This window comes from Pinus tabuliformis, chromosome Q (assembly GCF_031772625.1).
Source record: "Pinus tabuliformis cultivar Carrire ecotype Pingquan chromosome Q, CPIR1, whole genome shotgun sequence".
NCBI lineage: Eukaryota > Viridiplantae > Streptophyta > Pinopsida > Pinales > Pinaceae > Pinus > Pinus tabuliformis.
In genome coordinates this window covers 848,235,787-848,379,965 of record NC_142296.1, presented here as the reverse complement: position 1 = coordinate 848,379,965, position 144,179 = coordinate 848,235,787, and the positions used below count along the sequence as shown (strand labels likewise).

The 144,179-nt window shown below is 38.1% G+C and overlaps 1 protein-coding gene across 1 annotated transcript; it reads right to left on the bottom strand.

Annotated features, from left to right (window-relative positions):
* Positions 1 to 26,538: 26,538 nt before the first annotated feature.
* Positions 26,539 to 113,756, bottom strand: LOC149222224 (3-hydroxy-3-methylglutaryl-coenzyme A reductase 1-like). Its single transcript, XM_089385313.1, has 4 exons — positions 112,682 to 113,756; positions 27,824 to 28,005; positions 27,199 to 27,542; positions 26,539 to 27,097 (listed from the first exon to the last, which is right to left on the bottom strand). Exons 1-4 carry the CDS (start codon positions 113,569 to 113,571, stop codon positions 26,834 to 26,836), a joined length of 1,680 nt encoding a protein of 559 aa, XP_089241439.1. The 5' UTR covers positions 113,572 to 113,756; the 3' UTR covers positions 26,539 to 26,833.
* Positions 113,757 to 144,179: the final 30,423 nt, after the last annotated feature.

The following is a 144,179-nucleotide window of genomic DNA, read 5'->3' as shown; positions in this document are numbered from 1 at the left end:
AGGGTTCTGATTTGATCTAGAAAGTATTTGGAGAGTTTTTGTCACTGGAGTTGCTTTAACTTTCTTAGTCTGATTAGGGACTGCTTTCTTGTTTTGGTATGGAGCATCAATGTTCTTTTTGCTCCTCAAATTGTATTGTTTATGCACTTCGAAGATAGCAGAATCATACCCTTGCTTGTAGTCAAATGATTCTCTAGTTTGGGTCTGGAACAGCTGAAGCACGTGTAATTCCTGGTCATCTTGACTCAGAAAAATAGTTTTCTCATCATCTAATCCCATTAAGTTCATTTGGGTGTCTTGCTCAGGGTCTTCGGAATGGGAAGTTTTAGCATAATTTTCCTAGAAATGTGGTCTGATATTCTGATCAGGCCCATTTTTACCAGTATTTTGTTCTGGTTCTTCCTAAAATTTGGATTCCTCGTCGGAGGTGCCTTTTGGTTATCCCAGTGAGGTTTCCTTTCAATGAATTCTATCCTATCCATCAATCTTTCCATTCCTTTGACTAAAGCATCCATTTTTTGATCAAAGGGTGAGGTTTCATCTTTCAAGGGTGTTCTTCTTTCGTTTCTAACCCTGGCTCTTTTGGCTAGCAGATTAGCTTCTACACTAACTGCTACACTCTGCATATCTTCCAGGGTTGGGGGATTCCTCTCTCTCAGTTGGAAATCCATATTAGTGTCAAATCCGTTTGGAAAATTTATCAGGGCCAAGCCAGTGGGAGGTCTAAGGTCAAGTGGTATTGTGTTATATACATTGTTAAACCTAGTACAGTAGTCCTAAACGGTTTCATTTGGTCCCCTCTTGATGTTTTCATATTCAGAAAGAATTTGAAGAGGGTTCTTTTTCTTCTCCCACCTATGTAAAAATTGTTGATAAAAAACTTCTAAACTATCTATACTATTGTTAGGCAGAGCTCTAAACCATCTTCTCACTTCTCCAGCTAGAGTTTGGGAAAAAATTCTCATTTGGACATCTCCTATGTCAATTTCGTGCAGTTCAAAATAATCTGTCATTTTTCTTGTGTGTTGTTGTGAAGTGTAAGATCCAGTGCCATCAAATAGGACAATTTTACTCAGGTAGTCTTGTGGCCTGGCACCCTGAGGAGAAGGCATCACAAGAGGGGCATATCTGTCTACCATAGCTCTGAGTTGGGCAGGATTGAGAACAGGAGTTGGGGTAACAGGGGGATTAGGGGTAATGGGTGTTTGATGGGTAGTGATAAGCTGATGGGGAAGTGAAGGTATGAATGGAGATGAAGATTGAACTTCAGAAATGTGAGGAAATGATGGTGAACTAAAAGAAGTTGAAGTTGTTTCAGAAAATTCATGGATCCTATCAGTAGCAAGGGATGACTGGGGGGAATTCAGAAGATATTGATCGATTGACAAGTTTTCCCTTTGGACTTCAAGTTCTGTTGTAAATTTTGGATCTAGAACTGTGTCATCAGGCGCACTCTTAAACTTGGTTCTAAATAGGGAAAGGTCAAAATACTCGTCAAAAGGGAGGTATTCTACAAACAACCACTCATTAGGGTAGGAATTGGCTTTAATTAAAGGCCTTGGGCTTACTGAACTTTCTTGTCTTCTGACTATTCTCGAAATAAGGTTGGGATTGTCAGATACTGAGGGAGGATTTGGATCAGGGTTGGCCCTAATATAATGAGTTCTCCTTAAAGCCAAATTTCAAGCTTTTTCTGATTATTTTCGTTTTTATGAATTTTTAGAAATAACTTCTAATAACCTTTTAAGAGGCTTGAAATAAAAATTTGAAATGTCTCAAAGGTTTATTAAGGCTGAGGGTTTGATTCCCCAGTATGTTCACCACTATGTTATCACTCAGAAGTCTTCCCTAGAAGTTATAAAAAGAAGGAACAATCTGAGGTAACCACAAACTTATTCTTTTAGACTCAGGTTCTAACCAACCTAAGTCCAGAGAGGGCTCTCTCTTTATAATTTAACTTTGTTTTGGGTGCGATTTTAGGCTAGTTCTTAGTGCTCAAGAGATCTGATTTTGATTGGTTGGTGGAGTTCTAGGAACAGATGGGCAGAGCAAGCCTTCAATCCATTGGGATATGGAGTCAATCAAAGAGTGGCTTAACTGAATCAGATCAATTGTTAAAGGAGGAGTTCACAGGGCAGGCTAGCACAGCAAAAAGCAAATGGGCAGGTTCAAATGGATGAGGTAGTCCTAACTCCTAACCAGGGTAAAAGAGAAATGAAGAATCCTTAAACCGGGATCAAGATGAACAAAAGAAGGATGATCAGTAGCAAAGGGAAACTAAGAATCCTTTACTATGGGCCAAAGGGGGGGGGAACTATGGAAGTAAGGGAGAAATTAAGAATTCCCAGACTAAGATAGTTTAGTAGAAAACAATGAGAAAGTAAACAGTTAAGGCAGAGAGCATTAAAGCTAATTCTGAAATATCATTCTTTGTTTACCATTCAGCTTTAATAGAGAAACATGTGAATATTTATAAAAATGAAGAGATAACAGTAATAAACATGAAGAGATAATACTTATTTGATTTCCACTGTGCACAAGAATCCTGTGAAATGTCTTTAACTTTATTGCATGATCCAGCAAGCCAATCCAATTTTGAATACAATAGCTCCTTAACTTGATATGAAATGTCTACAGAAATGTCTTTGAATCCACCCTAGTTACTTTGAAATGTGAAGTATTTATACAAAAAATATTACAAAATATCTCATAAGAGTTTGAGAATTATTCTAGGAAATCAGAATATCTTCAATCATGAAGATAGAGACAGATGGAAAACTGCTTCTTGATGTCCCTTTTATTGTGATTGCGCTGGATGTTGTAGTTCGAATTTGGTTGTTTCATTTGATTGATATATGTGTGCTGGAATTAATTTATGCCTTCAATCTACTGATACTCTTTACCTGCTACACTTTGACCTTGTTTCGCATGTTTTCCCTGGCTGCCATCAGATTTACTGTAGTAACTTTATAGTAAATCTGTCAAATTTTCCCACCATTCATCTTCAGGTAATTTTGTCTTCAGCATTTTTCTATATATCTCATCAGCTTTGGTGTACTTAGAAAAATTTGGCTTGTTGACAAACAGGTGCTTTACCTCATGTTCCAAGAAGAACAGACCTTCCATATTGTCATACTATACATTTCCCATGGGTAAAGCTTTTACTCCTGAAGCACTGACTTGGTCCTTGGCTACCTTGTTTAGTTTTTCAACGTAGTCCTCTTGTGTCATAAGCTTATCATGGATAACCATACGACTAGGAAGGCCTTTTTCCTTCAAAATACCAAACTTTTTCATGAATCTATCAATATCAGCTTGCATGCCTTGGCATTTCTTCTCAAGATTGAGCATAAGGTTTCTCTTAATAAGAACCTTCTTGATTTCTATGATGGTTGTTGTTCTATATTCTATGCCCAGTTCATCCCGCTGATACCTGTTTTTGTTTTTCAAGAATTTTCTCAGTTGGTTGGCCTCTTCAGGCTTGGCTCCTAGCTCTTCTCTTGTTTTAACTATTGCTTCGGTGGCCACTTTCACCAGTTCAGTCTGCTCAAAAATTACTTGAATTGAGGGCCAAACATCATTGACAAAGTCAATGATGTTGGACCAAAGCATTTCTTTTACCTGTCCTGGTGGGTGTTGCAATGTTAAATCATTTCCAAGTAACTTTATCCTTTCACACATTCTTTGGCTCTTCTGGGCTTCTTCTTTTTGCTGTATCTGTGCAAGCTTGCAGTCAGTGTCCAAGCTTGACACTTTTTCTCTAAGCCTTTTAAGCTCTGTAGCCTGGATAGTCATTTCTTCCATGGCTTTGAATAATTCAGTTGTCTTCTCTGTAGATGTACCTGCACTTGTAGATGTACCTATAACTGGCATGGTTGTAGCTGGTGGAACTGTTGGTGCTAAGGAAGCAGCCAATGTGGAGGGCACTTCTGTAGACACTGTAGGAATGACAGTCTGTGGAGTGGTGGCCAACTCACTCTGTTTAGAATGCATCAAGTTGCCTAGCTCTTTTTATGTTTCCTTTAACTGATCATTTAGCTTAAGAACTAAGTCCATAAGTTGCTCTTGTTCCTTCTGGGTTTCTAGCACTTCAGTTGTTCATGGATGATGTAGATGAGGGAGTTTTAGCTATTTTTTCAAGGGAGATATATCATCATTTTTCTTTTTGATTAGCTTTTTTGCAGCCTTTACATCCTTGGGATCATGGCCCAACTCTATGATTAAGTCCTCTAAGGACTTTATCCTGGTATCCTTGGCCTGTGAAGAGGCATTTTCTAGTTGGAATTGCACTGATATATTATTCAATGAATTTTGTAGTTGATGTGCTGCAATGGCCTTGCTGGTTAATGTGGAATAGACCATTTCTCCGGTCTGTTTGTGTAATTCTATTTGGTCGATAGAATGTATATCCTTTGCCATTACCTCAAAATTTGTCTTCAAGTAATCTTCTATTGACCTAGGCTGTTGTATGGTAGGCTTCATGAAAGTCATTTTCATCTTTCCTTCTTTTACATCAAAGGCTGACATTAGTCTTATTTGATTAGTGGGAGCCATTTTAAGGTATTTTGCATAACTCTGGGCCTTTAACCTTTCATTTCTAGTCTTTATCTCTTTGTATTTCTCTCTAATGTCTTGGTCCTGGCCATTTAGAGCCCTGAATGAGGATACTTCTACGCTCTGTTGCCTTTCCAACATTTGAGCCTGTGTAGTGGAAGGTTCTTGTGTTCCTCCAGAGGGAGTGGCCTGTCTGCTCTTTGCCCTTTCTGTACCTGTGGTTCCTGATGTTTCCTCTGTAAACTCTTGTTCTGAAAAAGGATTTAACCTTTGCCTTTTGACATAAGTTTGTGCAATAGATCTGCTAGAAGGAGTGGCCTCCTCCCTATCTCTTTTGGAATTCTTCTCCTCATTTAGGGGAGTCTGTACAATAGGAGGAGTACTCATGATGTGTTCTGGCTGAGCAGCTCTTCTGATATATCTGGTTTTTCTTATTCTTCTTGCTCTTGAGGTCCTTCCTCTTCTTGTTGATCACTGCGTTCATGTGTCTCCCTTTGGGATTGGGATTCTCTTGGCACCTATACAAAAGAATCTTCATCAATTCCCCTCTCTAGATCAATTAACACATTATCGACAGCAACTTCAGTGTTATCTCTGTCTACTAAAGTGTTCTCCACCCATTCTAGTTGATTGGCATATTGTTCTATCTCAGGAATTCTATGGTGGATGTAGGGAGACAACTTGTTCTTTTGTCTTCTGTTGCAAATGAAATCAAAAGGGTCATATCTCCATATGAAGCTCTGTTTCAGCCTGAGCCTTTAAAGGATTTCTTCTGCTACTCTTCCAGCTTCCCTATTGTTGCATATAAAGGGGCCAAGGTGGCCTTTTATTCTAATTTGAGTTGTCTTCTTGGCCTGCACAAAATGTACCTCATCTGAATTAATCATTTGCCCGTAGTACTCCACAGCAAACAATATCATGGGGAGGTATCTTGGTAGTTTGTAGGGCGCTAACTCACAGCCATATATTCTTATTTCAGTGTGATTTTGGTACAAGTACCAATCTCCCACTCTGTATTGTTTGGACAACTGTAGGACCCTCCTGATATCTGCATTGATCCTGGGAGGAGGGCTTCCTAACAACATGGTTGCCACTGGGTGCACAAAAAGATCTATGAAATATGTATGTGTATGGAGAGTCATGCTGGTGGATTAATGGGGTCCAGAAGATTACTGATCTTGGGTTTCCTCTGGTATCAATCTTTTGAAGTGTGAATGGAAATTTATCATCTTGATAGTATAGGAAAAGATAATATAAAACTGATGAGTACTTGAATACGCTTTCATTGTCCATCCTCATGAATTGATCATGCATTTTATTTGTAATGAATTTGGCATAATCAAACATGATGGCAGGGGGTTGTCTAGGAATATAAATGGACATGAAGGCTATAATGATCTCATCAACAAACTCACTGGTAGTCTGAGCTAAAACACTAGATATCATGGATATAATGTCTCGGCTAAGTTTAGAGAAGATGGTCCACATGTATGGAGGAGGGTCCTTTGGAATGTATTTCTCCTCCCTAATGAAGGTCTGGAATAACTGAGCAAGTTTGATGGAGGTGACTGTAGGGAACCTATCAAGCAGGTCTCCAACAGAGATGTGGGTCAGGTTTTGCCCTGGTTGCAATTGCAGTATTTCATTGATGGATTCAGCAGTGATGGTGAATAATACAATACGGTCAGGAGTCATCACTGCTCTTTGGTTGGGGCTGTAGTTCATATGGAAATAGTGGACAATTTCAGGGAAGATATGAACTCTAGGGAATTGGTATTTGGGCAAACCTGATTCCCAAAGGCCTATATTGTCTGCATGGTTTAAGTACTAGTCTTTGTACCTACAATATAGCTTCAATGGGGATTCATGGACAGAGGTGTCTTTGATTTGAAAGTCTTTGTCTGCCAAAGGGAGGTGGTCTAAGTCTCGGTGGGGAGTAGTAACTGGCAGGATATTCAGTGCGACTGGAGCGTCCATCCTTGGTTCTTGTGGATTCAAGAACGGCGGCAAAAGGTTTTCAGTCAAATTGGGTTCAAATTGATTCAAGAACGGGGGCATAATCAAACATGATGGCAGAGCGCTGCCTAGAAGTATAAATGGACATGAAGGCTATAATGATCTCATCAACAAACTCATAGGTAATCTGGCCTAAAACACTAGATATCATGGATATAATGTCTCGGCTAAGTTCAGAGAAGATGGTCCACATGTATGGAGGAGGGTCCCTTGGAATGTATTTCTCCTCCCTAATGAAGGTCTGGAATAACTAAGCAAGTTTGATGGAGATGACTGTAGGGAACCTATCAAGCAGGTCTCCAATAGAGATGGGGGTCAGGTTCTGCCCTGATTGCAATTGTAGTATTTCATTGATGGATTCAGCAGTGATGGTGAATAATACAGTATGGTTAGGATTCATCACTGCTCTTTGGCTGGGACTGTAGTTCATATGGCAATAGTGGACAATTTCAGGGAAGATATGAACTCTAGGGAATTGGTATTTGGGCAAACCTCATTCCCAAAGACCTATATTGTCTGCATGGTTTAAGTACTGGTCTCTGTATTTGCAATATAACTTCAATGAGGATTCATGGACAGAGGTATCTTTGATTTGAAAGTCTTTGTCTGCCAAAGGGAGGTCGTCTAAGTCCTAGTGGGGAGTATTAATTGGCAGGATATTCAGTGCGATTGGAACGTCCATCCTTGGTTCTTGTGGATTTAAGAACGGGGGCAAAAGGTTTTCAGTCAAATTGGGGACAAATTGGTTCAATTCAGAGTGGTTTGGGGTCGCTGAGCAATTGTTTTACTTAATTACTTACTAACTTAAAGCAATTGAGTAATGGGTTGTAGGAATGAGAAAGGGTTTTACAATGAATTTGGGTAAATACCTAGTTTTGGCTGTGAACAGGTTGATGGGCGACTGTGCACAGTTTGCAAGAGGCGTTCGTGACTGAAGGATGGACTGGATGTTCCACAGCTTCGACAGGTTGGCAGTTGGACGTGGGTTGATGGTTGCACGTACTCTGTCGCTTGCATGGAGTCAGAACGTCTTTTTTATGATATAACAAAAAAATAATGAGTTTTTCTGTTTTATTGGTAAAGTCAACCAATTTGGTGGGTATACGGGAAAGGCGCGTTTTGGCATCAAGCGGGGAATGAGACATTTTGTCGTCTAGCATGAGGCAATAAGCGGGTTTGGGTCGCACCGCTTTTGGGCTGAAGTGGTTTCGGGGGGAGGCCACCCAATGCCATTCGTCGGGCACCACGTAGCAACGGGGGTGAAAAGTGAAACCACCCATATCGGGCGACTAAAGGTCGGCCTTCGGAGGCCGCCCGATATGAGTGTTAACCATCGGATCAAATGGGGCATGATCGTACGGTGATCGGGGTGTTGTTTCATCATGAGGTTTAATGGAGGGGCCCGACAGAGGTTTAAGAGTGCGGGATTAACTTTAATTAGAGATTATGGTGTGGTTAGGGCGTCGAGGACGATTTCATTGGCGGGGTCAATTATTAATTAACCGCAGATCGGTTAATTAATATCTTTTATTTGGATAGGGTTTTATATAAAGTTTATTTTTCAAACTTTCTCAGGGCAGGATATTAATATAAGGGTTTTCTATAACTATAGGGGAAGGGTTTTTATCTTGGGAATTAATATATAAATAAAGTTAAAAGTTGATATGAACAAAGGCGAAGAATGTTTTTAGCGCTAAGTGTACAATGAATTCTTTGCAATTTGTTTTTGATTTTCACATAGAAAACATAAAAACTTAGGCTAAATGTATATTTGTGGGTTTTTTGTGAAAAAGGGGTTTTTATTGGGGTAATTACTTTTCTAAGGTTTTACCCTTAGAGAAAGGGGTTTATTAGGGGAAAATGATTCTTCCTTAGGAAAAGGGATTTGTTGGGAAATATGAGTGAATTTGAGGGGGGGAATTCTTATGAGAGGACTTTTAGTACTTAAGACCTATAAGTCAATATGCTAAGGGTCCGATCTTTCCAGAAGTCAGAAAAATGCTCTAAGCCCCTTTAACTTAAAATTTTTGGCACTTTAAGACTTTTCTTGGAAATTAGTTAAGTGGGAAATGTAATGAATGAGGACGGTTAATCAATTGACTTTGTGTACTTTGACAAATGTTTAATTTTCGTTCATACTTAGAAATTTGATGATGAAGGTGAATAATATGATCTTATCTAATCAATCATCACAATTCTACAACCATTCTTCTTCTTACCCACCTACTCATCCTACCATTTTTACTGCTCTTTATTAAGGTGCACTTAAGCTGGAAAACCCTTTATCAAAACTTTTCTTTTCTTTTACAATGGAAATCTATCTAAATCTAACCTTATTACATCCAAGGGCTCAGATTAAACAGTTGAACTCCCTTTATTCACTCTACCTATCTACTTATCTGCCAAGATTAAATAGTTTGGTCAAATTTTATTCTCTATCTCTAAGCATAAAATTGAAAACATGAAATAGCCAAGTTTAAACATTTTGACCATCCATGGATTGTGGCAAAGGTAACAAGCTACACACAATCTTTTATTCTGCATCAAAAGTAAATGGTAGTGCCATTTTGACTTGCACACTTTCATGGTCTTTTTCTTTCTTGGGGTTCATTTTTCATCTTTTTTGACCTTTTTATTCTTTTTGTCCTTTGATTTTTTTTTAGGACATACCCTCTTTACATTTTTTGATTTTTTGAATATGGAAAACATTTGCAGAAAGCAAAGGTAAGTACATATTACAAATTTAATCTCATCCATTCAAAAATTATGACTCCTATTGGTATAGGAACCTAACAACTAGCTAAGATATGTTGATGTTCCGCTGCATACTTTGATGAAGATTGAAGGAAGACCATGATTTTGATGATGACATGATATATTGTTAGGCTCTGCACAAGCATGCTATATGAAGAAGATTTGTTTTAAGTAAGATATGATGACTCCATTGGGTTGTTGCCTTGATACTTGGTCTGAGGAGTTGTTGTACACCATGATAACAGATATGAGAGCATGTTACAGATGATCATGTCTTAGATCACTTTCCAGATGTTGAGAGGGAGCCATGTTCGAGTTCTAAGATGATTAGTTTGTGAAGATGCAATAGATGCAAACTAATGATGTGGAGAGTGATGGTAGACCTTGTCGTGATGATGATGTTGTACGTAAAGGGCCATGTGAGGATCAAAGAAAGCTCGCACACATCATGATGATGATAGAGCCCTGAGAGCTACTATCATAGTAGCTAATGATGGACACTTCTCCCTAGTTGAGAGGGATCTCCTCCGTAGTTGAGAGGGAGTGATGGATATGGTTATCTACTTCATGTGTCATGCACTAGACTAGGACTAACAGTAAGTCTTAGTGAAGGTCATTAGCAGAGAATGGCGTTCGGTGAATTGGGTAAGGATCTGAGACAAAGACTCCTTGAGGATTTGGAATCCAAGATAGGAAGTAGTTTGGTGACCGACACTCTTTGAGGATCTGACAGGGCATCTAATAGGTATGAGTGGTCGAAGAGGAAATTCCTTGAGGATGTGTAAATCCAAGACAAGAATGGTCCTAGAAGGGCATACCTCGTGAACATCCAGATGGGGTATGTGCCTTAAGAAGTAGTTTGGTGTCCCATGTAAAACCTTCGATCATTGTGCTCTGATCTATTGAGAGATAGAGTGTGTTAGTAAAGGCCTTGTTATGTTGACAACGCTAGTTGTATATTGATCATAATGTTGATGCTTAAGATGGCTTACCAATATGACTCTTCTTATGAGAATGATTCAATGAAGTATTGTCCTTGTCCCTGGGGTCATTTATGAATACCTCCCTAGTTAAGAGGGAGTGTTGAAATGTAATTAATGTCAGTCTTCATAAATTATACTTGAGTCATGACTTAATGTAATTATTGATGTAATTGTCGAAAGAAAAAGAAGAAAAATTATTTGTAAAAGAAAATTATTATTATTGAAATGGGTTTCTTGTCCATCATGTTGTGGTCCTAAGTCAAAGCACCCATTGAGTGCTCCAAGGGTCTTGTTGACAAGTCAAAAGGTCGTAGTCATGATGTACTAGCCCTTGGAGGGCTCGTGTAACAAGAAAGAAAAATAATAAATCTAAATTGTATTGTCTAGAAGCCTCCAAGCGATGGGTCGACCAATCCTCTTCAAGTCAGCCCAAGGTGGCCCAATTCATCCTCAAGCAAAGCCTATATAAAGGAATTCACTCTCCTCATTTGTAGATACAACCATCAAGTAATATATCTTTGATCTAGCGAGAGAATTATAGGAGATATGATCTATCAAAGAACAGAAGGAAGAGTGAATTTCTATGGAAGCCAGCGAAGGAGGAAAGGAATCAAATTTTGTATATGTTTGTTCACACGTGCAAGTTTTGAAGGAGGAACTAGGGTTTCCTCAGTCTTGTTGTACATAGATATTCTTTTGGATTTGGTTGGCTCATCACTTGGGGTTTTGGTCTTAGGTAATGGTCTTGGAAGTCTTCACTAAACAAATTCTATGAGAAGAGATATTTGTGGGTTTTCCTCTATACGAGAGGTTTTGACCCTGGCTAGCAACCTACATCTGGTGTTCTTGTTTTTGCATTGTGATCTTCTTATTGGCATTTGTCTTGTTGATGAACAAAACTAAATAATGATGATAATGTCCTAATATAAATCACAAGAAAGTGTTAAGGATTAAAGAGAAATCAAGTTAATATATACTCTAACTCTCTACCCTATATTTCTCAACATAAAGGAAGATATAAAGGATGCAACAATGTACCAATTCAATGAATTCTCAAAAAGATTAACAGACTCACAAAGGATTGGGTAAGAGAAAAAATTAACAACTCACCAAAAGATATTCAAGCTATAGAAGCCCGTATAGCTTAGAGTTATAGGAATCATTTCAGTGGGGAATTTTTGGAAGATGGGTTACTCTTACTCAAGATTGTACAATTCAAAAATTGTCTTAGTAATCTGGGAAAGTGCAAAGTGAAGGGAAAGTAGGGCTAGCCCATGGAGATGAGAATACGAAAAAAAAAATTATAACTTTGTCAATATGTGGAAAAGCATGAATATAGTTTAGAACATACAAGATGCAAATAGGACAAGAGTTCTCAAATATAATGAGGCACCAAAGGTAGGAACTTATCATTTCCAAACCCTTTTCAAGGAGCCTCTCTGCTACACATCATTAAAATTGTAAAGATATATTCATTTTTTCCAAGCTTTGTGAACATTGAACAAAATGAACGATTGTTAGAACCTATTTCAAAAGAGGAATTTAACATCGTGGTAACTCTTTTTCAAGAAGACAAAAGCCCAAGGCCCAATTAGTGGCCAATAGTGCTTTACTAGATTTTTTTGAAATCATTAAAGAAGATATGTCAACAATGATGGAGGAATATCAGAAATCGCAAAATTTTCTCAATGCATTCAACCCAATCATCTTTTTATTGATCCCAAAAAAGGATGCTCCCGATACATTCAAGGGCTTCTGACCATATCACTCTACAACTCAATCTACAAAATTGTTGCAAAGATAATTGCAAGGATTGAGTCCATCTTCTCTAAGGCCATATCATCATAACAATTTGAGTTTCTTAACTGCAAGAAATCTATGATGTGAAGGGTGTGTCCCAAGAAGCATTACTCACCATCAAAACCAAGAGAATCCTAGCATTTATTATCAAGTTGGATCTATCTAAAAGCTTATGATAGTGTCTTTTGATTGTATATAAGTTTAGTTTAAATCATGTAGGCATTTGTCCTCCAATTGTTAAGTAGATTGAGGGATGCTTTACTTTTATGTCATTTTCTAATCTAATCAATGTCTCTACAACTCCCTTTGTTTAAGCCATCAAGGGGGCTAAGACAGAGTTGTGTACTTTCACTTTTGCTTTTCCTACATGTAGTAGAAGGTCTTAATAGATTTATAAATTGTAATCCACCTAAAGACTATTGGGGGCCAAAGTTATTAAAATGGGAAGGCGGGTGATTCTTACACGACTTTTTGTTGACAATACACTTCTATTTGGTAATGGCTCTATTGGGGATACAAACAAAGATAACGAACTTTTGGGAATCTACATGGAGGGTTCTGTAATAAAAAACAACATATAGTAGTCCTCTTTCGTTGACAATGGAATAAATGAAACACAGTGTAAAGCCCTCAAAAACATCTTACAATGTACAGAAACCCCCTTTAGGAAAGGAATCAAATACTTGGGACTCAATTTGAAGGAAAAGTATTATAATTACAATGGTGGATATGTTTGTATACCAAAACTTGAGAAAAAAATTGAAATTTGATATAATAAGTGGCTTTCTCTAAGTGGGAGGCTCACTCTTATTAACTTGATCTTAGAGGTGACCATTGTGTATTGGCATACAATGGCATGCATTCTGATAGGTATCTGATAGAAGAATGAGGAAATGCTTCAACTTTCTTTGGAAATGAAGGAAAATGACACTATTGCCTTTTAGTGAACTAGAGAAGATTCTCAAGGCCAAAAGCATTTGGAGGATGACACCTAAAGAATATCCAAATCTTTACACAAGCCCTTGTTGCCAAGAGCTCTAGTCTGTGGTATCTAATTCTCAAGAAAAAATATAGAGCCTTTCACCATAAATGAATGGATCGGGAAGGAACCTAAAACAACATAAAACTACTCAATTTTTTGGAAGCCATTGTTGTGGGCTTTTCCAATCATATGCTCTTAATTGGTGTGGAAGACAATTGATGGCCCATGGTTGAGCCGTAAAGGAATTTCTTAATCTAAAGCTTTGTTGAACATACTTCATGATCAAACCATACACTATGATGTAGCATTTCTTGTTTAGACAAGCCCTTGAAGGGAAGATTGGAAATCCACTGGAAAAATAGATCTGGAGGGTGATATGATAGGTGAATGGATTTCCTATACATAGTGGTTAGTTGGTTTTTCGTTCAAGTTGAAGCAAGGAGAAGACTCTGCTCTGGTCCAAAAATCCTACTACAAGTATGTGTCCTGCAAATGTATCTTGCAAAACCAGGTTATGCATCCTTATTTGTAGGACTTGTTCCAAAACAATGGTGGGCAAAGGTATGGAAACTTAAAAGGAAATTTAAGGCAAATTTAGTTTTTTGGTTGGCCTTGTAGAACATGGAAGGGCCCTAGCGCATGTACATTGTGACAAGAGCATGAGGGGAACACTTACCACCTTTAAGTTGGATGCCATTTCACCAAGGGAGTGGACAGCTGCAAGAACCCTCTTGGGAGGCTTAGGGCAATGGAGGGGTGATTCCCTATCCAAAGCATTCAAAAATTGGTATGGAGACATTGAAGTCAAGGATTTGAAAGCATTTCCAATAGCTGTCAGCTAGACAACATGGAGATCTTGAAAAGGCCCCTCTTTCTCCATTGCAGGTCTTCTATAGGATTAAATATTTTTACAAGGAGTACAAAGCAGCTTCAAAGCTGAAACCAACGCACCAAGTTGGCAATGTGGAGATCCATGAATCTTATTACAATGATTTCTTTGGTGGGGCTTCACAAGGAAACCCAGGGAAGTGTGGAGCAAGGGGTGGACTTGACCTCCCCTCTTACCACCATTTCTCCTTTCTTTGGGCCTTGCAATTGGCTCAAATAATTGGGCAGAACTCTCGGCCTTTTCAGCACTGTTAAGGATCGTAATAAAGAATGTAGTTAGCTTGCAAGTTTGGGTAATTCAAAAACCAATGTGGATTGGATGAATAAGGTGAACTCTTTTCAAAAAATGTTGGTCTACAAGTTATTATGGGTTCAGTGCAGTTCAGCGATAGCAGATTTATTAGGGTTTACTTTCACCAATGGGTTTCAGGAAATAGATGTCATCTGTGATGAGCAGTACAAAGGAGGGGTAGATGAAGATTCAAGAGAACAAGGATGGGGATGTCACAAACCACTCTCCCTACGACTTTCTTTAGTTCTGCTCTGTTATGGGGCTTTATCTTTTCCTTTATGATGGATCTCATTCCAGTAGTTATTGTTTTTTAATTCCAGGATGTTTCTTTTTGACACAATGTAAGACAGAAATGCCAATTTTGGGCTGCTTTAAAGAGTCAATCTAAAATTTGTGGATAGTACATCACTATTGCTCCATGCTGATGAGAGATGTTATGCTATATGCGTAAGTTCTAAATGCGAAGTAACTGTTCAATCTCAGAAATATATATGGTGATTTTTTCTTTGAAAAATAAAAATAAAAGTAAACTGTGACTACTCACATTAAATTCTAATAATTAGCATTTAGTATAATACGTAACTAACATGAAGTGCAAATGACTGATCACAAGTACTTTATCTTTAAGCACCATGGAAGTGCCCACTCCTTGAATGGCACTGCCCTCAAATCAAGTGGAGCGTTGGCTATTGAAATATTCTGGGGTCTTTCATATAGCATCCAAGTCAAATCCTTCCATTGAATAAGGTACTCCCACTGTGTTGTATTCATCAATTTATTCTCTCAAAGTGTTGGAATGTGTTCCATAATCAAAAAAATGTGACATTCATCATCCAAAGGCAGTATGGCATTTGGATTTTTTATGTGTCCTACTTTCTACTTGAGTCCCTACAAGTAGCTCCAGAGTATATGCAACTTTGTCCTACCTGTATCAATATTTTACATGGTCTGTATTCTCAAAGCCCAAGTTTCCCCACCTTTTCTTTTGAGATATTTTTTCCTTCTGATGTGCTGATTTATCTTCTTTATAATTACACATTGTATCTCTAATCATGTGCCTAACATCACAGATAGATCTATGGAGATCATAAACCACTGGAGGAATCCTTTCACGCAGTACCATGGCAAACACAAGGAAAGGCATACTAACCATGCAATTTGGTAAATAGTATTGTTGATGTTAAGATAATAACCAAAAAGAGGATACAAGCCCCAAAACACACAAGGCACAAGGTTGTCAAAAGCTTCATAAGAATAAGTACAACAATTTCTCCCATAATGCATGCCAATGAGAAAATCTATCTCTATGCAAACTTCTCATGGTCAAATTCTCTATGCCTACTTTCATCTACCAGTGATGGAATTTGATCTTGCATTATAATTTTCGTGCACATCTTGAACAATAAGAGCACCAAATCACAGTCCTGATAGACAAGGAACAGTGGAATTTCATTGAGTGTATCCACAAAGGCACCGTTGCCAATATCCTAAATAATAAACCTGTAAGAATCGGGATGACAGAAACTATCAAAGAGACATAATGAAACTTTTTATAAACCACTTTAAAGATTGAATAAAATCAAATTTTAATTTGTTGAATTTTAGTTAATCAACGACATATCTAATTACAGTCACAGCAATCCAAATAAATATATCTGATTACAGCCACAGCATAAAGATCCTTGAATTTAATCCCATGAGTAATATGAAGTTTCTGAGTGGGGGCAAACAATGCCAGGAACAAAACGTGTATGCCACCAAGGCTGAGATGACGGGAAGCAAAGAGAACCATCCCCATGTTAACAACTTCTCCAGAAATGCAAAGCTATCCTTGTCAAACTCTTAAACAGCATCCACAATTTGATGCAGAATTTTCATATACTTTTCTATTTTCATTGCCAAATGCTGAAGGTTCTAACTTATTCTTGTGCAGCTCTTAGGCACCAAATTGATTAATGACATCAGGCAAGCTTTCTTGACTTCGTTATAAAAGTGAGTTATGATGTACAGAACATGACCAGCAAAGGCATTCAACTTACCATACATAATTTCTAGATGATGCTATGCCTCTTCAAGTTGCATAACTGGAAAAGATAAGCAGCAAGAATTTTCAATTACCTGTAGCAACAGACAAAACTCCATCTGCATGCAAGTAAATTCTGCACAAAATGTGTCGTTTCCATTCTTAGCATCAACAGAGAAGATGCGCAGAGTGGATCCTCTATATTGCTGTCTAGGCAATGCAGATCATGTTCTTTTCAAAGGACTGGCTTCCAAAGAATCAGCAAACCTATGAATATGTCGAAGTAGGCGGCCAATTCCTCTCCCTGGGAAGACTTTACAGGTTTACTCATTTATTTCAACAAATGGAGGATTTTCCATCATCCTTTCCAACATCTCAGTGAATCTTTGCCCTGAAACGTTATTTTGACTCTTTAAGTTTAAATCTATCTTAGAAGAGTATGAAGTTCCAATAGCGATACTTTGTAAGTCCCTTGGACTTCCATAAATTTGAATACAAGTATAAGGGGGGATAGCTATCAAGAAATGGGTGAGTACCATGCAAAAGAAGGCCAGAACAAACAATGGAGGTAAGATGGTTGTGATTGTGAGGACCAAGACATGAGAGGTTTTCAACAAGACTTCCAACTGCAACTATGAGGAAAATTTTATCAGAAGACAAACAAACATTCTAATAGCACCAAACCACTTGCTCTTCATCGTGTGATCTTATGTTGACAGAATCAGATGGAGGAAAAAGAGAATTCATTTGTTGATTATTATTATATCTTTTTGTTTGAATAGCTACCATGATGCACTGGAACTGATTGCCTTTTGGATGTAGGAGTGTTGCTCCAAGATTGTAGACCTGTTATATCCAAGCAAGCTCCAATGAACTGCAACACAAGCTTTTCACAATCAAAATAAATAAAACACAAATTACTAGAACTCACAGCTCTTTTCATGGTACATGAATTCTTAATTTGTTGTTCAATGCCAAAAACATATTGTGTGACATCCTCTAAAATAACCTCCAAACTCCCCACCTCTCTAAGGACCCCTTTGTACTGTTGAAGCAATAACAAGAATTTTACAATTAAGAAAGAATACCATGCTTTAAAGCTATTGTCATCAACTTTTGCATTACCTCCCAACCCTTCACCTTATTGTTTATCTATTTGTCATGAATATCCTGTCATTCTCCAAAATCCAGTGGTGAGAACTTTTCTTGTTAAAAAGAATAATACTCCAATAGGGGCCTATTCAAATGTGCAATTTCAAAATACTTCTCATTTAAGAAGATAAAAATTTTGCAACATTCGTGATTTTGTAGACTTCTTGATACATTGCTGCCTAACCCTCCACCTTATTGTTTTAACTTTTTGTCATGTATAACCAGTCTTCTCCAAAATCTAGTAGTGACAACTGTTCTCGTTAAAAAAAATAGAACTACAATAAAATGTGCAGTTATAAAGAATGTTTCAGTTGAGCTAACAGTTTTGCCACATAAATGATTTTGTAGACTTTATTACTACAATAATGGAACCAACAAATTCTTCATTCCTAAGAGACTACATATTGTTAGCATATTTTGTTGCATAGTATCTCAACCTCGTCATGATCCTCTACATCATTTCCAGCGTACAATGTAATAATCCTTGAATTCAACAAATCCTCTTCTTTGGCACTAGCATGAATAGATTCTGCAGAGAAAATTCAGAAGGCTCTTGAATTCTCAAGTATTTGAGATGTGAACTAGGATGTTGACTTCATCCTCACAACCTTCAACATGACCTGCATGTTCCTTATCACTTGGAAATTCCGTTAAGTTCCAGGGGTCATCTCCACTGATCTTTATAAATCTTAAAGACAATATGGAAAAATTTGCTTGGAGATTCTTCAATACAAATTTCCCATAAGCTTGGATATTCATAAGTGAGGGCTAACAAACACTGTAACTCTCCTCTTCTAACTTCTTTGGATCTAGGAATGTTTCCATCACTGGTGTTCATCCACAAGGCCAATAAAGCACTCTGATACTATTATGATCCGAAATTGATAACATGTAATAAACAAAGCATGAGTAGGTGAAATCAGTGTTGATAATATCAGCGAGGGTCCAGAAAACATCCTATCGGCAATATCGGCGAAAATATCGGCACAATATCGGCAAGCATAAAAAATCAATTTTTTCAGATTTTTAAACACAGCCAATATTTTCAAAATATGGCGATATTTTGTCGATATTTGCAAAATATGGCGATATTTTGCCGATATTTTGCTGATATTTTGAAAATATTGCGATATTTACCGGTGATATGTTAGGTCCCGATAATACTAGTGATTACCCCATTAATGTTGTAGTTGTATCCCTTATTAATATTGTTGCGCCCCTATTGTCCCCATATTTTTATTACTGTGCCCCATAGAATCCCTCTATTGTTATTTTTGTGCCTTTATATTATTATTGTTAGGTCAGCTGGGTTATATTGTGACTCCTTAGACTTCTATATATAGAAAGGAGGTTTTGTTATTTGAATCATCGAAGAATTGTTCATTTGTGTAATGTAAAGGAGGTTGCCCTCTTGAAGAGGCTGAATTCTAAGGCATTCAACTATCTTTACTATCTTTTGTGAACTGGTTTCATAACATTTGGTATCAGAGCTTTGGATTTTAGGGTTTCGCTACTCCAAATAGGTCATCGTGGCATTTTTGTTATAACTTTTTTCTGCGGCGTTTCAGAAGCGGAGAAAAAAAAAACCATTTGAGAAGAAATCACACTGAACCTCAGGTCTGAATTTCAGAGCTTTTCGCACTATATTTGCGGAGATATGATCTGAGAAAGTTGGTCTTTTTGCAGACTCTTGAATTACATTCCAAACAAGTGACCTAGGGAAAATCGTCATACCTTTCTCTCTGAGCTTCGGATTGAAGTTTCGTAAAAAGCTAAAGAAAGAGGACGGACTGTGGTTTCTTGTATATATTTTTCAGAGCCAAAGGTCGAAACAGGGGACACGTGGCATGTCGTACAAGTTCGCTCTACTTAAGTAGTCTATAATTAGGTCACTATGGGAGATTTGGCATAACTCTTCCTTGGAGAATCCAATTTGGATCAGACTGGTGGCATTGGAAAGAGGACACAGAGGGCTACTGCAGGTCACAATTTCAGAACTGGATGATCCGAAATTACAGAGATACATCAGAGGCAATATCAAGCTCCTTCAAAGTGAAAAAAGGTGTGTAGATTTTTTTGAATTTTTTCTTACGCTTAGTTTGAAAAATTATTTTGAAGAATTCAAAAGGCATAGTAGAGCATTATTATCAGTAATTGATGCCCCGAGTAAAGAAAATGCAAACACCTGGTAAGCAACCTGAAAGCGCTAGCATGACTCATGAAGAAGAGGAAAAAATGCTACATGATATATCAAAATTACAAGACCAAGTGCAACAAATGTCACTCTCACAAAAGTTAACAGAAACTAAGATAAATGGGGTGGAATCTAATATAAAGGGCGTGGAAACTAAGATGAATGGCATGGAAGCTAAGATGGACGATTTGACGACAGATTTGAAGACAGACATGAAAGAATTGAAGATAAATATGAATAAGTTGCTACAAGAAATGGTCACTAATGGTGAAAGGGTAGTAAAGGAAACTCATGATGAGAACACAAGAAATGTTAATCATGATTCCATAGACTCTAATGTTGGCTCGAAGACCCACCATATTCCAAAAATCGATATGAGGAAGTTTGATGGCAAGGACCCCGCAACATAGATATTACAGATGAAGCAATTTTTCGATCTCAATAATGTGCAAAACACACAAAAGGTACGTATTGCAACTTTATATTTGGAACCAAATCAGTTTGTATGGTATCAATGGCTTTGCTCTCGTAAACAAATTATCACTTGGGCAATTTTTACAGAAGAATTGACAGCGCATTACAAGGACACAAAAAGCAACACTTTTTTTAGCCAATTGATAAGTCTCAAACAAAAGGGTTCAATAATGGAGCACATTGAGGAGTTCCAAAAATTGAACATAAGAGTAAAAAATATTCCAGAGGACCATAGGATTGATGTGTTCATAGGGACTTTAAAGGATAATATCCAACATGATGTTCGCCTTTGGGATCCTGATTCATTAGATAAGGCATTCAGGTTAGCAAGAAAAATGAAAAACAAAATTATGGCAACCAGGAAGCATACCACTCACAACTATAAAGATGGAAGTGTTGTTACCCCTAGCCTTCCATAACCTATAAGGTTGACACCACAACGATTGAAAGAAAAAAGAGCAAAAGGGCTTTGTTACAGTTGTGATAGCAAATACACTAAAGGTCATAAGTGTGCTGAGAAGAAATTATTCTACATAGATTGTGAAGAGGAAGAAGAAAAGGAGCAAGAAAGATCAAAAGAAGAGGATATACTCCAAAAACAAAGCTTAGATAAAGAAGAAATGAATCCGACCATATCTTGTAATGCATTGGCTGGAATTACCACTCCTCAAACCATCAAGATAGAAGGACAAATCAAGAAGAAAAATGTAATAGTGTTGATTGATTCAGGAAGTACCCACATTTTTATTCATTGTAAGGTAGCAAAAGAATTGAATTGCTTCCTATATCCAGCAACAGAGTGTCAAGTGATGGTTGCAAATGGAGGAACAATAAATTTCTCTGGAAAGTGTCATAATATCAAGCTATCCATGGGAGAATATGTATTGACGAGCCCAATGCTTTCCATTCCAATGGGAGGTGCTGATGTTGTACTAGGAGTCCAATGGCTACAGTCCTTGGGTACAATAGCTTTTAATTTTCAAGAACTTTTCATGAAATTTTTTGCGGAAGGAAAAGAAGTTGAATTAAGGGGTATTGCAGGGAAACCGAGAAATATAATCAGCTCTAATGGTATCAAAGCTTCTAAAAAGGGAACAAAGAAGTGTAATTGCACAATTATGTTCGAGAGATGTTTCCAAATCAGAATCATCTATTTCTCCAGATCTCCAAAAAGTCTTGGACAATCATTCCAAGGTATTTGAGACTCTCAAAGGTCTCCCACCTATTCGTGATCATGATCATGATCATGTTATTCATCTGATTCCAGGAAGTGTTCCTCCAAACATCAGGCCATACAGATATCCCTATGCCCAAAAGAGTGAAATTGAACGTATGGTTGCAGAAATGCTAGAGACTAGTATAATTCAACCTAGTCAAGCTCACTATTAAAGATAAGTTTCTCATTCCTGTCATTGATGAATTACTGGATGAATTGCATGGATCAATTTACTTCACCAAGTTGGATCTTCATTCAGAATATCATCAAATCAGAATGAAGACTGAAGGCATTCCGAAAACAGCATTTAGAACTCATGAGGGTTATTATGAATTTTTGGTCATGCCTTTTGGCCTTACCAATGCACCTTCTACATTTCAAGGTTTGATGAATTCCATTTTCAAACCCTTCCTTAGAAAATTTGTGTTGGTATTTTTTTATGATATACTAATCTACAGCAAGTCTTGGAAGGATCATGTTGAACATGTTGACAGGGTGCTACAACTATTGGAGGAGAAACAATTATATGAAAAAATATCCAAATGTTTCTTTGGAGTACAAGAGGTGGAATATCTAGGTCATATTGTATCTCATGAAAGAGTTAAGGTAGATCCTAGCAAAATTAAAGCCATTAAGGAATGGAAAATCCCCACATCCATAAAGCATCTGCAAGGATTTCTTGGGTTGACAGGGTATTATCGCAAGTTTGTTAAGAATTATGGGAGAATAGCAGCACCTCTAACAACATTATTGAAGAAAGATGCATTTTCATGGACTCCAGAAGCAACAAAGGCCTTCGAACATCTTAAAGAGGCAATGTGCCAAGCACCGGTCTTAGCTACACCGGACTTCACAAAAACCTTTATTGTGGAATGTGATGCTTCAGGAAATGGAATTGGTGCTGTTTTAATGCAAGATGAAAGACCCATTGCTTTTGAAAGTCATCCAATCAAGGGAAAGTTTTTACACAAAGCTATTTATGAAAAGGAAATGTTGGCAATACTACATGCACTTAAGAAATGGCGACCCTACCTAATGGGAAGACACTTCAAGGTAAAAACGAATCATGATAGCCTTAAATACTTTTTAGAACAAAGATTATCCTCTGAAGAGCAACAAAAGTGGGTCACAAAGATGTTGGGTTATGACTTTGAAATCATCTACAATAAAGGGAAGCAAAATGTGGTGGCAGATGCACTTTCAAGAAAGGATGAGGATGTGGAAGCATTGTTGTGCACCATTTCTATTATCCAACCAGATTGGATAAATGAAGCAAGGGAGGAATGGAAGAATGATGAAGAAGTGTGGGCACTTATTCGAAAGTTACAACAAGATTCCAGTACATCTAATACATTTAGCTGGCAAAATGATTCGTTGTGGTACAAAAATCGCTTATACCTTTGTAAGAATTCGCAACTCAAACAAAAGATTCTTATGGAATTGCACACTTCTCCCTTAGGAGGGCACTCAGAATTTTAAAAACTTACCACAGGGTTAAGAAGGAATTTTTTTGGGATGGCCTTAAATCGGATATTCAAAAGTTTGTGGCGGAATGTTTGGTTTGCCAACAAAATAAAGTTGAAACAATCAAGACCCCAGGTCTATTACAACCTTTATCCATTCCAAGCCAACGTTGGGAGGAGGTTTCAATGGATTTTATCACAGGTTTACCCAAGTCTGAGGGAAAGAGTGTCATCATGGTGGTAGTTGACAGACTTACCAAGTATGCACACTTTTGTGCATTATCACATCCATTTAAAGCCAGTACAGTTTCTACTGCATTTATGGAAACAATTCAAAAGCTACAAGGAAACCCAAAGATTATTGTAAGTGACAAAGATCTCATTTTCACTGGAAATTTTTGGACAGAATTATTTTCTTGTCTTGGTACTGAGTTAGCTCATAGCTCATCTTATCATCCTCAATCTGATGGGCAAACTGAGATAGTAAACAAATGTTTGGAAGGATATCTTCATTGCTTTGTATCTGATAAACAAACACAATGGGTCAAATGGTTGCCTTTGGCTGAATGGTGGTATAACACTTCTTTCCATACAGCAAAAAAATGACCCTATTTATGGCACTTTATGGATATCAGCCACCATCCATCACATCATATTTAAGAGAAAATTCTAAGGTTCAAGCAGTGGAACATCACATCGAACATCAACAAGTCCTCCAACTCTTAAAGGATAACCTCGTGTTGGCACAGAATAGAATGAAACAACAGGCAGATCAACATCGCAGCAAAAGAAGTTTTGACGTAGGTGATTGAGTATTCCTACGGCTACAACCATATAAACAAATGTCCCTCAAGCAAGCTAAGAAGGATAATAAATTATCACCAAAGTATTATGGTTCGTACAAGGTGTTGCAAAAGATTGGTACTATGGCATACAAATTGGAGCTTCCTGCAGCGTCTTGAGTGCACCCAGTTTTCCATGTTTCATGTTTAAAGAAGGTTATAGGGACAAGCTCCCAGTTCAAACAATATTGCCAAAACTTGACAGGGAAGGAAAAATTATATTGGAACCAAAAGCAGTTACAGAAACAAGAACTCGACAGGTACGAAATCGATCAATTTCGGAGTATCTCATCAAGTGGAAGAACTTATACGCTGAAGATTCCACATGGGAGGATGAGAATTTTATACAGAAGCATCCAGAACTACTCAAGCGTTGAGGACAACACTTTTTTGAAGGAGATGGGCATGTTAGGTCCCTATAATACTAGTGATTACACCATTACTATTGTAGTTGTATCCCTTATTAATATTGTTGCGCCCCTATTGTCCCCATATTTTTATTACTGTGCCCCATAGAATCCCTCTATTGTTATTTTTGTGCCTTTATATTATTATTGTTAGGTCCGTTGGGTTATATTGTGACTACTTAGACTCCTATATATAAAAAGGAGGTTTTGTCATTTGAATCATCGAAGAATTGTTCATTTGTGTAATGTAAAGGAGGTTGACCCCTCGAAGAGGCTGAGTTCTAAGGCGTTCAACTATCTTTTCTATCTTTTGTGAGCTGGTTTCATAACATGATATATCGTTTTGCCGAAAATATCGCGATATTTTCGAATATCACCAATATTATCAACACTGGGTGAAATAGCTAAATTCTATGCTACTACCAAAGCTTGACAGTGCTTACAAGATTTAGGTGGCAATATTCAGCAACATGCAACTAAAAGATTTAAACAATAGTGAAAGATTATAATATTGCAGCAACACAATTAGAGTATCATAACAGATTATAGAATTAAACAACAAATACACGAGTTGTGGAAATCATCGAATAGAACTATAATAATGAAAGAAACTTGTCCAATAATATATATGGACAGAAGGAACCTTCTTGAGAAGGTATAGATGCCAACTCATGCCAATTCTAATAGCAATATGGACACTGCACTTGGCAAGAGTCGGCATCTCAAGACCACCTACAACAAAACATTACTACATGTTCATCTTGATGCTTCTGACCTGTTTATAATTTCCTCTCCCACTAGCCCCTTCGTTCTTTTGCAATGGGATAGATAGATCTACAAACATGCATGGCCTTTAGAATTTCCCAGCTAGCAAGGTTCCTATTGCCACTTGTGGGTTTTATTTTAGCAACACCCATCTAACAAGATTCCCATTGCTACTTGTGAGATTATTTAAGTGACTCCCACCTAACAAGATTACTACTGCTTTTTATATATTATGAATTATTTTGTAACTTACTTACAACGAGGATTCCCACTCTTCCCCTGGGACAGTGGACAGCATAGTTGAGCCCTCTTAGCATCCCCAGGACAGCATAGCGGGGCCCTCTTAGCACAGGTCATTGCCTAGAGGGCATTATAAGGCTTAACCTAGGTGCTTCCACAACAGTGGACAGAGATGTTGGCACCTTCTCTACTCAGACATTGGCTAAAGTCTTGCTGCTCATGAATCGATCAACTTCTTTTGCTGTAAAGATGTTTCTTCTTATAGAGTTTCTGCCTCTGCTACATGGTCTAGGACTTACATGTTTCATTTCACCCCCTACCCCTATTAGGTTTTTTATTTTTATCTTTTATTGATTCTTGTCTTCAGCGATGCTTTAGTTGCTCTTTCATTACCATTATCACTTCTTGTACTTCAGAGTCCAAATCGGCCTTCTTTGCTCAATAATGGACAGTAATATAATTTCATTTTATATCATTTGTTGTGGCAACAATATGTCCCACCACCAACAATTCAACATACTTATGTACCCAACATAAAGTGCAACTACTACTACTAACATAAAACTCTAATAACTAACATAAAGTACCAACAGCTACATAACTAACTGAAGTGCAATTATCTTAAGGCATCACCGAGGGATTTGCAATGGCGAGGAGAGTTCTCGGTAAAATTGAGGCAAATTGAACTGTGCATAGTTATGGCCAAAACTTTGGGACACTTGAACAGTATGCACAGTCCATAGGCTAGGATTATCACTCTTAGCTGGTGACTAGTGTGTACATACCATTGCTATTGATGTGCAAATTTAAGCTGTAAACACAAATATAAGAAAGAATAAGTGTGCAAAAAGAATGACTATTAATATGACTTGTTCCATTATCTAAAACTTCCACAGCATCACTGCAACTTCATTATGTAACGCTTTCCACAGCATAACTGTAACTTCATTATATAAAACTTGCACAAGATCACAGGAACTATGTTGTGTAAACCTTCAAAAGCATCACTGCAATTGAGTAAGATCAAATCCAACATTCTACAAAATATGGAGAAATTCACTCTCAGCAAGAACACAACAAAGGATCAAATATTTTTATTCATTGATTTGTCGAAGTTTTATTGTGCTTCAAGTGAACTTGTCATCTTTCTGTCATATACATAAACTAGTTTTAGAATAAGAAGATACACACATACATATTTTCAATTAGTCTGGCCTCTTATGCCTTACCAACAAAGGGTCAAATATTTTTATTCATTGATTTGTCGAAGTTTTATTGTGCTTCAAGTGACCTTGTCATCTTTCTGTCATATACGTAAACTAGTTTTAGAATAAGAAGATATACACATACATAGTTTCAATTAGTCTGGCCTCTTATGCCTTACCAACAGAAAACAAAAGCTTCAAAATAATTGCTTTGGAATTGAACAGCGAGATGTAGTACAAGAAACAATTAATATCTTCCGAACAGGATGCAAACCAACACAAATGATGTTAAAGAATATTCACACTAAATTACCAATGCAAAAAGTGATAATATATACAATGAATTGATTTCACTGCCTAAAAAACCTAAATTCAGAATGCTCCTAGGATATAAAGGAAAATGGAGACATCTCTTCGCAAGAAGAATATACATTACAAGGGAATCAAAGAACCAACCAATACTACAAAATATCAAGGTAATCCGGAGTAGAGATATACCCTTGAAATGTTTAAAAAAATACCTCTGCAATTTTACTATGACTTTATACACTCTGTTCTAAAGAAAACTCTTAACATCTGAGCTTTAATCAGCAGTCTTGCCAGCGGATGGGCTTATAGAAAGAATGTCTTTGCATGATCTGTTATACTTCATGTGACTTTTGACCAGATGACCGGCAGCAAGTGCTGACATAAGTGAGAGTTCTCCAGCTAGCACCGCTCCAGCCACAACTCTTGCAAGACATTGGGAATTAGATCCAGGTATATCTGAATTAGCACCCTTCACACCAAGTAAATTTAAGCAAGCTGCCTGAGAAGCTAACTGGGTACCCCCACCAATAGTTCCTACCTGCAAAGCCCACGAAGGGAATGAACTTGAATATTATTCAATTAATCCCCTGAAATTCAACTTTTCATTACTTATTAAAGCAACCAAGAGGACTTTGTTACCTCGATGCATGGCAATGTCACAGAAATGTGCACATCTTTCTCATTAGCTGTTTCTATCATTGTAATGCATTGAGAACTCTCAACATTTTGAGCTGGATCCTGGCCAGTTGCAATGAATATAGCAGAGACGATATTTGCAGCATGAGCATTACAACCCCCAATAGCACCAGCCATAGCAGATCCAGCCAAGTTCTTGATCGTGTTTAGTTCTAAAAGTGATGATACTGATGTCTTTAAAACCTTTGTCACTACCTCTTCCTTAATGATGGCCTCACATACAACTGACTTACCACGGCCTTCTATCCAGTTCAAAGCAGTAGCCTTCTTGTCTGCACAGAAGTTTCCTGCAAAAGCAACCATTCACCTTAGTCCATTTTCAGTTGTACAAGATACTTAAACAGGTAAAAAGGAAGATTCTTTCAATATATGCACAACCAGTAAGTTGAAACCATGAGGACAGTGCCATAGTGTGCAAGCATGCTTGCTGAAATCTACTTGATCTTAAGAAAAATAAAGATTAGGCGAGACAGAGATGACAGATAGGCTCAGTCAACTTGAGTCTTCAAGAGAAAAAGACTAGAAAAAAAATAAATTAACTTAAGTACATTTGCAAAGCACAACTGACCTGAAATGCTGATGACATCCATGTCGGGGAATATATCCTGTAGGTGATCCAAGACATTTTGCACACCCTTGGAGACCATGTTCATTCCCATGGCATCCCCCGTTGAACATTTAAAGCGGATATACAGATTTCGACCAGCAAGGGCACATTTAATACCCTGCAACTTTGCAAATCTGCTTGTCCTGTTCAACGCCAAATCAAAATAAATAATCAATAAATGTTCACAAATTGCAAAAGTGAATACCAAACAAAGACCGGCATACGTTTTCCTCTAGCTTCCAGTTTTTATTTTTGTGTGTTGTTATCCACAATATTACATGAGGGGTTTTCAACCAGATTGAAGACCTTGCCCATGCAGATTGTGCTAGGAGTATGATGGTTATTGAGCCATGCACTGGGCATGAAGACATGGCATATATGGCGATGATGTCACAATGTAGGGAACTATTCTAGCCAATGAGGCTAGTAACAAGTGAAATAAAGGCAAAAATCAACAAAGGAAATGAAATCAAGGCAAAAGGCACTAGAATGTTGTAGATCCAAGCTAAAGGTGGCAAGGTAGAGTTACTCGTAGCCATTTGGACCAAAAAAGGTAGTCATTTGAGGTCAAAGATAGTCGTTGCAAGGTCAAGAGGTGAACATTGGGGGTCTAGAGGACCATATGTTACCAAGTGGACGCAAAGATAACCATTGTAAAGTCAAAGATCCTTTCAACCAAATCAAGCTTCAAGGGACCAAATCATACCATGTTCCATGCAAGTTGAGTTGTTCTCCTAACCGTTAATGGAACGTTGAGCATGTTTGGACCATTATTCCTCACCTCTTCAAATTATGGATCAAGTGCAAAGGGAACGTTGGATTACTAAGGGGCTTGTGAGCCAATTTGAAGCCCCTAAGTGGTGCAAAAGCATTGGAATGTAATACTTTTATTAAAAATCTTACTTAGTCTTCAACATGTGAATGGCAAGTAAATTATTTTGAGAGAGAGTTGACTAGCCATTAAAGAGAAATTTAAAAGGATAGTCTCTGGTTGAAGTTGTTGATTTGTGAGATCATTTTAATGCCATAATTTAGAACTTTCATTTTTACAAACACCTAGTTATTATTGTCTAGGTTGCTTTTTCTTGTTTTATGTCTCTTGATATATGTTGTAACGGAGCTCATAATAAAAAAAAAATTACAATTAATAAAGATCACACGTGTTGGAGGAATGATCCATTGAGGGGCTACAAAGCCGCACATAAAGGGTGGACTAGGCACTAATCTACTTCATCACACTTCTTGTAGGTGGAGAGACATGAAACCAAGGGTTAGACCAATCCCTTTAAGGGATAGCTTCAATCGGGTGAAGGGCATTCCATCACATAGTCGACCCAAATATTGGAGGCATCGTGCTAGAGGCTGCTCCTATTTGGATCTGAAAAGTTGTGAAGAGTTTTATGCAAAGGTGGGGGCAATACACTCTTCTCGATTCCAAGCTCACCTCATTGTCCAAATTATGTTGTCAACTTGAACGTGATTGTGGTTTACATTCCAACAACCTTGGGGTGACATCTTGAGGTAAAGGGTAAGTCATTTCACAACAACCATCTTTATTTTGTCAGGCCAGGGTAACTCCAAAATGGGCAGAAGAAAACTGACTGATTATTTCATTAGACAACTATTGTTTATATACATAAAATGGACGGATCAGTTCATCTTCTTGATGACTGTTCACGTTCCTGTTTACCCAACCGTTGAAGATTAGGTGTGAACATTCCCCCCTTAATCTGAAGGGATGTTGGTGAGCCCAAGCATCGTTCTGAATCTTTCAAGCTTTTCTCTTCCAAGCGCTTTGGTGAAGATGTCTGCAATTTGCTCATTTGTGGAACAATGACGGAGATGGATTGTTTTGGCCTCAACATGATGTCGGATCAGATGATATTTAGTATTGATGTGCTTAGTACGATCATTGAACTTTGGGTTCTTGGCCAACTTTATTGCAGAGGTGTTATCAATCATGAGTGGAGTTGATTGTACTTGTTTTACCTGCAAATCTTCAAGAATTTTCCTGAGCCACACAATTTCTTTCGTTGCTTCAGCTGCTGCCACGTATTCTGCTTCTGTTGTGGAATCTGCTGGAACTGATTGTTTGCGTGATCTCCAGGAGACAGCTCCTGATCCAAGACTCATAGCATATCCTGAAGTAGATACCCCAGTTTCTTTGTCTCCATCGAAGTCTGAATCAGAGTATCCAATCAAGCTGAAGTCGTCCACCTGTGTATACTTGATTCCAAGGTCTTGAGTTCCCTTCAAGTACCTTAGAACTCTTTTTGCAGCAGACCAATGTCCCTCACAAGGCTTTTGCATAAACCTGGAGAGGATTCCAACAGCAAATGAAATGTCTGGTCTGGTAGTAGTGAGGTAGATGAGACTTCCTACAAGCTGTCTATACTTTGTTGCATCCTCAAATTCCTTTCCTTCAATAGATGTGAGCTTCAAGTTTTGTTCCATTGGAGTAGAAAGAGGATTGCACTCTGTCATGCCAAATCTGTTTAACAAATCTCCAATGTATTTCTTTTGAGAAAGAAATATGGATTTTGGATGTTGGGTTACTTCAATGCCAAGATAGTAATGAACATAGCCCAAATCAGTCATTTCAAAACTTTTTCCTAATTCTTTCTTTATGGATGCAATATAGCTTTCATTGTTCCCTGTCATTAAAATATCATCTACATATACCACAAGATATACAACTGTTTTGCCAACTTTCTTGACAAATAAAGTTGCATCATCAAGATCAAAATGTTTGAAGTTGAGTTTCAGAAGATGCTCAGTTAGTTTTTCATACCAGGCTCGTGGTGCTTGTTTGAGGCCATACAAGGACTTCACAAGTTTGCATACTTTATGTTCATGTCCTTTCACAGCAAATCCTTCAGGCTGGGACATAAAAACATTTTCTTTTAGATCTCCATTCAAGAATGCAGTTTTTACATCCATTTGATGGACTTTCCAACCGTTCTGAGCAGCTAGTGCAAAGAGTGTCCGGATGGTGGCCCATTTTGCTGTGGGGGCAAAAGTTTCCTCATAATCGACCCCTTCCTTCTGTGCAAAACCTTTTGCCACAAGCCTAGCTTTGTGCTTGTCAAGTGAGCCATCAGCTTTGTACTTGTTCTTGTAGACCCACTTGCAGCCAATTGGTTTGGTTCCAAATGGAGGATCAACCAGCTTCCAAGTGTCATTCTTTATGAGGGCATCATACTCCTTCTGCATCGCTTCTTTCCATTCATCATGAGAAGCAGCTTCTTTGAAGGAAGTTGGTTCAAAATCTGTAGACAAGTTCAATTCACAATCATAAGTAACATCCATATCAACAGGTGAATTAGAGTTATCTACATCACCTCCATCTTGTCGGTTTGTATTTCTGGTTCCTGTTTTTCCAATTTCATCAGGATGAACACTTTCAAGTGTCTTTGTCAGCCACTTTGGGGGACCTTTCTGAGATGGTCCAGGCTGCTCTGTTGATTGAGTTGGGACTGAATCAAGATTGAGTCTCCCAATTCTATCAATTACATCACTTAAAGGATCATCCGGTGTTGGAGTTTCATGCAAGGAGATTGTTCTTCAGAAGAAGATTCCACATGTTGATCTAGTATAGGAATCCCCCCTTCAAGATGTGGAATCTGATTATCAAACTCTTGAAATGATTTCGTTTTTGTGAATCTATCCAAGCGATCAAGTTGCCGCTCAACAACACTGTCAGATTTGGATGATTCAAGAAAAATGACATCTCTAGATACAACAAACTTTTTATTTACTTCATCATAGAGACGGTATGCTTTAGAGGTGTTTGAATACCCCAGGAAGATACACTTACGACTTCTAGCACCAAGTTTGTTTCTATGTACCTTTGGTATTAAAGCATAACAGGTGGAACCAAAAATCCTGAGATGTTTTACCGAGGGAACATGTCCATACCACAATTCATAAGGAGTCTTGTTTCTTATAGCACTAGATGGACATCTATTCTTTATATATCCAGCACATAGAACAGCATCAACCCAAAACATTATCTTTACATTTTTGAAGAAAAGCATGGATCGTACCATATTCAAGATTGTTCTATTCATTCTTTTTGCTACACCATTCTGTTGGGGATTATAAGGTACAGTTGTTTGATGTTTGATCCCATGTTGGCGAAGATAGTTTTCAAATTCATTTGATGTATATTCTTTTCCATTATCAGTGCGAATAGACCCAATATGAGATTGTGCATCATTTTCAATCCACTTATGAAAATTCTTGAATGTTTGAAAAGCATCAGATTTGTTCTTCAATAAATAAACCCAACACATTCTGGTGTAATCATCAATAAATGTTATGATATATTTATTTCCATTTGCAGAAGGAACAGGCATTGGACCACATAAATCTGAATGAATGAGTTCAAGCTTCCTATGTGCTCTTGAATGTGAATCATGAAAAGACTGTTTGCTATGCTTTCCTAGAATGCAAGCATCACATTGCTTATGTTTTCTAGGAATGGTAGGCAAACCAGCAACACCATTTTTCTTCAACAAGCGGAGACTATCATAGTTTAAATGTCCAAATCTAGCATGCCATAATAAACTTGACGAAAGTGTACCTTCTTCATGATGAGAAATATATGAGAAATGTTGTGCATGAGCAGAGGTTCCTTGCAGTTTAAGAAGTCTTTCTTCTTCTATACCCCTCATGACAAGTGAGTGGTCAGATGCCTTTCTTACCTCAAGCTTGCCATCAAACATATGAATGGAGTGACCTTGCTGGCGGATGTGGACCAGGGACAGCAAGTTTCTCTTGAGCTGTGGGAGATATAGAACATGATCCAGAAGAAAGTCTGGAAGACCAGGCAGTTTAAGCCTGATTGTGCCAAGCCCTGATGGCTTGATTTTTGACTGATCTGCAAAGTATACTGCTCCATCAACATTGTCAGTGAAATCTTCAAAAAAATCTTTCCTATGAGTCATATGACAGGTTGCTCCTGAATCAAGCAACCAATCATTTTTCGAAGAAGCAAGTGAAGCATTAAACAAATCTTCATTTACTCCAATGTTACATTGTGCCTCAATATAGTGAGCGGATTCAGGTGCTTTACCTTTGTCTGTGTCATCAGTTTTACCTTTCTGCTGGTTTCTTCTCTGCTCAATTCTGTCCCATGGTAGCTTGCATGTAGAAGCATCATGTGATCCATTTCGTTTGCAGCGAATGCAATGCAGATCTGCCTTTTCTCCTTGAGAATGTCTGCCCCCCCTGCCTCTGAAGTATCTTCCTCTTCCTCTTCGTCCACCTCTTCCTCTTGTAGAATCTTGAGCAGGATGCTTTTCTTTATGAGCAAGGCAAACAGTCTCTTCAGAAGATTCAGGGACTGTCTTCTTTCCAAAGGCTTTCTCTCTTTCAGCAAACTTTTTCACAAGAGAGTCAAAGGTTATATCTTTAAGATTTCCATTTGCTTGTAATGACTCAAGATAATTGGAGTAGGTAGGATAGAGTGCTTTGAGAAAGGCAATAAGAGAGATATCCAGCTCAACCTTAGTGGATTTAATATCATGCATTATAGACTTTATTTCAGATGCAAGAGCAAGAGGATCATTATTTTTCAGTTCAAGAGTGAAGAGTTTAATCATGAGCTGAACAACTTCAAGTGCAGAATGTGAATCATAGAGTTCTTTCAGCTTTTGTAAAGCTTCAAAGGCAGTGGAATAGGATGAAATATGACGACTTACTTCTTCATTTACAAATGCTGCGATCAATGCATAGGCTTTGTTGTTCTTGTTTTCCCAAATGACAAGTTCTTTATCTGATGTAGGCTGCACAGTGTCTTTGTCTTCTTATCCGACACACACTCCTTTCCACAACTCATTGTAGATGAGGGTGTGTTTTACCATCCGAGACCATTCAGAATAGTTCTCCTTGCCAGTGAGAACTATTCCGACCATAGAGATGATTGAATGCATTCTGTAGAAAATTACTTCTGCTAGAAAAATCCTTACGTTACAGCCTTTAAATCCCTCTAATATTTGCTAAAAGCATCAGCATTTCATTGTACATATCACTGCAACACTACTATGTTTTGAAAAATGCGCAATGGATCACTTCAATATATCAAAAAATGCGCAAGGGATCACTTCAATATATCAATACTACAAATGCTTTGGTATATAAGACATTCTGGAAACACCGCAATATTTTGAATGATATACAAACGCTTTGAATTATTTAAACTGTGTAATATTATGAAGTCAACAAACTGCTCAACGCTATACCAAAACTGCTATCATAAATATACACTGAAGAACTGCTCAACACTCAACCGAGTCGATGGCCTGTGGTGTCCTGAGATTGGAACAGACGGGATTAAAACTCTTAGATTGACATGTGGGTGTTGCAAAATATGGGTACAGCATTTCAACAAGCGCACAGCAGTTCACATTCCATATATATGCATCATTCTACGCATTCAACTTGGAAACCATTCAATATATATACTCTGGACCATTCTATGCATATACAGACTTGGATGGGCATATGTATAAACCCACAGCGCACAGCGTTAATACCCTCAGCGTTTTCCCGGATGCGCACCACGTTAATACTCAAACAGCGTGAATATTATTCAAACCACAGCGTTAATAACCATTGCGTTCTGGAAATCATTCAATAAATGTTGATATTCGCATTCAAACATTAATTCAACAGCGTTAATAATTCAAACGCTGTGTTAAGAAATGGGACAGCGTTATTACCATATACGACAGCCACCGGAATTAAAATCTCCGTCAGGGTTTCAGAGAGAAGAGCGCCCCACCAAAGTCTCGGCTCCACAACAATTAATCGACCTCCAAAGTCTCGGCTCTAGGCTTCATCAATTTCTGCGTTCTCAATCTCAATCTCGTAGGGCCTACTCTTCTCTTCAGCGTTCGTTTCAACATAAAACTCTGCAATAATCTCTCTCGTGGGGCGTGATGGCATCAAAAGATGCAGAGACGAGGATGCAAGAGTCTACAGGAGAGGGCTCCACCAACAATAAGAGATTCGAAATCAAGAAATGGAATGCTATTGCACTCTAGGCATGGGACATCGAGGTCGATAATTGTGCATCATCATTTCTGGGCAGGCAAACGTTCAGGCAGAGGCGCCAGGCAAACGTTCAGACAGAGGCGTTATGGCCAGAGTTACAAGGAATCTGGGACCTGTGCTCTCATACCATGTCAGGCCAGGGTAACTCCAAAATGGGCAGAAGAAAACTGACTGATTATTTCATTAGACAACTATTGTTTATATACATAAAATGGACGGATCAGTTCATCTTCTCGATGACTGTTCACGTTCCTGTTTACCCAACCGTTGAAGATTAGGTGTGAACATATTTTAAAATAAAAAAATAAAAATAAAAACTTTATTTTATATTTTAGTTTAGTTTTATTTATTAGCATGTACTTCAAGTTTCATCATTAATTAGCTAATTTAACCTTCGTATATTGAACATAAAAAATAGATCTAAACCAAGGATTAATATACTTGTTGTTTGAGCTTTCTTCAACATTATCTTCACAGGTATATTGAGTATTATCTTGCAGATATGCATTAAAACATTGTTGTAATACAATAAAATCTCCAAATTTTTCTATTGAGAAATTTATAGGGCAATGATTAGAGTGATTTCGCTTTTCTTGATATTTCTTGTGATCTCTTTTTACTTTTTCTTACTTATTATTATGTTTGTATATCATCAAACAACTACCAAAACAAGAAGAGCAAGAACACAAAATGTAGACTGCAAGCCAGGGCCAAAACCTCTCCACTTGAGAGGAAAAACCACAAATCTCTTCTCTTCTTATAGATTTTTCAATTGACGAATTCCAAGACCTCTAGACCAAGACCAGTACCCTCTAAGGCCAAGTCCAACCCTCCCAAATGATGTGCTTCTTTTGTCCAAGTCAAACACAGTCAAATATCTTCCAACAGCACAACTTCGACCCCCAACTTCAAAATTTTGGCATCTACTGCAGGTCTGAAATTTTCGGCCCTCCCAACAGCAGTTGTTGCCACAAGTGTGGGCTTATTTTGTACTCCCAAGACTTCTTCATACCTTCGCTTGGATTTCTCCTCCTTCTGGTGCTTGAGGATGGCCTAATGTGACCTTCTTTCCCTTCTTCAAGATTGAACCTACAGAAGAAAAACCCTAGACCAACAATAGAAACTCTAGCCTTCCTTCGCATGTGTGACAGAGAAATAGCCTAGAAACAAGTCCTCTTCATCCTCTTCCTTCTTTGTTGCCTTCTTCCTCTTCCTCAGCTTGAATGAGTGAGTGATGAATGTCTTCCAAGGAAGTAGAGTTCCCTCCTCTATATAGGCTTCTTAAGGTGGACATGGTTCCTCAAATTAGGCCAACTTCCCAATTGTCAGGCCGACTTGGTCTTGAAGGGTATTTTGAAACTCTTTAATGACAAAAATAATTTCTTTACAAGTTACAATGTGTCGGATTGGGTCTTCAACTTATGACAATGACGCTTTTGCTTCTTGACCTAGGACAATTCCTAGAAGCACTCAATGGGTGCTTGAACTATAAAATAAAAGACCCTGAGCATGAAACCCATGCTCGAAAGATAATAATAATATTTTTTTCCTTTCATTTTACAATATACAAGAATCAAAAGTACATTTCTTATTTTTGAAGACCAAACCTAGTTACACATTTTTTCAACAATCCCTCTTAACTAGGGAGGTATTTATAAATGGTATATGGACATTCTCAATCTGAAGAGATCTCATAAGAAGAGTTGGATCGGTAACCCATCTGTTTAGCATCATATCAACCAACATTGTCATATAGCAAGGCCTTGACTAACTACTCTATCTCTCCACAAGATCGAAGCACAATGTTGGCGAGACCAATGATTTATAGACACCTTCATCATTGTCTCTCTCATAACATACCCCACCCGGGTTCTCTCAGAGCATGTTCCAACAGGACTATTCTTATCTTAGATAGCCAATCCTTAAAGAATATTGGTCCTCTACGACTACTCTTATCTTGGATGCCCTACCACATCCTCAAAGAGTATCGGATGTCGGAAGTTTACCCAATCCTCCATTCTTTCTTCCCAAGTGAAGACAAGAATGATGTGCCTATCTCTCCCTCTCAACCAAGGAGGATATATCAACCAAACCAAGCTTGTCTCTCAAATACATAAGCTTCTTATTCGGAAGAGATTTTGTCAAAATATCAGCTACATGTTCATGAGTGGAGATATACCATAGCTACAATACACCATCTAGTACTAGCTTCTGAATGTAGTGATACTTGTTATTTATATGCTTTGTCTTTCCATGAAACACTAGGTCTTCAGACAATCTTATACAACTGGTGTTATCACAATGTATCACGGTAGGGTCCATTGGTCCTTCAAAGTTCAAACAAGTCAGACAGCTTCTCTGCTTACTTCACAGGCTACAATATATTCAGCCTCAGCACTACTCAAAGCAACCGTATCTTGTTTTCTGCCAATCCATGAGATCATGGAGGATCCCAAACTAAAACATCCTCCTGTAGTGCTCCTTCCATCCTGCTCACTACTTCCCCAATCAGAATTTGTATATCCAATCATTCCTCCTATCATATTTCAGGCAATAGTGGATTGTTCCTCGTAGATATCTCAGTATATGTTTTGTTGTTATCCAATGATCATGCTTCGGCTCCACTTGGAATTGACTGAGAACATTTTCTACAAAACATATGTCTGGTCGTGTATTCACCAAGTACATCAGTGAGCCAATCAATTGTCTATATCTGGTAGGATCCACAGGGCTCGATTCAAAACTCCTTAGTCTTTTCAAGTTTATGATCATCGTGGTTGTCATTAGTCTGCAATCCATAATGTCAAACCTCTTCAACACCTCGATCACATACTTCCCTTGACTTCGATAGATCTCATCCGGTCCTTGCTAGGCTTCCATTTGCCCAAATAGTAGTGCATTAGTCCTAGACGCTTCATGTCAAATTTTGTTTCTAGTTGCTTCTTACATTCTTCAATTCAGCCTTCCACACCTGTCAAGAGAAGATCATCCACATACAGAAGAATGATTACCGACTCTCCCTTCACAACTTTAATATAAAGGTTCGGATCAACAGACCTCTTTGTGAAGCCTAACCTTTGTAGGTAGGCATCCGTCCTAGCATACCATGCATTTAGAGCTTGCTTGAGGCCATATAACGCCTTCTTCAATCTGCAAAACATATGCCTCTCTACCTTTAACTTAAAAGCCCAAGGGTTTCTCTATATAAACTTCCTCACCAATTGTGCCATTCAGGAATGACATCCATTTCGTGGATGTTTCATTCCATCAATGCTGTCAAAGAGACCAACAAACGTATAGTTTTATACCTTGTTATCGGAGCAAATGTCTCTTCAAAATCAATGCCTTCCTGTTGAGAGAAGCCCCTAACCATAAATCTTGCCTTCTATTTATCAATAATTCCATCTGATGCATGTTTAATCTTATAAAGCCACTTGGAAGTTACAACATATTTGTCTTCAGGCCTAGGTACAATCTTCCAAACTCCATTTTTCATTATCGATTGATACTCTTCATTCAAGGCATCCTTCCATTCTTGGTGTGTGATAACTTCTTCAAAGGTGGATGGCTCTGCTTCTATCAACTTCGTCATATAGGCTGCATACCCAGAATATTGTTTGGGCTTCTTGCTTTCCCTGAATGTGCCTTGAACTGCTCCATGACCTTCTGCATCAAGTAGTGTAGACTTCAACCAGTTAGGTCTCTTTCTAGTTTCAGGGATTACCACAGGTTGTATAGGTTCACTAGGACCTTCATCTTCATGATTTGATTCTTCTTCCTCCCTAGTAACTTCCTCTTCAAATACCAGAATTTCTTCGTCATCAGAGTCCATAAGGAGATCCTTTGATTTCTTGAATGCAATACTTTCGTCAAATATCACATCTCGACTGACTTCTATTCGGTGTCCTTCCTTTATGTAGATCCTATAGGCCTTAGAAGAGTTACTGTAGCCAACAAATGTTCCCTTCATGCCTGATGGATCCAACTTCTTTCTCTTGTCCTTAGGTATATGAATATAGACAAGACAACCAAAAATTTGGAGATGATCCACACTTGGTTTCTTCCCAATGAATACTTCTTCAAGAGTCATGTTATCTAGTGACCTATGGGGACTTCGATGTTGTATGCATACAGCTTCCTTCGTAGCTTCACCCCACAGAAATTTTGGTAAATCTTGATCATGTAGCATAGCTTTTACACTTTCTTCAGTGGATCGATTCTTCATTCTACAACTCCAGTTTGTTCGAGATTATATGGGACTATCAGCTCCCTCTTAATCCCAAACTCCTTACAGAAGGCTATAATTTCCTTGGATGTGTATTCTCCTCCATTATCAAACCTTAATATCTTGATTTTCTTTCTGCAAGGTTCTCTACTTCAGCTTTGAATTCTTATAATTTGGTAAATACTTCATCTTTGGATTTCATTAAGTAAACCCAAGTTTTCCTTGAATGGTCGTCTATAAATGTGGCATAATATAGATGACCTCCAAGTGATTTAGGAGTCATAGGACCTGTTCCACACCTTTTTGTCAAAGTTCCAAAGAAGTAGATATGCCAAAAAAAATTCAAAGGAACGGATCATTAATCATCAGTTCATTTAGTCTTTGTAAACCCATTCCACAAACTTATAATGTAAATGATGCTAGTAAGACCATATATGTATGTAACAACCTAGGTAAACCTATTATTTTGGCGAAAGTTTCATCCTAGGAGGTTTTTCGTCTCACTGACTCATCTTTGTTTTTAAACAGGGATGGTCGAAAGAGTTTTTCCCTCCAACCTCACCCCAAAGCTAGAGTGGAATTATTCGTCAAAGTCTTAGGTGAATCCTAATGTTTTAGACGAGTCTTATGTAAAAGTGGTTTAGAAATAATTTAAGCTAATTAGCTAAATTATTTTATTACAAATCACTTGGTCTACTAAATCACATTGTGTCGCAAAATTAGGTGTGTAATTTGAGGGTCTATACCAAATGTGTGTTCGCCCTTTAAGGGTTGAAAATGTAATTATCTTATGTAAAAAATATTTTTGTGCATGGTCCCTCATACTCAGACACCATGGCTAAAATATTAGAAGATGGAAAAAATATTTAATCCCCTCAAGTGTCAATTAATTAATTTTTCTGACAAAAATTCAATTAATCCTAAGTCAGAAAATTAATTAATTAGATTCGAAATTAGAGTCTTAGAGAAATCTAATTTTCCAAGTGGAAAAAAATCGTGGGTATCAAAGAAATTATTTTTTCGAGGTCCCCCACTAAGGGAATATTCGAAATTTCAAGAAAAAATGGACTTTTGGACGTTGGTGGTTAAGTCAAAGCCAATTTTTTGAAGAAATTCACTCAAAATAATTAATTTTGAGCTAATAAAAAATGGGTTAAATGAGAAATTCGAAAATTCCTCAAAAATAAATATTTTCAATAATGGAGATTAAAAAATGATCAAATATTTCTCGACGGCCGAAATTATTTTGACAGGGATCAAGTCAACTAGCGGTTATTTCTCCACTTCAAGGATTTATCTTATAAATTATGAGTCATTTGCGTTTCAAGCCATCTGATGTTTGGCTTAGAAAATTTTGCAGAAAAGTTGATGTAATGCTATTGTCCCGTTGGGAATGCTTTTTGAATCATAATAAAGACTTTGGGGTGCATTTCATGGTGTTTATTGTCTATTAATTTGTGGGGTATGTACTATGTACGGGCAATCATATAATGTGTTTAAAATTTTAAAAGTTTGTTTATTCGTTAGATGGTGATAAGAACATTCTATTGGTAGATTTTGAGTCTATCTTAAGTGATCTTATTCACCATATATCTAACAAATTTTCTTGAAGAAAACATATAGTGTTTGCAGGTTCCTTAGCCCTTGGGCTCCAAGTTCACAAACTGTGGTTGGCCTTGTTTGGACTTCAAATACTTTTATGGTTTATCTAACTTCGCTAAGGTTGTAGCTTGCATTTATTTTCCAAAGTACACTTAGCCATCAATCAAAAAATCTCTTGAAAAAATTATTTCTCTAAATTCAATTTAAAAGCATTGTAAATTTGTACATTTACAAATAAATTTGTGTAGTATTATTTTGAAAATTATTTTTTTCCTAATTGGGGTTTTGGGGTTTTGAGATTTTTGTATATATTAGGGTTTTGGGTATTTGTAAATCCGTTTGTGCAGATAAAATCAAGTGAGAAGAGTTGAATTAGAGTTAGATCTAGGCCCTTGAGGATAAGATCTAGTATCCAAAAAATTTGCAAAGCCCGCTATTGAAGAAAATCTGAAGTAAATTGCAAATCTGAAGCAAATTGACTTTTTGGAACAATGGTTTCAAAGTTTTAGGGCTCCCGAGCCCGGATCTAACCTCTCCTAGGCCAGCATCTTACCCTAAGCCCCTGTGTCACCCTTTGAGGGCTCAGCCTCATCTTTTTTTAGCTCCCAAAGTCAAGCTGCAAGCCCTAAAGGGCCTCGGCCCCCCCTCCTTGACCCTAGACGACAACCTTTTAGGCTTGTCGTGGGCTTTTCAAGTCATATCCCTGCCTTAGCGTCCTTCCTTCCTATCTCGGCACCCCTTCCAATCCTTCGCTTTCCCTTTCAGCCCTCCTTTTGACCCCTTTCAACGCTTCCTTAGCCTCAATCCCTAGCCGCTAAGCCTCCTAGGCCTTCTCTAGCTCAATGCTAGCCCTATTGGGCCTAGTGTTAGCCCTCCTTGTCTCTAATTTGCTCTCTACTCATCTCTGAATTTTTTGGACTGAAGCTTGGTGTGTTTTGTAGAGAAAATTGACTCAAAATTTGTGTTTTCAGGTAGCATAATCATTGGAGTAATTTTTGGCCTCTTGGGCACAAGTGATCTACAAGGCCTTGGGCCTAGAGTTTGCTCTCTAAACCCTCACTTTGTCATGTTTTGCTTCAGTTGTCACATTCATTTTATAGCAGTGAATTAAAAGCTCTAAAATCATATCTAAATGGTCTAAACACCCTAATAATCTCATGGTAAAATTTTGTTAGTGTTTTGGCTACTTGGGCTTTAAATATCTAGCTTAAATCTAGTCATTTACTTGTTGGAATATCTCTGCATAATCACTAGATCAGATTGGATATAAATCTGAAAAGAACATTCTAAAGGGCATAAAATTCATTGGTGTGGCTTCTAGCATATTGTCATAGCATCTAAGTGTCTTGAGCATCAATTTTTTAGCATAGATCTCTAATTTCTAGTGGTTGATATCTCTACATAAAAGGCATAATCAGATTTGATGTTTTCTGAATATAACATCTTATGAGGGCTAAAAGTTCATCATTTTATATTGGAAAGATTATTTTATCAATTGGCGAATCATTAGGCTACTTATTGGTCATTTTCGGTTTTACATGCTTAATAATTTCTTGGTTGGAAGTGATTTACTTACTGCTGTCCTATACTTCATCATAAGTAGCTCTTTCATGGTTAAATTGGCTCATGGTGGTTTATGTTGTTAAGTTCTAACAATTGCTTGTTTTGTGTTAGATTTGAGAAATTGTTAACTTGGCACTAAAATCACTCAAACATCTAAGCTTTAAATCCTCTAATCTCATTAATGGTTTAAGTTATTTGAGCATTAAGATCTAATTGGCATCTTTGTGTTTGGCATCTAATTGAAGCATTGTTGAGAAATCATTGGATAATTGCTCTAAGTTAAAAATCATAATCTTAAGAAGCTTTGATATCTTTGTTGTCTATCTAAAGCACTTGGCATCTTAAGTTTCATTGATTATCGTTCTAAGCTAAGCAACCTGACATGGGGATTCGGGATTCGTAGGATACAGGGATTTGAGTGTCGGATTCGAACACATTGACACCCTAGTACAGGACACGTAGGATTCATTATATATTATTTTATTAAAAAAAAAAAATATATATATATATATATATATTAAAAATTAGATATTTCTTACACAAATTCTCATTAATTATACAAATTCATTGATTTCAAACATAGATCTTCATCTAGATGTTAGTTTTACTGTTTAAAAAGTAAGTTAGTAACATTATACTAAGCGTAGTACATACAAAATTCAAATACATGTCACTGTCACATAAATCATAAATGATAAATCAATGAATCATTTTTTCTAAATTCATAAATCATAATACATATTCAATTCATCAATGATCCAATAGGAGAAAGACAAGATAGTAAGATAAAGACACTGACAGCTGTAGTTTTCTCATTAAGTCATCAAATCAAAATGTGTTACATAGGTAGTGCAATGCCAATGGCAAATAGAAATAAAAAATATAAAACAATTATAAATATACAAGCCTCAAGGCAGTAGGTAGCCCATGACTCATGAGTCATCAATCCTCATAGTCATCATCAAAATCAGCATCAATGTCCTCATCATCATGGTCACCACTGCTCTCCTCTGCATCCTCCTCCTCCCTTGTATCCATAGTCGCCTCTGCATCTGCTAGTGTGGAGGATGACCCCTCTACGATATCACTGTCATCAAATCTAACAGGCTCTAGCACTAGATCATTGAGATCCATGTTGGCCAGGGCCAACTCAACACTGTTGTCCAGACCCATATCATCAGGGAAGACATCCCACATCTTTGTCTTTCCCTTCAACCACTCTTCCCTCTGCCTGTAAATAAAAAGAAGGTTGGTGTGCACATACACCATTGTCTCTGCCCTCGACTACTCAAGCCTGCTCTTCTTCACACTAGGCAAATTCCCATATGTGCTCCAATTCCTCTCACAACAAGAGGATGAAGTCACCTGAGAGAAGAGCGTCATGGCTAACTGCTGAAGAGGAGGGCTTGTGCCCCATGATTTGCCCACCAAGAATAGGGCTTCTTAGCCCCCCAGTCTCTAGTCACATCATATCCTGCAAATCGACCAGTGCCAGTGGAAAACTCTGCAAATGCATCCTCCACCTCATCAAGCAATGCTCTATCCTGAAAAACCCGCCTGAATGCATCTTTCCTCCCCTATGAGATTTCACCATCCATGTGAGGAGGTAATCTACGGGAAGGTCCACCATTCAGCGACTCATGGCTGTAGTATTTTGGGTTCAATGAGTGAGTCAAACAATGTAAAGGTGTGCAATTCTTGTCCCATTTGCTGACAGGAATATCCTGTATAGTACCATAGAAGGCCTCTGGTGATGTCTCGTACTCGGGGCACTCACTCAGTAGAATAATGCTCCTCATAGACTCAATCACGGAATCCCATCCTTCATAAACCTCTCCTAGGATGGGTTTGTCTATATCTGCAAATCGAAGCAAAGAAATGATAGGATCCATGATCTAAATAATTAGATCTACCCTCTCCCACCAAGCATCATCTAGCACTGTATCCTTCACTCTTTTAGAGACTACTTGATCTATCATTCTCCAAAAAGACCAAAACTCAAAAATAACCATGGTCCCAAGAGCGGTCTTGACCTCCCTCAACCTCTTCAACATGATGAATGAAGAGGCAAACCGCGTATCAGCAATCTTCAACAATGATAGATTGTTGTACTCCTTGTAGATAGTGAGGGCATTTGTATGATTTTGCACAAAGTTATGGATATGTCGTGCATCCTCAATAATGTTACCAATCCAAAGCACATCAAAAGCAATGGATTTCAGTGCTAAGTTCAATGAATGGACAATGCAAGGTGTCCAAAACACTTTTGGATATTTAGCTTCCACAATCATGCCAGCAACCTTGCAAACAGGTGCATTATCTGTAATGATTTGCACACAAGAATCAACACCTACATCTTCAATAACTTTAATAAATATCTCACCCATAAATTGTGCATCATTGTATTCTCCAAGTGTATCCATTGCTTTCAAGAAAACTGGACCATTCAAAGAACACACCATGAAGTTGATGAGTGGGTGTCGTGCTAGATCTGTCCATCCATCAAAAACAATGCTAACCCCAGATGTTGGCCATGATGCTTTAATAGGCTCAAGCATTTTTTGCACCTCTTTTTTTGCCTTCGTCAACAATGTGGTTCTAAGCTTCTTTGAACCAGGAGGCACATACCATGATGGAGACCCGTGAGTTAGAGCTCAGCACATCTCAATAAATAGAGGTGAGCATGCAACATTAAAGGATATGAAGTTTTGATAGAAAAAGAAGGCAATGGTGAGATCAAGCTCTTCCCGTTTCTCTTTTTGAAAAATCTTGTCCATTGGACCAAGTGAAATTGTCTTTCTTTTTGTTGCTTGTCCCCCAATAGAACTCTCAAATGGAAATTTGGTGGTGCCTTTCCTCAAAAAAGGAAGGGGGTCATCATTCTTGGTTTTTTCTTGATTTTGCAGCCACATTTTCCATACCAATAGTGAACTCTTTTTCCATTTCTTTTCTCTTTTGTAAAGGAATAGTTTTACAAGCTCCAACTCCACACACTGGTAAAGCCAACAAATGGCCTTTCACACGGTAATATGTGCTTGTGAAAGCATTGTGGCAAAAGTTGCATCTCCAATGCACATTGCCTCCTCCCTTCCCCTTGGTGCTTGGTCCATCTTCTCTTGTGTTCCACAAGGGATATTTCTCAATGTTGTCTTTAGGAGGTAGTCTTCCCTCAACATTACTTGCAGCAGACTCTGATGATATTGGAGGAGGAGGGGCATCTCCAATGGGGACATTCTTCCCCTTCCTTTGCCCCCTACCTGCTGCCCTTGATTGAGCCATGAATACTGTAAAAAAAAATAAACAAAACATGCACAAATTTGTAAAAGAAATGCATATACAAATTGTTGTAATAGAAATGCAAAAAAATAGAGATGAAATGCACTTACCTGGTGCTTGAATCTCCTTGCCAAACGCTCCAAACCCTTAGCTCCTTGCTCCAAACTTCTAGTAGCAAATCCACAGCTCACTGTTTGCAAAAAGGAATGAGAGAAATGGTAAAAAATAAAAAGGAATGCATTGTTTTAAAGCCTGCGGGTTTCACTTTTACGGGATTCGAATCCCAAAATCAAGCCACGACCAGGATTCGATCGTGTCCCATTAAGACACATCGTGTCCCATTTTTGGGATTCGAATTCCCTCAAATCGTGTCCAATTCGTAGGATTCAGACACTTCACCAAAAATGGACGAATCCGGTTTCAGGGGTTCTAAGTGAGCATCCCAATATTGGTCATTGGCATATCTTAAGTAGTCTCAAGTAATCATTATTGAATTGGATATTTGTTCTAAGCATCTTGTAGATTGATCTATTTTCTAACATTGGCACTTGTATCATTAAGCACTTCTCTTGTTTTAAGATTGTCTTTCAATTCATTATTAAGTACTCTTGCTATAAGGTAATTAACATCAAGTACTTAAAGAACATAAACAATCTTAACTCAAGACCCACTCATCCATTTCATTGCATAAGCATTCTAGGCTTAGCTTACACTAACAATTTACCTCTAAGCATAAGCTCCGTTGATAGATCTTTAGGGCCACCCTTTTTCACCTAGCTTGAGGGATTCAGCAACTTTCCAGTGGTTAACACAGTGACCTTGCAGTCGTTAGAGCCACAATCTCTGCAGCGTCGAAGACGCTGGGTGGTTGGAACACAGAGGGAGGTATCGTTAATCAAGCCTATGCTTGCTTCCCGTTGGCTTCCATCCCACAACTTACTCTAAAGCTCGGTCTTAAAACAGTTAAGAGAGATGTTCCATTTAGACTAGACATATAATTTTAAAATAACCAAGATCCATCTAGATCTTAGGATTTGCATAGCATATAGCTTAGTTAATCATTTAAGCAGCGATTTTCCATCCAATTACTTGGTCTTATTTTGTAATAAGCAAGAGTTTTGACTCCGTAAGGCACTGGCTATATCCCTAAATCTAGTTAGATCCTTAAATCTTGTTAAATTTAACCAAGTAGCTAGGCCACGCAACTGTGTATCCTGGACAAATTGGTTCCCAACTTGTCTTTCATCATCTCGTTTCCATAGGGACTACCCCCCATAGCTTTTGTTGGGAGATAGCTAGAACGGAGTAGGCAGGGATCAGAGTGATAGCCCCCGCCCTGAGCCGTTGTCACAGTGCTTGTACAATCTGAGCGACAACAGGACCACAGACATCAGAATGAATAAGATCCAAGATTTCTTTTGACCTTGAAGTACTGCTTCCAAATGGTCTCTTGGTGTTCTTATCCAATGCACATCTCTTGCATACTCCTACGTGATCCTCTTTCAGCTTGGGGATTCCATCTACTATTGAATTTAGGGTTGGAAGGATTTTGAAGTGGAGATGACAGAATCTCCTATGCCAAATTTCACATGGGTTGATTTCAATGTGAAAGGAGACATACAGTCTCAATGATAACATAATATTCGGATCTACTTGCTAGTTATCTCAATATGAATATATATCTCAAATGCAATCACAATAAGAGAAGCAGTGATCACCATATTAAGGAGGGTCAGTCTCGGCAAAGATAAAGTGATAAGGATCATGATCTCACAGTGATCTCAACCTACAATGAAGTGTAGTCATGATCTCAAGGAAGGTACAGAGATCATCTCAGTAATAATCTCAAGGAGCAATCATGGTGCAGCAATGATGCTCTCAAGAACCTTGCAGCAGTAATGAAGTTCTTGATGCAGTAGTGATGATCTCAGAGGTGCAGCAAGGATGATGATCCCAGCAGCGATGAAGAAGAGGATTGATGTCTTGGTCTTGGAGAGGTAGATTGTGTCAAGGGTCATGGTCTTGGTATTCGTCAATGGAATCTCTATAAGAAGAATTTTCGCGTGGGTTTTCCTCTCCAAGAGGGAAAGGTTTTGCCTTGGCAGAAAGCCAAATATTTGTGTTCTTGTCTCTTTTGTTTTTTATAGCAGTTTGATGAAGTAAACACTCACACTAATAAAGAATGGAATATCAAGCTAAGATTAAATTATAAAATACTTCACAAATTGTTATCATGTAAAGAAGAATCACCCTAATTTCTGAATGCCCTAGATTCTTCAACAGAATTGTGAGTGATTATATTTTGAAAGCATTTCTTTGAGAGTAATTTTAAATCTTGCAAGTGATATCATCTTTTTCTAACATCTATTTGATTGACAGGGTTACTTGTGTTTCACTTTGAAACATTTCATTTCTCGAGCAAGAATTATTTATTTTGAAGCAATATTGAAGCTGATGGTTTTATATGTTCATCTTTTATTTATGTGTTGATGGTTATTGAAGTATATTTTATTTCATATTGTTCATTATATTTGCTCATAATCTCAAGTAATCCAAATTAACCTTGATATCTCCTAGAAACCTCACATCACCTTTTAGCTTAGCTTTTCATTTAGAGACCACCCCCTTTAGCTTACCTAGGAGAGAGTTTAAACGGAGAGAGTGGGGAATGTTGAAGGAAGTGTAACTAGATTTAGTCTTCATAAATGTAAGTTTGACTTTTGTATTTATTCAAGAAAAGAGAAATTATTTTTATGATATTTGTCAATGAGTTCTTGCTCATTGAAATAGGTAAAGGACATGTTTAAGTGCTTCTAGGAAGTCAAAAAGTCAATGTATTTATGTAAGACCCCTTGAGGGCATGTTACACTGTATAAAATAGTATAAAGATCAAGGGAATACCTCCAAGCAAAGTCGAAGTCCTCTCCATGCAGCAACGTCATCCAAATGAAGCAAAACGAAGAAAATAGTGAAGATATGGTCAAGTCGGCTTGAAGACAGAATGTCGGCCTAGAGGAGGGACAGTCCTCTATATATAGAGCTTGTCCACTCCCTCAAAAATCATACAACGCAAGCTCTGAAATCAGCGAAGGTGGAAGTCGAGAAAGTGAATGGAAAAGGCAAGTCTAAGGGTCTCCAAGACAAGCAAAGAAAGGAGGAAGAAGACCAAAGTGTAGGGGATTGTTTCTAGGGCTAGAAACAGTCACACATGCGAAGAGAAGGACAGATGACGAATATAACAGCAGTAGCATTTCAGTGCAAGATTTGTTGGTGTTTGGGCTAGATATTAGACCTACAAGACCTCCCAAATCAAGTGAAGAACTCTCTCTCTAGCGAAGATGAAAGGAACCTAACTCACTAAGGGTACCCTCCACACATGGGAAAACTAGGGCAGTAGAACAGCAATATAATAATACGCCCATATCTCAAGAAGGATCTCGTTTGGTCAACAAAAGAAGAAGTCTACTTGAGCAAAGGATAGAAACAAAGGCTCACTCAAGAAAGGTCTATCTCTAGACAAGAAACAAAGAGGGAGGACGAAATGCTAGGGAGCAAAGTGACGGAAGGAGGAAGTCTATGTGCCAGGGAACCAAGTGCAGAAAAAAGGAAGGACTTGACTTGTGCTTGGAGGACATCCTAGTCAAGGGTCTAGGGTATGGCATTGATCAATAAGAAGCTTCAATAAGAGAAACTTACCAAAGGGTTTTCCTCTCTAAGAGATAAAGATTTTGGCCCTAGAGAGAGCCAACACCTGTGTTCTTGTCTTTATAGTTTTGATAGCAGTTTGATGAAACACACTCACTAATAATAAGAAGAAGATCAAGCTACGATAATTGTAAAAGTGCTTCACAAATTGTTATCAAGTCAAGAAGAATCACACTAAACCTAATTGCCCTAGATTCTTCAACAAGGAATAGGTGACAACCCCATCTCTTGTTTTTGCCACCAACTGTACCTTGTGGGGTTAAGGGCTTTTTTCACTAACTTAGGTGTGTGTGCAAACAGCATGCTTTTGGCGCCGTTGTCAAGAACAAGTCCTCTTGTACCTAGAATATCGACTAACTTTTGGTTTTGGCATATTAGACTTTTAGGATTATATTATTGCTCAAGTGGCGACTCCACTTAATTCAAATTATGTAAGAGTTTCTACTAAGAGGCATCCAAGTAGTCTAGTTATCCCCACTCTTGAGCCTAAAAGGGTTTTTAGAGGAGGTTAAAAAGACTCTCTCATAGTAGACTTCTTGCTAATCTTGGGCAAGAGGCTATTCTTGATATCCATTTTCTCTTTCAAGAACAAGTAGAGCCCAGCATCATGAATGATCTTTTTGCTCATTGTAATTTTACTAACATAAATGGCTATCCTCACGATATCCCTAACAAGGCTATCGAAAAATTGTCTTCCTTTCAAGCTAACAATGTCATTAATGCTACATCACATGTTAAGAATTTCAATGTTTGCATTTTCAAGTGGTGTAACACTACTAACCAAGAGGATGTAAAGATGAGACTTTTTGTTCTCTCTTTAGAAGAGGATGCTTTTGATTGGTTCACTGAGCAACCTGCTAACTCTTATGACTCCTTACATGCTATCATCAATGTTTTTGTGGGAAAATGTAGAGAGAAAAAAGAGAATAGACACTTGATCAATGCTATTAGCAATATGAAGAAGAATGAGAATGAAACCATGGAGGAATTTAATAAGAGATTTAATGATTTGGTGAAAAGCATGTCTGCTACTATTAAGCCTCTTGACGAGTTTCTTTTGTGCTCATTTTGGATTTTTTTGTGTTGACACTACTTGTGAGTTAAGAAGAAAAGTGTCTGCAAATTTGGGTGCAACTCAAACTGAAGCCTTGAAGATGGAAAATGCTAGACTTGAATCGGGAAAGTCTATAATTCTTAGTTTTAATAGAGGGCCATTAAAATCTCATGAAAATAAAGGGAAAGTTGAAGCAAAGGAAAATGATAAGGATCTCATCAAGGAGTTGACTCAAATGATTAAGGATATGCAACTCAACCAAGAACAACTCATTAAAAACATGGAACTCAAACAAACAAGATTAATAGTAAATCATGCAAAGAAAATGAGTACCATGGAGGTTAATCGTTCTACTCAAATGGTCGCTCTTCAAAATAAGTTGCTAGCCATGCAAGAAAACCAAGTGCTATTAATCAACACCATGGAAACAAATCATTCCAAGGAAATAAGTGTTATGAAGGCTAATTAGGTAACTTTTCATAATAGGTTGGAGCAAATGGAAAGATTACAAGTAAAGAAATTTCAGCTTAGGTCAGATCACGAATGGGAAAAGAACAAAGAAACATATCATAAGCCTCCCAATCCATTGAAGCAAGCTTCATCTTATTATGAGAAGGACATTTGTTCCATTAAAAATGGTTAATTGAAGGCGGCCTAGATAGCAAGGAAACTGAGGGGAATCAAGTTTATACTTATGAGATTGATCCATCACCCATGTCAAAGTAGATGCAGAATGGAGAAAGGCAAGTCATAGAAGTCTTGGATACTTCAAATTTTCCATCTGAGCATCTTCAAGATCGGGCAGAAAGGTCTACTTTGATTGCATCAACATCAACATCACAATCTATTAAGAAGAAAAGAAAAAAGCGGAAAGGATTTGGTAAATTTGATGACCATGTACAACACAGTGTTGGGATGGATCAAAGTCCTAAGATATTCAGAATTGGACAGGGCACATCAAAAAAGCAACCCATGGATCTGCCCGAAAGTAAGCAGGTTCTCAGCATGAACTTCAAAGAGAATATTTGATGCCATGGGGCATCTCTGTATTGTATTTCTAACTTAATTCTTTGTCATTTTTGTTAAGTAGTTTCATTTCATGAATAAATTGTCATTTATGCTCGTAGAATAAATTTCCATTTCTGTACTTCTTCATTTTATGTATTCAATTTTATATGACGATATTCTGAACAGACGCTACTGATATATGTCTTTTGTTGGTGGATGTAGATTTCAGGTTCTTGCATACTATCACTTCCTATCTAGTATGCATCCCTCTGTATTGTATTTCTAACTTAATTCTTTGTCATTTTTGTTAAGTAGTTTCATTTCATGAATAAATTGTCATTTATGCTCGTAGAATAAATTTCCATTTCTATACTTCTTCATTTTATGTATTCAATTTTATATGATGATATTCTGAACAGACACTACTGATATATGTCTTTTGTTGGTGGATGTAGATTTCAGGTTCTTGCATACTATCACTTCCTATCTAGTATGCATCCCCATGTGGACCCAAATGTTGACCACTGGAGTGGCACTTGAAGATTTTTGAAGACTCAATGCCCAAGGGTGTATCAGAAGATTCAATTTACCATCAAAGTTCATCATGTCATCAAATTTTTTCAACTCTACTTCTTCTTCTCATATTTTTCTGTTGTACACAAATTCCACAAGCCCTGCGGGGACAATGTAAAAGTGATATTAGTATGAGTCGAGTCATGTAATAGGCCTAGCTAACTTGGGACCTTGTCATCAAGTGAGTTTACTTTGGGAGGTTTTAATTCACTTGGTTAATTATCATATCCTTAAAAGAACTTAATAATTAATTGAGTTTTTTCCTTCAAGCATAATCCCAAAGCTAGAGTATGGCTTGAAGGCGAGGCCTTGGGTGAGTCCTAGTGCCTAGAGTCATTGTATATTACCATACTAGATCACACACAAAAAATCGTGGAATTTGATTAGGTCTAGAGGTCAATTTTTTTATTTTTTTTATTTCTCACAGGCAGAGATTTGAATAAATTCTGAAAATAATTTGTAATAAGTGATGTCTAAATAAGTTGTATGCGGTATGTGTGATCAAAATTACACCTCTCACCCTCAACTTTCTACTATGACACATTTGGAGGAGTAAAAAATTTATTTCTAGACCCTCAAAACCCACTTTTCCCAAGTTTCGTTGAAAATGTAGCAATAAATTACACCATCGATTAAATAAAGGGAGAAAATAAATAGCTCCATGTGACAAAATGACTTGGAAATCATCTCAAGTCAAAGGAATGAGTCAAAGGGAAAGTGGAAGATGATTTGGCACCTTGCATCATAAATACATGGCCCACTCAAGGAAATCGAAATTGTCATTAAATGAGGAAGTTGCTTACTTGGAAATTTGAATTTGAGAAGTTAATGCACATTTGGGAAGATTTGGGAGAATATTTGGTGGATATTTTTGTGAAAATTTGTCCCCACATGGGTTCCCACCCATATACACTTGTCATTTCATCATGGAATTTGATTTTGCTTGAGGGATTCTTGATGCCACTTGGGAAATTCGAATTTGCATGAAGAAGCATTGGGATTGTCACCCATTTTCTTTGGGATTGCCACAATTTGTCTTGGGATTGGCTCCCAAACCTCTAAATAACAGAGCCATGGCTCTCACTATGATCCATTGAAAACGATCTATTGTTCTTGGGGAATCTCTGCTCTTATGTACACTTATGTTCTATTGCAATAAAAGACTTTGGGGTTCACATATGAGGTGTTGTTCTTCTTGAGCATGGTAATATCTTGATCATTGTGTTTTATTTTCTACTTATACTATTGTGTTCATTAGTTTCCATTATGTTTTTAAAGATTTGTTAATGTGTAGCTATCTCACATTGGCATTCTGTTTTGACAGTTTGCTCTAGATAGAGAAAGGTTTAGTTGATTTTCCAATAAATCTCTAAGGTCTCTTTATCATTGTATTTCTTTTAATCCATGTGGATCTAATGTGTATTTGAAGTTGTGTAGAGACATATCTTGGATCAAGCCTCAAACGTGAGGGGAAATTCTTGGAGGAATAATCCCACTCTTGAGCATGTTCATTGAAAAACCCGCATTTGTCATCTCCCAAAGCTTCATCTTACGATTTTGTGTTGCATGGATCCTTGGCTTTTAGCTTGTGTTTCAAAATCCAAATTTATTTAAAATCATTTGTCTCAATTTTTTGTGCTAATAACAATTTTATTTTGCTACTGAAGATGATGTGGAAAAGTTGGCAAGAATTGGAATTTTTCTCTAATTCCTTAATCTAAATTTTGTAGAATATTTGCAGATTATATTTGCTAACATTCCTCTTTGTTTTACACTAAGTTTGAGTGTGGGTTTGAAGAAAAGTCAAATTTATTTATGGATTATGTTCACCCTTTGGGTTGACAGGATTGATGAAGCTAAAGCTTGAAACACTAATTATTTGTTGTAAGACCCCAAGAGCACTTGAGCATCAATTTTTGGGAGGTCTTATGCAACCTTGGACAGCAGAAAATTAGCTTGGTCGTGGGCCTTTGGGCACTTGTAATTTTCAGATTTCAAGAGTTGTTCATTGGCCATTGTGGTTGCCACTTCTTGGAAGGAGATCTTGGCTTCTACAGACTCCTATTTTGTAATTTTTGTTGGATGGTGTCGTCATTGATGTCAACCCATGGAGTTCACTGGGTTTTACTTTGACCAAAAACCCCATTCATTGATATCAAATGGTTAATGAACGCTTCTTAGTAATTGTCGATTACATCAAGATGGCAGCGATGCTATTGGATGGCTAACAACCCAAGTCCTAAGGTTTATGTTCCGTGGACTGAGGATGTGCCCAGACTTTGTCAAGGGTTTTTGGTGGGTCAAATCATTGATTTTGGGTCGGAGATCTATGTCATTAGATTCTCCTCGAAAAGATGTTTCTGTTGATATGTGGTACGCCCCCGAGAGGCCTCCTAGTTTGAGATATACTCACAACTGAAGTTAGTAACCCCAATTTCTAGGCTAAAATCCCAAGGAATAGTGACATGACACCTCCTCCTACAGTTCTCAACATATGACAATTTTTATCACTGTAATCTCACCCGATATAAGTTACATAACTTCAAAACCAAAGACAATAAATCAATCATTGACTTAATACACTCATGTGTCACCTACAAAACACACCAAAGAGGGTTAGTGTACAAATTTCTTAGGGCATAAACAAACAAATTTATAGTACTTATAAATAAATTAACCATACCTTAAGGAATCTTAGGAAGAGTATTAAACTATTTTCTTTCATAAAAGGTATCCCTCATATTGTAAAGGCTAATATATTTTACTCATAAAACTCACGACCTTTCTCACTCATAAGGTTCATGGCTTTCCTTACTTAACACACAACACATGAAATAATTAATTTCTAATAATTTAATTCCTTATGGAACCTCTCCTAGTGACCAACGTTTATTTCAATGAAGCCCTTCTTAGCCCACACCTACGTCTATAAAAAGAGACATTATACCTTACCTCACATGTTATATTTCAACATATCTTATGCCTTTATGCTCTGAAATAGTTCGGACTCCTGAGGTAGAATAACGAATTTCAGAAGACAGCTAGGGCTTGTTTCTCTTGTCTTTTACTTAATTTGGATTTTCTGGGCAAGGTGTTTCGCAGGTTTGTTCTTGTTAAAAGGTATTGCCAAAAGAGCAAAGGTTTAAGAGTGAAATATCTCCAAAACAACAACGAAATATTTTTATGATTAAGCGCAGTATTGTTACAATGATCTACTTGATATGATAGCAATAAATGATGATGGCACATTGATTATCTTAGCAGTGGCAATAAGACCTATGTTGGTAGCCCTCCTTGGGCAAAGTTTGAGAGCGTTGCGAGCAGGTCATAGGGATGACCCGAGGCACCTTGGTTTGAGCCATCATCACCCTTTAGTGGCCGGTACAGGAAGTTTCGTATAGTGATGTGGGTTGCCTACATATGAGCTTTGATGCTTATTCATTCGTAAGCAGTACAGTGCAGTGACGTGCAGTTGGTACCCAGTTTGTGAGCTCGTGAATGCTCATCTATTCATGTGTAGTTGAGCAGTGACAGTGATGTGCAATTGAGCAATGGCAGTGATCAGTGATGACATGTTGTATAGTGGTCAGCTTGTGTAGTAGTTAGTTGACATCGCAGCATTAGCAGTGAGGCCTTGATGTGTAGCATTGCGTAGTGGTCAACTTGAGCAGGATTGTACAGTGGTCAACTTGAGCAGGATTTGACAAGATACGTGTCATCTTCATTACAACATTCTTATATTGATTCAGAGCACAGGGGGATCCAGTGTGCAAATTGTGAAAAGTGGTCTTCTGGCTCGTTAGGGTGGCAGGGTGGTGCAAGGCAGGTGATTGGAGTCACCTTTAGGTTGTGGCCTGAGAACACTTCAGGGCAGCAGGGTGGTGCTAGGGCAAGTTGTGGCTTGCACTGGGCATTGTGACGTTCGTTCAATTGTGGCTGATAAACTAACAGGGTAGTGAAGCATCCTTTCGATAGCAACTGGTAAACAGAGTGTTGAGGCACTCATCAGGTTATGGACTGATCTACAGGGCGTTGGGGCATCCTTCTGGTTGCAACAGGATATTAGGGTCTAGTAGAATCTTACAAGTTGTAGCCTGTGAATTAGGGGGTTGACGCCTCCCTCAGTTGTAGCTGAAATCTTGATGTAATCAATTTTCTTTTAACAGGGAGAAGACAATTACTAAAGAAGCGTTCGGTGGTTTTTGACCCGGAGGGGGTTTTCCACCTAAAAATTTGTGTCCTCTGTTTTATTTTTCTGCATTGTTGTATGGTGTTGTCCATTGTTGATTATTGTTTATGATCATCTGAAGAAGAACAATAATAATAACTGAAGATTAACTAATGCTCTGAAAAAATATTAAAAAGTGCTAATTGCTAAAAAATATTCAACAATTTTCTCTTCCATCTTTTGGGCAGCCCATTAAGGGGCCTTCTACTCATTGTAAAAAGCTAATAAAGATCTATTTTTCTTGTGGGAGCTCGGGATTTACCCATGGCATCCATTCTCTCCATTTAGGGAGAGAAATATGTGGGTGGATTAACTTTTGCATTCTCTTGGTTTCCATTTTAATTGCATGCTTAAAATTTACACAACCTCACTCATCACATTTTTATTTTTGTTTAGATAAGTTTGCTACAATTCAACTTGAGGCTCTGCGTTTTCTATTTTATATATTGCTTTGAGCTATAAGCACTTTACTTTGAGCAATCTACTCTTCACATGCAAGCATTTTAATTTCTAGCAAACTTTAATTTTGTTTACTAATTCATTTCCATTTAGTGTAAAAAATTGTTTCATGTATATTTGAGTTCATGCTTCATTTCTAAATGCTACATAGTTATCTTGAGTATTGGAGCATTCTATTGTCTACTTGAAACAATTTTGTTTCTCAAGCAAATTGATTGCGTCATTCTAATTTACTTACAAGCTAATCTCCATTTGAAAGTTATATTTGCGATATATTGTTGAGCACCATTTCCTTACTTTGAAACATTGCAAATTTAGTATTTCTTTGGGAGAACTTAATTGCATTTCATTTAGGCATTTTAGATTAGTTTGCATTTCAAATTTACCTCCAAGCATAAGCTTGGTTGATAGACATTATAGGGAAAAGGCTTTCTTGGAAAATTCCTCCAACTGGTATGAAGTAACGTAAAGAGTGTGTGACCCTGCAATTGTGGAGGTGGTCCATCACCTTGTAAGAACGAAGGCACGTGTTGTCGCGTAACACTGAGCGGAAGGGTATCATTAACGACATCATCGTGTCCTCAACCCCTCTTTCTTACATTCACCCCAAATTTTACCGTTTGGAAAGAGTTCAAAAGGAAGATATCTCACTTAGATTACGCATCTAGCTTAAAATTAGCCAAGCTAATTCCTTAGTTAAGTGCATTTCATATTAACACACTTTACTTTTCAAGCTATTTTACTTGCAAATTATTTATATACTTGTCATGATGAAAATGTTTTGAATTGATTATCTCAATTGGGCAAGTACTATTATGTTCATTTTGCGAAGTGAAGTTTTAGCTTGTTTCATGTTGCAAGCCATTTTATTTGCCTCCTCACATGCTTTAGAATTGTGAACAGTTATATTTCGAAAGCATTTCTTTGAGAGTAATTTTAAATCTTGCAAGTGATATCATCTTTTTTAATATCTATTTGATTGACAGAGTTACTTGTATTTCACTTTGAAACATTTCATTTCTAGAGCAAGCATTATTTATTTTGAAGCAGTATTGAAAGCATTGGTTTTATATGTTCATCTTTTATTTATGTGTTGATGGTTATTGAAGTATATTTTATTTCATATTGCTCAGTATATTTGCTCATAATCTCGAGTAATCAAAATTAACCTTGACATCTCCTAGAAACCCCACATCACCTTTTAGCTTAACTTTTGATTTAGGGACCCCACCCCCTTAGCTTACCTAGGAGAAATCTTAAACGGAGAGAGTTGGGAATAGGTGACATCCCCACCTCTTGATTTTTCCACCAACCACACCTTGTGGGGTTAAGGGCTTTTCTCACTAACTTAGCTGTGTGTGCAAGGCGGTGATAGGGTCCACATTTGTCCATTGGGTCCACAAGGTGTTAGCCTCCCCTTGCCCTTGTCCACACTTTCGGTCGGGCAAGAACAATGCCCCGGATGTTGATGCAGCGAAAAAAAAAAAGATAAAATCAAAACATGGCCACATACAACGGGAAATGTACCACAAAATGCAAAAGATGGTTGGGACAATAAAATTTAGCACGTGGCCAAAAGCCAAACATGAGCTCTAACCCCTATCATTATGGCCACCACCTTGGTTCCTAAGGCCCTATGAGTGCCCCTTGCATCATTAAAGAACCCATGTATGTCCCAACCCCTAGTGGGCGATGAACTACCCCACCTTGAGGAGGTGATCATTGTTATATCTTACACATCATGCTATCATCTCTTTGAGCCCCGAACAGTAAAATGAAGAAAAATCAATAAAAGGCAAAAGGAAAATGAATAAGGGTGGGAAAACAAAGGTCGGGGTAACTCATGTACCACGATTGCTCCCTCTTACATGTTGATTTTGGGTAGCATTGGATGTGCTCTAGCCTTGAAAATTCGTGGAGAGGCTAAGTCACGTGAGATGTCAAGACACAAAAATCATTTGGAAATTCCACCTGGATGAGGAGTTATTAAAATAATTAATATTTTTAATGAGTTTCTAAGTCTAAACTTAGGAAAATACAAATATTAATGTGTATTAATAAAATATGGGTGAGAAAGTTCTAAGTGATGAGGATCAAATCAGTTCTAATCTTAGCCATTGGTTAGGGACTTAATCTCGGCAATTGAAGATTCAACAGAAAAAGTATAAGAGGAGGCTTGAAGGTCAATTGGAAACACACCAAAGAATCAAAGAATTCGATTTTCTAGGGCGAGGTTTGCTGAGGAAATCGATTTAGTGATCAGAGTTGCAGTGAGGGGCATTTCAGCAAGGGATTGTCATCTGAGGCTGAAGAATAGATAGTAGAGAGGCAGCGCAGTGTCGGGAGAGACAGCGCAAGCCCTAGAAGGGTTGACGCAGAGGCCGTAAAGTTGACACAGAGGGCTGACATAGTGAGACGCTGAAGCCGCAGAGGCTGACGTTGGGCCTCAGAGGTAGTGCTAGGGAGATTCTGTGGGACAGACTGGGAGCACATCAGCAGATTTTGAGCCTAGAGGAGTGATGCAGTTCCAGAGCAGTGCTTGGAGCAGCGACCGTTGTCTAGTATAGGGAACAGCGGGAGTCACTATGGGGTTTGATCATCCTATTGATGATTTGCCGGAATATCTGTCTCCGGATAGAGGTACTACTGTCGAGAATATTCTCTGTTGAGTGAGCCATTTCTAACACCCTAGTTGTATTCATGAAATCTACTTAATAATACAAACCCTCTATATGCTGCACTGGCTTTCCCGAATTGGGTTTTTCCAGGGACAATTGTCCAAAAATAACAGTGTCCCTTGTGTTATTGTCTCAGTTTATTTCAGTGCATGATATGTATATTTGTGAAGGCTGCAATAGTGTTTACTTCGATGTTTATGCAATTAAATAGCGCGTTAACATAAAGAACAAGTAGGAGATTGTAAACCAGTAATTGCAGTAGGGGTTTCTCATGTGTTAGATTCAGGAAATTTCACATGGTATCGAAGCAATTGTAGATCATAGGCGAATGAAGGCACCAGCCAAGAAATCTGACAGTTTGCAAGAGAGAAGCAGTTGCCCCGAGAGATAACGTTGTTCTAGAGCAGGGAGAGGAAGACGCAATAGCTGGGAGGAGCCCACGCAGTAGCTGCGTCAGCCAACAGGGCTAGCGCAGAGGCAGAGAAGGGCAGATCAGGCTCACACAGAGCCACGTCATCTTCCTGAGCCAAGAAAGATTGACGCAGTTGGCTGGAAGGAGCAGATTCAACCCACGTAGAGATTGCGCAAAACCTGAAGGGCTCAGATTCTTCGAGTTTCCAGGGCTAAGGCAGTGGTGCAGATTTTGATTTGAGGAGCTGGTGGGACGTTGTTTTTATCGGTGCAAAACCGTGTCTAAGGAGACTGAACCAAGGTAGAGGGAAGCACTACCTCGACAGATTTCTAACCAAGAAATCTAGATTTGGGTTGTAGTGGCAAAGGAGGATTGGAGAGGAGTGATTCTGTTGACACCTAATCATCAAGATTTGGTGAACATAATGTAAATAAATAAATAAGTAATGTGAACAGTCATCGGGAGATGAAGTGAACAGTCTCTCCCTCATGTATATAATGAAGACCAACCTGAAGGAATAAACATACGAATCATTTTTGCTTTAAGGAGTTACTCCCTGGCCTGACATGGTATTAGAGCCAGCTCCCAAAATAGTTGTAACTCCCTTCTGCCTACTGCTCTCTGTCCACTGCATACTGCTCTCTGTCCCCTCCACAGTCGCTATCGTGTGTTGTACGTTGACCTGACATTGTATGCGTTGATGTTGCTCATTACAACGCTGCTCGTTACTATATGTTGATGCTGCTCCATATCCAAAAACCTTTTTCGTATTGTCCAGAGTCCGAATGAACACGGCTGTTTGCATGAACCTTCCCTGCAATTTTAATCGTCAAACTTCAAGAAATTTGTGTTAAGTTTTGGTGCAATTTCACTGTCAAAGTTAAGGAATTCTTTGGATCTATTTTGTTAATCATGGAAAAGAATTCAAGAATTTAACATGCTTAAGAGCTGAATTTCATTCTTGCAAGAAACCGCTTCTATCTATTAAGTGGTGAAAGTTTCTGAAGCGGTGAAATATATGGAGAGCCTGCGGAGTTATTCTGATGATGGGAATTCTGCTGGTGCGTGTTCCGAAGAGCCAGCGAGGACTCCGAACGGATGCCAATCTTGCAGAAAGCTTTTAACGTTGGCCTGGTATAATATTAACGCTGGCCTGGTATTTTTTTAATGTTGGCTTGACATGGAAAAGGCGCCTGAGTCTGCTGCGTGAATGATACTGGTATATATGTTGAAGTTTTTTTGGCATACACGTTGAAGTTTTTTGCATATAACGTTGGCATATACTTTGAAGTTTTTGGTATATACATTCAAGTCTTTTTGGCATGTAAAATGTGTTAAAAGCCACACGTTGAATGTACTCTTGAACGTTGTTGAATGTACTCTTGAACGTTGTTTAACACATGGCATTATATTGAGCCGATTTTGTACGATGTTCATGACATTGTATTGAGCCCTTTTTTGGTACGTTGACTGCATGGTATTTCATAAGTATTTGAGACATGCGTTGAGATTAGATTGGTGAAGACCAAATTTCGATAGCTCTGTTGCCTTTTCCATGTAAAACAATTCAAGAATGTTGCAGAAAAATTGATGAGGAAGAGATTTGAAATTTTTTGAGAATGCATAGCTGATCTGAATATTTCTTTGGAAAATGTTTTATATTTTCATTAAAGACAAATATAGTACAAAGCCCTATATGGAGAAAATGCCCTTTTGAATTGTAATTTTTAAAATTACCACCAAAAGTACAATTTTATTGTATATCAGCATAAGTATTTTTCTATTAGCAGAAGTATTGTTTTACAGTATGCATTCAATCATATCTATTGTGAAGATAGTTCTCACTGGCAAGGAGAACTATCCTAAGTGGTTCCGGATGATAAAACACACGCTCATTTTCAATGAGTTGTGGAAAGGAGTGTGTGTTGGAGACGAAAACACAGAGCTAGAACAACCTACATTAGACAGAGTTCGTCATTTGGGAAAACAAGAACAGCAAGGCTTATGCATTAATCGCAACATCTGCAAATGAAGAGGTGAGTCGCCATATTTTGCCATTTTCAACTGCTTTTGAAGCCTTACAAAAGCTGAAAGAACTCTATGACTCGCATTCTGCACTTGAAGTTGTTCAAATCATAATTAAACTCTTCACTCTTGAACTACAAAATAATAATCCCCTTGCTCTTGCATCTGAAATAAAGTCTATAATGCATGATATCAAATCCACTAAGGTTGAATTGGACATTCCTCTTATCGCTTTTCTCAAGGCACTTTATCCTACTTACTCCATTTATCTTGAGTCATTGCCAGCAAATGGTAATCTCAGATATCACCTTTGACTCTTTTGTGAAAAAGTTTGCTGAAAGAGAGAAAGCTTTTGGAAAGAAGACAGCCCCTGAATCTTCTGAAGAGGCTGTGTGCCTTGCTCATAAAGAAAAGAATCCTGCTAAAGATTCTTCCAGAGGAAGAGGTGGTCGAAGAGGAAGAAGAAGATATTTCAGAGGCAAGGGGGGCAGACACTCTCAAGGAGAAAAGGCATATTTGCACTGCATACGCTGCAAAAGAAATGGATCACATGATGCCTCTACATGCAAGTTACCATGGGACAAAATTGAGCAGCAAAGAAACCAATAGAAAGGTAAAACTGATGATACAGACAAAGGTAAAGCACCTGAATCCGCTCACTATGTTGTGGCACAACGTAATATTGGAGTAAATGAAGATTTATTTAATGCTTCACTTGCTTCTTGGAAAAATGATTGGTTGCTTGACTCAGGAACAACTTGCCACATGACTCATAGAAAAGATTTTTTTGAAGAATTTACTGACAATGTTGATGGAGCAATATACTTTGCAGACCAATCAAAAATCAAGCCATCAAGGCTTGGCACAATCGGGCTTAAACTGCCTGGTCTTCCAAAGTTTCTTCTACATCATGTTCTATATCTTCCACAGCTCAAGAGAAACATGTTGTCCTTGGTCCACATCCGCCAACAAGGTCACTCCATTCATATGTTTGATGGCAAGCTTGAAGTAAGAAAAGCATCCGACCACTCACTTGTCATGAGGGGAATAGAAGAAGAAAGACTTCTCAAGCTGCAAGGAACTTCTACTCATGCACAACATTTCTCATACAATTCTCATCATGAAGAAGGTACACTTCCATCAAGTTTATTATGGCATGCTAGATTTGGACATTTGAACTATGACAGCCTCCACTTGTCGAAGAAAAATGGTGTTGATAGTTTGCCTACAATTCCTAGGAAACTTAAGCAATCTGATGCTTGCATTCTAAGAAAGCATAGCAAACAGTCTTTTCATGATTCACATTCAAGAGCACATAGAAAACTTGAACTCATTCATTCAGATTTATGTGGTCCAATGCCTGTTCCTTCTGCAAATGGAAATAAATATATGATGACATTTATTGATGACTACACCAGAATGTGTTGGGTTTATTTATTGAAGAACAAATCTGATGCTTTTCAAACATTCAGGAACTTTCATAAATGGATTGAAAATGATGCACAATCTCATATTGGGTCTATTCGCACTGACAATGGAAAAGAATACACATCAAATGAATTTGAAAACTATCTTCACCAACATGGGATCAAACATCAAACAACTGTACCTTATAATCCCAAACAGAATGGTGTAGCTGAAAGAATGAATAGGACAATTTTAAATATGGTACGATCCATGCTCTTCTTCAAAAATGTAAAGATAATGTTTTGGGTTGATGTTATTCTATGTGTTGCATATATAAAGAATATATGTCCATCTAATGCTATTAGAAACAAGACTCCATATGAAATGTGGTATGGACATGTTCCTTCGGTAAAGCATCTCAGGGTCTTCGGTTCCACCTGTTTGTTATGCCTTGATACCAAAGGTACATAGAAAAAAACTTGGTGCAAGAAGTCGCAAGTGTATCTTCCTGGGGTATTCAAACACCTCCAAAGCATATCGTCTCTATGATGAAGTAAATAAAAAGTTTGTTGTATCTAGAGATGTAATTTTTCTTGAATCATCCAAAACTAACAATGTTGTTGAGCGGCAACTTGATCGCTTGGATAGATTCGCAAAAGCAAAATCATTTCAAGAATTTGATAATCAGATTCCACATCTTGAAGGGAGGATTCCTATACTAGATCAACACGTGGAATCTTCTTCTGAAGAACACTCTCCCCTGCATGAAACTCCAACAACGGATGATGCTTTAAGTGATGTGATTGACAGAATTGGGAGACTCAACCTTGATTCAGTCCCAATTCAATCAGCGGAGCAGCCTGAACCATATGAGAAAGGCCCCCCAAAGTCGCTGACCAAGACACTTGAAAGTGTTCATCCTGATGAGGTTGGAAAGACAAGAACTAGAAATTCAAACCGACAAAATGGAGGTGATGTAGATGACTCTAATTCACCAGTTGATATGGATGTTTCCTAAGATTGTGAATTGAACTTGTCTACAGATTTTGAACCAACTTCCTTCAAAGAAGTTGCTTCTCATGATGAATGGAAAGAAGCGATGCAAAAGGAGTATGATGCCCTCATAAAGAACAGCACTTGGAAGTTGGTTGATCCTCCATTAGGAACCAAACCAATTGGCTGCAAGTGGGTCTACAAAAACAAGTATAAAGCTGATGGCTCACTTGACAAGCACAAAGCTAGGCTTATGGCAAAAGGTTTTGCACAGAAGGAAGGGGTCGATTATGAGGAAACTTTTGCCCCCACAGCAAAATGGGTTACCATCCGGACACTCTTTGCCCTAGCAGCTCAGAACGGTTGGAAAGTCCATCAAATGGATGTAAAAATTGCTTTTTTGAATGGAGATCTAAAAGAGAATGTTTTTATGTCCCAGCCTGAAGGATTTGTTGTGAAAGGACATGAACATAAAGTATGCAAACTTGTGAAGTCCTTGTATGGCCTCAAACAAGCACCGCGAGCCTAGTATGAATAACTAACTGAGCATCTTCTGAAACTCAATTTCAAACATTATGATCTTGATGATGCAACTTTATTTGTCAAGAAAGTTGGCAAAACAGTTGTATATCTTGTGGTATATGGAGATGATCTTTTGATGACAGGGAACAATGAAAGCTACATTGCATCCATAAAGAAGGAAGTGGGGAAAAGTTTTGAAATCACTGATTTGGGCTATGTTCATTACTATCTTGGTATTGAAGTAACCCAACATTCCAAGTCCATATTTCTTTCTCAAAAGAAATACATTGGAGATCTGTTGAACAGGTTTGGCATGACAAAATGCAATCCTCTTACCACTCCAATGGAACAAAACTTAAAGCTCACATCTATTGAAGGAAAAGAATTTGAAGATGCAACAAAGTATAGACAGCTTGTAGGAAGTCTCAACTACTTAACTACTACCAGACCAGACATTTCGTTTGTTGTTGGAATCATCTCCAGGTTTATGCAAAAGCCTTGTGAGGGACATTGGTCTGCTACAAAAAGAGTTCTAAGGTACTTGAAGGGAACTCAAGATTTTGGAATCAAGTATACACAGGTGGACGACTTTAGCTTGATTGGATACTCTAATTCAGACTTCGATGGATACAAAGAAACTGGGGTATCTATTTCAGGATATGCTATGAGTCTTGGATCAGGAGCTGTCTCCTGGAGATCACGCAAACAATCAGTTCCAACAGATTCCACAACAGAAGCAGAATACATGGCAACAGCTGAAGCAACAAAAGAAATTGTGTGGCTCAGGAAAATTCTTGAAGATTTGCAGGTAAAACAAGTACAATCAACTCCACTCATGATTGATAATACCTCTGCAATAAAGTTGGCCAAGAACCCAAACTTTGATCGAACGAAGCACATCAATACTAAATATCATCTGATTGGACATCATGTTGAGGACAAAACAATCCATCTCCATCATTGTTCCACTAATGAGCAAATTGCAAACATCTTCACCAAAGCGCTTGGAAGAGAAAAACTTGAATGCTTCAGAATGATGCTTGGACTCACCAACATCCCTTCAGATTAAGGGGGGGAATGTTGACACCTAATCATCAGGATTGGGTGAACATAATGTAAATAAATAAATAAGTAATGTGAACAGTCATCAAGAGATGAAGTGAACAATCTCTCCCTCATGTATATAATGAAGACCAACCTAAAGGAATAAACATGCGAATCATTTTTGCTTTGAGGAGTTACTACCTAGCCTGACAGATTCGACGGTTGGCCAAAGGATTTCCGAGAGGGAAATCAGGACTCAGAGGAAGTCTAGAGAAGAGAAGCATCTGAAAATTTCTAAATTTAACACATTAGAAATCCCTACTGTTATTTCTGGTTTATTATCTCCTACTTGTTCTTTACATTAACAAGTTATTTAATCATATAAACATCGAAATAAACACAATATCAGCCTTCACAAATATGCAGAATAGCGACTGAAATAAACTGAGACAACACAAGGGACACTGTTATTTTTGCACAATCGTCCCCGGAAAAGCTCAATGCGGCAAAACCGGTGCAGCAGATATGAGGGTTTTATTATTATGTAGTTTTCTGAATACAACTAAGGTGCCAAAAATGGCTCACCCTTCAGAGATTTTCCTTGGCAAAAGTACCTTTCTCCGGAGACCGATATTTCGAATAATCAACAATCGGATGATTGGTCCCACAACTTCGACTGTTCCTTAGTTGGACAGCGAAAGTTGCTCCAAGCTATCTTATGGAACTGCATCACCCTCTACAGCTCTCCGTCTCTCAGCTCTCTGGCTACCACACAGAAACACCACAGTGCAGCTCCTTCAGCCCAACATCAGCTCTGTTAGCCTTTGCGACAGCTTCTCGGCCTCCTGCGTCATCTGCGCTGACCCTCTAAGCCTCTGCGTCAGCTCTGGCTGCCTCTCCGCTATCTCTCCGGCACTTTCTCTGCGTCTCTAATATGTATTCTTGGCCTCCTGCCGAAGTACCCCTCGCTACAACAGATCACTAACTCGGTTTCTCAGCAAACCTGCCGCAGAAAATCGAATTGAATGATCAACTTGGTGTGTCTCCAACTGACCCTCAAGCCTCCTCTTATACTTTTCTTGTTGACGATTCAACGGCCGAGATTAAGTCCCTAATCAACGGCTAAGATTAGATCTGGCTTGATCCTCGTTATTTAGAACTTTCTCACCCATATTATATTAATACACATTAATATTTTAATTTTCCTATATTTAGACTTAAAGTCTCATTAAAAATATTAATTATTTTAATATCTCTCCATCCGGGTGGAATTTCCCCAAATGATTTCTGGGTCTTGGAGATCTCATGTGCCTTAACCTCTCCACCAATTTTCATGGCTATAGCACATACGATGCTACCAAAATCAACACTCCCTCTTAGCAAGGAATGTGCTCTAATAATGCTTCATCATAGAAACATCACACTAATCCTCCGCACTGGTACCTGCGCTGATGCTTGGCCTGCTGCCTCACATCCCTTGCATTGTTGCTTCCTGTACTGCTGCCCATGACACTGCCACTGCCACTGCTACGTCTGAACTGCAGTTCCCTCTGAACATGCTGCCCATGTTGCCCCTAACACTACCACTGCTAACTATCGCACTACAACCCAGTTACCAAGAAGTAGGTAACTGACTTCCCCAAATACTGACATCCCTTTTATCTTAGCACTGCCTTGATGCTCCACCACACTTTTGCTCCACCCGACACCTGTCATCATGTTACTGTCGTTAAGGGCTTCCGTAGCCAGATGTAATCCAAGAGTTTGGGCAACTCAAGGATCTTGCCCCTAGTATGTAGTTCTCTTGACTACAACTCGATGTCTCCCCACCTCTTCTCGAGAGGCGCATGAACACCCCCTGGCACAATCGTCATCAGTCTCGAACTCTCTCTCCGCCTTAGCTGGAGTTGCCTTTGAATCGGAAGCTTCTCCCTTGCCTTTCTTCCTGGGGCATTGAGATGAATAATGTCCCAGCTCCCCACAGTTGAAGCACTTGACCTTGGAGATGTCCTTCTTCTTCCTCTTTTGAACCCCCTGTTGTCTCGTAGATGCTAGAACCGCATCCTCCTCTTTCTTGACTCGAACTCCCTTACCACTACTCCCCGCCTTGGTCAACCTCCTGATCTCTTCCTGTCGAAGAGCTACCCACATCTCCTCCCAACTAGGGAGAGTCGCTCTACCCAAGATGCTTTGGACAAACGTCTCCCAATCCTCATAGATTGCATTCAGAGCAATCCTGACCATAAACTCTGGATCTGGTTTAGACCCCACGGAAGTAAGTTGGTCGCGAATTCCTTGCAACCTGAGGAGGAAGTGATCTATGTCCTCTCCTTTTTGCATCTAATATGACCTCATTTGATTCTCCAACAGCATCTTCCGTTGCACGGAAGAGCCTTGGTATAGGGTGGTCAAGGCCTCCCACATCTCCCTTGTTGTGTTCTTCTCAGCAATATGTGGTACAACATGATCTTTGACCCCGTCTAGGATCACGCATTTCGCATTCGCCTCGACCTCCTCATACTTCTCATTAGCAGCTGGGTCAACCAGGATAGCTACGGTTTTCAAGGCATAATACTTGATGCCATGTTTATCTAGGATTGTCAAAATCCTGGCCTTCCAGATGACAAAATTGGAAGCCCCTTCCAATCCGTCCTGATCCCTCAATCTGTTCACTACCATCTCTGCTCCTCTTCTAGACTCCCTTTGAGTCTCGACTTCCCTCCTGGAAATCGTTTTTCCAACTATCGAATCACTCCTCTCCAATCCTCCTTTGCCACTACAACTCGGATTTGGATTTCTTGACTAGAAACCCATCGAGGTAGTGCTTCCCTCTACCTTGGTTTCGTCTCCTTAGACATTGTTCTGCACAGACAGAAACAGTGTCCCACCAACGCCTTAAATCACAATCTGCACAGCTCCCTTAGCCCTGGCAACTAAAGAAATTTAAGCCCTTCAGGCTCTGTGCAATCACGGCTTGAGCTAAATTTGCTCCTCCTGGCCACAGCGTCAATCCTTCTTGGCTGAGAAAGATGATCAGGCACTGCGTAGGTCTGATCTGCACCTCTTTGCCTTTGCACTGGCCCCTCTCCTGGCTCGAAATGCAGACGCAGGCTCTACGTGAGCCTCTACATCACCCTCTAAGGACTGTGTCACCTTTCCTCTTGTTGTTTCAGCTTTGGAACAATGTTGTCTCTTAGGACAGCTACTTCTGCTACAAATTTTTCAGATTTCTTCCACTGGTGTCTTCAGCCCTCCTGTAATCTGCAATCCCTCTGATACCATGTGAAAATTTCTAAATTTAACACATCAGAAATCACTATTGCTATTTCTGGTTTATTATCTCCTACTTGTTCTTTACATTAACAAGTTATTTAATCATATAAACATCGAAATAAACACAATAGCAGCCTTCACAAATATGCAGATCAGCAACTGAATAAACTGAGACAACACAAGGGACACCGTTATTTTTCAACAATCGTCCCCGGAAAAACCCAATGCGGGAAAACCGATGCAGCAAATATGAGGGTTTTATTATTATGCAGCTTTTTGAATACAAGTAGGGTGCCAAAAATGGCTCAGCCTTTAGAGATTTTCCTTAGCAGAAGTACCTTTCTCCGAAAACAGATATTCCAGCTAATCAACAACCGGATGATTGGTCCCATAGCAACTTCAACTGTTCCTTAGCTGGACAGCGAAAGCTGCTACAAGCTATCTTCTAGAACTGTGTCACCCTCTACGGCTCTACGTCTGCCTCTCAGCTCTCTATCTACCCCACAAAAACACCACAGCACAGCTCCTTCATCCCAGCATCAGCTCTGCTAGCCTCTGCGTCAGCTCTGCAGCAGCTTCTCAGCCTCATGCGTCCTCTACACTGGCCCTCTAAGCCTCTGCGGCAGCTTCTCAGCCTCCTGCGTCCTCTACGCTGGCCTTCTAAGCCTCTGCGTCAGCTCTGGCTGTCTCTGCGTTGTCTCTCTGGCACTTTCTCTGCTTCTCTGATATGTGTTCCCGACCTCCTGCCGAACTACCCCTCGCTGCAACAGATCACTAACTCGATTTCTCAGCAAACCCTGCCCCAGACAATCGAATTGACTGATCAACTTGGTGTGTCTCCAACTGACCCTCAAGCCTCCTCTTATACTTTTCCTGTTGATGATTCCATGGCTGAGATTAAGTCCCATGGTTGATGATTCCATGGACAGGGAAAGCTGCTACAAGCTATCTTCTGGAACTGCGTCACACTCTACGGCTCTACGTCTGCCTCTCAGCTCTCTGTCTACCCCACAAAAACACCACAGCACAGCTCCTTCATCCCAGCATCAGCTCTGCTAGCCTCTGCAGCAGCTTCTCAGCCTTATGCGTCCTCTGCACTGGCCCTCTAAGCCTCTGCGGCAGCTTCTCAGCCTCCTGCGTCCTCTACGCTGGCCTTCTAAGCCTCTGCATCAGCTCTGGCTATCTCTGCATTGTCTCTCTAGCACTTTCTCTGCTTCTCTGATATGTGTTCCCAGCCTCCTACCGAACTACCCCTCGCTGCAACAGATCACTAACTCGATTTCTCAGCAAACCCTGCCCCAGACAATCAAATTGACTGATCAACTTGGTGTGTCTCCAACTGGACCCTCAAGCCTCCTAGAACTTTCTCACCCATATTATATTAATACACATTAATATTTTAATTTTCCTAAGTTTAGACTTAGGGTCTCATTGAAAATATTAATTATTTTAATATCTCTCCATCCATGTGGAATTTCCCAAACAATTTCTGGGCCTTGGAGATCTCGTGTGCCTTAGCCTCTCCACCAATTTTCATGGCTAGAGCACATCTGATGCTACCAAAAATCAACAGAGCAGAGATGGTAATGAATGGGTTGAGGGAATAGGACAGATTGCACGGAGCATCCAATTTTTTTATTTGGAAGATCAGGATCCTAGAAATCATAGACAAACATCGCATCAAGGACTATGCCTTGAAGGTTGTTGCTGAACCGGTCGACGTTGATCCATTGAAGAAATATGAGGAGGCCAAGACTAAGGCCAAGTGCATGATCCTAGACAGGGTCGAAGATCATGTAGTACCAAACATTGTTGAGAAGAACACAGCAAGGGAGATGTGGGAGACCCTGACCACCTTGTATCAGAGCTCTTCCGTGCAACGGAAGATGCTAACAAAAAATCAGCTGAGACAGTATCAAATGCAGAAAGGAGAAGAGATAGATCCCTTCCTTCTCAGGTTGCAAGGGATTCGTCATCAGCTTACTTTCGTGGGGTCTACACCGGAGACAGAGTTCATGGTCAAGGCTGCCCTGAATGTAGTCTCTGACGAGTGGGAGACGTTTTTCCAAAGCATTTTGGGCAGAGAAACTCTCCCCAGTTGGGAGGAGATGTGGGCAGCTCTTTGACAAGAAGAGCTCAAGAGATTGACCAAGGCAAGGAGTAGCGGTAAGGGAGTTCGAATCAAGGAGGAGGAGGAGGATGCAGCTCTCGCATCAGCAGGACAACAGGGGCTACAAAAGAGGAAGAAGAAAGACATCTCCAAGGTCAAGTGCTTCAACTGTGGGGAGCTGGGACATTATGCCTCTCAGTGCCCTAGGAAGAAAGGCAAGGGAGAAGCTTCTGACTCAAAGGTTGCTCCAGCAAAGGCGAAGAAGGATGTCAAGACTGATGACGATTGTGCCATGAGTGCTCATGCGCCTCTAGAGAAGAGGTGGGGAGACTTGGAGCTGTAGTCGAGAGGACTACAGAAGTAAGGGCAGGATCCTTGAGGTGCCCAAACTCTTGGATCACATCCGGCTACAGGAACCCTTAAAGACAGTAGCATGATGACAGGTGTCGAGTGGAGCAAGGTGTGATGGAGCGGCAAAGCAGTGCTAGAGTGCAGAAGTTTGTAGCAACGCAATGGAGGTTGCAGTCGTGCGAGAGGCACAGAAGAGTTTGCAGCAGTGCAGTGGCAGCAGAGGGAGCACAAGATAGCAATAGAGGTAGCTTCAGCATCATGAGGCTTCCAGACTGACCAGGATGTCAGTATTTGGGTGAATTCAATTACTTACTTCTCGATAACTGAGTGCAGTGCAACAGTTAGCAATGGCAGTTCTATGGGCAGCATGGGCAGCCTTTTGAGAGGGAGTTGCAGTACCAATGTAGTAGTGGCAGTGTCATGGGCAGCAGTGGAGTGGATGTGGGGCAACGGGCCAAGCATCAGCACAGAGGACCGATGCGAAGGATCAATGTGATTCTTCTATGGTGAAGCATTGCTAGAGCACATTCCTCGCTAAGAGGGAGTGTTGATTTTGGCTAGCATCGAATGTGCTCTAGCCTTGAAAATTGGTGGAGAGGCTAAGGCACATGAGATCTCTAAGACCCAAAAATCGTTTGGAGAAATTCCACCCGGATGAGAAGTTATTAAAATAATTAATATTTTTAAGGAGTTCCAAAGTCTAAACTTAGGAAAATAAAAATATTAATGTGCATTAATAAAATATGGGTGAGAAAGTTCTAGTGACAAGGATCAAGCTAGTCCTAATCTTAGTCGTTGATTAGGGACTTAATCTCAGTCGTTAAAGACTCAACAGGAAAAGTATAAGAGGAGGCTTGAGGGTCAGTTGGAGACACACCAAGAGATCAAAGAATCCGATTTTCTGGGGCGAGGTTTGCTGAGGAAATCGAGTTAGTGATCAGAGTCGCAGTGAGGGGCAGTTCAGCAAGGGATTTTCATCCAAGGCTGAAGAATACATAGTAGACAAGTAGCGCAATGCCGAGAGAGACAATGCAGGCCCTAGAAGGACTGGCGCAGAGGACACAGAGGGCTGACTCAGTGAGACGTAAAAGCCATAGAGGCTGACGCTGGACCTTAGACGCAACGCTGGGGAGATTCTGTGGAGCAGACTGGGAGCAGATTAGCAGATTCTAAGCCTGGACGAGTGACGCAGTTCCAGAGCAATGCTTGGAGCAGCTTTCATTGTCCAGCATAGGGAACAGTCGGATACACTGTCGGGTTTGATCATCCTATTGCTGATTTGCCGAAATATATGTCTCCGGATAGAGGTACTACTGCCGAGGATATTCTTTGTTGGGTGAGCCATTTCTGGCACCCTAGTTGTATTCACGAAATCTGCTTAATAATACAAACAAACCCTCTATATGTTGCACCGTTTTCCCGAATTGGGTTTTCCAGGGACAATTGTCCAAAAATAACGATGTCCCTTGTGTTATTGTCTCAGTTTATTTCAATGCATGATTTGTATATTTGTGAAGGTTGCAATAGTGTGTACTTCGATGTTTATGCAATTAAATAACTTGTTAATGTAAAGAACATGTAGAAGATTGTAAACCAGTAATTGCAGTAGGGGTTTTTGATGTGTTAAATTCATGAATTTTCACACTACATTCATATACCCAAGTGTGGGCGTTCCTCATCATAGCTACCCTTGTACCATGTTGAGAATTTAAGGGCATTTTATTTATTACTAATTCTCTTACTTGATTACTACTCATGTACATCTTATATTATCTTAGATCCTTATTATTGTGTGTGTTCAGTACATCAAATAGCAACCAAAACAATAAAAAATTGACACAATGTTTAGGCTTTCAAGCCAGGGCTAAAACCTCTCCTCTTGAGAGGAAAACCCTTCAATCTCTTCTTATAGATATTTAGTTGATGAATACCAAGACCCTTGACAAAATTTGACTCAAGATTACCTCCAAGATGCTTGTCACTATCCCCTGCACTATTCAGCCTTCAGTCCACAGTCTATTATCTTTATGTCATTGCACTCCTTTAGATTTCGGTCTCCTTATACCTTCGTTGTCTTGACACAATCCTCGGCTTCTATTCTTCCGCTGCCACAATTCTTCGCTTTACTATGAATAAGTTATGACACAGTCTTGAGACAGTGTGTTATATTCTTCGCTATACTGATGATGTTGGGACAGAGTTCCATCGAGATGATAGGTGTATATACAGGCTTCACCAAGGGCTATACAATGTGTATCCAGACTTCACTGAGAGCTTTTCCGATATATATATAAGAGACAGAGTTCACCGAGACTTCCTGAGATATGTATCACTTTCGTTCACTGTGTATTGTGTTACTACTTCTTCGTTGTCTTGTTCAGAGATGATCCGAAGTCTCCTTGGTGTAATGCAACATCACTTCTTATATATAGAGGTCAGCGTTGGTATATTAGGCCGACATGAGAGCCTTAAGCTAGGTCGATGTATCATACAAGGAGATCATTGTCTTTACGTAGTTGACTTGCATTGGGATAGTGAATCATTATTGGAGTGTAGATCTTTTACAATATGACTTCTATAATACTTATGTTGAGACATAAAATCTTAAAGACATCAAGAAGAAGTCTTTGACCTATGGTAAACACATCTTGCTCATGAATCACATGATGCGAGGAATAATAATAATTTGCGTCTTCTTTTACATAATATTATGATTACAAGTCATAATGAAAACCGAACCAAGTTACATTTTCTTCAACATACCATGGCATGTGGCTTAGAGTCTTCCCTTTGTCCCCACTCCATTCCATGATTATTTCACATGACACCTGCCATTTGAAGGGTGTACCTTGGGCATGTCATTCCCTTAGAGGTTGAAACCACCTAGTAGGATCCTTCATTAACCTCTCCTACCTAGTAAGGTAACACTAGTACATGTTCAAAGCCCCCATCTTGGAAGGAAAACCCACTATGAAGTTCACATTTTTGCCCTTGATTAACAAGCTTATTTACTCCATTGCACTAATGAATCATTGTATTGGAGAGTGAGGAGACACATCGGATTTTATAAAGGATTGTAAGTGAGTTTTAATCTTGGACTTGGCCTCCCTATACGGGATCCAAGCTCTCCAAAGGATCACAATGGCATTTGTAGGGTGAGCGTTGAGAGCCATGGGCCTTCACCCATGCAGAGCATTGATTGCCACACCATGGGCTTCTTTAGCACCACCATTTGCTTGTTCGTACCTCAATTATTCAGATATGATGATGCACTTGGACCACATTGCCCCAACCGGCTACACATTGCAACCGGACACTTAGCAGTGGTTCCAAGGCCCATAAGAGGTTATGTCTTTCCTAGGGAGACATGGGAGGGCATGTGTCATCTTCTAGCCCTCGTTGATGGAGCATCGACTTGACTTTGAGCCACCAAGAGACCCATGATACCATTGCCTGTACCCCAAAGCCACTTAGGAGTACCACATGGTGTTTTTCTTGGAAATCAAGGGGCCACACCCATTGACCATCATTCATGGAGACCTCTACTTCATCATGGCATTTGAGGACTCAACTAGGCCCTCCAACGGCCCTTTGCGCTATTATTTTATCATTTTAGCTTCATTTGGATGGCTTATCTTACACATATGAGATATTTGGTTGTCACCAAAGTTATTATTATTTTGCACATTAAAGAAAATTTACATGCATCTGAGGCTAAATCGAACTTGTGGAGGCTCATATAAATAAAGTGAGACCTCATTTGTATTGATCATCATCACAACTTGGATATCTCTTCTTGAGAATTTCGCATTTCTTCTTGGTTGTCTATTGGAGATCTCTTGATGCATTTCGATATTTTTGGAGCTGAAATTTTCATCTATCTTGGAGCTATCTTCTTGTTCTTTGTTTGGATATACCTTGCCATCTTGTAAGTGCTAAATTTTGTTGAAGATTTTTCCTAATGTCTAATGTGTGGAATTGTTGCAATTTATTAAATGCCTTTACGCCCTAATTTATATTGAATATCATTGAAAAGTTTATTTGATTGGCAATTGTACACGTTACTCATTGTATGGCAAGTAGATGAATGTTCCTAGTGGATTGGAATTGATTTTTCTTCCATGAAAAGCCATAAAACTTGGATAGGTAAATGTTGAAAGGTGTATGCTAGGGCATCATTTTTCAGCCTCCTTGAAGACAATTTAGCCAAATTTTTGAAGCACATAGACTCCATAGCCCAAGAGTAAGGCACTAATCCAAGCAAAGTTGGTGATCACCTTCATTTCTCTACTCTTTTTCACCTTCCAAAGTTTTTTCGGCCTATTCCCGAGATGACTTGCTAGGGCTTGATGTGAATTGCATTAGAGAGGAGATCTTGTAAAACCACTTGGACAACCTACTGCGTTGGTGTTTCTTCTAGCTCTCCTCCAAATTTGAGACAATTCCCGCGATTGGATTGTGAGAAAACTCAAACCCTAGTTGCATTCCTAAAAAATAATCCTGGACATCTTGCTAAGAGGCCTTATTAAGGGTTTTGCACATAGTATTCGGTGGAACAAATCATTTGAAACCCTCTCCCTAAACTACCTTGACCTAGGGAGCTCCTAGGAGGTCTTCCTGCCACGTTTAGTCATAAACCCTAGGTCATGTGTGGTCCTAATCTAGGTCTCTCAAGTATAGAAAAAGCTTATCTTGGAAGTAATTGATCATCTTAAAGAGCTTCTTGAGTAGTCCTAATCATCCTTGGAAACTTGACCTTAGGTATCCTTGTCACTGATGGATATCATTAACCTTAGGTCTTGGTCTCCTCATAGGTCTTTCTTGGAGAGCCTTTAGCTTCCCTTGAAGCATTGAGCCTTATTTTGAGCCTCTCCTTTGAATGGGCCTTGGAAATCACATCATACCTTCTCACTAATCCTATCATTATTGGTGATTTCCCTCATACCGACACTCCTCCCATCATTGAAAGTTTGTAAAGAGCAAGGGACTTTGGCAGTGATGACAGTGGGCCTTTGTCCATAGTGTTGTTACGCCCTCTAGCTCTTACCTATTTACAAGGCTTGCTAGTCTGTGCAGCAACATTTTTGGCGTTGTTGTCGAGGAAACAAGATGTGTGTCTTGTTCCCATATGACAATATTGACACATCTTTTGGCGACTACATTGGAAGAACAAAGCCCTTGTTCTTCATTGAACATCAAAGTCTGATGTTTGTAGGGTGAAGCAAGTATTCATTAAGGCAATTTTCATTCACCCTGGCGACTCCCATGTCAATAAACCAACAACGTGTTGATCCAAAATTTGCCCACCATAGACATATCGTGTATCCCACAATGGTCGGGTTTCAAGGACATAAGGGATATGCCAATGTTTGACAGGGAGCCAATTTCCGCAACCAATCATGTAATAAAGTTTGTAATCTACATTGCAAAACGTAATATAACTCAACTTCATGACATGATGGAATTGTTCATCCTATCTATTTTTCCGAATGGTTACTGGTTTAAATCATGTGAGACTAAAAGCATTTCCTCTTTCTCCAAGTTAGTTCTATATTTCCTCCTACATAAAGGACCAAGTTCTCAATTCGTGAAGAATCGCTTCAAGCCTTGGAAAAAGCATTTGAGGAAGCTTTTAGTAAATATGACGAAGGCCCCGAGGAAGAAAAGGATCCTCTCCTAGATCATCAAGAAGAAGAACTCATTGAGTATGCAAGTGAAGTTGTAAATGAACAAGTTGACCTCAATGAGAGCATTGATGAAGACTTCGAGGATTGTAGTGAAGAGGAAAATCATGAACTAGAAAGCGAGTCCTCAGAGGATGATGATGAGGATTTTGATCCCGAAATCCTCCAACTTTTGCAAGAGAGAATAGATGAATATAAGAAGTCTTGCAGGCAGCTAACGAAAAAGTGCAGAGGCAAAGATCTCCATTTTCATTTTTGTGAGCAAGGAGGAAGCTTTATGAGATGTAATAAGAATATAAAAGGAATCCTACCAACACCCTTCTCCTATAACTTATTTGTTGAAAAGTGTAACTAGGTTCGGTCTTCATAATGACATGTGTAATTATGATTTTATGTAATTGATGTAAAGAAGAAAAACAAAATTAATTTTGTAATGCTTGAATCATGGGTTTCATAATCAAGGAATTTTATTTTTAGTTAAAGCTCCCATTGTGAACTATTAGGTTTGGTCATCAAGTCATAAATTCATTGAATCCATGTCAAAGTTTGAAGACCCATTTTGGGCATGTAATACATTGTAAAAGAATTATTATTAGCCCTCCAAGACCTTGTCACAAGCTCTTCTTCATATCAGCCTAAGGATGCTTCCAAAATGACAAGTCGACTTACCTATATCACAAGTCAGCGTATATTGATGGACAAAACACTATATATAGGCAACTCGGGATCCATTTGAGGACAAGAAATTCAGTGAAGCAATTCTAAAGAAGAAGAAGCGCGAAGATAACAAGAAAGAAGCCTCGTCATCAAGCGAAGGAGATAGGAAGTCAACCGAGTCAATTTTTGATATGTTTTAGGGCTCATCACTTCCACACGTGCAAGACTACAGAGTTGTTTACTGCAGAAAAAGGTCGAGGTATTACAGTCATATTGAGAGGGCAATTTTGGGAGAAAACGGAGAAGATCCCAAACCAAATTGCCAAGGAAGAAGTCTCCTTCTAGAAGGAGGAAAATCAAGAGTCAAGATTGGTCAATCTCATGTGCTAGGATTACTAAATTAGCAATGAAAGTTGCAAATTTGTTCCAAGGGACCGAAATTTTGAAGGATAGCTGAGAAGGAGGAAGAAGCAAGCAGTTTAACTACTGTTGACTCAAGGAAGAAGAAACTCATCAAGGAAACCTTGTGACTTGGTCTTGGAGACGTTAAATAGGTCAAGGGTCTTGGTCTTGGTATTCATCAATTGAAGTAGGAAGAAGAATTTGTTTGGGCTTTCCTCTCAAGTTGGAGAGGTTTTGGCCCTAGTTGATCACCTACATTCTGTGTCTCTTATCTCTTTATTGTTTATGCATTAGTAGTTGTAGTCATCATTGAAATTAGTTTCGAGTACATCTTACTTTAAACACTTGGAACTAATCTCAATGACGAGATTTTCATATCACTGATCAACGGTAGCAGGGACCTCCTACTAGTGACATAGGTGGTGGGAGGTGTAACCCCTATCAAGATCATGATCATTGATAAATAAATGGTTTGCATCAAAGTAGGGCCTTCCCTAAGTGGCATTAGTGAAAAAGGAGTGAGCCCCCACTCGCTGTCAATATTGCTCGCAATCCTTAACCATTGGATGATTGTTGTATGAAACAATGGGTTGTGTACATGCACCATGACAGATAAACCTATTAAATATCAAACATCATATGTACCAAGAGTGTGTATGGTATAGAAAGAAGAAAGAAATTATTTTAACGTCCACAAGCTAAAGATAGCCTATGGGACAGATTGTTGCTTCATTTGGTTGATGTATTTGGCCCTTTTCCTATGAAGCCTCACAATAAACACTCCTAGCTTCTCAACAAACCTCTCACTGAATAGATTATCCCAAGAGCTAGCTGTCAGTATATTTGCATAACTTTCCCTGTTGTCTTTGAAGGCCTCACATTCTAAAATGAAATGCTTTTATCTTTCCACTTTTCAAGAAAAACAAAAAATACATATCCTTTCCTCCCACACTTCTTTTGGTCTTTTCCAGCGCCTTGTTTCACAATGGAGTTGATGAGAATTAGTCCTTAACTGAGCAATAAGAATTTTGGCTCTCCAAGAAATATTGGCCTCTATGTACGCTTTTGTTGATGATTATGAGTGGGATTAAACACTTCAATATAGTACTTTTCCTTTCTCCCTAGCTCCTTATCCCAAGTACGCTTGTGGAACTTGTTCATAACAAAAGCTTTTATCTCTTTACTGTTTATAGGACACATGTTCAAGCAAATACCCCATTTACTAAACCATTTGTTATTTTGTTGCATCCAAGTCTTCTTCCGTTTGCACAATGTGTCATTAAAGACAACCTTAGGCCATCTGACCTATTCCATTTGCTCAATTTTTTTAAATACCTTATGATTCGCACCATAGCAATTGATTCAATAGGAATAGCCCATGTTTCACTTAAATTTTGAATTTTTTTGTAATTAAACGCTTCTGAATTTTCTCAATCTGTTTCCACTGCATGTCGGATGTACTGTTGGCCCACAGTTCACAACCATAGAGAATCATCGGAATCACTAGAAGCCCAAAAAGAGTTTGAGTGGTTCCCGTCCCATAACTCTGCCTCTCTACACCTATTTTGAAAAGCATAAAATGCTTTCCAACCCCCCAAAGTTCTTTTCACCATCCCAGCTTAGATTTTTGTTGATGTGAATTCCGAGGTATTTGTAATCTACAACTTCTTCCAGAAAATTGCCTTCAAAGTAGAACTTATGTTGGTTATGTTATCTTTTTTAAAGAACACCACTACTTTCGTTTTGCTAATATTGACTTGCATCCCCACCCTTCTACAAAAATGCTCAAGGGATAGTAAGTGCTCTTGCAAACCAAGAGCAGATTTAGCAATCAGAATAAGATCATCTACATACAAAAGAAGTCGTATAGCAAACTTGCCCAAATGGATGCCATCACCCCATTGTGAATTTAAAACGCCTCAAGCTTGTCGATACATAAACCAAAAAGGGTAGGAGACAATGGGAAACCTTGCTTGACCCCAATATCGCTTCTAAAACTTTCAGAAATGTTTGCTGAAGTTCTAATTTTGACTTTCACCTCTCCATACAGCCTATGCACAGTTACTCTCAAATGGCTAGGAACCCCAAGTTCCTCCATTCTGTGCCAAAGCTTATCCTAGGAACCGTGTCAAACGCTTTTCTGAAATCAACAAAGAAACAAAAGGCTTCTTCCTTTTTCTCCCAAAATTTTTCAATGATGTGCCTTAAAGTTATACAATGATCAACTGTGGAATGTTTAGGTCTAAAACCTGCTTGCCCTTTAGCATGCTTATCTCTTTCTTCTGCCCACTTGCTAATTTTATTTTCTAGCATGCTTCCAAATAACTTTGCAAACAAGGGGTTTATCATTATGGTCCTATAATTGGAGGGATTATTGACGTCACCACTCTTGAAAAGAGGTATTGCCAGACTAGTTGTCCAATCTATGGGGAACCCCTATTGTATGATGTTGTTGAAAATTTTTGTAATGTGAAGTGCAAGAATCTTTAAGCCCCGCATCAGATACTCTGCTTAGAGTTCAGCTAAGTCTTGCTTTTCCAACACCCAACTTCTTGATACACATCACTACCTCTTGCACCGTGAAAATTTCAACGTCATTGTTGACCAAGGGAGGAGGTCAACCTTGGGATCTTGCTCATAGAGTTGTCTTGCATAGTCAAACCATTTAGAAGTTGTAATACTATTTTCAGTTTGCATCTTTCTCAGTTGGAGCTCCTTCCAAAATAATTTGGGGTTATTTTTCCCAAGGAAGATTAGTTCTTCCCTCCTTGAAACCATGAAATCAGCTTTTTTCTTTCTTAATATATGCTTGTAAGCTTTGAGCTTTATGTTATCCTTGTTTGACTCTTTCCACATTCTCCTTGCCTTTTTGCATTCCTCATCAAACCAAGCATTAACCGGAAAGCAATTTGTTTCAGACTTCTTAATTTTTGCTCTTTTGCACTCTGCAAGTGCACTTTGAATTAAATGTGTTAATTTGTGACTATGAAGGTCGTGAATTGGGATTTTCTCCTTCTCGAAGAGCCTCTCTAGTGTCATTTTGAAGGTATTACAATTTTCTGGAGTCAAAAGAATTCTGCCCTTTGGGAGATTTTGTTGAACACACTAAGTTTTTGACTCTAATTACTTCTTTCCAGTCCAAGAGAAACTTAAATAAATTGGCTTGTGATCTGATTTTAAGTCCCAAAGTTGATCTCCAATCAAAACTTCCTCCATTTAGATGTATTCATATAAATATATTGAGAGTGGCATATATGGACCATATATGTATGTACACCTCATCACACACCAGGACTAACAGATGTTACAAGGCATAACCACCAACACATAGGGGCATGATATGGAGTAGAATGTCCACACCGACAATGTGTCCAATACTTCAGGCCAATTGAATCATTGAACAATGTTGAACAATCAAGTCCCGTGTCACCAAAGCTTGGAAATATAAGGCACTATAACCAAAGGGACCCGAGACTATATCTCATTGACATATATATATATATATACACACACACAAAGGCACGATGGTATCAAAGCATGTCGCCAAGCAAGGACACTTATACATATAAAAGCAGCATATATTAAAAGAGTGTCGACAAGTTGAATTCGTTGACGAACAATATTTAGCAATTATAAATATATGTATGTATAGATGGTCATTCTATATAAGTTATCGCATGTCAGTTAATATTTATACAAGTGATGAATCTATACAGTGGAGCATATATATATATGACCCCAGACTATAATTACACTATCATAAACTTGTATCATGTAAACAAAATTTTTAAAAGGAGTATAGCTCACGAACCAAGAGTCCAAATTGGACGAAATCTGAAACCAAAAAAATGAATTATACTATTTTTCTAACTATGTGAGAGATATTGGATTAACAAGTGGACACTTCAGTGAGATAAGTCGTGTATTTACAATTCAGCACAAATGATAGGAATAAACATTGACATGAAAGAAAATAGCATGAAGAATGTTCTTATTTAAAGAAAATAGAATTGAGACTAGTTCCAAGTATTATGGTTGGATTGTGAGAAAACTCAAACCCTAGCTACATTCCTGAAAATCATCTTGAACATCTTGCTAAGAGGCCTTATTAAGGGTTTTGCACATAGTATTTGGTGGAATAAATCTTTTGAAACGCTCTCCCTAAACTACCTTGACCTAGTGAGCTCCTAGGAGGTCTTCCTCCCACGTTTAGTCATAAACCCTAGGTCTTGTGTGGTCCCAATCTAGGTCTCTCAAGTATAGCAAAAGCTTATCTTGGAAGTAATTGATCATCTTAAAAAGCTTCTTGAGTAGTACTATTTACAAGGCTTGCTAGTCTGTGCAGCGACATTTTTGGCGTTGTTGTCAAGGAAACGAGATGTGTGTCATGTTCCCATATGACAATATTGACATATCTTTTGCATGGAAAATTTTAGGGGCTAATATTCGCAGGTCGTCTAATATTCCATGCTTTTTCCAAAAAAAAGATTCGCCAATTTCCATTTTTCTAAAAAATAAATTTGCCCAATTTTTATAGTATAAAATTATTTTACCTTAAAAATCGTGAATATAATATATTGTCTAATATAAAATAATTAGAAATCAATTTTTTTTACAAAATTATCATCAAACATTTTAAGATTTGGATATTAGGGGGACTAGTAAGATTCGCCAAGGTTTCTAAACTTTAAGATAAACTTACATCCTTAAAAATTTCCCTGATCTTTTGGCGACTCCATTGGAAGAACAAAGCCCTTGTTCTTCATTGAACATCAAACTCTGATGTTTGTAGGGTGAAGCAAGCATTCGTTACGGCAATTTTCACCCTGGCAACTCCCATGTCATTAAACGAACAACATGCTGATCCAAAATTTGCCCGCCATAGACATACCGTGTATCCCACAATGGTCGGGTTTCAAGGACACAGGGGATATGCCAATGTTCGACAGGGAGCCAATTTCTGCAACCAATCATGTAATAAAGTTTGTAAGATATATTGCAAAACGCAATATAACTCAACTTCATGACATGATGGAATTGTTCATCCTACCTATTTTTCCGAATGGTTACTGGTTTAAATCATGAGAGCCTAAAATCATTTCCTCTTTCTCCAAGTTAGTTCTATATTTCCTCCTACATAAAAGACCAAGTTCTCAATTCGTTGAAGAATCACTTCAAGTCTTGGACCTAGCGTTTGAGGAAGCTTTTAGAACCATGATGAAGGCCCCAAGGAAGAAAAGGATCCTCTCCTAGATCATCAAGAAGAAGAAGAACTCATTGAGTATGCAAGTGAAGTTGTAAATGAACAAGTTGACCTCGATGAGAGCATTGATGAAGAATTCGAGGATTGTAGTGAAGAGGAAAATAATGAACTAGAAAGCAAGTCCTCTAAGGATGATGATGAGGATTTTGATCCTGGAAGCCTCCAACTATTGCAAGAGAGAATAGATGAATATAAGAAGTCTTGCTGGTAGCTAACGAAAAAATGCAGAGGCAAAGATCTCCATTTTCATTTTTGTGAGCAAGGAGGAAAGCTTTATGAGATGCAACAAGAATATAAAAGGAATCCTACCAACTCCCTTCTCCTAGAACTTATCTGTTGAAAAGTGTAACTAGGTTCGGTCTTCATAATGACATGTGTAATTATGATTTTATGTAATTGATGTAAAGAAGAAAAACAAAATTATTTTTGTAATGCTTGAATCATGGGTTTCATGATCAAGGAATTTTATTTTTAGTTAAAGCTCCCATTGTGAGTTATTAAGTTTGGTCATCAAGTCATAAATTCATAGAGTCAATGTCAAAGTTTGAAGACCCATTTTGGGCATGTAATCCATTGTAAAAGAATTATTATTAGCCCTCCAAGACCTTGTCACAAGCTCTTCTTCATGTCGACCTAAGGATTCTACCATAATGACAAGTCATCTTATATTGATGGGTGAAACACTATATATAGGCAGCTCGGCGTCCATTTGAGGACAAGAAATTCAATAAAGCAATTTTGAAGAAGAAGAAGTGTGAAGACATCAAGAAAGAAGCCTCATCATCAAGCAAAGGAGAAAGGAAGTCAACCGAGTCAATTTCTGATATGTTTTAGGGCTCATCACTTCCACACGTGCGAGACTATAGTGTTGTTTACTGCAAAAAAAGGCCGAGGTATTACAGTCATATTGAGAGGCCATTTTTGGGAGAAAACAAGGAATATCCCATGTCGAATTGCCAAGGAAGAAGTCTCCTTCTAGAGCGAGGAAAATCAAGAGTCAAGATTGGTCAATCTCATGTGCTAGGGTTTCTGAATTAGGACTGAAAGTTGCAGATCCGTTCCAAGGAACCAAAATTTTGAAGGATAGCCAAGAAGGAGGAAGAAGCAAGGAGTTTGACTATCATTGACTCAAGGAAGAAGAAACTCATCAAGTAAACCTTGTGACTTGGTCTTGGAGAGGTTAAATAGGTCAAGGGTCTTGGTCTTGTTGAGGTTAAATAGGTCAAGGGTCTTGGTCTTGGTATTTGCCAATTGAAGTCTCTATAAGAAGAAGAATTATTTTGGGCTTTCCTCTCAAGTTGGAGAGGTTTTGGCCATGGTTGATCGCCTACATTCTGTGTCTCTCGTCTCTTTATTGTTTATGCATTGGTAGTTGTAGTCATCATTGAGACTAGTTCCAAGTATTTAAAGTAAGATGTAGTCGTCATTGAGACTAGTTCCAAGTATTTGTCCAACAGCTTCCCTTAGTGATTTCTTTTCCTCACTCTTGCTTGGGCTTTATCTTCACCTGAGCTCTGATACCATGTTAAATTTAGATAAAAATGGTATGTTCTATGCTTAGCATAATTTACTTGAATGTTCCATTAGCAGCCCACTGACAATTTCCAATTATTTCCAGTAGCAATCACATTGACATTAAATCCAGATAGAACATAAAAACATAAGCAGAAAACAAGCCAAGACAAGAGGACACCAGATTTGGCGAATGCGAGGGAAGAAACCCAATGTGGGGAAAACCCTTTGATCAGATCTTATTATTATTCAATAGTTCAACAGAGAGAGAGAGTACAAAAATCAAATTCAATTGCCCAATACACAGTCAAATCAGCCCTGTAAAATTCTGCAGTCGACTACAATCAAACTTGCCCTAACCAAAAAATCAACATTGGTCAAAACAACAGTAAAACTTCACCAACGCAGCTCGGCCTTCTTTGGTCAAACTTGGCCTGAACAGGAGGTCAAATGCAGCCCAAAACAGAAGTCAACCTGAAGTCAATGCTAGTCAACATGCCCAAAAATGCGGCCTAAGGAGATCGAAATTCTGCCCTAGAAAACACAGTGAAAGTTGATCAATGAAGCCTTAGTCAACGCTATCCTGAAACTTTGAAATTTCGGCCTGCAATCTGTCCCAAAAATTCGCCCTTCATCCACATGTGTGAGAGAGAGCGAGATGATCCCGAAGTTGTACGAACCAATCAGATTAGGAGAGAGAAGAAATGATGAGTGAGTGATGTCCAAATGAGGAGAAAGGTCACTCCTATTTATACAATTCATTAAGGGTGAGAGGACACATCTATTGGGCTTCTTGAGCCTACATTAAGTTGAGGTCGACCTTAACAATTTGTGCATGAGAGAGAATAAATTCAAAATTCCACTTCCACTTGTCCAAATGAGATGATCTTTATATCAAACTTGGACCTCTCAAAAAGAGGTATCCAATGCAATAATCATCTCCATCATATGAGTTGTCCCAAGGTAGAATTCGACCCTAGTTGCCAATTTTAACACTCCTTCTCAACTAGGGAAAATTCCACCTGTCAATCCATTTGTCATCATCAAGTCATCCTGTCATCATGCACCATCTCTGTCATCACTGCTCTGCTCTGCTCAGTTGAACCATGAAGTAATAATAAAGAAGAATTGATCGAGAGTGAGTCACAAAACCTTACCACTCTCCACTAACAAAAGTCAGTCCTTGATCTCAGATCAAGTTGTTGAACACCATGCATTTTAGTCATAGGGAGTACGGCAGTACACAATGCGTCCATCGGTAGTGCTATGGTCCTTAACCACTTTTCCCAACTCATTGGCCAGATGAGAGATACTTCCCATGAGTCCCAAACTCCATGGGTAGGATGTATGCTTGGGCATCGGCAGGAGAAGGTGAACCACTCATCCTGCTCATATGCCATAGGAGAAGGTGAACAACTCATCTTATGCATATGTCAATCGTAGGGGAAGGTGAACCACTCACCCTACACACATGTCAACCATCATGGGGCATCACAAGGGAAGATGAAACACTCACCTTGTACATAGCGCACCACTAGGGGAAGGTGAACCACTCACCCTATGGTCGCTCATAGCTCCAAGAGGTACCCCAAGTCCCTAGGAGCTCCCAGAGCTCAGTGTCCAACTCATACGGGACCCTCATAGGAAGGTCTTTCCACGACCCCAAGTCTCTCTCGGAAGGCAAAGAATTTGACCTTCCACAAAGGCTTCGTGAGAATGTTTGCGACCTGCTCATCTATCCTGATGTGTTGGACCCTTATTGCTCCTCGTTGTACCATATCCCGGATAAAGTGGTACCTGATACCAATGTGCTTGGAACAATCATGGAACATGAGATTCTCTAAAAGGCAAATCCCACTCTAGTTGTCACAGAAGACCGCAGTGGCATCCAACACATGCTCAAATAGCTCACTGAAGAGCTTCCTCAACCAAATTATTCATAATAGGCCACACTCGCAGCAATGTATTTGGCCTCGACGACGCTCAAAGCAATTGATTTATGCTTCCAGCTCATCCAAGATATTGAAGCAAACCCCAAAGAGAAGCAGCACCCAGACGTGCTCTTACGATCCACCACACTGCCAGCCCAGTCAGCATTTGTATATCCATGTAGCCCCAAATTCCCGGCAGTGTATCTCAGTCCATAGTGGATTCTGCCCCTGAGATATCTCAAGAGATTCTTACCAACAATCCAATGAATGTGATGAGGCTCGACCATAAAATGACTCAACATGTTCACAGCAAAGCATATGTCAGGATAGGGGTTTACCAAGAACATCAAAGCCCCCCACAAGTTGACGATACTCGGAAGGGTTCGCTAATCGAGCCCAACAGCACTTCCACATAGCTTCTTGAAGTTGAATTCCATCGAGCAGACATAAACTTGCAATCCACCATCCCACATCTCTCAAATAGCTTCACAATGTATTTTCCTTAAGAAAGAAAAATCTCACATAGCTTTTGCCAGACCCCCAACCCTAGGAAATAGTGCATCAGCCCTAGGTCCTTCATCTTGAATTCGGAAGCCAACTCCCTCTTGCATTGATGAATGAGAGGGTCATCATCTGTCAGAAAGAGATCATCCACATAGAGGACCAGAATGAGAGGCTTGTCCTTTTCAACCCATTCCTTGTAAATCCCAGCTTCATAAGATAGCTATCTATCCTCTCATACCAAGCCTTGGGGGCTTGCTTCAGCCCATAGATAGCTTTCTTCAACCTACATACATGTGTCTTACAATCTTGAACTTCGAATCCCTCGGGTTGTTCTACATAGACTTCCTCTTTAAGCGAGCCATGCAAGAAAGCAATTTTGACATCCATTTGGTGTAGGCTCCATCCTTGCGAAGCAACAAGGGCTATGATCGAACGGATAGTGGTATATCGAGCAACCGGTGCAAATATCGCATCATAGTCTACTCCTTCCTTTTGAGAGAAGCCTCGAGCAACGAACCTGATCTTGAACTTTTCAGCACTCCCATCAGGTCCATGTTTGACTTTGTAAAGCCATTTTGAAGTGACCACTGACTTGTCCTTGGGTCTAGGAACCACATCCCAAACATCATTCATCATGATCGACTCATATTCCTCGTTCATTGCATCCTTCCAGACTTTTTGTTTCATGGCTTCTTTGAATGTACATGGCTCAGATCAGTGTTTTAAAATTCGGGCGAACTGATCAAGCCGAACCCCTGCCCGGGCCGACTCAGTACAAAAACTGGTCCAAAGGTCGGTTTATTACCGAACTGGTTGAGCCGGACACCAACTCGGTCGGTTTGGTAACACACCGACTGGCTTGGCTGACTCCGACTTAAACTGGCTGAGCCAGTCAAACCCGGTCAGCGGTGGAATTTGGAGGGAAAGCAGACTCCAAACTTGGTTATTTTTTGGTTTTAGGTTTTTTGCTTGTCCATCTAACCTCTCCCAAGCCTATAAAAGCTACCCAACAACCTCACATTTCCTCACAACTATCTCATTGCATTTGTGTGAGCATTTGTGAGGAGTTTGTGACGAGTTGTGGAGTTGGTTTTTGGAGCAACAGTGAGGAGTTTGTGACGAGTTGTGGAGTTGGTTTTTGGAGCAACAGTGAGGAGTCTTGGGCAATCATTGGAAGTCTTGGGCAATCATTGGAGCAGCAATGAGGAGCTTCTTGGGCAGTCATTGGAGCAACATTGAAGAGTTGGTTTGTTGGAGCAACATCAAGGAGGCTAGAACCTAGAGGTATTTTTTTTCACTTCTCAAATCTACCTTTGCTTGTGTTTATTTTTGCAAATCTAGAAATTGAAAAGACTAATTTTGTAAAAGAAATGAACATTGAAGAGTTGTTTTTTTTCTTTTAATTTTCAGATTTGTTTCCTTTCATTTCCAAGTCCAAATATCAAAAAATGGCGCCTAGAATGAAAGATGTTCCTTGGCCATATGCTGAGATGATTGATAATCAAATGCATTGCAAATTTTGTCATAGAAAAATTAAGGGAGGTGGAGGGGGCATTCATAGGCTGAAACAACGCTTGGCTAGTATTAGAGGCCAAATTGCACCATGTGCGGCACTAATAGAACAAATTGGGGATATTAGGAAGGAGTTGGTAGAAAAAATTGAAAAGTTTAAGGAAGAAAAAGCTAGGCAAAAAGAAATAAAGGCTAAAATTGGGAGGAAGAGGAGTATAAAACACATGATGGCTGCCAACCCCAATTTTGATTATGAGGGCTCGTCATCTATCCCTTGCACTGATGCATCCAACCCCTTTCACTGTGTTCCTCTCTCTTTGAGACTATTCAAGAAAAGGGTAAGGGTAAAATTAAAAAGAAGGGTGATATCAAAAGTTATTTCACACCCTCCTCTCCCTTTGATAGTGCACATTGTCCTCAAGCTAATAGAGGTCAAATGCAGCCCACTTTAGATCACCATTGGAAGAAAGAATTGAGAGAAATTCCCTGTGATTACATAGCTAGATGGTGGTATGATGTTTATATCCCCTTCAAAGCTTCTCGTTCACCATATTATGAACCTATGTTTGATGTCATATTTGCTGCTGGAAAGGGCTTCAAAGGCCCTGTTGTCGCGCAGATTGACACGACAACACTCAGATCGGGGGCTGTCACTCTGATCCCCGATCCCTCCGTTTAAGCCTGTCTCCCGCGGCTAAGGGGGGTAGACCCTGCGAGATGATGATGACCAACTGTCGATCAGTTGGTTGGGAGACACGAGACACGATATGATAAGCACTAGATGGATTTAGAAGTTAAAAGACCAGTGCCTTAAGAGATTGTTGTTAAAACGATTACTTGTTAGATGATATAGGAACATAAACCGTGAACAGCAATCATTTGTCATCAAAAGGTATTAGCTAAATCACAATGCTCCTAGAATGACCAAAACAATATCCAGCAACTGAGAATTTTGAAAAGATGAATGCTTTAAACCACCACGAGAATCATAAATCATTAACCAGATATCATATTAGTATCCAGACTTAAATCTCAGCATAAAAGATATAACATGATAATTCCCGAAAATAACTAGAATCTAACTTTAATCCAAAAAAATTATATCTACATAAAGCTTTAAATCAAAGATATAACAAAGCTCAATCGTTAAACTATAAGAAATAAAATCTATTTTAAAATTTGAGAACCTAAATAATAAAAAAAAGGGAAAAATTAATTTAAATCTAAGACTAAACCTAGGAATGAAACTACAACTAAAACCTAAACAAAAAAAAGGAAAAACACGCTACGTTAAAACTGTAAAACTACAGCAATTCGCACAGAACGAAAGATGAAGCACAGAGAATGCACTAACCCAAAAATTGAGTCCTTACTGCAATTCCTCACCGTCAAACCCTTATTTACCTGGACAGTTGATAGCAGACGGCGGTGGCGTTGTAAATTGATTTTGAGATTGAACGCGGGCGTGAAAAAATTACCTGAGCCGGTGGTGAGTATCCTGAATGTTTTTTTCTTGCTCCAAAACCCGTGGGATATTTGGCCTTCGTTCAATGGTGACGAATGTGATTTGGAGCAGCTTCAATACTAGATACGCAGTTTGCAATTTCCAGCACCAGAAGGAGGCATTTAGAGGAAACACGCTGATCAATCCGCATTGATCGATTTCGATTTTAAATCTAGCTTTGTTGTTCACTCATGGAACGATTTTGATTTATCTTTACGCTGGATTAGAATGCAGATATGCCTGGTTTGCGTGGCTGCTTGCAGGCGCGACGGAAGCAGGCGGACGTTGAAAAATTGAGGGACAGAGCTGATGGACAATGCGTGCTTGTTCCACGCAGCACGCTAATGCATGCAGCCTCCAGTAAACCCACGAAGATTTCCAAGCGGTATTTACATACTACGTCTTCGAAAACTTACACACACAATGCCACTGATCCGCAGGTTTTCGATTTTTTGACTGCTCAGATTTGAGACGGCCTTGGTGACTGAATGGATGGACGTGATGAGGACAACTGAAGCCGATGTATGGAAATGGTGAAAGTGCAGATACGACGGTGGGGAGAAAAGCAGTGAAAGATGGCCACGATTTTAAGCAGAGGATTGCTGTAATCTGGGCAGCCGCGAACTCCTGAAAATCTGATCTTGATGAAAACCCTGTACACGAAAACAAAACCCTAATGAAAACTGTATAAAGCAAAAACTTGAAACCCTAGATCAGCTTGATTAATTTACAGATTTTGGCCCCTTAATAGCCAGATTCAGCAATAAGCACAGAAATATTTTAAAGAATAAAAATTTCAGGTTTTCACTATGAAGAACTTCATAAAATCTCTCATGCAAAAAAATAAATAAATAAATTGAATGATAGACCCAGGATCAAATCCAACTGGGCTCAGCAAAAAATGCTTGTGGGAGTTGGCTGGTTCAGCCGAGAACTTCCCCAAACGCCCACCAATCTTCTTCAGCAAGGGTTTTCTGCACAGCTCAGAACAACCATCAATAAAGAAGGCAAAAATGCTGCTAGATCTCAAAAAGTAATGGAGATACCTGCCATTACTTCAGAAACCCTAACAACACTCAAACCCTAGCAAGTGAACAAGATACCTGTGCTCACAATACTCTACAATAAGCTATTATTAATGGCTGAAACATAAAATATGCAGAAACTAAATTAGCTCACAGCACTTCCAGAGAGTAACACCAGCTAGATTTGGACCCCAAAGTCTTCTTTTATTAACCAGAAACAGATTACAAGAGAGCTTCTTCAGTACAAGACTCACAGATCCAATTGATCTGAAATGACCCCTAGCACCCTAATAAAGGAAATGATCCCAACGGCTAGTTCGAGTGATCCATGTCGAAATGATCTCGACCGTCGATGAAGATCAAGACATCTCTTAATCTCATCCGTCGAATTATTAAAAAATAATATTTTGCATGCATTCACTTAAAATATTATTATTTTATTATTTAGGTTTTTTGCCTTATTTTATAATTTTTTTATTATTTTTTATTTATTTCATTTTTTTATTTTTATTTATTTTATTATTTTATTTATTTTTTAATTTTTTAATTCATTTTAAAATGGATCCTCGAACTTAGCCTTTGGAAAAAATCTCCTAGGACCTAGGACTTAGGACTCATGAGGGGATTTAAAACATTTTCTAACCCTCAAGACACATTACATCATGACTTTTACAATTTACATCTTAAGGGGGCAAACCCACTTAACATAGACCCTCATAAACCACCCAGTTCTGCGACACAACTATAATCTAGCAGATTAACACACTAGGATTCTCCTAAAATTCTAATGACAAAATCCATCCCGGCTTTGGGGTCAGGTTGAAGGAAAACTCTGCCGATCATGGATCGGTGAGACGAAAAACCTTCCGAGACGTAGATTATCATTAGAAAGTTAGGTCCACCTAGGCAATTTTACATACATGACTCTGATCTGCTAAGATTATTTACATTTCATACATGCAGACTGGGTTTACAATTAAACTGATCAAGCTGTTGATGACTGTAGGCTGGCACGGACACGTCGTTCAGGTGCTACCCCTTTCTGCCAAGACAAGAGGGGGTGTACTGCATGGGTAGTTGACCGGTAGTGGTCAACATCTGGCTCTACTTGGGGGCACATTGCTGCTCTATAGGAATGTGAGAATCCAGAATCTGCATCCATGCAACACACAATAAAATATAAGTAGCATCCGTCCAAAAATCATCATATAACATTAAACACATGAAAGATATAAGCTTTTCATTTATTAACTAATCTAAAAAAAGCAAATCTAATCCTAAAACAAAAATGAAAATGCGGAAAAACAAGGAGTAGGGTTAGAAATACGATACAAAGGATGCCCCATGGCATCAGATGTGTTCAATATAGTGTATACTGAGCATTTGCCTGCTTTCAAGCAAATCTGTCGGCTGCTTGTCGGATGTGCCATGTCCAATTCTGCATATGGTAGGACTTTTTCCTATCCGAAAATCAAGCTGCTCACGGCCATCTGATGCATCAAATCTTCGTCTCATTTTCTTTCTTTTGCGCTTCTTCTTTCTGGCAGGTTGAATTACTGATGACCTGGAACTTTCTGTTTCAAAACTATCAGATGAAGTATGCGTGATATGTCTTTCTTTATCCTGCATCTGATCTTTGTCGTTTTTAAGTCTATCTGGATCACCTTCAATTAACCATCTTTCAATTGAACCAATAACCTCCTCATAATAAGATGGAACTTGTTGTGACAAATGAGAAGGCTCCTGATCTGTTGATGTCCCCTGGTTTCTCTTATCCTCTGACCATTGTTGAAACTTTTGAACCTATATTTTAATGGCATCCATCTGACTAGAGTGTTCAACCTTTATAGCACTGATTTGTCTGGCATGATGTTCTTCCATGTCTTTAATTACTTTATCGTTCTTTTCCTTCATGTTCATCAAGCAATGTTGCAGGGAATTTATTTCTTCTCTATGATTTGCTTGCATGTTAGCCAACTGATTATTATGATTGAACGTCATGATAGTCATTTCTTCATCCATAGTTAATAACTTGTTTTGCATGGAATCAATTTCCCTATCATGATCAACTTTCATGGTCATTATATTTTCATCTAAGCCTGACATTTTGCTGTGCATGAATCTAATTTCTGTTTCATGACTAGTCTTCATGGCCTCAATTTCTTTAGTATGTTGATTTTGCATGATCTCCATCTCCCTATTACGTTTTTCCAGGTGGGTGCATAAAGTTTTGACATCATTGATATAATTAGTTTGATTGCTTTCCATATTTTTCACCAACATCATTAGATCTTGTATAATTTGCCTTTGTTCTTCCTTTTCGTTGTTGTTTATCCCTGATTTTCCACTATCATGAACTTGGTCTGCGATATTTCCGGTGGATGACACATTCTGATCTTGAAAGCTTTCTTCAACAGCTGGACCTTTTATAAGATTACTTTCTTTCTTTTGCACAAATTTAGGGGCAGAAGGCACGCTGTTTGGATAACCGTATCTATCTTTAAAAGCATTGATAATGTCTTCTAAAGAAGTGAAAGAATCCTTAGGAAAATTGTTAAACCAATTCAAAGCATCATCTTCTAAAGAAAGGACAAATAGGCACATCTTGATATCTTCATGACTAAACTGAGGGGATCTACAATATATGATCATTATGCGAGTAAACAAGCCTAGATGCCTTCTAACAGCGATTGAATCACCACCCGAGAAAATAGGTAATTTAGGAATGGCCTCTTCCGGAAAATCATGGAGACATTCAGTAAAACGACATGGCTTAAATGAATAATCCATGATGAATGATAAGGGATTAAAAGGATGATAGAACTAGATATCTGCTCAAGAAAATCAATAGATGAAAACAGTGGAGTCGCCACTTGAACAATGAATCTGATTCTAAGATCCAAAAAGGAATCACAAGCAGATATGAGGAAGGCTTCTTGTCTGGGAAAAATGAGAAAATGGAGTCGCCACCCAAACAAGAAACACACCGAAGAGATATTGATGATATGACGAAAAATAAGGCAATGAAAGATCCAAATGATAACCCCAAAGGTCAAATCTGCCAGCTCAAATGAGAGATGAGAAAGATGAGAAGATTAATGTCGGTGAAACTTCCAGGAACAGGAAAACTCTGTCCCCGGCAACGGCGCCAAAAAATGTTGGCGTTGCTGGGCTAGATGAAAAGATAAAAATGAGAAGGAAGATTGTCGTTGAAACGCCGAGAAAACAATTTCCCCGGCAACGGCGCCAAAAAATGTTGTCGCGCAGATTGACACAACAACGCTCAGATCGGGGGCTGTCACTCTGATCCCCGATCCCTCCGTTTAAGCCTGTCTCCCGCGGCTAAGGGGGGTAGACCCTGCGAGATGATGATGACCAACTGTCGATCAGTTGGTTGGGAGACACGAGACACGATATGATAAGCACTAGATGGATTTAGAAGTTAAAAGACCAGTGCCTTAAGAGATTGTTGTTAAAACGATTACTTGTTAAATGATATAGGAACATAAACCGTGAACAGCAATCATTTGTCATCAAAAGGTATTAGTTAAATCACAATGCTCTTAGAATGACCAAAACAATATCCAGCAACTGAGAATTTTGAAAAGATGAATGCTTTAAACCACCACGAGAATCATAAATCATTAACCAGATATCATATTAGTATCCAGACTTAAATCTCAGCATAAAAGATATAACATGATAATTCCCGAAAACAATTGGATCATGGCAAAAGAAAATTTCCACAATATTTTTTTATACTTTTTCAAATTTTTTTTATTTATTTTTTTTTTATTATTTTTATTTTTTATTTTTTTATTTTTTTTCCTATTTTAAAAATGAAAATTAAAAAATCTAAAATTTACAAAACTTTAAAATTAAAATTTATACAAACTAAAGTCCTAAACTAAAATATAAAAATTAAATAAAAAATTTAAATAACTAGAATCTAACTTTAATCCAAAAAAATTATATCTACATAAAGCTTTAAATCAAAGATATAACAAAGCTCAATCGTTAAACTATAAGAAATAAAATCTATTTTAAAATTTGAGAACCTAAATAATAAAAAAAGGGAAAAATTAATTTAAATCTAAGACTAAACCTAGGAATGAAACTACAACTAAAACCTAAACAAAAAAAAAGGAAAAACACGCTACGTTAAAACTGTAAAACTACAGCAATTCGCACAGAACGAAAGATGAAGCACAGAGAATGCACTAACCCAAAAATTGAGTCCTTACTGCAATTCCTCACCGTCAAACCCTGATTTACTTGGACAGTTGATAGCAGACGGCGGTGGCGTTGTAAATTGATTTTGAGATTGAACGCGGGCGTGAAAAATTTCCCTGAGCCGGTGGTGAGTATCCTGAACGTTTTTTTCTTGCGCCAAAACCCGTGGGATATTTGGCCTTCGTTCAATGGTGACGAATGTGATTTGGAGCGGCTTCAATACCAGATATGCAGTTTGCAATTTCCAGCACCAGACGGAGGCATTTAGAGGAAACACGTTGATCAATCCGCATTGATCGATTTCGATTTTAAATCTAGCTTTGTTGTTCACTCATGGAACGATTTTGATTTATCTTTACGCTGGATTAGAATGCAGATATGCCTGGTTTGCGTGGCTGCTTGCAAGCGCGACGGAAGCAGGCGGACGTTGAAAAATTGAGGGACAGAGCTGATGGACAATGCGTGCTTGTTCCACGCAGCACGCTGATGCATGCAGCCTCCAGTAAACCCACGAAGATTTCCAAGCGGTATTTACATACTACGTCTTCGAAAACTTACACACACAATGCCACTGATCCGCAGGCTTTCGATTTTTTGACTGCTCAGATTTGAGACGGCCTTGGTGACTGAATGGATGGACGTGATGAGGACAACTGAAGCCGATGTATGGAAATGGTGAAAGTGCAGATACGACGGTGGGGAGAAAATCAGTGAAAGATGGCCACGATTTTAAGCAAAGGATTGTTGTAATCTAGGCAGCCGCGAACTCCTGAAAATCTGATCTTGATGAAAACCCTGTACACGAAAACAAAACCCTAATGAAAACTGTATAAAGCAAAAACTTGAAACCCTAGATCAGCTTGATTAATTTACAGATTTTGGCCCCTTAATAGCCAGATTCAGCAATAAGCACTGAAATATTTTAAAGAATAAAAATTTCAAGTTTTCACTGTGAAGAACTTCAGAAAATCTCTCATGCAAAAAAAAAAAAAAAAAAACTGAATGATAGACCCAGGATCAAATCCAACTGGGCTCAGCAAAAAATGCTTGTGGGAGTTGGCTGGTTCAGCCGAGAACTTCCCCAAACGCCCACCAATCTTCTTCAGCAAGGGTTTTCTGCACAGCTCAGAACAACCATCAATAAAGAGGGCAAAAATGCTGCTAGATCTCAAAAAGTAATGGAGATACCTGCCATTACTTCAGAAACCCTAACAACACTCAAACCCTAGCAAGTGAACAAGATACATGTGCTCACAATACTCTATAATAAGCTATTATTAATGGTTGAAACATAAAATATGCAGAAACTAAATTAGCTCACAGCACTTCCAGAGAGTAACACGAGCTAGATTTGGACCCCAAAGTCTTCTTTTATTAACCAGAAACAGATTACAAGAGAGCTTCTTCAGTACAAGACTCACAGATCCAATTGATCTGAAATGACCCCTAGCACCCTAACAAAGGAAATGATTCCAACGGCTAGTTCGAGTGATCCATGTCGAAATGATCTCGACCGTCGATGAAGATCAAGACATCTCTTAATCTCATCCGTCGAATTATTAAAAAATAATATTTTGCATGCATTCACTTAAAATATTATTATTTTATTATTTAGGTTTTTTGCCTTATTTTATAATTTTTTTTATTATTTTTTATTTATTTCATTTTTTAATTTTTTAATTTTTTTAAATTTTTATTTATTTTATTATTTTATTTATTTTTTAATTCATTTTAAAATGGATCCTCGAACTTAGCCTTTGGAAAAAATCTCCTAGGACTTAGGACTTAGGACTCATGAGGGGATTTAAAACATTTTCTAACCCTCAAGACACATTACATCATGACTTTTACAATTTACATCTTAAGGGGACAAACCCACTTAACTTAGACCCTCATAAACCACCCAGTTCTGCAACACAACTATAATCTAGCAGATTAACACACTAGGATTCTCCTAAAATTCTAATGACAAAATCCATCCCGGATTTGGGGTCAGGTTGAAGGAAAACTCTACCGATCATGGATCGGTGAGACGAAAAATCTTCCGGGACGTAGATTATCATTAGAAAGTTAGGTCCACCTAGGCAATTTTACATACATGACTCTGATCTGCTAAGATTATTTACATTTCATACATGCAGACTGGGTTTACAATTAAACTGATCAAGCTGTTGATGACTGTAGGCTGGCACGGACACGTCGTTCAGGTGCTACCCCTTTCTGCCAAGAAAAGATGGGGTGTACTGCATGGGTAGTTGACCGGTAGTGGTCAACAGGCCCTATTATGCATGAGTTAAGTGGACCTCTTTTGCAAAAAGAGGTTTTTTCCATTGATGAATATTTGAAAGATTTCAAAAGCTCATGGGCAAAAACAAGATGTACCATCATGTCAAATGGATGAACTGATCAAAGGAACCTTACCATCATAGCATTTCTTATCTTTTGCCCATAGGGAATCATGTTTCTAAAATCAGTTGATGCATCTAATAGGGTGAAAGGCACACTTGTTGTTTTAGCGTTTGGATGAGATTGTTGAAGAGATGGGGGTGGCCAACATTGTTCAAATCATCATAGATAATGCCTCTAACTATGTTCTTGTTCGTAAAATCTTGAGGAAAAACACACAACCATCGTTTGGACCCCATGTGTTGCACATTGCATAGACCTCATGCTTGAGGATATTAGTAAAATAGATTGAATCAAGAACACTATAGAGCATGCCAAAAGCATAACAAAATATATCTACAATAACTCGTGGATTTTGAACCTGATGAGGAAACACACAAGGGGCAAGGATATTGTTAGGCCTGCCATCACTAGATTTGCAACTCATTTTTTGACATTCCAATTTATGGTTTCACAACATAGAAACTTGCAAAGGGTGTTTCCCAGTGATGAATGGAATGAATGTCAATGGTCTCGCAAACAGGATGGCAAAGATGTGAGAAATAAAGTTAATGAAGAAATATTTTGGAAAAAGACAACAGAGATTGTGAAGGTTGTTAAGCCACTCGTTAAGGTGTTGCGGTTGGTGGATGGGGAAAGATTGGGTATGGGATTCATTTATGAGGCTATGGATCAAGCAAAGGAGCAAATAAAGGCAGTGTACAAGCATAGAGTGGCTAAGTATGGGCCTAAGTCACCTGACATGGGGATTCGGGACACGTAGGATTCGAGATTCGTGGTGTCCTAAGTGGAACGAAACGGGGAAACGGGTACGAGTTTCCGAAACGGGAAGCGATACGAAACGCGACCTCCCCAAATTTTGGAAACGGGAAAACGCGAATATATATATATATATATATATATATAGAAAATATTTAAATATATATATATGTGTGTGTGTGCAATCATAAAGCATAAATGATACATTATAATTTATTACACTTAAACATTAAGATTTAATTTACATCACATTTACTCATGAATGATCACATAATGAAAATAAAAATATCGGAATATCCAAAAGCAACCTTTATTAAATATCCAAATCTCAAAATCAGCCTTTATTTATATTAATATATGAGGTTGCAAGTACAATAAAGACTATAAGGCTGCAAGAGAGAGATCCAAATCAGGATTTTCAGCATCCACATCCCATTCTTTAGAAGGACCACTGTTGTATTGGGAGTCCCCTCCTACATAGTCGAACGACCTTTAGTGCTCTTGATTAAATACACGTTTCATACCCTAGTACCCTACATGATCTTGATTTTTGGGAGTTTCCCCTGCATAGAGGGCTTGGTTCTCTTGATTAAATACAAGTTCCATACCCTAGTACATGATAAAATCTAATGGAAACATTGCAATCCCCCCAATCCTGAAATCCTGAAAAACAAATAAGTCTGTTGGATTTTGAGTGAGATCTAAAATTCTACTTTCTCCATATGAAATCCAATGAGGGCGAAACCACTCTCAAACATCCTGAGTCATTTCATGGTAATGTTAAAAATTTAAGTAAAAGGATGAAAATGAAAAATAAAGGAGAATAGCACTTTTAGTTTAAGAATTTAACATTACCATGAACTGCATATCAACACTAGGGCAAAAATTCACTTTTATAACTTTAGACACACATCTAGAAAATTAAAAAACAAATTTGAAAAAAAGAAAAATAAAAAAAAACACAATTCAATTGGGAAACGCGGGTTGTACGGCCGGAAACGCGTTTCCTGGCCGTACCAAACGCGTTTCCGCGTTTCGTCCCAGTTTCCAGCCGGAAACGGGCCCCCCCCCCCCCCACGTTTCCTGCAACATAGGTGGTGTTGGATTCGGACACGCTGACCCCCCGGAACAGGACACGTTATATATTATTTTAATAAATATATATATATATATATATATATAATTAGATATTATCATATTCCTTACACAAATTTTAATTAATGATACAAATTTATTGATTTCAAACATAGATCTTCATCTATAGCTATTAGCATGCATTGTACATACAAAATTCAAATAAATGTCAGTGGTACTAGTCACATAAATGATAAATCTATTAAAAATTTAAATCATGATTCATAATTCATAACTGAAAGACAACTTACAACTACAAGATAGTAAGATAAACACACTGACAATTGTAGTTTTCTCATTAAGTCATCAAATCAAAATGTGTTACATAGGTAGTGTTGGTGCAATGCCAATGGCAACTAGAAATAGAAAATATAAAACAACTACAGGTATACAAGCCTCAAGGCATCAATCAGCATCAGAATCAGCATCATTGTCCCCATCATCATGGTACCCACTGCTCTCCTCTGCATCCTCCTCCTCCCTTGTATCCATAGTCGCCTCTGCATCTACTGGTATGGAGGTTGACCACTCTAAGTCATCAAATCTAACAGGCTCTAGCACTAGATCATTGAGATCCATGTTGGCCAATGCCAACTCAACAGTGGTGTCCAGACCCATATCATCAGGAACAATGTTACTTGGGAGCGGGAGCGAAAGCGGGGAGCGGGAGCGAAAACAGAAGCAGGAGCGATATATTCAGAAGCTCTTGGTTTGGTGCTCTTGATTAAATACGAGTTCCATACCCGAATACATGACAAAATTCAATGGAAACATTGCAATCCCCCAATCCTAAAATCCTGAAAAACCAGTGTTCCACGGGGACTCACCCCCCCCCCAGGGGTCTAGTTTCCTCGCTCCCCCGCGCTCCGAGGACTTGGGGACTAGAAGGGGACATTTCCCCACGCTCCCAAAAATGAGGAAACTCAGGGGGACGTGCCAGGGGGGCGTTTCCCTTCCCTGAGGGGGCGTTTCCTTGTTGTACAAGATGTTTGTACTGGCACTGAGATTTTACCGAGATATCCCAGGACTGCTGTGTATAACACAGTCCCTTCGTCCGAGATTTTCATCTTCTAATCACTGTTATATTATGCTGTCCAACATGCTTAAATTGCTACAGAAGAACCACCGAGATCAGATGTCAAGACTGTTATAGACAGCCTTGGATTTACCACGTTGTAATCTACAGCTACGTGCCATTAATGTGGGACCTTGTACATGAGTTTATAACTTTGATTGCGGCTGCCACACCTGTCATTTTTCAGCGTGAACAGTTCTTCTTTTGGCTGTAAGTTACATGTCTCTTAGACTGCGTAGAAGTTTCCCTGATCTGCGTGTAATTTCCCTTCGTGACTGTGTTTTAAATTTCTTTCCTTACTGCGGCTATATGACAACGGATCTGCGTGGCTGCCATCTATGCCTGCGGCTGTATCATGTCAATGGATCTATTGCGTGGCTCATCCTCATCAGCAACGTGGATATCCTCATGACTGTGTATGACTGCGTGGTGTATTATATGAATGCCCAGCATATATATTCAATGTATATATTTTCAACGTATATGCCATGTATGGACTCCATATTGCATTAACGTGGTTCCATATTCATATGACATGAACAGCATTTGACATGTGAATAGCGTCTAATATATGAACATCGTTTGTATACATATCACACCATGAGCAGCGCCATGAACATCGTTTAATATATGAACAGCGTTTGATATATGAACAACGTCCAATACATATCTCACCATGAACAGGCCTACGCTATGCTTTGCATCTTTTCAATTCAAACCAAATTGGCAAATTGTCCTAGTGGACTCAATTAATAAATTATATTTTATATTTATAAATTTTTAAGACCCTAACGCTCCCCCACGTTTCCTAAAAAATGGTAGGGAGCTTTTGCATAGGCCGCTCCCGCGCCCCCTCGCTCCCTCGCCCCCTCGTCCCAGAACCTTGGTGGAACACTGTGAAAAACTGATAAGTCTGCTGGATTTTGAATGAAATCTAAAATTCTACTTTCTCCATATGAAATCCGCTGAGGCTGGAACCACTCTCAAACATCCTGAGTCATTTCATGGTAATGTTAAAAATTTAAGTAAAAGGATGAAAATGAAGATTAAGGAGAATGTCACTTTTACTTTAAGAATTTAACATTACCATGAATAGCATATCAATACTAGGGCCTAGACTTGATCATGAAGCTACCAAAATGCTCTACGCCTTGCTGCAACAGCACAAATCACTTGCCAACAGCACAAATCACTTGCCAAATGAAAATATTAATGAGCAAACACGCCCTTTTCTTTCCCGCATTGAACTTAGCGAGTTCTGGAAACAGGACACATGTCCCAAAATCGCGACACGCTTTTGAAAATCGTGACACGACCTCGGACACGACGTGTCGGAAACGGACACGACGTGTCATATGATTTGGACACGAATCCAGACCGAATCGTGTCGGATTCGCTGGATTTGGGATTCGTAGGGGGTTTAGGACGAATCCGTGACTTAGGTATGGGCCCATTTGAGAAATCATTGATCAAAGATGGAACAATCAACTCCATCACCCTATAAATGCAACTGGGTATTTTTTGAACCCAACGTATCATTATAAAGCTCTGGAGACAGAAGCTTTGAGTGGGGAGGTTAGAGATGGATTGATTTACTGCATTGACCGCATGGTCCCTAAGGAGAGTGACCAACTGGAGATACACTGACAAATCAATTGTTTCAGCAGAACCACAGGTACCTTTGGTAAGAACCTAGCAAGAATTGCAAGGGAAGCAGATGAGCCATGTAAACAAACAATTTCAATTTTCAAATTCTTATTTTGTTAAATAGTTTATAATTTGAAAGTTGGATATAATTTGTCGAGCTAACTCATTACACAACTATGTTTTTTACAGCACAATGGTGGGAGGCATTTGGTAGCCATTGTCCTCGATTGCAGAAGTTTGGAACCTGTATTCTGAGTCAAACTTGCAGTGTTACTAGGTGTGAACACAATTGGTTTGTCTTTGAGAGGATTCACAGGAATAAGAGAAATCATTTGGAACAAAAACAGTTAAATAATCTAGTTTATGTCCAATACAACCTCCAGCTAAGATGCAACCAATTATTGAACAAAAGACCTAATACAAATCCCATTGTGTTGGAAGATATTGAGCCAACATTAGATTGGGTAGTGGAGAGTCATCCAGCAAAGTTTGATTCTGATGAGGATATTGCTATTGATTTTGGAGGCAATAGTTGAACATCATGTCAGTTAAATGCAGATCCACTAGTACCAGGCCCAGCCCCAAGTCCTCTAGTTGCAGGCACTTCCTCTACTCAGCCACGACGCAAGCACGTAGCTCGTCTATCTCAACGTGCAATTGTTGCGCCTACTAGTGCTACTACTTCTACAGTTGCAGTTGGAGATCGTGGTGAGGAGGAAGAGCCATAGGTTTCCCTGTCCGACTCTGATTCAGAGTCTGAGCCAAATGATGTTGGGTTCTCTAGCAGTAGCCAGTAATGACTAGTGATGTTTTACTTTTGTTGTAGAGGCCATTTAGAGCCTCCTTGGTTATGTTTTTTTTATTCTGATCTCTACGCCATGTATGTATTGGACAGTGCACTGGGTGCCATTTTGATATAATGGATATATTCATGAGCCTACTTTGATCATATGTTGTCTTCTCTATATATTTTAATGCTTTGTGTTTGGAAACATGAATGAAAATCTTTAAACTTATGTTTTTTCATATTAAAAAAATATTTTATGTATTTTTTACAACGACCAAGTCATTGAAATCAACTAGACCGAGTCGAAGTCAAAGTCAGAATCAACCCTTGCTAGGCTCTGAACCCGAGTCAGAGTTTTAAAACATTGGTCCCTTAGGTTAGTTTAGTTCATATGTTGTGTGGGTGGACTTGCTCCAACTCTAAAAGTACTGTTGATATCTTTGTACATCCATGATGAATGTTCGTTGCTATGTTATCATGGTTATTGGGGGTTCATGGACCTCTATGTTTGTTGTTAGTTGCATGAGATACAAAGTTATTTACATGATTACGCATAGTTGTTCAATATGCTTCATTTAGCTTGTTATGCATTATTAATGAACAAATATGTATTCTTGTGTATTTGCAATGAGATGGTTTGTGTAAATACTCTCATGATGTGGGGGACTTGCAGATCCCTATAGTTGTTTATATGACTCCTAATTTGCAAAGCTACTACATGATTAGGTATGGTTATCTAATGACCCCAGTGAAGCTACAATGGTGGATGAAAGTCCATGGTTGGGTGTTATGGCTGACAAGGAGTCTATGTTGCCTATGAATTAATGAAGTTATGTTGTTAAAGTGCTAAAATATGATAGTGATGGTTCATATCCATTCTGTAGAAGGATTTGGTGTTGTTGTAGAGTGTTGTTAATCATGGATTGGCTTGTTGTAATGATTAATAACAGGTATATTCATATTTCAGCGAGTTTATTATGTCTGTGGCTAGCACATGGATTGGATGTGCTTGATATGAGGTTGCAATCCAATGAATATGGATGTTCTGGGCAAAGCCAAGCTCCTAGGATAACCTTGCCTAGTACCTTGAAACACTTGAGAAAACCTTAAAATTCTCCAAGTTCGAATAAGGTAGAAATTTTCCTTGTATTCAAAAGTATCTGGACAGGTTTACGTGATCTGGACATGTCTAGGACTCTGGACATCCAGGAGAATGGTTGTGGTGCAATTTCGTGGTAGAACCAGATTTCAGATGAACCCGGATTGAGGCATATATGGGGTGGGGACCAATAGAGTGGTTAATCAACAGACAAGCATCCAAGCGGTCAAGCAATTAATGCTTGCGCCAACTTAAACTACTTTGAGGGCGGATTTTAGATTGAATCTAGGGTGGGTCCTACTCGACCAAACCTTGACGCAGGCCAGATGATTATTCAATTGGCAAGTGAATCCAAGAATCTAGACATTCAACCAAGAATCATGTGTTCACTCTAGCAAAAGACTTGGATCCGAATTTTGGAGAAGAATGGGCCTCATTTGGAGTGGGGCCCAATTTGGGTAAATCTCACGAGGCCCGAATGAGTGGCTAAAGCCAAATATCGAGGATGATGGAAATAAGTGGGGATCCAGATGTGTCTAGGAATCTAGATCATTTGTCATGCGAGAAATCTTGGGAAATTCGGATCTCTTTATAAACCAAATATAGCATAAAACAAAGAAATAACATGCAAGGGTCGGACTCAGTGTGGTCCACAAGATGTCTATGTGGCAAGGGTTATGTGAACTTATCCATGTCCATGTTGGTGTGAAGGATGATGCGGCACTGCTTAGGGAGGTGATGGAGCCACACGGGCACCACATGGGTACCATGTGGGCATTACGTGGGAGGGTCTTGCTTACGTGGCAAGAATTAAATGAAAAAACTTTAAATGGGCATAATTTTTTGTCCTGGCATCAAATCAAAGATCAAATTTATATCATCATAAAGCTCTTGACAAGCTGGACGCAATGGTGTGTTCCAAGGTTAATTCTGCTAACTTTGGAAAAGAATGATTTCTAGAACCCAATCTTCTTAATGAGACCATGGAGATCGGGTTAGTTAAAAGTAATACCTCCCATCAGCCTAGAAAAGTCAACGAGGTAGGAGGGAGTGTTACAGCAATTACAATCTCACTCTTTTAAGGGTACCCATCCATGCATTTAACTACCTTCAACAATATTACATGTAATAACCATTGTTTTTAAAAACGGCCATTTTGAAACCAACTCGGCCGAGTTGGTCCGAGTCATAGCCCCACCGGGTCGACTCGGCCTTTGAACCGGACCGGTCGGCCGAGTTGGCTAACAACTCGACCGGCTCGGTAACAACCCAACCGGCTCGGCTGAGTCCAAGCCAACTCAGTGGGCTCGGTAACAGCGGCCAGTCAAGTCACTTCAACGCAATTTTTTTTTTGAAATTTTCTTTTTGGGGACCCCAAAGCCCAATGTAATCTGCCTTTGGGTTCTTTGGGGTCCATTCCCCTCTCCTAAACCCTATAAAACCCACCCAACCCCTCTCATTTCCTCACAGCCATCTCATTGCATTTGAGTGAGAATTTGAGTGAGAGTTTGTGAGGAGTTGTGGAGTTTGTTTTTGGAGCAGCAGTGAGAAGTCTTGGGCAAACATTGTAGCAAGAGTGAGGAGCTTCTTGGGTAGCCATTGGAGCAGCATTGAAGAGTTGGTTTGTTGGAGCAACCTTGAGGAGGCAGCTTGTGCCTAGAGGTATTTTTTTTCACTTGTAAAAAACTATTTTTGCTTATTTATTTTTTTGTGCAAATCTGGAAATTGAAAAGAGTGTTTTTTATGAAAGAAATGAACATTGAAGCAAAGCTATTTTTTTGTTTTCATTTTTAGATTTTTTTTCCTTTGATTTCCAAGTGAAAAAATGGCACCTAGAGCGAAAGATGTTGCTTGGGCATATGTTGAAATGGTTGATAGTCAAATGCATTGCAAATTTTGCCATAGAAAAAATTAAGGAAGGTCCTGGGGGCATTAATAGGCTGAAACAACACTTGGCAAGGATTAGAGGCCAAATTACTACATGTGAATCAACAGAAATTGGGGAGATTAGGAAGGATTTGTTAGCCAAATTTGAGAAGTTTAAAGAATAAAAGGCTAGGCAAAAAGAATTAGAGGCTGAAATTGGGATGAAGAGGAGTATACAAAAAATGATGGCTACCAACCCCCATTTTGATTTTGATTTTGAGGGTTCTTCTTCTATCCCTTGTATTGATGCATCCAACCCGTTCCGATATGTTCCTCCCTCTTTGGAGTCTATTCAAGAAAAGGGTAAGGGTAAAATGAAAAAGAAGGGTGATATTGTTAAAATTGGCAACTAGGGCCAAACTCCATGTCGGTCATCTTATTTATGGCAGCTGATATTTTTCTTGGATCCATCTCATCGAGAGGTGTAGGATTGATCTAAAGATCATCCAATTTCGATAATAATTCATGGAGTTATGAATTTATTTGCGTTATAAGACAATTCGTCAAGGTCGGCCAGCAACCAAATAAACCCCACATGTGCTCAACATTTTAGTATAAATAAAGGTGGCCTTCAAGTCATTTCAACACATTTGGGATCTCTTCCTCTCTCTACTTGTCTTTGGGTTTTAGTACGAGGAGAGATCCCAAGGAATAACGTTGCCCTAATCCAAAGGGCAGAAAGCCCGAAAAGCCGAAAAAGCCGAAACTGCCGGAAAAGCCAGAAATGTCGGAAAAGCTCAAACTGCCAAAAAATCCGGAACTGCCGAAAAGCCGGAACTGTAGGAAAAGCCAGAAAATCCAGAAAAGCCAGAAATGTCGGAATTGCGAGAAAAGTCAGAACTACCGGAAAAGCCGAAACTGCCGGGACTGTTGGAACTACTTGGAACAACCAGAACTGTCGGAACTGCCAGGAACAACCCAAACTTCCAGAACTATCGGGAACTGCCGAAACAGCCAGAGCATCTATCTCTGAAGGAGAGAAGCATGCAAGGGACAACGAACTAACATTGGGACAACTGTATGGTGCTTAACAGCAAATACATCAAGCATGCAATGTTACAGCTAGCATGCAAGGGACAACTAGCATGCTAGGGGCAACAAGCAAGCAAGGTGCAGCCAACACATAGGTCAGGATGGCAACATGGTGCAGCAATGGCACATAATGCAGTACAGTGATGGGTACAATCATGATTAATGAAGCGTGATGAGATGCACCATAGTGATGATGGGTGCAACATGGTGCAGCGCGGTGAGGTGCAGCATGATGACAAAATGCAGCACAATGATAGGTGAAGGAGTCACCTTGGAGAATTAGTTGAAGCAGCATGTTTTCAACTGATCTCATGTATCATCCTATTAGAGATGATCTATGCTCTTATCTAGATACGTCAAAGTGTTGACTTCTGTTGTAAACGTACTATCTCTCTCTCTCTCTCTTTGCTGAACTATTGAAGAACATATAAGAAGAATTGATCAAGGGTTTCCCCACATTGGGGTTTGTCCGTGGCTAGCGCCACATCTTGTGTCCTCTTGTCTTGGCATGTCTTCTGCGATTTATGTTTATGTTCTATCCGCAATTTACATTAATATTGATGTGATTGCTAATCTGGAAAAGATATGGAGCTAACTATGAAAATTGAAATAAATTGCTCTAAGCATAGAACATACCTAAAATTAACATGGTTTCAGAGCTGAGGTGAAGACAATGCCCAAGCAAGAGTGAAAGAGCAATCACAGAAGAGAGTTGGGAAAGAAAAAAAGGATCAGTGGATTCCTCATCCGTCTTCAAATTCACCAAGGGTGAAGTCAAAGCAAAGAATATTATCAGAATGGCGCAACGGAATATGGCCTACCTAAAGATCACTTCATTAGGAGACCGAATCTCAGGGTGGAAGGAAAGGCATATAACTAGTTTGGCCATTATGCGAAGGAGTGTGCGAATGGTAGAGACACATCACTTGATGATGATAACAATCATTCCAGTGACATTTTCAATGATCAAAGGAATGACAAGTAATGCAAGTCATCAAGGAAATGGCTGACTCTTCATAGAAAGCAAGGAACCCCAGGTATGAAGAATCAAAAGTTGTTTCTGATAAGATAAAGAAGTGTTATCTTGTATTCACCCTCTCCTTCAGATTCTTTGGGAATCTGGCTTATAGATTGTAGTGCTTCAAGGCACTTCATCGAATAGATGGGTGCACTCTCTAATTTGGTAGAGATGGAAACAATCATGGGATCATACTTGGAGCCGATGCCACCTATCCCGGAAAGGGTGTAGGGAATCTTAACTCTCAATTGAATAAGGGTAACTCGATTCATTTACAAAATCTCTTTTATGTACCTGATCGCAAGAAGAACCTGGTGTCCATATCGAAAATGGAAGTCAAAGGTTTCAGGGTGGCATTCATCGATGGAAAGGTACGTGTTAAAAAATATAATTTTCAAAGATGCTTTTTCTCATGGGTTCAAGGTTGGAAATTTGTATCAAGTTGCAAGATGGTCCATTGGGGATCATGTCAGAAAAGCCAAAACTGTCAGAACTATCGGGACTGCCTGGAACAACCGGAACTGTCAGAACTGCCAAGAACAGCCGGAACTACCAGGAACTTTTGAAACAGCGGGAGCATCTGTCTCCAAAAGAGAGAAGCATGCAAGGGACAGCAAACTAACATTGGGACAGTTGTATGGTACTTAGCAGCAAATACACCAAGCATGCAATGTTACAACTAGCATGCAACAACAAGCATGCTAAGGACAACAAGCATGCTAGGGACAACAAGCAAGCAAGGGGCAACAAATAAGCAAGGTGCAGCCAACACATAGGTCAAAATGGCAACATGGTGCAGCAATGGCACATAATGCAGTACAGTGATGGGTACAGTCATGATTAATGAAGCGTGATGAGATGCACCATAGTGATGATAGGTGCAGCATAGTGCAGCGCGGTGAGGTGCAGCATGATGACGAAATGCAGCATAACGATAGTTGAAGGAGTCACCTTGGAGAATTAGTTGAAGCAACATGTCTTCAATTGATCTCATGTATCATCTTCTTAGAGATGATCTATGCTCTTATCTAGATACGTCAAAGTGTTGACTTCTGTTGTAAACATACTATCTCTCTCTCTCTCTTTGTTGAACTATTGAAGAACATATAAGAAGAATTGATAAAGGGTTTCCCCACATTGGGGTTTGTCCCTGGCTAGCGCCACAACTTGTGTCCTCTTGTCTTGGTTTGTCTTCTGCGATTTATGTTTATGTTCTATCTGCAGTTTACATTAATGCTAATGTGATTGCTAATCTGGAAAAGATATGGAGCTAACTGTGAAAATTCAAATAAATTGCTCTAAGCATAGAACATACCTAAAATTAATAGATATGAATATCAAAAGTTATTTCACTGTCACACCCTCCTCTCCATGAGATGCACATGGTCCTCAAGCTAGTAGAACTTTGCAGCCCACTTTAGATGACCATTGGAAGAAAAAATTGAGGGAGACTACTTGTTATTACATATGTAGATGGTGGTATGATGTTGATATCCCCTTCAATGCTTCCCATTCACCATATTAAGAATTGAGGGAGACTACTTGTGATTACATATGTAGATGGTGGTATGATGTTGATACCCCCTTCCATGCTTCTCGTTCACCATATTAAGAATTGAGGGAGACTGCTTGTGATTACATATGTAGATGGTGGTATGATGTTGATATCTCCTTCAATGCTTCCCGTTCACCATATTATGAACCTATGTTTGATGCCATACATGTTGTTGGAAAAGGCTTCAAAGGCCCTACTATGCATGAGGTAAGGGGGTATTGTTTGTAGAAAGAAATTGCCTCCATTAATGAGTATTTGAAAGATTTCAAGGACTCATGGGCAAGAACAGGATGTACCATCATGTCAAATGGATGGACTAATCAAAGGAACCGTACCATCATAAACTTTCTTATCTTCTGCCCACAGGGAACCATGTTTCTAAAATCAGTTGATGCATTTGATAAGGTAAAAGATGGACAATTGTTGTTTCAGCTATTGGATGAGGTTGTTGAGGAGGTGGGGGTGACTAATGTTGTTCAAGTCATCATAGATAATGCCTCTAACTATGTTCTTGCTGGTAAACTGTTAGAGGAAAAACACAAAACCATCTTTTGGACCCCATGTGCTGCACATTGCATAGACCTCATGCATGAGGGTATTGGCAAATTAGATTGGGTCAAAAACATTGTAGATCATGCCAAAAGCATAACAAAATTTATCTACAACCATACATGGATTTTGAGCCTTATGAGGAGACACACAGGGGGCAAGGATATTATTAGGCTTGTTATCACTAACTTTGCTACTCATTTTTTGACATTGCAATCTATGCTTTCACGACATAGAAACTTGCAAAAGATATTTTCCAGTGATGAGGAATCAAAGCCAATGGTCTCACAAACAGGATGGCAGAGAATTGAAAAAGAAAGTTAATGAAGAAATATTTTGGAGAAAGGTAGCAGCGATTGTGAAGGTTGTTGAGCCACTGGTTAAGGTGTCGCGGTTGGTGGATGGGGAAAGATTGGCTATGGGCTTCATTTATAAGGCTATGGATCAAGCAAAGGAGCAAATAAAGAGGACATACAAGGATAAAGTGGTTAAGCATGGGCCCCTATACATGCAGCTGGGTATTTTTTGAACCCACGGTATCATTATAAAGCTCTAGCGGCAGGAGCTCTAAAGGGGGAGGTTAGAGATGGATTGATTGACTGCATTGATCGCATGATCCATTGGAATGTGATCAGCTGGAGATACACCGACAGGTCACAACCTTCAGCAAAGCCACAGATACCTTTGGGAAGAACCTAACAAAGATTGCAAGGGAAGCAGATGAGCCAGGTAAACAAAAATTTAAATTTTCAAATTCTTAATACTTATTTTGTTAAATCATTTATAATTTGAAAGTTGGATATAATTTGTAATTTTGTTGAGCTAACTCATTACACTCCTATGTTTTTTGCAGCACAATGGTGGGAGGCTTTTGGTAGCCATTGTCCTAAATTGTAGAATTTTGCAATTCGTATTTTGAGTCAAACTTGCAATGCTACTGGGTGTGAGCGCAATTGGTCTGTCTTTGAGAGGATTCACACGAAGAAAAGAAACCGTTTGGATAAAAAACAGTGACATGATCTAGTCCATGTCGAATACAACCTTTGGCTCAGACGCAACCAATTGCTGAACAAAAGACCTGATTCAGATCCCATTGTGTTGGAAGACATTGATCCAACATCAGATTGGGTAGTGGAGAGTCATCATGCAGAGTTTGATTCTGATGAGGATATTGATTATGATTTACAGACGGTGGCATCACTCCAACATAATGTTCAGTTGAATGCAGATCCACTTGTACCAGCCTCAAGGCTAGCCCTAAGTCCTCCAGTTGCAAGCGCTTCCTCTGCTCAGCCACGACAAAAGCACATATCTCATCTATCTCAGCTTGTAGCTGCTGCACAACCTACTAGTGCTACCACTTCTACAATTGCAATTGGAGATGATGATGAGGAGGTGCCATGGGCTTTGCTCTCTAACTCTGATCAAGAGGTTGAGCTAGATGATGTTGGCTCCTCTAGCAGTAGAAAGTAGTACTGGTCACAATTTACTGTTGTTGTAGAGGCCATTTCTAGCCTCCTTGGTTATGTGTTTTTATTTTGATCTCTATATCATCATCATGTATGTATTGGACAATGCACTAGGTGCCATTTTGATATAATGGATATATTCATGAGCCTACTTTGATCATATGTTGTCTTCTATCTATATTCTTATGTTGTGTTTTTGGAAACATGAATGAAAATCTTTAAAATTATATTTTTTTATAATAAAAAAATATTTAATGTATTTTTTACAACGACCAAATCATTGAAATCGAGTCGGCCGAGTCAATACCGAGTTGGAGTCGGAGTCGGAGTCAACCCTAGGCCGAGTCGGAGTCGGAATTTTAAAACATTGGTAATAACCACAATAATCAAAACGGAAAATGCAAACAGAAACAAAATTGAAGACAAGGAAATGCATTACTAAGATGCCCCAGTTATGAAAATATGAGTTTGCAAAAATGCAAAACAATATGCTAGAAAACTCAAATGTATCAGAAAAGTTTATTACATGGATTGGATTTAAAAAAAAGCAGCCCGTGAGCACTACTGACCTGTTGAAGAGAATAGACAATGTATCGAAATTGTTGGGATCTTCTAGATAAAACTTAAGCTCCGCTGCCCGTTTAATGCTCTTAAATCGCACAACTGGAGCCCTGGTCATCCCATCTTTCAAAAGAATGCTAGTAGCCCCACCTGACTGGTAAATTGCCTTGCATCCTCTATTAGTACTGGCAACGAGACAACCCTCTGTGGTGGCCATGGGGACAATGTAGTCCATGCCATCGAGCAGCAGAGGCCCAACCACACCCACAGGAACCTTCACATACCCCACAGGCAACTCGCAGCATTGCCCCAGAATGGACTCGTAATCAAAACCCTCCAAAGGAAGCCCCTCCAAAGAATTCCCGGTAATCATTTCCACCGCCCTGCGCCTCACAGAAGCCGCCCTCTTGCAGTCCCCGAACCTTGACTCCAACGAATGAGATGCCACACTTCCATTGACAACAGCCAATGCAATATCTTCGTCACTATTGCTATCAATCACCTTGTCACGGCGTTCAAGCTGAGGACTTTGTTGTGAGACAGGAGAAGAGGATTTTCTGTTATCATTCCGTTCGTTGTCAAGATCCCAAGTCTTGGCAATGATGTTCTGTACGAAGGCGATCCCAAAGAATCCCAGCAAGTAACTGAAAGAAGCCAGGAAGGACAGAAGGGCCAAGATCTCCACGAAGCTCAACATGTAGAGCGGGATCGAGATTCGAACCTTCTCCCTCCACTTCTGTATGAGAAAATACGAGGCGAAGAAAAAAAGCACCAAGAATACCTTGTTCGTGAAGGTAACGGGAAGAGGCAGAGCATCCGACGCCATTGCAGATGCCTTGGAATCCTTCTTGCGCCACGTCTGGTGCTCGAATCTCAACTTCACCCCCACCCATCCCATGATCGACTGTGCAAACCAGTTTTGGACGTGCTCTCATATAAAACTGGGAGACACGGAAGAGAAATCGGCATGCGAAGATGGAGTCCAAGGGTGATCTACCTTTTTGAGTTATTTCAAATCAAACCCTTGCATGCCGACAAATATTGACATTCGAAACCTCGACAGAGTTTTGAATTAGATTCATGGCACTATCGATCTATATATATATATATAAAAGAATTTTATTTTTGTTCTCTTCCCCGAACGATGTCACATGCGTGCAGGCCACGGAATTATAAACAGTGTTGCTAATTAATAGGAAAGCGCCATTTGTTGAACGGTTGCATTTAGCTAATAATAGGAAATTACTCATAAATACATACTTCCACCAAAAAGAATTATGTGCCACTTCTTGTCATTATTGTGCAATTCAGGTTTATTGTTATTTTTCACCGACACAACGTTTGGTCAACTTATTATTTGGAAATGATATTTGTATTTTAAAATTATTGGATAAAGTTAATATTTAAAAGTAACATTAGATTTGATAATAATAATAAAAATTATGAAACGTCACTTTTATTATATATAGAGTTATATTCAAAAGAAACATTTAGATTTGATAATAATCTCTTTTTCTATGAAACGTCATTTTAGAAGAGAGCTTGATAATAACAGTGATAAAAGTGTGCTAAACGTCAATAAAGTTGATGAAATTTTATAAACTATTTAAATGGTGTAAAAAAATTATTAAATAATAATTTATCTCAAAGTTAATAAAGTTAGTAAAATTTTATAAATTATTTAAATAGGGGTAAAAAAATTATTAAATAATAATTTATTTTAAATTGAATTTAGACTTTTGTGATTTATTTTAAGAAAAGTAAGAAAATTTTCGATAAAAATCACATCATCTGAATTTTGTGGACGTCTAGTATGGTTCATCCTAAGACAAGATGAAAAACAAGATCTTGGCATCAAGTTAAATAGATGAAGATTAAAAAAATTAGCTTTTAGATTTTACTAAATAAATAATATTATAAATAAATAGATAAATTATATTTTCATATAAAGAAAACATTTAGATTTGACTAAATAAATAATATTTTAATATAAAAAAATAATTGTCCGTATTAGTTGGCTCTATATCACGATGTTATTAACACACCTAGGCTTCCCTATCCCCTTCATCCGATGGATTATGTGTTGTATATCTTCTGTCTCTTTTAGCGTTCATCAATGGATTTGCATCCAATTTCTTCCATGCCGAGAGGGGTCTCAAGCAGGGTTGTCCACTCTCCCCACTACTCTTCCTAATGGTCATGGAGGGATTAAGCAGGCTAATTTCGCATGAGAAAAGAGTTGGGAGATTACAGGGTCTCAAAATTACGGATCATTGCATCCTTACTCATCTCCTTTTCGTTGATGATGTGCTCATTTTTCTCGACGGCGGCATTCATGACTTCAATACCCTATCTAATGTAATGCAATTATTTTGTACAGTAACAAGGATGGAAATAAATAGACCAAACTCCACCATTACCTTCTTGGCATGCTCACCACAGGAATCTCGACAAGCCTATCTAAAGCCTCCCTTTCAAAGCCTTTTGTTGGAGGAGGGATTAAAATAGTTGGGATTCCGCATTAAATCACATGGATACAAAATTGTCGACTGGACCTGGCTAGTGTCTAAGGTAGAAAAAAGGCTGACCAACTAGAACCATCGATTCTTGTCCAGAGCTGGGCGACTGGTGCTTATCAAATCCATTCTAGAAGCTACTCCAGTTTACTGGATGTCGCTTTCCTGGATACCACAAGGAATTCTCTCTAGAATACAAAGAATTTGCTGCAATTTCCTCTGGAAGGGGCACAAGGAAGGAAAGCCTTTTGCCTGGGTAAAATGGAGCCGCATTGCTTTACCAAAAAAATGGGGGGGATGGGGCCTCAAAGATCTCCCTACCTTTGCACATGCATTGGCTGCCAAATTGGGATGGCTCCTTCTAAAGACCAAAAGTTTATGGACAAAAGTGGTCATTTATAAATATATTTGGCCACAAAATCTCATGGATTGGGTCTGATTACCAACTTGGAACAAACATGGTATATCAATCATTTGGAAGGTTGTTCTACAAACCCTCCCCACCATCAGGAGTGGATTAACCCGGCACATAAATAATGGTACAGCAGTTTGCATTGGGGTAGACCAATCGATTGGATGCAGCAATCTATACCAACTCCCTCCAGCACTTATTTCTTTTCTTAATAGCAGGGGCATCTACTCAATTGCACACATTGTGGACCAGCTGAACTCGTCCATATACCAACAAGCATGGAAGTCTGCAGATAATCTTGGCATCCCAGATCAGTGGACACAGGACTGGGGGAATTATACAATTGCATTATTTGAATGGCATGTTTGAATAATGGATGACGATGACAATCTGATTTGGGCCTCGGCAGCACATGAGGCATATTCACCAAAAGAGGGATACCCCATTATCCACGCTGCTCATAAACCCACTGTCTTGGAAAGTTGGTGGCGTGCAATCTGGAAACTTAAGGCACCACCTCGTACGCGACTCTTCATGTGGAACATCATTATGAACAAGACTCCAACAGACACTAATCCAATGAAAAGATCTTTCCTGGGTCCTTCTTGGTGTGTCATTTGCCAACAAGAGGAGGAATCAAATGATCATGTATTCCTAGAGGAATCAAATGATCATGTATTCCTGTCCTGCTCAACCTCTCGTTATATCTGGATGCAAGTGCTTTCCTCGTTGAACATCACACAGCGCTGGGAGCGAAACGACATCAAGGAAGCATGGAACAGTTGGTGGAATGCTTCCTCCAACATGAAAATCCACAATCTTCCATTGATCATATGTTGGCATATTTGGTTAAGCAGGAACAAAACCATTTTTAAAAACATGCAAATCTGGTGGCCGTTGATTATTACTAAGATCTGCAACAGCTTCAATGAAATTCCCGAGGATGAACAGTTCTCCTCTGCTCGATCTATCATTCCCAAAGTTATTGACCATGATCATCCATGGGCCTTGTTGTCGCACAAAATGTCTAGGCACTGCGATAACGCTCAAATCGGGGGTTGTCACCCTGATCCCCAATATTTCCGTTTAAGCTATCTCCCTACAGCAAGCTAAGGGGGGTAGACCCTATGGAAAAATGGAATGAAGAAGAACTAGTTGGGAACCAACCAGTTCGAGAGACACAACGAGGCGATCAAGTACTTGATTAAGATTTAACAAGACCTAGGATTTGATTAGATTTTAAACGATTGATACCAATGCCTTATGGAGTCAACAATCTTGCTAGGGAAATGAAGACCAAGTAATCGATTAGCAACCGTTGCTTAGATGAATGACTGTCTTATATGAAATGCAGACCCTAATGTGAGATGCAAGAATCTTGGTTAATTTTAGTTAAATGCCTATTTAAATGTGAATCTTTCAATCCCTTTTATGTTGAGCCTGATTTCGTAGCAATTGGCAGAGAGAAGATAAGGAGAAGCACACTAAAGTGTGATTAACGATATCTCTCCGGAAATTTTAACATACATGGTGCCTCTAGCACTGTAGAGAACTGTGGCTTTAACGACTACAAGGTCACCGTTTTGCCAAATCTCTTCCTGTAAACAATCTTTGAGCCCAGATCTTGCCCTCCAGGGTCTAGATCTAGCTCAAATTTGAAGATTTTCTTGGTTGATTTCTCATATATATTCCTGCACACAGTCTTTGAGCCCGGATCTTGCCCTCCAGTGTCTAGATCTAGCTCATATCTGAAGATTTTCTTAGCTGATTTCTCAGATCTATTTTTGCACAAGTGGAAAGAGAAAAACTTAATACCCAATATGTACAAAAATAGAGAAAACCCAAAAAAACCAAGTGTTAAAATTCAAAATTATGTTACAAAATTTTAGATCTACACAAGTAAATAACAGATCTATATAAATAATTTACAAATCTATACAAATAATTTACAGATCTATCATATCTGAGGAGTATGAGTCCAATCCCGCTCCCAGATTTGATAATCTAAGGCTCTTAATAGCCAGATCTATCAAAATTTCCACAAAATATTTAAAAGATTTTGAAATTTTAGAGAGGTACTTGCCCAAAAACACCCTACAAAAAAAAGGATTATCGTTAGATAAATCCTGAGGCTTATATGAAGTAGGCTCTTCAGAAAAAATGTGTTGAGAGTTGGCTTGTCCAACCGAGGACTATCCCCAAACGCTCAATGAGAACCTGAGAGATATTTTGCAAACACCAGATCAACCATCAAATCAAGTAGAGAAATAGAATAACAATAAAATTTTGAAGAAATAGAGATACCTGCTACTTCAATCAAAATTAAAAATGTTACCCTAGATCAAAAAATTGAATAAGATACCTATATTCAGATTATTCTAAGAGAGCTATTGATTTATAGTTTTCACATAATATTAAACAGAAATTAAACAATGTTACCATAAATTCATGAAGAGGAACACTACAGCACGTTGAAACCCCAAAGACTTTTGCATTAATTCAAAAAAGTATACAAGAGAGCTTGAGAGCTTAGTACACGATCCAGAGATCAGATCATCTCAACTGACAACTGACCTCCTATTTAAAGATAAATCTTCCAATGGCTAGTTCAAGTGATCCTTGTCAAAGTAATCTCGATTGTTGATAATTAATCTCATCAATTGAAATTTTAATTATTGAGGAAATTTCGTATTTTTCAATTAAATGCATTTTAATTAATTCAAAAATTAAATTTTTGAATTAATTTCCTCAAAATTTTGACTTTGACTTAACCCTAGGGACCAAAGGTTTAAAATGTAGCAAAATAATCAATTAACCTTAGTCCTTGGACCTCTTAAAATTTAATTTTTAAAGGACCCACGAATTTTTCCTTTGGAAAATTTAAATTTACCTAGGACCTATAATTAATTAAATTTTTGGCTTAGGATTTTAATTAATTTTGACCAGAAAATTTAATTAATTAACTTATGAGGAGATAAATTATTTTTCTAACCCTCAAGACACTTTACATCATGATTTTTACAATTTTTACATCTTAAAGGGAAAAACCCATTTGCAAAAGACCTTCACAGACTACCCAGTTCTTTGACACCAAAATATAATCTAGCAGATCAAGCAAATTGTAATAAAATAACCTAACCAAATAGTTAAGATTATTTCCAAATCACTTTTACACATACTCGATCTATAACACTAGGACTCGTCTAAGATCCTCGTGACAAAATTCATTCCCGCTTTGGGGTAAGGTTGAAGGAAAACTCTGCCGACCATCCGAGAATGGATCGATGAGACAAAAAATCTCCCGGAATGTAGATCGTTACCAGAAAAATAGGTTTACCTGGGCAATTACATGACATAGATCTGCTGAGATTATTTACATCATATACATGCAGAATGAGTTTACATTATAACATGACAATCAGGCTGATGATAATAGGTGGACGACGCAGACACATCGATTAGGTGCTATCCCTTTTGCGAAAAAAGGGGGGTGTACTACTATGGGTCATTGACATGTAGTGGTCAACAGGCCTACTTTGACGGTTCTACCCAAGACCAGGGGTGTGGGGGGGTTTCCTACTTCACCTATCTAATACTCATTTCTTCTGAGTTTGTATGGCACTGGGTGTTGACAGTAACAACTTTGCTGAGCTCATCTCGTTGCGTCACCTATAATATCTTGCATTGAATCATAACTGTAGACACATTCAGATCTTTAAGGATTTTAAGATTGTTATCAATTGGTTCAATTGCACATCTGTTTGCCATGTACATTCCCTCAAGAACATTTTGGAGGATGCGTTGTTTTTTAAATCACAATTTGATCAGATTACATGTATTCACATTTACAAGGAGTGCAACCAAATTGTGGATCAGCTTTCAAAAGAGGCAGCGCATCAACCTAGGGGGGAATTGTTGATTCAAGAACAAAGGGAGGAAGAGGCCTACCAATATTATCACAAGCCATATATAGACCGGATGTAGCAGCGGGCCGATAGGCCCTAATTATCATAGATTATATGATGCATAACATAGCATAATATTTTTTTGAATCAGTGATCGGAGAATCCACAGTTTGAACATCTTTATACCAACGTTTCAAATCCCAAGTGGGATCCATCATCAGGGTAGAAGAATGATGAAGCAAGAAGAGCAAAAAACCCTAATAAATACTAATGAGGAAGAATAAGGAGGAACAAAGAGTCGGCTCTAATTTTTAATTTTATTTTATTATTTTTAATTTTTATATATTTTATTTTAATTTTATTCATCTTAATTATTATAAATAATTAATTTTTATAATAAATTAATTGTTATAAATAAATAATTTATTTAATATTAATAATATATTTTATTGTTATACATATTAATTATTATAAATAATTAATATTTACAATAAATTAATTGTTATAAATAATTAATAATAATCATATTTTCTTGTTATTCATATTAATTATTAATTATTAAACATAATAATATTTATAAATAATATATTAATTAATAAAATTAATATGAAACTGAAACAATAGAAATCAATTATTATATAATAAACAATTAATTAATATTGTATAATAAATACTTAATTTTTATTGTATATGAATAATTAAGTATAATAATAATTATTTAATAATATACTAATTAATATATTAATATAATTATTATATAAAGTAAATAATACAAATGATATTAGTAAATTTAAATGACTAGGATAATAGGTAACAAATATAATAATTAACAAATTAATAGGTTTAAGTCATATTAACTAATTAATATAATAATCAAATTAATAATTATTAATTAATAATTAATAATATTAATTAATAATTATAGTTAACTAATATAATAATTCAAAAATCAATTAGATAATATTAGCATAATAATTGTTATTAATTCATTATTCTTATATAATGATTAAAAATATTATAATAATTAATTAATTAATTAATATATTAATTAATGTATTAATTATAATTATTAAATAAATTAAATTATAGGAGATTAGTATCTATAGATGACTAGTAAAATAATAATTAACTAAATAATATTTTTAATCATAATAATTAATTAATATATTAATACAAATTAATAATTAATATTTATAGTTAATTAAAAATTCAAATTTTTAATTAAAATAATAGCTAATAGAATTAATATAATAATAATATAAGACTAATCAATTGTTATCTAATAATTAATTAATACTTAATATAAAATGAAAATTAAATAAATAATATAATAATTAATTAATATAATAATTAATATATTAATTAATATAATAATTATTAAATAAAATAAAATAAATTTTTATTTAATATATTTAAATTATATTAGTAATTATAAATAGTTAATATTTATAGTTAACTAATATAAAATATTAATTAAATTATTATTAAAGTCTAATGATGTAAAAATAGAATAAGAAAAGGAAAGGAGAGGGGACAACATACCAGAGGGATACATTACCTGGGGATGGGATGGCGACTTCCAATTTCTTTTATCAAGGGGAGCCAGCTTCCGCTGATTTCCATACCATTGTCTCTGTTCAGATTCTGAGGATGCTTAATAATCTCAAGAGCTTCTCTGATCTTTCGTTTTTGATAATGTTCCTCTTTTGCGATAATGGATGCGCTTTCTAGGCAAATATGGTGTTTAGCCTTCAAAGAGTGTTCTGCCAATGCTGAGGTACGAGATCTTCCATTTCTGATATCAGCGCCATGTTCTTTGAGCCTTGTCTAGAGGGAGCGACCAGTTTCACCTATGTAGCTTTTTCCACAAGAACAGTCTATTTTATAGACTCCTTTAAGCTGAAGATTGTCAATATCATCTTTAACGGACTTCAATCTTTGTCTGATGGTACCGGGGGCTGAGAAATGAGTGATAATGTTTTTCTTTCTTAGGATTTTAGCGATCTTGTCAGTAACACCATGGATATAAGGTAGAAAAATCTTACCCTGAGGTTGGTCTTGCGTCTTATGCTCATGGGATGACAACTTTCTTTCAGCTCTCTCAAAGGCTTTTTTAATCTCATGCTCTTTGTAGCCTATCCTCTTAAAGGCTGAAACCAAATGTTTCTTTTCTTCATTCAGGTGTTCTGAGTCGGAAATTCGAAGGGCCCTGATGGCAGGGGTGCTTAGAACACCAAACTTTTGGGCCGGGTGATGGTGGGAATCCGCATGGAGGTAGCTTTCTGTGTGGGTTGACTTTCTGAAAACCTTGTGGCCTAGAGAACCATCTTCTTTTCTGATGATTAGAATGTCGAGAAATGGAATGCTCATGTTTTCTTCAAGTTCCATTGTAAATTTTATTTCTGGGGAGATGGAATTTAAGTGAATGAAAAACTTATCAAGTTCAGCTCTACCATGCGTCCATTTTATGTTGGTGTCATCGACAAAACGTTTCCACCATGCCGGCTTTAACGGATAAGATTCCAGGGCCTTCTTTTCAAAGTGCTCCATGTATAGGTTGGCTACGATCGGAGATAGGGGTGATCCCATTGCCACACCTGATGTCTGCTCATAAAATATTCCTTGGAAGGTGAACACTGTAGACCTTAAGCAGATTTCAGCCATCTTTGCAGTCTCAGGATCAGTAACGCCTTTTATAACCTGAATGGCTTCATCAAGAGGAATCTTTGTGAATAAGGATACCACGTCAAAGCTAACAAGAATGTCATCACGCTCCATCCTTTCATTTTTAATTAGATTCACAAAGTCTTGGGAGTCTTTGATCAAGGAATCAGTATTTCCGACAAGGGGCTTAAGGATTTTAGCAACATATTTAGCAAGTTCATAGGTAGGGGAGCCAATAGTATTGACTATCGGTCTGAGGGGAACCCCTTCCTTATGGATCTTGGGTAATCCATAGATTCTAGGGACGGTTTCACAGGATGGGGTTAATTTCTTCTTTAATTTCTCATCGAGGTTAGAATTTGAGATGATCTTTTTTACATCCTTCATGATTTTGGAAATGGGATTACTGTTCAACTTCTTATAACTGCCACAGTTTAGGTGTTCATTCATTTTGCGCACATAGTCTTCTTTATCTAAGATGACTGCTGCTCCTCCCTTATCTGCTTTAAGAACCACCACCTTGTCATTGTTTCGCAAGGATTTGAAAGCTTTTTGTTCTTCCCTACTCAGGTTGCTTTTGGGAGCATTGGCTTTTCTCATGATGAGAGAAAATTCTTGCCTCAATGCTTCTTGTCTTCCAAAGGGAGGTTACTAATCCCATCTTCTATGCTACATATCATGCTTTCGATGGGGAGGTTTCTAGGAGCAACCGCAAACCCCATACCTTTGCTGAGAACATTGGTAACAAGAGGATCTAATTCATGGGAGGAAAGGTTGACCACTTTTCTATTTGATCTTAACTCCAAGGTGCTTGTTGAAGACGCAGTTTTTACTTTCTCAACACTCATGTCTAAGCCTTGACTTTCATTATTTCCGGTGCCATCATCAACAAAATTCTGAATGTGATTACAGCCTTCACTTCCAATGTTTTCCGTGCCATCATCAAAATTCTGAATGTGCTCATAATTGTGCGATGAGAGAGTCTTGTTTTCAAAGCTATCCTTTATTGAGTCATGCTGATAACGGTTGACACTGCTTTTAGCATAATATTTTTAGCAAAACAATTTTGAAATTTTGTAAAAAAATTGTATAACATTTACTGAACTTTGAAGGTACACCCTAAATGGGTACTCATGTGTAGACTTATATATTTTGATGGCTCTAGTCACACATACAACATATGCGAGACGCATCTACAACATGTAATTATCCACTCATAATAGAAAATTACAATCTTTCATAGGAAGGAAAAAAAATAATAATAATTATAATAATAATAAATAAATAATTGTTAATATTGAATTAAGGAAAATAATTAGTCAAAAACAAAATTTTAATGAAATGAATATCTAAAAATAAAAATAAAAATAATATTTAGGTCAAACCTAAATAATCAAAATGTCCACATGGGGTAGCTCAAGCGGCAAGGGCCGTGGAAATGAAGTCTCATCGAACCGGAAGTCTTGGGTTCAAATCTTGGGCTATCCCTCTCCCGTAGAGGGGTACATAATGGACATGTAAATCAGAGAGTCCCACCCCAGCTTACAAAAAAAAAAAACCTAAATAATCAAAATAATTAATAAAATCAATATAATAATATAATAAAATAAAAATAATATTTGGGTCAAACTTAAATAATCAAAACAATTAATTATGAAAACTTAAAAATAAATAAAAATAAAAAATGATCAAACTTAAATAAATATTTGGGTCAAATCTAAATAATCAAAACACTAAAATAAAAATAATATTTACGTCAAACTTAAATAGTCTAAACAATTAATTCTAAAAACTTAAAAATTAAAATAATAATAATAATAAATAGTCAAACTTTAAAATAATAATAATAATAAATTCATTAATTAAATAACTAAATCAATAATAATAAAAATAATTAATCGTTTATTAGTAGTCAAGATAAAAATACAAATAAATATTAAATATTAAGAATTATATATATATATATATATATATATATATATAAAATAAAAACTTAAGAAGAAATGGGAGGGATCCAACAATTATGTAACATGCCTCTCATTCCTAACTTAATTTAATTATCTAACATATAAGATAAAATAAAAATACAACTGCTACTAAGCTCGCCCATGTTAGATATTTATGATACACAAGAAATTATATATATATGTGTGTGTGTGTGTGTGTGTTGTTAAATTTTAATGTCACATAAATATATGACAATCTTTGTTTAAGGAGTTAAAACTTCGATTGGATACAATTTGACTTGGGAATTTACGTTTGGCATCAAATTTAATTCCCTAGCAAGGTTATCGATACATCACAATGCTATACAGTACTTTGTCAACATTTGTCTTGGGCTTCACCCTTCGAATAATCTGGATGTTATTACAGGTGGGATAATTGGGGCTTGATCCAACCCTTCCTCCTCTAGGGTTACGATCGGACGACCCAAGTGCCTCCTCGCAACAAGGGATAACCCATTTTCCACACCACGGCGAGATGTTGGTCATTCATCCCTTCTCAGCACTGCAACGCTCCGTTGACAGGGTTTCATACAATTTTCTCTAGGTGAGGCTATACACCCTACATGTTTTGATACTATGTCCTTTGAGAATTTTGCTTGGTAATGCTTTACATCGTGCTTCATGCAGGTGTGCTCAAACCCTCCCACATGTGCCTGCACCTTCGACCACATAAAAGTTACAAGCATTCAAGTTGGGTTTCAAATGGTAAGACTCGGTACCACTACATCCTTTATTTTTGTTTCCGTCACAACATTGTTAATTCAAGCTCACCATTGGCACATCATTTTTTCTCTCGAAAGACTCCGCTCAAATACCCTCTCTTCTTCACGTGTTCTCTGCACAGGGATAATATCGCCCTCACCATTTGATTGTAGCCTTAGGTAGTTGTGACAGTCATTGCCTACCCATTGCTAAGCTGATGTGCTCATTGGTTGACAATTACAAGTATATGTTCCAAGACTGCAAACTGTCAAACTCCAACCAAAATGTGACCTCCTAACGCACATGTATTTTCTGGTAGGTTTCCCATATTATCTTGTCGGCATGTAGGTATGTCAGGATGTTCCGACGAGTTTTTAATATTTGCCATAGTCGTGTCTAGGTGAATAGCTCTTTTGAGCATAGTTCAATGCTTCTGAGGTTGAATGAATGGTTTGTCTGAGTGTTAACTCAGGGTGCTCATTTGTTTCCTACCAATGTTTAATGTGACCTTCCTATACAGGCTTCTTTTGCTGCACACGACAATTTTTTTTTGGTAAAGAGACATTATTTTTGTTATGTTATGTCCGTTTTGTTATTAAAATACTTGGGTTCCACCCTGTGCTTAAGAGTTAATACCATAAATTATCATGTAGTCCTTTTAATCGATACTCCAAGAATTACAAGTTGAAAAAGTTGCCTTTCTGGTTTTTCACTATGTCTGCCACTACTATTGTTGTTTTCCTCTGCTATGTTATCGTATTCAATTATGTTAAAAATATCTCTTTGTTTACTTCTAAATATTGTTAGCATTTTATTTAATTTAATTGTTGCCTTGGATCATAGACAGGGTTCATTTCGAACCGTTTCTTGGCCCACGTGGATACAACTATCTGAGTAGTGGATTGTTTCTCTCTAGATTTAACCGGAGGGGACTAACCTTACTCTTGTGACATTAGTGTGCAAATAGTTAGTTTTATGCAAGTACTAATTACTACATCTATGGTATTTCTTACAGATGTTTCCCAACAGTGTTCTGGTTACACAATATATCATCTTCCTTGCATTATTAAATTTACAGATTGTGTCCCTTCCTTTAGATGCAGCAAAGAAACCCTATTTTTTCTTAGTTCTAACAGAAAAATAAATGTACAATTTACCACTAACAAAGTATATTCAGAACACTTATCTATGAATTTCTTTACAGTCGAGAATCTCCAATAGAGATGCTCTCCTCCCCATCAACGAGACCGTAAATTATGTTCGTGTCTCCCCCCGAGCCCCTCAACCTCCACAGTTCTATGACCGATTATTTAAATTTGAGATTACAAATATCTAGACCCTCCAAGTCAAATCTGAAACTCCAAACTTCTATCTGTAAGGTGAATAACCCCACTGGTTTTTCTCCAGCTCCAAAGTTAAACCCCAGTCAACACTAGCCTAACATCTTGTCCATCTCAGTCTCCTCTCTCCTCTCAGGAAAAAAAAAAAACCAAAACAAAACAAAGAGACCTTTTCCATTCACTGAGATTCTTATCTCCAGAATGTGGACCAAGATTCATAACCATCAAAATTGTTTTGGAAGTTAGGTTTTGTCATCATGAGCCCTCCAAGAGTTCTACTCTTGTGCAAAGTATTTCATTTTCTTATTTCAAAATAAATATATAAAAATATTTACATTCTCATAAGTTTGTTTCAAAATCACATAAATAAGTCTTTAACTATCTAATTTACCTATGATAGTAAAAAGACTATTTAACAGAAGTTACTAGCCACCGCCAATACTTAACAGGAGGTGTTACCTCTCCCCCCTAGTCGAAACACCATCCCTGGTGTCTATTCCTATTTGTGGAATAGATGCAGATATTCTTGCTACGTCACACTTTCATCTTCCCAAGTCACCTCCTTTGGGCTAAAGTGTCGCCATTGCACCTTAACTTGGGTGATAGCTCATTTCCGCAATGTTACTTCTTTCTGATCCAGGATACGCAGCAGTTCTAATAGGAACTCGCCATCCGGTTCTACCTGCATTTTAGTGTGATTCAACCCCCTTATATATAGGTGTACGTGCTATTATCACCTATTTACCTGCACCTCTTGCTAATCTATAATATGTCTGGGATCATATACATATTTTTTTAGTAAAGAGATGTGAAATATGTTATGCACTTGTATGTAGCTCAGTGATGCGAGTTTGTAAGCTATAGGACCTGAAAGGGTCCAAGGGCTTAAATTGGTGCAACTGGTCCATTTTAGAGTACTTCTCTTAGGTTTGACCTTCACATATACATGATCCCCTATCTGAAATTCTTTGAAAGTTCACTTCTTATCAGCGTAGGCTTTTTGTTTGTCCTGTGTTGCTCTTAAATTCTGCTTTACCTTCCTTACTGCTTGTTCCATTTCAATTAACATATTTGGTCCAAACATTAGCCTATTTTCTGGACTATTCCAATTTACTGGGGTTTTACACCTTCTGCCATACAACACTTCAAATAGACTCATCTTTAATGATTCATGGTAATTATTGTTGTATGCAAACTCTACTAAGTGAAGGTATTCTTCCCACTTACTAGGTTGTTGCATTACATACATACACAACATGTATTCTAGTACTTGATTAACCCGCTTTGTTTGGTTGTCTGCCTAAGGGTGGTAAGTCATGCTGAATTGGATTTGAGTTCCCAATCCTGTGAAGAGAGCTTTCCAAAAGGCGGAAGTAAACTTTGCGTCCCTGTCGGACACTATAGCCTTAGGTATTCCATGGAGCCGAAATATTTCTTTCATGAATATGTTTGCAATTTGTACAACATTGTATGTAGATTTAACAGGGATAAAGTGAGCTACTTTGCTCAATTTATCTACTACTACCATAATCAAGTCATTGTGTTTTTGTGTCTTTGGTAAACCAGTTACAAAATCCATCGTGATGGTTTCCCACTTCCACTCATGTATGGGTAAGGGATGGAGCAGACCAACTGGGTGTTGGTGCTCTACTTTTACTTGCTGACATTCTAAACACTTAGCCAAATATTCCACAATGTCTTTCCGCATTCCAGGCCAAAAATAGTTTCTTTTTACTACAGAAAACAATTTTTGGTATCCCGAGTGTGCGGCATAGGGATTCTGGTGGAATTCATCCAACAGTAACCACTTAATTGTTAGCTGATTGGGCACATAAATTCTTCCTTTAAATGTCAGCAAGTTTTCACTATTGATACCAAATTCAGTTCGTTTTCTAATACTTTGTTCTTGACTAGTTTGTTGCCAAAAAAAAAAATATTCAGGGTCTTGATGCGCTACTTCCTTAATCTGTTCTGAGACCTTAGGTTCCACCACACTATATTTTATCTCATAAACACATTGTAGCTTCCTACTCAATGCATCAACTACTCGATTTTCCTTACCCTTTAAATATTTTATATCAAAATCAAACTCACTTAAAAATGTTGTCCATCTTGCTTGTCAGGCGTTTAAATTAGGTTGCCTAAAGAAATTAGTTAAGCTGTTATGATCTGTCATAAGTAGAAATTTATTTCCCAGCAAGTAATGTCGCCACATTTTGAGTGCATGCACCACAACGGTTAGCTCTAAATCATAAGCGAAGTATCGTTGTTCATGCTCCTTTAGTTTGTGAGATTCGTAGGCCACCACTCTATTATCCTACATCAGAACTCCTCCAACACCCTCTTTACATGCGTCCATGCAGACTACAAATTCCCCTCTTGGGTCAACAATTTTCAGCATGGGGGTTGTAGTTAACTTATCGTTCAGTTCTTCAAAACTATGTTGACATTTTGGGGTCCACTTGAATATCCTACCCTTCTTTTGTAGAGAAGTGATAGGATAGGCGATTTGTGAAAATCCCTCGATAAATTGATGGTAGTACCCAACTAGGCCCATAAATGACCTAATGTCTACCACATTTCTGGGGCTGACCATTCCATGATAGTTCGGATTTTCTCAGGATCTACGACTAAACCTTTTGAAGATATCACATGCCCCAAATATTGAATCTGGTCTTTATAAAAATCACACTTGCTAAATTTAGCATAAAGTTGATTTTCCCTCAATGTTTGCAACACTATCTAAAGGTGTTACTTGTGTTCTTCCATGTTTTTTGAGTAAATTAGAATATCGTCTATAAAGACCAAAACAAACTTGTCCAAGTATGGATGGAAGATGCCATTCATCAAACTCATGAATGTTGTAGGGGCATTAGTTAGGCCAAAAGGTAGTACAATAAACTCGTAATGGCCATAACGGGTTTTGAATGTTGTTTTACTTATGTCTTCTTCTTTTATCCTTATCTGATGATAGCCTGAGCGTAAATCTATTTTCGAAAATACCTTTTCCCCCTTCACCTGATCAAATAGATCATCAATTCTGGGTAACGGGTATTTGTTTTTAATGGGTAATTTGTTCAACTGTCTATAATCAATACATAACCACAGAGTGTCGTCCTTCTTCCTTATGAACAGTACCAGGGCACCCCACGGTGATACACTTGGGTGCATGTACCCTTTTTCAAGCAATTATTGCAACTGTAATTTCAATTTAGTCAATTCTGGGACACTCATACAGTACGAGGTTTTTGACACAGGGGTTGCTCTTGGAACTAATTCTATTGTGAAATCAATGTTCAGCTTGAGTGGCAGCCCTAGAATTTCCTTTGAAAATACGTCCACAAATTCCTGCACCACTGGTATGTTTTCCAAAGCAGAAAGCTTGTCTTTAGAATTGGTGTACCCAACCTGTATAACATAAATTTGACAACCTTTTCTTATGCATTTTCCTAATTGATTAGCTGTGATTGGATGTAGTTTTATACCATTTTAATTCCTTGAACATCCCGTTTAAACCCCTTATAAATAAGAAAACTAGTGGTATTCTCCCTACAATTTACCATAGACCAATGCTTTTCTAGCCAGTCCATGCCAATCAATACATCATACGATCCTAGTGGTAGTATATTAAAAGTTTCTTTAATCTGTTGACCATTTATTTCTAGCAAACAATCTTCCACCTTGGAAGTCACTCTTCGTTTTGTGTCAGTAGCCAATTGTACCAGCCAAGCGTTATCAAACTTAACACTTTGTAATTGACATGATTCAACTACCTTGGGACTAATGTAACTTAAACTTGCACCGGGATCTATTAAAACAAAAACATAGTGATTGGCTAATTTACCTTCAAATTCAACCATTGTTGGTTGATATTCCGCCTAACGATCCTCCAACACTGCATTAATTCGTGGAATGCTCCTGGACACCTCTCCTATTGTAGAAGCTTCTTGAATATTATTTACTTGCTCTACTCTACCCCTATGAGGACAATTTTTATAATAACGAGGTTCTCCACAACCCCAACATTGTAGAGGGGGTCTTTAAGCTTGATTGGGTCTGGTTTACTAGATGCTTATGTATGTTTGGTTTCATTTATAGTGTGGTCCTTATGCTGGTTTTTTCCCAAGGGTCCATTAAAGGGCCTCCTGATTGCTTTCTTGCCACTAAATGCCTTAGGGCCCTTCATATTCTGATTATTATTTTGTCCCTTTTTATGTAGCCAACCTCACCTTTTGTTTCATCTGTTGATAATAGATCCGGGCCTTTCAGGTGGCTTCATCCATCATTTTTGGGTTATCAAATTCCAACCTTTCCTTCATGAACACCAGAAAACTACTGATAAAGCGTTATATCTTAGCTTTTTCCTCCTGAATATAAGGTGCACACCTCAACAGTGAGGTAAATCTAGTTATAAATTCATCCATAGTCTGTTGTCCCATTTTCAAATTGTAAAATTCTCTTTTTCATCATAAAAGCACTATGTTAAATACTTATCCTTAAATATTTTTGAAACATGTCCCAAGTTACTTCTTGTTCGTCGATTTGTCGAATTGTTTTCACCTCCTCCCAACACAAGGTGGCTTTGTTCTACAACTGATATATTGCTAACCGAGCCTTAAGATTATCGTCATATTCATAGATTTGAAAATATTTATTCATATTTATTAACCAAGCTTCACTGGCTTCCTCTGCCTCACCATCGAAGGTTGGAGGTTTAATTTTCTTAAAGTCCCCCTGCAATTCAATTTTATGCTTCTTTGTTTTACCAGCAGATACATTTTCAGATTCCTCCTCATTGTTCATCTGACTTCCCTCCATTTCGGATTTTCCCTCCCCTTGGAGGTTCTTTATGCCCTATTCCTATTATTCACGCATGGGTTTGTATTTCTCTGGTTTAGTCTATCTGACAAGCTCTTTATAATTCTTTCCTGCTCTAACCTTAGCCTTTCATTGTCAGCCCTGAGATTGCTCATTTCTGTCCGTAATTGTTGGATTGTTTCCAGCAGTAGTGCATTTGTATTTTGAGTATTATCTCCCAGTTGAAACCACATTTCTGGATTGGTTCCCATATGATGTTCAACCTCAATTTCATCCCTTGATCGTCCAGACGGTACAATATCCACTCCCCTTCGCACCGTGTCAGGCTTTCACTGTGAATCATACAACAATTTCATTTTTTGTATTTTCTTGTGTCCCCATGTGGGCCTCAGCTTGCAACCGGGCTCTGATACCAATTGTAACATGCCTCTCATTCCTAATTATCTAACATAAAAAATGTTTAATACAATTTCCACCAAGCTCACCCACCGCAAATATTTATGATACATAAGAAATTATATATATGTGTGTGTGTGTGTGTTTAATTTTTAATGTCACATAAATATATGAAAATCCTTGTTTAAGGAGTTAAAACTTCGATTGGATACAATTTGGCTTGGGAATTTATGTTTGGCATCAAATTTAATTCCCCGGCAAGGTTATCGGTACACCACCATGCTATACAGTACTTTGATAGTATTTGTCTTGGGCTTCGCCCTTCGAATAATCTGGATGATATTACAGGTGGGACAGTTGGGGCTTGATCCGACCCTTCCTCCTCTGGGGTTACGATTGGATGACCCAGTTTCTTCTCGCAAGGGGCAACCGATTTTCCACACCATGGTGAGATGTTGGTCATTCATCCCTTCTCAGCACCATAGTGCTCCACTGAAAGGGTTTCATACAGTTTTCTCCAGGTGAGGCTATACACCCTACATGTTTTGATACTATGTCCTTTGAGATTTTTTCTTAGTAACGCTTTACATTGTGCTTCACACAGGTGTTCTCAAACCTTCCTAGATGTGCTCGCACCTTCGACCACAAAAAAGTTACAAGCATTTGAGTTGGGGTTTCAAATGGTAAGACTTGATATCACTACATCCTTTCCTTTTATTTTCGTTGCGACATTGTTAATTCAAGGTCGCCATTGACACGCCAATTTTTCTCTAGGAAGGCTCTACTCAAATACACTCTATTATGCGTGCGTTCTCTACACAGGTATAATATCACCCTGACCATTTGATTGTAACCTTAATTAGTTATGACAGTTGTTGCCTACCCATTGCTAAGTTGAAGTGCTTATTGGTTGACAATTATAGTTATATGTTCGCACACTCTCAAGATTGCAAACTGACAGACTCCAACCAGAATGTGACCTCCTAATGCACACATATTTTCTAGCATGTTGCCCATATTATCTTTCCGACATGCAGGTATGTTAGGATGTTCTGAAGAGTTTTTAATCTTTGCCATAACTGTGTCTAAGTGAATAGCTCTTTCGAGCAGAGTTCAACACTTATGAGGTTGAATGAATGCTTTTCCTGAGTGTTTACTCAGGGCGCTTGTTTATTTCCTACCAATGTTTAATGCAGCCTGCCTGTACAAGCTTCTTTTGCTACGCACAGTAATTTTTTTTGGTAAAGACACATTATTTTTGTTCTGTTATATCTGAAATACAAATGGGTTTGTTATTAAATTACTTGGGTTCCACCCTGTGCTTAAGAGTTGATACTGTAAATTATCATGTACTCCTTTTTATCGATACTTCAAGAATTTACAGGTTGAAAATGGAGTCTTTCTAGATTTTCACTATGTCTGCCACTACTATTGTTGTTTTCCTCTGCTATGTTATTGTATTCAATTATGTTAACAATATCTCTTTGCTTACTTTTAAATATTTTCAGCATTTAATTTAATTTAATTGTTGCCTCGAGTCATAACGAGCTTCATCTCGAACCATTTCGTGGCACATAGGGATACAACTATTCGAGTAGTGGACTGTCCCTCTCTGATTGAACTGGAGGGGACTAACCTTACTCTTGTCACATTAGTGTGCAATTAGTTGGTTTTATGCAAGTATTATTTACTACATCTATGGTATTTCTTACAAATGTTTCCCAACAATGTTCTAGTTACACAATATATCATCTTCCTTGCATTCTTAAATTTACAGACCGTGTCCCTTCCCTCAGATGCAGAAAAGAAGCCTTCCTTTTTCTTAGTTCTGAAAGAAAAATAAATGTACAATTTACCACTAACATAGTGTATTCAGAACACTTATTTGTGAATTTCTCTGCAGTCGAGAAGCTCCAACGGAGACGCTCTCCTCCCTACCAACGAGACCAACAATTACATCCGTGTCTCCCCCTGAGCTACTCAACTTCCACAGTTTTGTGACAGGTTCTTTAAATTGAGATTGCAGATATCTAGACCCTCCAAGTCCAATATGAAACTCCAGACTTCTGTCTATAAGGTGAATAACCCCACTGGTTTTTCTCCAGCTCTAGAGTTAAACCCCAGTCATCACTAGGCTAACATCTTGTCCATCTCAGTCTCCTCTCTCCTCTCAGAAAAAAGAAAAAACAGAGAGACGTGTTTCCATTCATTGAGATCATAATCTCCAGAATGTGGACCAAGATTCATAACCATCACAACTGTTTTGGAAGTTAGGTTTTGTCATCATGAGCCTTCCAAGAGTTTTAGTCTTGTGCAAAGTATTTCATTTTCTTATTTCAAAATAAACTTATAAAATTATTTACATTCTTATAGTCTGTTTCAAAATTTCATAAATAAGTCTTTAACTATCTAATTTACCTATGATAATAAAAAGACTATTTAACATAAGTTACAAGCCACTGCTAATACTTAACAGGAGGTGTTACAAACTACTAATTTTCTAGCCATCCTCTCTACTCATATTATTTGGCCTCCTTTCAATATCTATAGGTTCCCTAAACTGATGATGATGGAAATGATCTATCTTAGTAATGACTCACGCGTCTTCAATGCAGATGTGGGTAATCCTCTGATTTATTGAGCGGTTAGTTTCACCAACGTAGGCTTTTCCACATGAACAAGGGATTATATAAACACATTTCGTATTCTTAGGGTCCATTGGATATTTTAAAGTTAATAGAGCGAGTAGTCTTTAAGTGTAACTTTTTGGAAAGTTTTCTAGTTTTTATTGTGATTTAATTTGTCTAGAATCCATCAGGGATTCATTGAAATCATAAATTGATAGGTGAACTCTTCACAATAGAAGAGCCCATTTTTTCACCAGATTCTGGTGCGAAATCTGCTAAAAACTCCAAAAAATAGCACTTAAAGGCTGCTCCTTAATAAAATTGATGAAATTTTCAAAATTATTTAAATGCTGTAATTTTTTAATTAAATAATAATTTTATTTTAAAGTTAGTCAATGATATATCAAATTAATATATCAAAAGTACATATTTTTATGAAATAAGAAATTTATGGTTGTGTAATAATTTTATTGTAAATTTTATAAAATAAGAAGAAGAAAATGCATACTCTTCTTTTCTAAATTTAAATTTACTGGGCCAAGTACTGAGAGTTCCGAATGGACCATATCTAATTCCAGTTTTTTACCTTCTCCTTGGAGCCTCTCTTTGTTAATGTGAAGCCAAACTTCATCACCGACTTGGAACTTATGATCTACACGATGCTTGTCGTGCCTTGACTTGTACTTGCCTTGGCTCTTTTCACGCTGATCTTGCACTATTTGATGTACCATTTGGAGTCGTTCACTGACCTCCTTGGGTTTGTCCATGTTACCATCAATAACAACATCCTTTTTACCAAGATGACACAACACTTTATGATGCAAATGGTAAACAAATTCCTCTACTTGATTCCTTTGACTCGAGCTTGAATGTACATATTGAAAGTATGTATTTTGTTGATCATAACTTCCATGCAAAACAAAATGATGCTTGAGGAAAGTCTTTACACAAATAATATGCCTAGAAATCATATCAACAAACTTGTCACTTATACCTTTCTTATTCTTTTTGACCAAGTGGAATAGTAGAAGAAAACCCATCCAATGAAAGTGCCATTGTCACTGCAACTTAATCACTGCACATTGAAAATTTCTTAATGAAATGAAATGGGCTTACCATGTTGCATAAGGACTAGGCCCATAGCATAGTTGCATACATCAACCTGAAACTCAAATGACTTTTCCAAGCCTAGAAGAGCAAGTATTAGGGCTGAACTGATCTTTTGTCTTAAAGCATCAAATGCCTCTTATTGTTTGCCTCCCCACTGGAAGACCTTTTGCACAACTGCTAATGAATGAAAAGGAGCTACAATAGAAGAAAAATTAACAAAAATTTTCCTCCAACATTGGACTGCTCCCAAATCAGATGACTATCTTGAGCGTTGACCAATCCATAATGGCATCAATCTTGGAGAGGTCTAACTTCAGCTCACCTTCTCCAATATTATGGCCCAAGTACATAAGAGAAGTTTTACCCAACTCATACTTTGACATCTTCAATAAAAAAAGTTCTTGACTTACCACATCAAGTACTTTTTTCTCATACATGACATGTTCATAACGAAATTTTCTGAAAAATAAAAATTCATCTAAGTAAACTATCATGTCTAGAAATGGCTTCAATACATCTTTCTTCATATGCATGAAAGTAGTAGGAGCATGAAAAATACAAAAAAGCATAACAAACCATTCAAACAAACCTTGCTTGGTTTTGAATGTCATCTTCCATATGCCTTCTTCAACAACGCTACTTTGATGATATCCACTCCTTTAGTCCCATTTAATGAAATGCTTTCCATTCTTCTTGGGCACCAAAATAATAGGTGCACCACATGGTCATGGCGAAGGAGATGATTGGATGATTCCTTTGTTCAACATTCCTTGGATTTTCTTTGTTATTTATGCACTTTTCCTTCTTGACATGCGGTGCATGTCAATGTTAGGAAGAAGACACTTTTGATGCAATGGTATTTCATGTTGGATTCTCCTTCTGGGAGGAAATCCCTTTGCTTTCTGAAACACCTCATCATCATGGTTAACTACATCAATGAAATCAATTTTGAATTTTGAATTACAACCATCAAACGCTTCATAATCAACATCCATATTGGGTTTGATCATAAGAAGCACTAAATTCTTGCTTGAATTCACTAGTCTTTTCATTTGTCCCGCATTAAGTAATGAAAGATTTAGTTTCTTGCAATGGGCTCTCACAATATACTCCATGCCATCTTTGAACAAGTTGTACTTGTTTGCATGGTGATAGAAGGTTGCTTTTCTATCATAGAGGTAAGGACTACCTCTAACCTCAAACTGAAGAATACATTTTCTTGTAACCTGTAAGTTTGTGTCCTTGCATATCCAACCCAATGGATATGGCTTGGGATGTAAAATGGTTTCAATATTAAGTTTCTTAACTAAGTCTTCAGATATCAAGTTGGCTTGAGACCCACTATCAAATAGTGTGTCAATTTTTGTATGTTTTGAGATTACCCTCACATGAAATAATTCAATCCTTGTTTCTTCATTTGGAGTGCTAGTGTGACCATTTGATATACTAGTGCTAGCAATGGATTCTTTTCCTTTTATACCCATGGTTGTAATTTTAGTTTCATCACCCGAATCAAATCCCAAATCCTCTTGAATGATTGCAGTTTTCTTTTCTTTTCCTTTGTTATTTAATTTCTTTGGTTTCATCTCAGGATGAAGCTTTCAACAATGAGCTTCATCGTGACCCTATTTGGAACAATGTTTACATATTGTTTTCTCTCCTTCCTTTTTAATGGATGCATTTTTCTTTCCTTTGAAACCCTTTTCTTTTTCTTTACCCTTAAATGGATTTTTACTACCCTCTTCTGGAGTATTTTTTTCTCTTCCCTCAAGATGAGTGGGTTGCACACACACCTAATCTAGATTATTGGGATTAAACATAAGGATAGTATGCCTAAGGTAACTGTGTAAGCCCCCTATATACTTTAGCAACGTGTCTTGTGATTGAAAATCTACACCTAACATTAGAGACATTTTTCTAAATTCTTGGGTGTAATCTTGCTCATTTTAACCTTTAAGTTGTCTAAAGTTTTGCCAATTCATGATGGCTTTATGCATATATGCTAGACGGTGAAATTGCCTTTTAATTGCAGCAATGAAATCAGACCAAGAAATTGAGATCTTATCGTGTTTTTTTGTATATTCTTGTGTCTTTGATTCCCACTATACTAGTGTTTCACCCTCCAGCCTCAAGGAAGCTAGCTGAATATTTATTTTGTCATCTTGAAGGTTTTGAACTCCAACTGACAAGCCCAATTGTCAAGCTTCTCTACATTCACTTCACCATTATAAATGGGCAGTTCAAATTTAACATCAAGTTTTAACATGGGTGTTTTACTAGTTCCTTTTGAGGTAAGTTGATGAGTATGAGTAAGGGTTGTATTAGTGGAAGAGGGTGAAGATGCCTGTGAAAATGAAGATGAAGAAGATGGTGGAGAGGATGGAGGTTTACATCCATTTCCATTACCTCCTCCTCCTAAAGAACCTTCTCCTTTTGGAGGCTTGGAGCTTTCACCTACAGTCTGGTATTCCTCTCTTCATAGAGGACCTTCACCGTCTTTGTCATATCAAATAAAGCCTTCATAAAGACCTTCTCATCCCCTGTCATGTTTGTATGCTCTCCTTCATGAGACATTCTCACTGAAGTCTCAACTGCAACTTGAGGAAGAACTAGTGGTGGAGATTGTTGCAACCTTGCACTCCTTCTCCTTCACCCAACTTCACAGCTTTCAACTAGCTTCCCTTCTCCTCTCTTGAGCTTCAACCATGTAAGCATGACATTCACTTGCAAACAGTTAAATCCTTCTTGTACAAAGAAAACCAAGAGCTTTGATACCAAATTTGATATGATTGGGACAATTAGTTTTGTTGTTCTAAATTCCTTTTCAAAATATGTTAAAAGTGCTTAAGGATTCACAAGGTTAATTGCAAGTTTAAACATGAGTTTTTGAGTGCTTTTATGTAAATGTTATGTGCAAATTAACATAAACAAATCACTGAACAACAACATATAACAAACATGAACATCACCAAAAATAGTATCGCAGCAACACATGATGAAGGAGTTCACCTTGCTTGGGCTACGTCTCCTTGGTCAAACTTCCAATGGCTTGGCCCTCTCTATTATGCTAAAAAATGTGAATACATTAGTTTACAATGTTCAGATAGCTCTGAAACCTATTCCAACGTCTCCAGAATGCCCAAAAATGCCTGTGTAGCCTTCTTCTCCTCTCGATTTGGTCAAAAAATGAAGAAGTTATGGCTTCCCCAAATCTTTCTGCTAATCGCACCGCAAATTCCCCAAAACCCGGCACCGTCCTATAGTTTCATCCAGATTTCCGCTAACCAGGCGCCATTTTCGTTGATTTCAGGCTGAAATTGTTAGACACTTAAATGCCCTCTAATGCCTATAATTCGGAATTCGTGGCCATATGGGGGCCACGTGCCTAGTGGGGCTAAGGCCAACGGACTGCCCCCACCGGCCGAGCCCCCGCATCGCTCCGTTGGTGATCCCGTGGGCGGCGCGTGCCCAAGGGCTGGTCCTTTCCCCAAACATGAAATACATTATATTTAAATAAATGTCGAACACATGGTTTATTACGAACCATTGCTATGGCGTGTTGGTAGGAGCTATGGACTTGTGCTTGGAGGTCGCGGGTTCGACCCTTGCTGGTGCTGCCCCGACCTTGACCCAAAATTTTGGTGGCCCCTAGGCTGCCACGCGGTGGCCTTTGGCTAGGCCACGTGGCAACCTGTGGTTGCCCATCAACCAACCAATCAAATTCTGCCAACTCTAAACCTAGGTATGTGCCATGTGTCAGTCTACCATTCACCGGAGGATGTTGACCAGTCAAAACTACCACCTTTGTCTGCATAGTCAGCGCCACGTCAACAGAATGGACTGTTGACTGGGCTGTCACATTTTGCAAAAAATCGCATGTTTGAGAAAGCAAACATAACATGATTATGGGAGCATACGGTCTCTGTTTCGCGTGAAATGAGTTGTGCCAGATTCAGGATGATGAGAGCTATGCGGCCATTCAGGTTCCACATTGATCTGACAACTTTTATTTTTGAGCTAAATTTTGAGCACCTGATTAATCTTAACTTTGGATCTACCAAGATTCTAGAGGGATCAAATCTCTTTTAGGTTTAAAAGAGGTTTGGATCTCAAGAAATATGATCCCTCTCAAAGCTTCGTAGATCCGAAGTTAAGATGGAACTAGGCTAGTTTAATTATTAATTATAATTATAAATGCCAACATACATCCATCTTAACTACGGATCTAATATCAGTCGAAAGGTATCAAATTTCTTGAGCTGCAAACTTATTTTAGAGTGCAAAAAACAATGTGTAATTGTATTGTTTAAATTGTTTTTTCGAATGTTATAAACATTATATAACGTGTGCATTGAACTAGTTTTTTTGTTATTAATATATTTTTAAGTATACACCAATATTAATTTATATTATAATATTTTATTCATAACTCACATTGTATATTTTATTCTATATAACATTAAAATAATTTCTTTTAACAATTTTTTAAAAATGTTTTTGAAAAGTTCTTTTACTTCTAATTACTTTATATGAAATTATATTAGGTCATATGAATAACTAATTAAATTTACATAGAGAATATTTTATTTTAATTTTAAGAGGGATGGGCATACTTACACATGACTTACACATTGCCTTCACACTTAAATCGGCATAGAGAATTTTTTTTTTTATTATTTATTTATTTATTTATTTATTTTAGGAGGGACGAACATACTTACACATGGCCTTCAAACTGGGCTATACTATGAGCCTCTCGGCTCAATAAATATAATTATTAATTTTCTGTTTGTTATTTTATTAAATTTATTTTGACCAAGTCAAAATGTTAAACACTACCACATTTCTACCATAGTGAGATAAAATGTTTACATAGGAGTTAAGTTTACTTATGAACCTCAAATATATATATATATATATATATATATATATATATATATATATTAAATGGATATTTTTAAACTTCAAATAAAATAAAAATTACAATAAAAAGTGGACCAATTGAGGGGAAATATTGGGTAAAATGTAATATTATAGTATTATATAATATTATATTTTACCCAATATTTCTTGCAAGCTCACTTTCATAGTTAAGCTTATCAATTTCTAAACTTACCATCCTAGATCTATGAGATCTCTATTTCTATAAAACATTATTACACATGAATTAAGAGAATATATTACATATATTAAATTAAAGTGAATACCAAAGAAGCCATTAGAATGAAGAAGCAATTATTGTTTTGTACTTTTTGCAATCCTTTTAACCTTATACTTCTTAAAAACACCTTCTTGAATCACCCAATAGCCTCTAGGAAGCTCTAAAGCTTCTACACATATATACACATTATGTATTCATCCGTTCAACAATAGAAACAAAAAATAAAAAAAGACATAGTGCCACTGAACATATTCAACATGGATTCAACACCATCATTTTCTACAGCTAATCAATCTCCCCCTCTCTCTCCTCTCCCTCTATCTTCTCTCTCTTCTTGTCTCTCTCCCTCCCTCTCTCCTTCTCTCTCTCAACTCCCCTCTCTTTTCTTTCCTCGCTCTCCCTTTCTTTCCTGCCTCCCTTTGTCTCTCCCCCCATCTCTTTCTCTACCCTCCAACTCTGTCATTATCTCCCTCCCTCTTTCCTTCTCTCTCTCACCCCTCTCCCCCTCCATCTTTGTGTCTCCCTCTCTCTCTTCCCTTTATCTCCCTCTCTTTCTCCTCTCCTTCTCTTTGTCTTCCCTCCTCTCTTCTCTCCCTCTCTCTCCCTTGTCACTCCTCCTCTCTCTACCTCATTATCTTTATGTTTTTTTTTCTTCCTTCCCTCTCTCGCCTCCTCTCTCCCTTATCACTCCTCCTCTCTCTACCTCATTATCTTTATGTTTTTTTTCTTTCTTCCTTCTCTACCCTCATCTCTCTCTTCATTGCTTTATCTTCCTCTCTTTTACACTTCCCTCTCTTTATCCTCCCTTAGTCTCTCCTTCTCTCTCCCTTCCCTTAGTCTCTCCTTCTCTCTCACCCCTCTCCCCCTCCATCTCTGTGTCTCCCTCTCTCTCTCTTCCCTTTATCTCCCTCTCTTTCTCCTCTCCTTCCCTTTGTCTTCCCTCCTCTCCTCTCTCCCTCTCTCTCCCTTGTCACTCCTCCTCTCTCTACCTCATTATCTTTATGCTTTTTCTCTTCCTTCCCTCTCTCGCCTCCTCTCTCCCTTGTCACTCCTCCTCTCTCTACCTCATTATCTTTATGTTTTTTTTTTCTTTCTTCCTTCTCTCCCCTCCTCTCTCTCTTCATTGCTTTATCTTCCTCTCTTTTACACTTCCCTCTCTTTATCCTCCCTTAGTCTCTCCTTCTCCCTCCCTCCCTCTCCCTCTCCCCATCCATCCAGATGATGGAGAATTTTCACTGTATGCAATCAATGTTATATGTAATGTCTAAAATATTTTACATTTTATTTTTTTATTGCGAAAAGAGTTATGGTTTTTCTTACATGTAGCATCAGTAAGCCATTGTATTGCTTATTTACAAGTTAATAATATCCATGGTAAAGTGGGGGTGGATATTCATGGTTAAGAGACTTGTTATATTGTAAGTTTATTATAAGTATTTAAGTTTTTATGTGCTTATTAATTAAATTTAAATATTATTTGAAATTGACTTTTGGATTAATCACATCATAAATATAATTTAAATATGGTTATGGAATCATTGTTAGATATTTGAGCAGTGATTTTTTATTCTTAAGCTTTGGAGGAAAACCATCCAAAAATAAAATACTTGAAAATAACTTATACTCAAGTAAATAACATATCTACCATCAATTACTTCCCACCATAATTTAAGCAAGTCTTTGCATAAAAAAATGGATAGGAATAAGATGTAAAAAATTTACCTACATGAGTTCATTTCCACCATTATTTATGTTTTCTTAAGCACTTACGTAGGAGCAAAATTGTAAGCATGTAGACTTAAAGTGGTTACTACCCACCAAAATTTATGCATGTTCTTATGTTTCGGCAAGCAATTTACTTATCCACTTCACATCTTAATTTATTAGTTACTTCAAAAAAAAGACCATAGGATGATTTGTCCCACCAAAATTTATGCATATTCTTATGTTTCAACAAGCAATTTACTTATCCACTTCACATCTTAATTTATTAGTTACTTCCAAAAAAAGACCATAGGATGATTTGTCTATTAACCATTATTAATTTCGCATGATCAATGTATCTTATAATTATTTATGGATTTTTTCTGTTAGAGGGGGTAAGGTGCCTTACAAAACAAAATTACAATATAACAAATTGAATTTTAGTATTTTTATTACTTTTAACATTTTATTATTAATTGAACCAAGATTTAAATTTTTACACTACAACATCTTCACGATACTCAGTTCCATATTAATTTTATCCTTTTATTATTGTTTAATTGAGCCGGCATATAAATGTTAAGTGTTAAACATTTGTGCCTACACATCTACCCCTATATTGGACATACATTGACATTAGATTAAATTTTTTAAATGTTAAAAGCTAAACATTTGTGCTTGACATCTACCCCATATTGGGTTGTAGATACATTTATGATTGACATCTACCCCATATTGGACAATAAAAAAGAAGAAGTTAAAATAAAATAACTTCATGGTAGAGATGTTGTAATAGTTAAGAGCATGTGTGGGCCTAATGGTTAAGAGCATGTGTTTCCTCCTAAGAGGTCACAGGTTTAAAACTAGAGGGGGGTAGAGTATGTATGCCTCTGTAGACTTCACAGTCAAATCGCTGCGTAGAGGTGGGTCCCTTGTCCCACAAACAAGGGGGTCTCATACACCAATTTGGTGTCTAGCTTTGTTGTGACCTTAAAAATGGATATTATTATTATTATTAATATGATGTTTAACCTGTGGGTCCCTTGTCCCACAAACAAGGGGGTCTCATACACCAATTTGTTGTCTAGCTTTGTTGTGACCTTAAAAATGGATATTATTGTTATTATTAATATAATGTTTAACCTTAAAAATAAAAATAACCCTATGTGAAAACATATTTACTCAATTAGAAAGAAGGTTAAAATAAATTCACTTCATGGTATTTGTGTGGAACATAGCCTATTTGAAGGGTGAAATTAAACCAACCTAGAGTTAAGATCTAAGCTTAGAAAAAGATCAAACCTCTTTAGATGCAAACCTCTTTTAGAGCGAAAAGAGATTTGATCCCTCTCACCAATTGGTATATTTTGAGTTAAGATGGCTCTAAGCTGGTAATATTAAAAGGTATTTACTTTTAAGCATAAAAATTGTTGTTAAATATGTTTCAATTAAAAAAAAATAAAGAAATTTTTTTTTTTGAAATTTAAACAAAATATGAATGAATATTACAAATAATTAATTATATTAAATAAATTAGTTAATTCACATTAATTTGGTTTTTATTCTTTTGAACTATATATATGATAGATTTCCCTAAATGGGGAGACTCTCAAGATAGATAGGTTAGGGTGGGGTAGGTTGTTTTCGTCCCACCTCGTTGATCAACTATGGGACATTACAACATGTCCCTACATAGTTTAGTGCATATTGAAGGTCGGGAGGACCATATCATTAATTTGACATTACATGGTTGAGTGGAATACATAAGAGATAAGGTGGCGGTTGTATTGTGTGTTTATTGAGTATGAAACTCGTGTGGCGAAGGGTGTTAATAAGGCCTCCCTCATGGTGTTCTCCTTGCACAACATTCTTGATTGTGGCTTGACACTTATCATCCTATAAAACCCAATGTGGACAGAGAAGGTGGAAGGAGGTGTAATTATTGATGAGCCCCAATTTTTGGTACAATTTGGGCTCATTTGGCCTACTTGCTCTGCTCAAACCATTCATTTTTTATTGCTTATGCATTCATTTCTTGGTTTATTCGTGTTGTTTGTAGGAAGAAGGGTAGACATTCTATCTACGTGACTAATGCATGATGCTTTCAGGTTTTTGGCATTAAAAGGGAGAAAAGACAACGAGAAA

Excerpts from the sequence above, each read along its gene's own strand:
- LOC149222224 (XM_089385313.1), bottom strand. The coding sequence starts at position 113,571 with ATGGGATGGGTGGGGGTGAAGTTGAGATTCGAGCACCAGACGTGGCGC. Across the intron at positions 28,006-112,681 it reads TTGTCTATTCTCTTCAACAG|GACAAGCAGATTTGCAAAGT; the intron begins GTCAGTAGTGCT and ends GGCGTTGAACAG. Across the intron at positions 27,543-27,823 it reads GGATGTCATCAGCATTTCAG|GAAACTTCTGTGCAGACAAG; the intron begins GTCAGTTGTGCT and ends TTGCTTTTGCAG.